At 41.5% G+C, this 144,179-nt stretch overlaps 1 protein-coding gene across 1 annotated transcript; it reads right to left on the reverse strand.

The window, feature by feature from the left end:
- Nucleotides 1-22,568: 22,568 nt before the first annotated feature.
- Nucleotides 22,569-108,272, reverse strand: LOC126412049 (notchless protein homolog 1). The gene is made up of 11 exons (XM_050081431.1): nucleotides 107,929-108,272; nucleotides 70,889-71,049; nucleotides 70,653-70,789; nucleotides 65,582-65,756; nucleotides 57,755-57,947; nucleotides 57,422-57,545; nucleotides 57,212-57,343; nucleotides 57,004-57,121; nucleotides 52,279-52,382; nucleotides 36,186-36,312; nucleotides 22,569-23,349 (listed from the first exon to the last, which is right to left on the reverse strand). Exons 1-11 carry the CDS (start codon nucleotides 108,067-108,069, stop codon nucleotides 23,337-23,339), a joined length of 1,425 nt encoding a protein of 474 aa, XP_049937388.1. The 5' UTR covers nucleotides 108,070-108,272; the 3' UTR covers nucleotides 22,569-23,336.
- Nucleotides 108,273-144,179: the final 35,907 nt, after the last annotated feature.

The raw sequence follows: 144,179 nt of genomic DNA on the forward strand, positions 1-144,179 counted from the left end.
TCAAGATATTGAAAGCTTGATTGCAGTAGAAATGGCATTGCTGAGTAACAAATACAAAGCCTAGAAAAAAGTTTAAAGTTCAAAACTAGCGTATTTCGTAAAAAAGGACAATCATTAGAAAGAAGGTTAACGTATCACTCGCATGAGGAATGGGAAGATAAGAATAGAACAATTATTGCTTGTGCGTGCAGCACATATTCAAACAATCTTTCTTCCTATACTCCATACACATGGAACAGGAAGACACCCTAATAACTGGTGCAATGAGACGTACTCTCTGCCAAGCACTTCACGGTGGTTTGCAGAGATAGATATCTTTCTATACCTACAAGAGCAAATGTCTGAATTTTGCTCTTAGAAAAACACAATAGTAGATAGTGAAGTCATTATTTATTGGAAAGAGATTTTGAACATTGAAGACAAAAAGATTGCTTGTGAAGCATACAGTAGAGAAAACCTGGCTTCTGGTGATGCTGCTACTTTCATTGGATATTGGCAATTTTTACAGTTTGACCCAGACAAGTGCACACACCCACTGGCATTCTGGGATGATTTTGGTGTGTGCGTGCTGAACAAGGAGAATTTCATTTATATGAGCTCATTTGTTAGGTGATGCATTTCAATGGACAACTGATGTGCTGTAAACCACACTTCCAATTTACAGCAGCATTTTAGAATGAGTTATTTCTGGAGCTCACGTAAGAAGCAGCCAAAGTTCGCCGTAAAGTAAATCTATCATAGCTACTAATCTTGAACAGTTCAAATTTTTGGCTGCAATGATACATGAACATAATTGGACACAAGTATACATGAAAATGAGACTGCACAATACTAACAGAGCCTATTACTGTGTACAAAGACTTCTATGGTCTTAAATACTGACAAAGGAAATTAAAATGGGGCTGTGTAACAATCATCAGACCAGTCCTAAACTATGGGGCAGAAATATGGAGTTCAACTAAATTGGAAGAACACTAGTATTTGAGAACAAAGTTTATATGAAAATCTTGGGTCCATATTATAATAATGAATTGTAAAGTAGGAAGAGAAGATGCAATTCAGAAATCCACATGCAACAATTCCAGATGGCTTCAATGGGTGGAACATCTGAAGTGAATGAAAGAGAATCAGATGGTTTCATAAATTTGTGTATTTAGAATCAGTAGAGAGTGGCTGCCAGTAAAGAGCAAAAGCATCATTACAAGTCTTATGATACAAGTATTAAGAATAAAGCAGATCATGGTGAAAATGTAAATTTAAAAATGCTGGATGTTACATATTCAGGTGATAAAACGCAGTTCAATAACCACCTGATTTCACAGATTTAATAAAGAAGGGCAAATGAATTCTTTCCCTGTAAGATCAATAAGGGAGCAAAATGCTATATAGTGTACAATGGGAAGAAAACTAATTCTCATATATAAGAACACTGCCACTCACAAGTAACTACACATTGGCCACAACTAATTGGTAAAGATGACCAGGCAAAACATTTTGATTGCATGGTAATAAAATCTAATAATACACAGATTTTGTTTGACCGTAGTCATAAATTGACAGTTTTTGTCGTCTTCAGTCCAGAGACTGGTTTGATGCAGCTCTCCATGCTACTATATCCAGTGCAAGCTCTATCTCCCAGTACCTACTGCAATCTACATCCTTCTGAATCTGCTAAGTGTATTCATCTCTTGGTCTCCCACTACAATTTTTACCCTCCACACTGCCCTCCAATGCTAAATTGGTGATGCCCTACCAAATGATCCCTTCTTCTAGTCAAGTTGTGCCACATATTTCTCTTCTCTCCAATACCTCCTCATTAGTTATGTGATCTACCAATCTGATCTTCAGGTACCACAATTCGAAAGCTTCTATTCTCTTCTTGTCTAAACTATTTATCGTCCAAGTTTCGCTTCCATACATGGCTACACTCCATACAAATACTTTCAGTAACAACTTCCTGACACTTAAATCTATACTCGATGTTAACAAATTTCTCTTCTTCAGAAACGCTTTCCTTGCCATTGCCAGTCTACATTTTATATCCCCTCTACTTCGACCGTCATCAGTTATTTTGCTCCACAAATAGCAAAACTTGTTTCCTACTTTTAGCGTCTCACTTCGTAATCCAATTCCCGCAACATCACCCAATTTAATTTGACTACATTCCATTATCCTCATTTGAATACACTGTCCATTCCGTTCAGCTGCTCTTCCAGGTCCTTTGTGGTCCCTGACAGAATCACAATGTCATCTCCATGGATTTTGTTTCCTTTACTGCTGGCGCAGTATACAGATTGAACAACATCGGGGATAGACTACAACCTGTCTCACTCCCTTCCCAACCACTGCTTCCCTTTCATGCCCCTTGACTCTTGCAACTGCCTTCTGGTTTCTGTATACTTTGTAAATAGCCTTTCGCTCTCTCTATTTTACCCCTGCCACCTTCAGATTTTGAAAGAGTGTATTCCAGTCAACATTGTCAAAAGCTTTCTCTAAGTCTACAAATGCTAGAAACGTAGGTTTGTCTTTCCTTAATCTATTTTCTAAGATAAGTCGTAGGGTCAGTATTGCCTCACGTGTTCCAACATTTCTACGGAATCCAAACTGATCTTCCCTGAGGTCGGCTTCTACCAGTTTTTCCATTCGTCTGTAAAGAATTCGTGTTAGTGTTTTGCAGCTGTGGCTTATTAAACTGATAGTTCGGTAATTTTCACATCTGTCAACACCTGCTTTGCTTTGGCAGTATATTAGGCATTTTAGAAAAAATGGGATAAGCAAGAACATGAAAACATGGTGGAGAGTCTAAAAAACTTGTCTGAAACTTGTGTTAACAATGATGGAGATCTGCAGGATGTAGTAAACTTGAGTGTTAAGACTTGAGCACCATATAAATGTAAAACCTGGGCAACATTTTTTCAAGATGCGGTTAAAAATAAATTTAGCAAATGCTAGGCTGATGTGGTAATAGAACTGTCAATAAATTTGTTTAGTAATCCTCTGGTGATATTGAAACAGGCTGGAAGCATAAAACTGGTACTGGATGCTCGTGGTTTAAATGAAATTGTAATGAGGAAAAGTAACTGCCCACACAAATAGACAAGTTGTTGCAGATATTCAGGGGAGATACCTTTCCAATGTCAATGGATATTAACTTCTGATTACTGAAATTTGTTTGTTAAACAATTGAGAATATATGCACTTTTTTATATATGAGGGAATCTGTCACTATCCGACAATGCATATGTAAGAGCTAGGGATTGGATACTGGGGAAGGAAGTATTAACACGACAGTTGATGTACGAAATTTACTGCTGGCAACGCCCACTGGATAAAAATGTTAAATGCTGTACAAAAAGGCAGTGTGAAATTGAAATTAGATAAAGTGGAATGCAGATTTAGGTAACTTGTTTGTGACAGTTTTCAGGCTATCTAGCTCATTAGTTTACAGGCCCCTGTTTCATGGTGGACAATAAACATTAAGAAAAAACCCTATAACCACTCAATCTGCCACAGCAGGTGTTTGGGAGTTGGGGTTGTTTAAGCAGAGGAGGGAGATCAATTCAGGGGAAAGATTCTAGGATGGGCCTAATGAATTGAATAAGGATGGAGGTTACGGTGGAGTTATTCCTCACTCCTCATCCTATAAGTCCATCATACTCTCCAATCCCAACTCAAAGCCTTAGGCCCATCTTAATCTCGAATGCCTCATTGGAGCTAGTTACTGTGTTCCCACAGATAGAATTTGATCTTGTCAAGCAACACCTCTCATATTAAAGATACAAACCACTTCCTTCACTGACTCAAACAGCCCCACTCCGTCACTGTTAATACAACTTCCCTGTGCATCAACATCCCTCATTCCCATGGCGTTGCTGCCAATTCCCTGACATTCTTCAGACTCCAAACTCACTACCTCATTCCTGTATACATCTAACTACATCCATCCATTACATAATCACTTCTTCATTGAGGGGAGTTAATATAAACAAACCCAGAGTATGGCCATGTGCACTCACAACACCCTTGTATATTAATCTGCGTATGGGGCATCTATAGAAAACCTTACCAGCATGAAAAAGCCCCAATCCCATTGCCTGATTCAGAACAACTGATGAAATTTTCATTTGGAACCAGGGCCAAGCCACCCTATCCTCATTCCTCTTCAATCTCAACACCACCTTTCTCATCTGCTTCACATGGTCCTTCTCAGCCCAATGTGCCGCTTTCTGTCTTGGACCTTGACCTCCACTTCTTTGATGCCTCCATCCAACCCATGTCCATATCAAGCCCACTAACCATCAACAGTACCTATGTTTTGACCGATATCGTCTCTTCCAAAACAAAAAATTACTGTCTGGCCATCCGTAGACAGTGTATCTGCGGTGATGATGATTCCAGTGCTCAGTACTGAAGATCTCAGAGAGCTCTTCATAGAAAGGCACTGCCCCCAAACCTAATCTGCAAACAATTTCCCATACTATATCCTCCCCCCCCCCCCCAAGACAAAAATAAGCCATCAGAAATCCGCAAAAATGAAGACACTTTTTTTCACCTGTCCTGCTCATGGCAATACATTAGTTTCTTTACCTGTCTTCTTGTTACAGAGCCTGTATCCAGCATCATGCTATGGGAATAAACAAATATTTGAAAAAGTGACTGCTTGTAGTTTTCTATAGTAAAATTTAATACAGTCAGAGATGAGTGTTAAAATCTTAATAGTAAATTGCTTCCAGCATTTGCAAGATTGCGAGTTTGAAGTGCAAGAAACAGTGAAGCTCATCTAATACTAGATACAGAAAGCTGGTTGAAACCAGAAATTGATAGCGGTGAGATTTTTGGGGAAATGTAATGAATATTGAAAGGATAGGCAAATGGGAAATAGAGGTGGTGTATTTGTTGTAATAGACGAAACACTCAAATCCACTTAGATAGAAATTGAAGCTGCATGTGAGATTGTTGGGGCAAGATTCAGTATTGGGTGGGCATAAAATAATTGGATCCTACTGCTGCCCACCAGACTCACCTCCTGATGTAACCAAAAACTTCATTTCATTTGTAAGTTCCCCAATCATATTGTAATCATCAGTTGATTTTAATCATATAACAATTAATTGGAAAAACCACAGTTTTGTTATTGGTGGGTGTGATAAGAAGTCCTGTTAAACTCTACAAAATCTCATCTCTGAAAACTACCTAGAACATGTAGTTAGGAACCCCACTAATGATGGAAATGTATTGGCACTAATGGCAATAAATAGTCCTGACCTCTTTAAGGATGTGCACACCGAAACTGGTCTCAGTGACCATGACGAGGTTGTGGCAACCATTATTTCCAAAGTACAATGGACAACTAAAACAAGCAGAAAATGTTCAGTAAACTAGATTTAAAAAAAAAAGTGTCATCTCATCGAGGAACGTGAAACATTCAGCACAGGGCAGGAGCATGTAGAGGAACTATGGCTGAAGTTTCAAAGGGTAATTGACCATGCCTCGGATAGATACGTACCCAGTAGAACGGTTTGTAATGGGAAGGAACCTCTGTGGTATAGTCACTGTAAAGACACTGAAATTACTGCATAATTGATATAAAACAAAGCATAGGTATATAGATATATGCTGAATGAAGCAGGTTTCACTGTCATGAGAGCGATGCATGAAGCCTTCAATGACTACTGTAGCACAATGTTGTCAAGCGATCTTTCACGGAACCCTAAGAAATTCTCATGTGTAAAGGCTGTTAGTGGCAGCAAAGTGTGTCCAGTCCCTAGTGAACGAGACAGGAACTCACTGTAGCAAAACAAAAGCTGAAATGCATAACTATTTTCAAATGTTCCTTTACAAAGGGAAACCCAAGAGTAACGATTCAATCTAATCCTTGTACCACCGAAAAGATGAATGAAACAAGTATTAGTATCAGTTGTGTTGAAAAAAGCTGAAATTCTTAGAATTGAACAAAGCTCCAGGGCCTAATGAAATCCCTGTCAGATTCTATACTGAATTTGCAGCTGAGTTAGCCCCCTCTTCTCTCGTAGGTATCTTGAACAGAATGACCTCACTGCCAACCAGTACCAATTCCAAAAGCATCGATCATGTGAAACCCAACTTGCACTTTTCTCACTGACCTACTGAAAGCTTTGGATCAAGGCAGTCAGGTAGCTGCAGTATTTCTTGATTTCTGAAAAGCATTTGATTTAGTACCACATCAATACTTGTTGTCAAAAGTACAATCATGTGGGGTATCAATCAAAATTTGTAATTGGATTGAGTGTTTTGGTAGGGAGGACACATCATGCTATGGAGTTATCCGCAGATGTATATTAATGATCGTGTAGTTATCGGTAATGAAGTACTATCTGAAAGAAGCTGCACAAAGATTTAGTCAAATCTGGATAAGATTTCAATGTGGTGCAAGACTGGCAACTTGCTCTAAATGTACAGAAATGTAAAATTTTGCGTTTCATAAAATGAAAAAAAAAAATAGTAATATCAATGAGTCACTGTTGGGACCAGCCAACTCATACAATTACATTGATTCAGTCAGGGGTAAAGCAATTTCTAGACTTCAGTTTATTTGTGGAATACTGGGGAAGTGCAAAATCCACAAAGGACATTGCTTAAAAAATCACTCGTGCGAGCAGTTCTACAATTTGAACGGAGCTGGAAGATACTTGAAGATGGATGTAAACTATCCTGAGAAAGTGTTAAAGGTTCAAGACCCGGCTTTAAATGATTAGTCCAGTAATATATTACAACCCCTATGTAGGACTCACATAGATTGTGAGGATAAATAGCACATGCACAGAAACATTCAATCAATCATCCATCCTGCACTCCATACAGGAATGGAACAGGGTCAAACCCTAATAAAGGATACAATGGGATGTACCCTCTGTCCTGCACCTCAGTGGTTTACAGATGTACAGTCGCGCTCAAAAGTATCCGAACGACCTGAATTGCATTTCACCTGTTTCGCATACAACCCACGTAACACAGCTGTCTAGCAGGTCCTCTAATCACTCGTTGGTACAGTCGTTTGACTATTGAAAATGGTTCCAAGAAGTCACCACTAGACAACACTGCTCTGTATCACAATAACTCTAGATATGAAGTAATACTACAAATATCAAGGAACAACTTATCACAGGTAAGAGTGTCCTTAAGGCTTGTAAGCTCACATTTATTACAATACACGACATACCTGAAATGTTACCACTCTCATTATCACGTCAGATATGTAATGCACGTAGTAAGTTCATCGTATTCATGATTACCTCTTCATAGTAACATACCGTACTTATTATTTAACACAAAATGACATTAAAATTTAAGTTATTCACGAGTAGCTAGTTGAGAATATGTATGAACTTCAAATGACACGACGAACCGTCTCGTTCTGCATATGGATTCAAACCCAGGTCATGCAGACTAAGCAATGATTTCGTGACTGACGGAAACTAAGTCATTCCTGATTAGGCATACAGAGATTGATATACCTCGATTTTAGACAGTAGCAAATACTAACTTTAAATTACATAACGCAAACATTTTTAACGGGCCCGAATTCCTACCTAGCTCCTATTGTCCCTGTTAACGCACTACGACAGATGTTAAATATTGCTTCTTAACAAGTAACTTATTTCAAATGCCGTGAGGTAAAGCTTTGTGTTGGACAGGGATTCGAACCAAGAACCTAATCGGATAGATATCGAAGCACAATCAACTGTGACATATCACATATTCTCGGCAGTAGCTAAATGTTTTAACTGAAATGACGAGACGAAACATTAATTTTTTTCCTTCCCAGGACTCCAACTCGGCACCTATCGCTGTTATATTCTAGAGAAAATGAACGTTAAATATGGGTTTGTTGCACCAGCAGCGACATGTGAGCATGTTTGAACTAGAAATAATATGACGAAGAGTTCAGTGCTGACTGGGAATAGAACCACACGCAAAGAGATGTCAGGTACCGAATTTTTCTCCACTGGCAGCTCGGAATAACATCTCGTTGAACTTACAGTGATCTCGCAAATAGTTCTGCGTCTCGCTGGGAGTCAAATATCGTTAGTGTTGACAACGAATGAAAATACATGAAAAATCGAAATTATTATCCACAAGCAGATAGGTGTTCTCATGCTACATCTTGATAATACATAATGCAATCTTTAGTGCCGGGCCAGGATTCGAAGCCATTCGCGCGCAATATGTGGAGTTGTTGAGGAATCTGCAGTTTTGAACAAACAACAAATTGTAGCCGAGCTGTATTGTCACGAAGATAACAAATTCCGCGTTAAGGGCGGTCTGAGTTGCATTCCCAGTTCAGAAACAATTTTATCGACATACAGAAGCTCAAATAAAAGATGGAATAAGTGTTCTGTGAGCCTACATAGCGTTTGTTTCGTCACTAGAAATAAATAACTAGTATAAGAAAGGTTACTGGTGATAGTTTCTACATGTCGCCACTCCAGACTTTATTGTGGCTCAAACTAACGTCTACTTGGTAGAGAAGGCATATCATTTTTAATGTGAATTTCAGACCTCAATGCCATTATATGTTCTTCACTTGGTGTAGCCAGAAGAGAATGGACTCTGTCTCTCCCTATCTAAAATCACTGACCCAAGTTGGAATCGAACGCAGACCATAGATATATGAACCTCTCAACAGACCACCAAACCCTCTTCTGAGTGGCTCATTTTTCTATCATAACGCCGTTGTGCCACACTGGCTGAGAATTCTGACACATAGGCTCCCTGTATCAATTTGCAGCATGTTCAGTAAATACTTTTATTTTGTTGGCTGAATCACCTTGAACTAGCTGCCTCTGCTACCCAGTGATAACATTCAACTTTATTTTGTAATCACCAAAATAAAATCACGTAAACAGAACTGCCAACAGTGTAGGACGCATAAATTTAAATAGGAAGTGTTCCTTTCCACTTGAGCTACTCTATTGCGCTATCTGTTGAAAACTTCGTGCAGTGCAAAAGAAAAGGTATAACTGTCTTTCATAAGTATTGACCTGGCCATATGCATTATCCCACAGCGCTGTGGAATGCAAAAGTTCTGGAGGAACTGTTTTTGACTTCTGGAGCTGTTATAGCTATGTGTCGGCTAGTAGCGTAATGTTAAGTATCGCACACGGGAGATAAGATCTCGCGAGTTCGAGTACATTCACAGCTATATTTTTTAAAACGCAATTCTGCTAATGTTATCAATCTAATGGAACTTGTAACATAATTCCCTTCACTTCCTAACCGAAAATAGTCGTATGTGGAAAAGGGCAAACTTCTGCGACATTTTGTTCATTCCAGGTTTAACAGACAGTAGATGCATTTCGAAACTTTTGTATTATGTATGGGTAGAGCGCACCGTGCCAAAAATACGTCGGAAAAGTATTTTCTGTATTAGCTGTCGTCTGGTAGTGGCATTTTATTCTTCTTCAAACCTTGTTTGAGAGTTTTAACTCAGAACAAGTTTTCTACACGCATGTAATCAATAAACTGCATGTGCATTTTCAGACTGTTATAGATAACATCAGAGAATTCGCATATATCATTGATGATTAATTTCTCTCTCATGTTCACTATTGTTTTAACAGCACCAAAGGAAACCTTACGAAAATTGTGAACTGTATTATAAAAAATGAAATAAAACTACCCACGATAACCTTACGACGAAAGTCTGTTTTAATAAAACTGAGTATCTGTACACAAGCGTGCCTCTATCGACACGAATTGGTAAAATACTACTCACTTAGATTTTGATTGGGTTTGTGTTTAATTGGTATGCTGTGTCATACTCAAGATGTATGCAAATGTGGCATTTCATAAATAAAGTTATGTATTCCTAGAAACCCAAAATTTGCTTGTCAGCAGCGGAAAGAGGCGTTACCCGTTGTGCAGCATTGTAAGTTTTTCACCATTGCACTATGAGCCGAAAGTATTTTCTTGCGATTTCCTTATCGATGTTTGATCTGACTGTTTGTAGCTCTTTCATAGAAGGGATAAAAACGCTACACCCAGTGAGACTGGAACTGTGAACCATAACAGACGCTGTTTCACAGGTCAGCACGTTACCACAGAGGTAGCGAAGAAGTACGTGTCTTCGTTTCCTCTTATGAGACCAATAGTGCCTAGAACTCGTAAACAGCTATTTGAAGGACATGATTAGTTGCGATTTCCACGTGCAACGATTTTCCTGGGCTGAAAACCGTAAATTTACGATCTTTTGTTACACCTCAAGCGATAATAACTCAGATTATTCAATGGAAATGACAGGTAAAATCAAGTGAACTTTGAGGCTTAATTCCGTGCACACCACGAAGTAACTCGTCGATCACAGAGTTGCCAAACATACATTGCCTTGTTGCCAAATCTCAGTTACAATACCAGCAGGAAGAAGACGAACCGATGTGATCTTACAGCAGGCTGGGAAGTGACCATAGCTGGTGTCTCCAAGTCGCGGCTGCTATGGCCTGGAATACGTAATGCGTCTGATTCGCATTACTGTAACTGGGTTTAGGGACTGGAGCGTAGTTACTAATAATACTCGGAACTGACTGCAAACGAAGAATCATAAATCAGTAACTCTCATAGTTGTTTTTATATTTCTTTCGTAAGTGTACTCAAAACTAAGAAAATCATTGACGAACGTTTCCGTGCCTCGCCGATAGTAGAGTTCAACAAACAAAAATAAAAAAAAGAATGTGTGTGTGTGTGTGTGTGTGTGTGTGTGTGCGCGCGTCAGAGAGAGAGAGAGAGAGTAAAAAATTGTAAATAAATTGGATCGTGGTATGTAAGGAAATCATTCATTAAAATGATACCTTCCACATCATTACGAAATAGCTTATTCATGATCTATGAAACAAGAATTAATCCAATCTAATCTAATAATATCATATTGATGACTGGCCATGAATTACCGAATGTTTTGCTAATACCAGTAACCAAATCTAACCTTGAAAATAAAAGACAATTTTTGTAATAAACCGGTACTTCTGTCAAGACCCTTTCCTCCCTGTTAATTAACCACGAAAGATGTCTGATATACCTCTATTCTGAAGTAACAAAGTGTGCAAGCATTTAAAGATGAAGTGCATGATGTAAAGTTCTGTGACGGAGATACGAACCCAACACACAATCGGATTGTTAACTAAGTAAAATCAAATGTTTCGTATCGGTTTTTCTTACCGGCTGCTAGGTGTTTGAATCTAAAATAAGGATACAAACTAGACTTGGCCACTGTTTCTATGTTTCGATACAGTGTATCGATACGTGAAACTCAGTTTTTCGGAACAGCTGTGGATCATTGTTTCGATACAGTGGTGATTCATTCTGCCCCTGTCTCGGATAACCGGACCAGATTCGATCTCGAGCCAGACACAGAAACTGTGTCGTTGTTTCAAAATAAGGCTGTTTCAGTCTACCTGCGCAAGATGATAAAATGTGTAGGTTTATTAGATAACAAAACACAAACTGTTTCAATGTTTCGAAACAGCGTATCGAAACATTTCATTGTACTGTTTCATTTCGTCGCTAGGCAATGAAAACCTCGTAACTCAAATTGGTCAAATTTTACAGGAGAAGCAAAAAACTAATTATAGAAATCACATGAGGACCTGATTAGTCAAATTTAGTGGTTTCTTCTACACAATATGGATCCGGTCATTGGTACATAAGACTTTATTATGCACTTCAAATTGTCTGCCGGTTTTTGGAGTTACGAGGTTTTCACAGTTTTTTTTTGGTAGTGATGGAGATAAGAGGCATGTAACGAGTGCACAGTTAAGAATTGAAATGAATTTATTTTAAAAATCTTACTTAAATTTTGCATTATTTGTGTATTATGATACATCTGTAACGATACATTGTTACAGATGTAAAGTGAAATGAATAATTTCACATTGATCAAAATATTCGAATCTGGATGTTAACAAATTACAGTGTTTAAAAAACATAGAAACAATGTTGTTAGCTTTAATTAACTTTTTATTACTGTAAACATTTGTGCAGTTCATTAACATTTATTATTGTTACTTTTGCTGTTACACTGACAGTCATAGGTGGCTGTAAACAAGTTTATTTTCGGCTGCATTTTTTAGACACGGACATGTTCTCTCAGTACAAATGTGATGCAATGTGTCATAAAATGAATGCACATCCTTAGGAAGGAGCAGCTTTAGTTGTTGCAAATGCGCAAACTTTTCTGCGCTGATCTTAAGTGGTGAATTGTAGAGAGGGGGCACTGTAAATGAGCTGGGTATGTTTAACATCCTTCTTGGAAGTGGTTCCCATGTATCGCTGAATTTCAATTTATATTCCATTTTTCCGGAGGGATCATACTTGAGACACCGGATATCAGTCACTGTTGGATCCCCAATTTTGGATCCTAGCCGAATAGACGAATACAATGAGAGTTTATCATAGGACTTGCAAAACGTGTGGTCCAAATAATTGACAACATAAGGTCTAGGGCTTTGTCTTGTGGTAGCACAAACTTCTACATAGCCAGCAGGAGTATGTGTGTTTTTTAACTTCCTTTCTATGGTGTAGTGCGTAGAATCACACTCCATTTGAATGTGACCTTTCTCCAGAAATTTTTACACTGTTGTAATGCCTGAAATGTTTCGATACGCTGTTTCGAAAAATTGAAACAGTTTGTGTTTTGTTATCTAATAAACCTACACATTTTATTATCTTGAATGTCTACTGTATAAGTATATCCATATAACCACAAATGAGGTGCGAGAGCGCTAATCATATCGCAAAAAGTATGAAACTTTCACTTAGGCGTCTTGGCAGTTTCGTATTTCCTGCAGCAAATGCGCCGCTTTCGTGTCGTGTGACTTTTATACTACTCAATTGGCTGAGGACAGCTATAGCTGAAGACTGAAGAACCACCACGAACGGAGCCGGATATGGGAGCAAACCGCAGAAACAACGGATATGCTACTGGGATTCCCACATTCCGTTAGTGTGGGTAATATACCCAGCCTGCAAATTTCCATGTACACAAAGGGAATCTTCTGTATGTCGATAAAATTGTTTCTGAACTGGGAATGCAACTCAGACCGCCCTTAACGCGGAATTTGTTATCTTCGTGACAATACAGCTCGGCTACAATTTGTTGTTTGTTCAAAACTGCAGATTCCTCAACAACTCCACATATTGCGCGCGAATGGCTTCGAATCCTGGCCCGGCACTAAAGATTGCATTATGTATTATCAAGATGTAGCATGAGAACACCTATCTGCTTGTGGATAATAATTTCGATTTTTCATGTATTTTCATTCGTTGTCAACACTAACGATATTTGACTCCCAGCGAGACGCAGAACTATTTGCGAGATCACTGTAAGTTCAACGAGATGTTATTCCGAGCTGCCAGTGGAGAAAAATTCGGTACCTGACATCTCTTTGCGTGTAGTCAACAACGATATGTGTGGGGTTCTATTCCCAGTCAGCACTGAACTCTTCGTCATATTATTTCTAGTTCAAACATGCTCACATGTCGCTGCTGGTGCAACAAACCCATATTTAACGTTCATTTTCTCTAGAATATAACAGCGATAGGTGCCGGGTTGGAGTCCTGGGAAGGAAAAAAATTAATGTTTCGTCTCGTCATTTCAGTTAAAACATTTGGCTACTGCCGAGAATATGTGATATGTCACAGTTGATTGTGCTTCGATATCTATCCGATTAGGTTCTTGGTTCGAATCCCTGTCCAACACAAAGCTTTACCTCACGGCATTTGAAATAAGTTACTTGTTAAGAAGCAATATTTGATATCTCTTGTTCGATTCCCAGCTGGGTCGGAGATTTTCTCCTCTCAGGGACTGGGTGTTGTGTTGTCCTAATCATCATCTTTTCATCCCCATTGACACGCAGGTCGCCGAAGTGGCATCAAATCGAAAGACCTGCACCAGGCGAACGGTCTATCGGACGGGAGGCCCTAGCCACACGACATTTCCATTTCCATATCAAATTATCATTGTTGTGGATTACTTGCCTTCTCAATTTTTTTCCATTTGATAAGCTTACAATCTTCAGAGGTCTTGTTACCTGTATTAAATTCTGAAAAAAAAAAAAACTTTGTGGCAGAATAATAATGATCTTGTATGTTGACAGTAAAAGTGCTGCTTATGTGGAACAGCATTACAAAACAATTACTCTTAACTTATAGTTCTCCATGGATGATGGTTGGCCAATTGATTCAAAACAAGTCACCCGTGTGCACACTTTTTTCCAACTAAAAGCTTGGAACCATATTTTTTGACACTTCAATTCATAGTGCAGCTTCACATTAAGTAAGGAATGAAGTACACTGCACCTGACATTTCTGTACCATAATACTTGGGATGAGCACTGTTAGCACTGCAAAGAGTAAGTGCCATTCAAGAGGAAAATGGTGTGCCTAAACTCAATGTAGGTTCTTGTGAATGGGTTGGTAACACAACATGGTCACAAGAAGAATCAATGCAACTGAGAACATGTGCATGCCAAAAAGCAAAATTCGATGGCTTGCAGAAGCAGCTAATACGAGATGCAGGGCACCACACTGCAATTAATTTCAGTGGCAAACACCTGTACAAGGATACAGTGAAGATTCTTGTTAAAGGGCTGAATTTTGCACGCTCTCCAAAAATTCTACCAACAGCAGATTACATCAGGCCTGTGAAGCATATTATAGCTTCACTCCCCCTGGAAGCATCAAACAAGGTTCCCCGTGAAACCTCTAGAGCTCTTATGTAGGCACCAATACTAAGATCCACCTCCAAGGGAGAATAGTTCTGCCAGCCAAAAATGGCAACACTGCCATTCTCATGTCACATGTTGCAGACACACAGATATCAATGCTAAAAATGTATTCTCAATGAGTGTCTTAACATTAACAGCAGTGTCACCACAACTGTATGGCCTTGCTAAGCTACACAAGCGAGGAATTCCTGTAAGACCCATAGCTAGTAATATTAGTGCACCTACATACCAGCTAGCAAAACACTTACAATGCATTCTCCTTCAGAATGCTAGGAAGTGCAAATATCACATTCACAATTCTACTGACTTTGTACACCACCTCAGTCAATTGCAGCTCAGGATATGGATATTAGTGTCAGTGTCAATGTAGACTTACAAGAATTCCACTTTCCGATTCCTTAGAAGTAATCACAGAAAAGTTTACAGGTTGTTTCACTATTTAGGTGTGTTCTAACATCAACTTGTTTCCTTTTCAGTGGAAAATATTATTAACAACCCAATGGCGTAGCAATGGGTTGTCCTCATAGCGAACTTATGTGTAGAACTCTTTGAAGCAAAGACACTAGAATTCAGCAAATTAGACCCAACATTTTTCTATTTGTGCTTGGATGGCATGTTTGTGGTGTGTCCACATGGAGCAGTAAATCTTCAAGACTTTCTTGAACTTTTAAACTCTATCAGTTGTAAAATAAAATTCATGATGGAATTTGAAAAGAGGGTCAACTACTTATCCTTAATGTGTTAGTCATAATGTTAACTGAAAATCTACTCACTCACCTCAATCTCCACTCCTTGCGCCAGCCATCACCATCTGTTGCAGAGAAATTCAGTGCTAAAGACTGGTCCATATAGCTCGAAAAGTTTCAGCCGAGGACAGCCTCACTGAAGACTAGTATTCTGAAGGAATGGCTACTCAGATCACCAAACTGAGCTGGCAATGCACAATGTAATCAAAATCAAGAATGCTGAGAAGCCAAAAAAATGTTTATCTTATGCTGGCCCAATATCCGGGAAGACTTGTAGACTCATACCGAAACATGGACTCCAGTGTATTTTACTCCCTTCAAGTAAGATAAAATGTATTTTTTTGTAACGCTAAAGAGGATCCAGATCTCTGAAAAAAAATGGGCGTGTATCATATCCCATGAGGATGTGACATGCCTTACATGGGGCATTCTATCACAACAATTTAGGAGAGATGCAAGGAACATTAGCATCACACCTAACTAAAACAACCAAGCACATCAGCTGTAGCCGACCACCACCTCAAGTGAAATACTAGAGCAGTAGCATGGTGCAAACACCAAGTCTCTGGGACAGCATAATTGAGTCTATCCAAATAAAAGGCATCAGAAAATGTAATAAACAGGGTTGGAGCTTTCAATTACAGTAACAGCTGGGTTTCAGCACTCAGTTTATTACAATCTCACCAACACATCACATTCATGTGAGCAGCAAAATGCTGAGAGAATTTGCTGTTCATGGAATATCAGTGTGAGCTCTGAATAGCAAAGGAGCATCAAAGGGCATAGTGTGCATCGGGAATCGAAGTCCGCTATAAATAGCAGTATGAGACCAACACTGATTCAGTCTGGACTCCAGGCAACAAACTCCTGAAGGGAAGGGGAAGGTTGGTTGTTAAAATGTTGTGCATAAAATAGATACAACAACTCCACAGAACAACTGGAAGTACATTATTAATCACACCGAGAAAACATGATTGATCATGTCAAAGTGTTTTTTTTCTGTCCAGTAAGCAGGAGCCATGGTTTCAAGCCCTGGCCATTGCACAAATTTTAATTCATTGCTTCAGCTTTTACTTTTATTGAATATAAAGTTGAGACTCATTTCTCTGGAAAAATATTATTCCATCAGATTAATAGATAACCTATGCCTGCGCTACAGGCAGGATTTCCCCATTACGTACAAAGCTGGCATGTTATTCCAATGTTGGAGAGCCACAGCAATTGTGACAATGGGAGGAGAAAATAGGCTGAAATTTGAATTGATGTTAGGGAGGGCATTGGACTGAGGTAGTCTGTGCAGCTGTGGTAGCCACAATCCTACAGCAGTGTAATGACTGACTCATCTCACTCGTAAGCAGGAGATCCAGTATCACGTCTCTGCTATCGCAGAAAGTTTATTTCATTGTTTCTATCGTTACCAAAGATAAAGTTGAGAATCATATGTCTCAGGCAAAATGTTATTCCATCAAATGCCAAAGCTGTACAGGAAGGAACATCTGACATGGGAAGGATGGCAACTGCCAAAACGTCAAGTACTGTTTGAAGGTTTAATGCAAAAAGTGTATAGTGACTCTTGATGAGGATGTGGTCAAGGAAAGTAGCATGGGATTTGGAATAGGATCATGTGAAATTTAATTGGGAGAATGCGCATTTATTGATTCAAAAAATTTTAACCAATTGGCTTCACCGTAAGTCCATATGGCAAAGATGTCATCAATATATCTAAACTAAACCTAGGGCTGAAGGCTTTTGGCTTCCAGGAGAGCCCCCTCCAACAGTTGGCACAGAAAGAAACCATCCGGGTTCCCTTGACCCCAATCTGTTTGTATGTCTCCCACTTACAGATGAGGTACTAGTTTGTAAGTGTAAAGTCAATGATGAGAAGCAAGGTGTGTTCTGGAAGTAGGACGGGACAGGCACAGATTTTAGACAGTCTAGGAATGGCTGGTGTCTTTAATGTATGAGCAGATTCTTTGTACTATCTGTTCATCAACCAAGGGTGCATAAACATTCAGCAGGTGCTTTGAAGGCAGAACTATGTGACGGGCAGGGTGCTTGGGTTTGTGTATCTTAAGAAGGAGGTAAAAGGTGGGAGTGCATGGTTTGGATGGAAGTAAGAAGTTCTATGGACTGAGGTATTAGTGCTGACGGGCCTGAAGCTTTAAGTAGGAAAAGTACGTCAGTTTGTACAAGAGGGATGGGATCTTGATGGCATTTGTTGTACGGATAATGATGGAGTCATCAGTTTTTACACTACAAAGAGCCAGGAGTTCTTTGGAGGACAGGTTACGGTCATGTTGTAGAGACCTGACAAAGGGTTGCGAAGCAACGTTGGATGTTATGGATTTTTCGAAAGCTTGTACAGTGGTTTTGAGGTAGCAGTGGTGATATCAAATTGGGATCGTGATCGGAATTGTTCAAGATACAGTTGAATATCAAGTTTGCATTGGAAAGGTTTGAGACTGGGTTGCAAAGTAATACTTCCAGTGGATATTTCGTGTGAAGGAATGTCAACTGGAAGTATCACTTTGCAGCCCAATCTTGAAACATTCCAACAGCAAACCTGACATTGAACGCTGCCTTAATCTGTTCCAACCATGATCCCAACTTGATCCACCACTGCTACTTCACAATCACACCTTACAAGCCTTCCAAGAACTCCTGACTTCAGTGTTGTTTTGCAACCCTTTCTCACAAGGACTAACATAAAACTTCTAACTCCACCTTTCACCTTCTTCATAAGATCCATTAAACAGTATCACCCTGCCCATCCCACAGTTATTAGATTCAAAGCATCCAGTGAACATATATCTGCCTTGGTTCATCAATACCTGCAACCTATAGTACAAAGACTTCCCTTTTACATTAAAGAGACAAACTTTTCCCGACAATGGTTCAACCATCTGATTCCAAACCTATGTCACCCTTCCTGCTCACCTTAATCAACTTATGAACAAGTACTTTTCCTGCGAGGGGCAGACATACAAACAGATCACGGGTATGACCACAGGAACAAGGTTGGCTCCTTCCTCAGCAAGTCTTTTCATGGGTCGCTTGAAATGGCTTCCCAGAGATCCATAAGCTTTCGGCCCCTGGTTAGGTTTAAGATATATTGATGACATTTTTGCCATATGGACTCATGATGAGGCTGACCTGTTAAAATTTTCTGAATCAATAAATACACTACTGGCCATTAAAATTGCTACACCACGAAGATGACATGCTACAGATGCAAAATTTAACCGACAGGAAGAAGATACTGTGATATGCAAATGATTAGCTTTTCAGAGCAATCACACAAGGCTGGCGCTGGAGGCGACACCTACAACATGCTGACAAGAGGAAAGTTTCCAACCGATTTCTCATACACAAACAGCATTTGACCGGCGTTGCCTGGTGAAACATTGTGATGCCTCGTGTAAGGAGAAGAAATGCGTACCATCATGTTTCCGACACTGATAAAGGTAGGATTGTAGCCTATGGCGATTGCAGTTTATCGTATCACGACATTGCTGCTCGCGTAGGTCGAGATCCAATAACTGTTAGCAGAATATGGAATCGGTGGGTTCAGGAGGGTAATACATAAAGCCGTGCTGGATCCTAATGGCCTCGTATCACTAGCAGTCGAGATGACAGGTATCTTATCCGCATGGCTGTAACGGATTATGCAGCCACGTCTCGACCCCTAAGTCAACCGATGGGGACGTTTGCAAGACAACAACCATCTGCACGAAAATTCGATGGCGTTTGCAGCAGCTTGGACTATCAGCTCGGAGACCATGGCTGCGGTTACCCTCGACGCTGCATCACAGACTGGAGCAACTGCGATGGTGTACTCAACGACGAACCTGGGTGCACGAATGGCAAAATGTCATTTTCGGATGAAACCAGGTTCTGTTTACAGCATCATGATGGTCGCATCCATGTTTGGCAACATCGCAGTGAACGTACATTTGAAGCGTGTATTCGTCATCGCCATACTGGCGTATCACCCAGCGTGATGGTATGAGGTGCCTTTTGTTACACGTCTCGGTCACCTCTTGTTCGCATTGACGGCACTTTGAACAGTGGACGTTACATTTCAGATGTGTTACGACCCGTGGCTCTACCCTTCATTCGATCCCTGCGAAACCCTACATTTCAGCAGGATAATGCATGACTGCATGTTGCAGGTCCTGTACGGGCCTTTCTGGATACAGAAAATGTTCAACTGCTGCCCTGGTCAGCACATTCTCCAGATCTCTCACCAATTGAAAACGTCTGGTCAATGGTGGCCGAGCAACTGGCTCGTCACAATACGCCAGTCACTACTCTTGATGAGCTGTGGTATCATGTTGAAGCTGCAAGGGCAGCTGTACCTGTACACGCCATCCAAGCTCTGTTTGACTCAATGCCCAGGCGTATCAAGGCCGTTATTACGGCCAGAGGTGGTTGTTCTGGGTAATGATTTCTCACGATCTGTGCACCCAAATTGCGTGAAAATGTAATCACATGTCAGTTCTAGTATAATATATTTGTCCAATGAATACCCGTTTATCATCTGCATTTATTCTTGGTGTAGCAATTTTAATGGTCAGTAGCGTACATTCTCCCAATTAAAATTCACATGGTCCTACTCCAAATTCCATGCCACTTTCCTTGATGTTGACCCCCATCCTCACCCATGGTCACTACACATTTCTTTTTATATTAAACCTACAAATAACACTACTTACATTTTGACCATTGCCATCCTTTCCACATCAGATGTGCCCTCGACTTATTGCAAATGTATTTGTTCAGATACATAATTTACAGCAATACATGGTCCTGAATGTACATATCAGCTACTTCAACAAGGCTATGACTTCCTAAAATCATGCCCTGAAATAATGTTCTTGCTGTTCAACATTTTGCCCACATTACCTAGAATACCATTTTGTCGCCCTCACAATCCCCGCAACATCTTCGTCAGTCTGCACCCATTTCCCTACCCTATGGTTCCTACCCTGTGACTGTCCCTGCTGTAAGACTTGCTCTCTGCATCCTCCTACCACCACCTATACCAGCCCTGTAACAGCAAAGCATATACTATCAAAGGGAGAGTCCCTTTAAAATGAGACACCTTGAACCAGCTGCTATGTAGCCACTGTTTGGACTCTACATTGGTATAATTATCGCCAAGTTGTCAGTTAGGACAAATAGTCATAAACAGAGGGTGTATACTGGCAGCACACAATATCCTGCTGCAGAGCATGCTCTACAACTTGACAGTCATAACCTCTGTGCCTGTTCCGCCATACATGCCATCTGAATTCCTGACGCCCAGCACCAATTCCTCAGAACTCCGCATGTGGTAACTGGCTTTACAACATGTTCTTGGTTCTCACCAACCACCTGGACTAAATTTAAGTTAATTCTTTGGTCTAAGCATCACTTTTCAGCAACTTATGTTTTCTATATCTCTGGCTGCAAAGGCCAGACTGTAGCAATGTGTGTATGTTGTTATTCTGGCTGAAAGCTTTGTTTGAGTCTTTTCGTTGTGCCTATATGCGTCTCAGCATCTCCTCTATATGGTACGTGGCAACTATGCTTTTAATAATGTTGTCATTATTCCATCTTGGATTTTCAACTGTTTAAGTTTTCCATACCTCTTATTTTTTGACCTGTCTATCCCCTGCTCCTGTACACCCTGCCCCCCCCCCCCCCCCCCCTACACCCACTTAACATGTGTAATGTACTTGGCTGTCCACTTGGTCAGTAATCTCTGTCTTGCTTTTTACACTATCTTCCACCTTTTTACACTATCTATAAGTCCTTGGACTTTCAAAACTCATCTGGTGTTGTAGTCACCAATAACGAGTCTTTCCATCTCATCCCGTCTGGTAAGTCTCTCTCACCCGGGGTTCTGGCTGACTTTTCTGGAACTCTTCCCATTTCATAAACCTTGCCAGTCCTTTTCCTGCATCCCTCTTCCTTTCTTTTCCACCATTCTTCCAGAAGTAGCCACTGGCTCAAAATGCCGCACTTTTCCATAACTTTTATATGCATTTCTCCTGTGGCCACTTGCTGAGCAGATTTATTACCCATCCAATTACATGATATCGTTATTTAAATTTGTTTACAGCATAAACTATGTTCTGTTCACTTTTTTAACCCCTTGTGTCAAAATCATACGGTACGAAGTTGCAGCAGTTATGCAGAGACAGAGATGTTCAGGATAGACTTGGCACTGACAGTGGCATCATATTCAGTCTTTGGACTGAAGACCAGAACATGCCAAATCAGCTGTATATGTGGCAATTGAAAACAATTTTTTTCCTCCTCTCCATCCCTAAAGTAAGTGCTAGTACTTTATAAAGATTAACATAGCAAAAACATAAAACCAGACTGTTTTGCTCAGAACAATTACTAGTTGTAACAGCTAAAAGCAATTTGGAATTTGCTCATGCGCTCAAAATCAACCACTTGTCTCAAGTAAGAGAAATTCCCATCGCTTTCAATATCCTACCACAAGCTTTGTATGAGGACTGTGACGTACAAGTTGGCAACCACCAATATTCCAGATGGCAGACATTCAGCTCAGGCTCACCAGTTTCTTTTAAAGGCACCTCTTACCTTTTTTTTGCCATTTATGACTGGGCACAGCATACTGAAACGGCACGCAGCACTTCTTGATGTTAGGGCAGTACCTTGGTTTTAGAAATTTTCCTGATGCAGCAGTTATTTGGATTAGCATTCAAAAATTGTACATGATTTCATATGGCATTTAAAATTTTCTCCACATGTTGAGCAACAATGCAAACTACCCCCTGCATCCACTTCTTGTATACAACCCTCTTCTAGTCATTACTTGCACACAAGTGAGGAATGTATTTCATAGTGATCAGTCTGTCCCATTGAAACTCATGCACATACTGTTTTCTTCGACACTGATGTAATATTATGGCACAAGTCTGCAATACATAACCATGTGCAAAATTTGACGAAGTTTTTGAGACTTTTTAGAGGGTCCAGCATACTGACATTAATAGAGAGGTGTATTTTTAATATGACAAGTGGTAAGTTCATGCAATGAATGAAAATATTTAAAAAATATCAAAATTTATAATTTTCCCTTCAGCATACATTTTCACAATTTCTCACCCAGTCAACATGTGACTGATTATGGTACCCTGTACAAACCACACAGTAACTTGGAGAAGATTCACAGTAGTTGGAATTTCAAATCTAAGCAATTTTTGTACTGCTTCTGCCCATTTTTTCCTCATGTTTGAAAGTATCATTCTTATCTTTAGTGTAACATTTGGTTTAGAAGTTATATTTTGAAGTGGCATGGCTCTGCCCTCACTAACTCTACTGTAACTTTACAGCAGGGTAATGGTAGATTTTTCCCTTGGAACTTGGGATTTCTGAACAGTTTAATGACATGGCCACAATTTTATTTGACTTAGTGGCTCCTCTATTTGTCCTGTTTTTCCCTACCAAAGCTAAGAGGGCAAAAACCTGAAGCTCTCAAAATCCACTTCCACTACAGACTATTGCAATAAATGACACTGAACTGCACCAATCCTTTGTGTCAAACACATAATAATGAGTTGGTTGTTGTGTGTTCTAGATAATTACTGTAAGATGAGCCCTGGATTTGCATCTCAAGGGTATTAAGGTTCGAAATTGGCATTAAAACAAGTTCACAATTTTAAGATAATCTGCACTAACAATCTCTCAGGATGCATCCATATTTGGTAACTTTTTTCTAATAGTCTGAAGAGAACATTAGCTCTTTTCCTTTTTTATAAGAGCTATGATGGTGAACAATGTTAAACATTCCCAGGATGCTGGCCCATTTAAACAGTTAATGCTGCCACCTGAAATTAAGAAGAAATCGACAAATGTAAATTCATCTCAGTGTAAGTAAATTCAAAAGGAATTACAAAATCGTATACTTCCAGTGGACAATTTCCGGACTAAATACACTAAAGACAATGACAAGCATACAAAATCCAGATTGCATGAAAGACAACAGCATCTCTTTGAAAACAGCAGCACGCAAACTGCAGTAACTTGGTAATGATAAAGTGCACTAATGAATATATGTATTGTTAATCAGTTGTCAAAATACCAAGTTCTTAAAAAAGTATTTGTCCTGAAAACATTATACCAGTGAGTTGTGTTCCTCCAAAATACTGTGTAACTCATTAGTAAATGAAACTAAGCCTAGGCATACGGACTTAGAGGAACACAGTGACCATCCTGTGAAAACCATGTTTTCTTTATTATACATTTCATGAAAAAAGTATTATTCATTTTTAAATTATGTATAGCTGCATACTGAGCACTATTTACTTCTGCATTTCATTGATGAGTAGAATCTTTTTATACATTATGGAGTTCTTTGAGAAGTTTGGTATTTTATTTAGTGAGTCTTCTCGAAATTTAATCCCTTCCATCTAACAGTTTTCAAATGTTTCATTAGTTGCTTCAATAAAAGCACTGGTACAACATTTTATCCTTGTCCAGTTTCAACAGCAAAATTTCAACACTGTGTGCAGAAGATCATTTATGTACTCCACTGGTCATCAAAGTTCTAACAGGAAGGATAGAAAACGAGGAAAATCTTTCTTACTGTGCAGTAACAGTACATTAGGAAGATTCCACAATTAAAACTTTTCAGATGGTTTTGGAGTGTACAGGGTGAGAAATTTAGTACTTAGAGCTTCCACCTATGGCAGCAACAGTAGCTCTAACCAAGCTGGGTATTCAGTCAAGTTAGCTTGTATGACAGATACTGGTATGTCATCTACATTTACGTCCATACTCCGCAAGGCACCTGACGGTGTGTGGCGGAGGGTACCTGGAGTACCTCTATCGGTTCTTCGTTCTATTCCAGTCTCATATCGTTCGTGGAAAGAAAGATTGTCGGTATGCCTCTGTGTGGGCTCTAATCCCTCTCATTTTATCCTCATGGTCTCTTCGTGAGATATATGTAGGAGGGAGCACTCCTTGGTGAAGGTATGTTCTCGAAACTTCAACAAAAGCCCGTACCGAGCTACTGAGCTTCTCTCTTGCAGAGTCTACCACTGGAGTTTATCTATCATCTCCGTAACGCTTTCACAATGACTAAAGGATCATGTAACGAAGTGCGCTGCTCTCCGTTGGATCTTCTCTAGCTCTTCTATCAACCCTATCTGGTATGGACCCCACACCGGTGCGCAGTATTGAAACAGTGGGCGAACAAGTGTACTGTAACCTACTTCTTTTGTTTTCGGACTGCATTTCCTTAGGATTCTTCCAATGAATCTCAGTCTGGCATCTGCTTTACCGACGATTAATTTTATATGGTCATTCCATTTTAAATGCCTACTCCCAGATAATTAATGGAATTTACTGCTTCCAGTTGATGACCTGCTATATTGTAGCTAAATGATAAAGGATCTATCTTTCTTTGTATTTGCAGCACATTACACTTGTCTACATTGAGATTCAATCGCCATTCCCTGCACCACACGTCAATTCGTTGCAGATCCTCCTGCATTTCAGTACATTTTCCATTGTTACAACCTCTCGATATACTACAGCATAATGCACAAAAAGCCTCAGTGAACTTCCGATGTTATCCACATGGTCATTTTTATATATACTGTAAATAGCAGCGGTCCTACGACATTCCCCTGTGGCACACCAGCAATCACTCTTACTTTGAAAGACTTCTCTACATTGAGAATGACATGCTGCGTTCTGTTATCTAGGAACTCTCCAATCCAATCACACAATTGGTCTGATAGTCCATATGCTCTTACTCTGTTCATTAAACGACTGTGGGGTACTGTACGAAATGCCTTGTGGAAGTCAAGAAACACGGCATCTACCTGGGAACCCGTGTCTATGGCCCTCCGAGTCTCGTGGATGAATAGCGCGAGCTGGGTTTCACAGGATCGTCTTTTTCGAAACCCATGCTGATTCCTACAGAGTAGATTTCTAGTCTCCAGAAAAGTCATTATACTCAAACATAATATCTGTTTCAAAATTCTACAACTGATCGATGTTAGACATCTAGGTCTATAGTTCTGCACATCTGTTTGACATCCCTTCTTGAAAATGGGGTTGACCTGTGCCCTTTTCCAATCTTTTGGAACGCTACGCTCTTCTAGAGACCTACGATACACCGCTGCAAGAAGGGGGGCAAGTTCCTTCGCGAACTCTGTGTAAAATCGAACTGATATCCCATCAGGTCCAACGGCCTTTCCTGTTTTGAGCGATTTTAACTGTTTTTCTATCCCTCTGTCATCTATTTTGGTATCTACCATTTTGTCATCTGTGCAACAATCTAGAGAAGGAACTACAGTGCAGTCTTCCTTTGTGAAACAGCTTTGGAAAAAGACGTTTACTATTTTGGCCTTTAGTCTGTCATCCTCTGTTTCAGTAAAATTTTGGTCACAGAGTGTCTGCACATTTTGTTTTGATCCACCTACTGCTTTGACATAAGACCAAAATTTCTTAGGATTTTCTGCCAAGTCAGTACATAGAATTTTACTTTTGAATTCATTGAGCACCTCTCGCATAGCCCTCCTCACACTGCATTTCGCTTTGTGTAATTTTTGTTTGTCTGCAATGCTTTGGCTATGTTTATGTTTGCTGTGAAGTTCCCTTTGCTTCCAGAGCAGTTTTCTAACTCGGTTGTTGTACCATGGTGGCTCTTTTCCATCTCTTACAATCTTGCTTGGCACATACTCATCTAATGCATATTGTACGATGGTTTTGAAATTTTTCCACTGATCCTCAACACTATCTGTACTTGAGACAAAACTTTTGTGTTGAGCCATCAAGTACTCTGAAATCTGCTTTTTGTCACTTTTGCTAAACAGAAAAATCTTCCTACCTTTCTTAATATTTCTATTTACGGCTGAAATCAATGATGCAGTAATTGCTTTATGATCACTGATTCCCTGTTCTGCCTTAACTGTTTTAAATAGTTCGGGTCTGTTAGTCACCAGAAAGTCTAATATGTTATCACCATGAGTTTAACTGCTCAAGGTAGTTCTCAGATAATGCACTTTAAAAAATTTCACTCGATTCTTTGTCCCTGCCACCCGTTATAAACGTTTGAGTCTTCCAGTCTATATCTGGTAAATTAAAATCTCCACCCAGAACTATAACATGGTCGAGAAATCTACTCAAAATATTTTCCAAATCTTCCTTCAGGTGCTCTGCCACAACAGCTGCTGAGCCAGGGGGCCTATAGAGACATCCAATTACCATATTCGAGCCTGCTTTAACTGTGACCTCCACCCAAATTATTTCACATTTCAGATCTCCGTCAATTTTCTTCGATACTATTGCACTCTTTATCGCTATAACCATGCCTCCCTCTTCACTGTCCAGCCTGTCTCTGCGGTACACATTCCAGTCTGAGTTTAGAATTTCATTACTGTTTGCATCTGGTTTCAGCCAACTTACCGTCCGTAGTACTACGTGGGCATTGTGACTATTTATTAATGAGAGCAGTTCTGGGACCTTTCTATAGTCACTCCTGCAGTTTACTATTACCACATTAATTCCCTGTTGCATTTTGCCTACTGCTACCTTGTCGCGTCTCGGGAGGCATCTTGTCAGGCCTAAGGAGGGAATTCTCGAACCTAAAAAACCCACATGTGCACTCCATACATACTCTGCTACCCTTGTAGCCACTTCCTGCATGTAGTGCATGCCTTGACCTATTCAGAGAGACCTTACATTTCTCATTCAATTGTTTGCCGGAGTTCATCAATCGTATCAGGTTGTGACTCTTGGTGTGTCAGTCTTTTGGCAACACATGACCATATGTTTTCAGTACGGTAAGAGATCTAGAGAAAATGCTGGCGAAGGCATGAGTCCATACTGAGAGAGCTCAGGTCAGTTTCAGCAATGTCCCACCTTATCTCATTGGAAGGTGATATCATGGACAGAGAGAGAGAGAGAGAGAGAGAGAGAGAGAGAGAGAGAGAGAGCGGGGGGAGGGGGGAATACAGTCACTGGCATTAAAACTTCAGACATGTAATGCCTGTTGTCCAGATTACTGGATATGCCAACTAAAGGTGATCCTGTTGTGGTTCCAATGGCACCCCTTACCATCACGCTTGGTGTATGACGATAACAAATTCAGTCTGGCAACTTTCATTGCCCGCAGTGTATCCAGTCATCTATTGCAATGCTGTACACAGAACTGGGACTCTCGAGAAACGACACTGTCGTAATACTTGTGTCCGGCATTGTCAGTGCGCTTCTCTAACCAACACGATGAAGTGCAGTCTTGACAGGGCATTATCCTGCTAGAGCTGAATCCTGACATGAGATTTCTGAATCACAGGTGACCTGTATAACATTTCTTTATACACAGAATATATCATATGCTAAAGAAATGCACAAAATGTAGATGGTGTCTGTGGTGTCACCGCCAGACACCACACTTGCTAGGTGGTAGCCTTTAAATCGGCCGCGGTCCGTTAGTATACGTCGGACCCGCGTGTTGCCACTATCAGTGATTGCAGACCGAGCACCACCACACGGCAGGTCTAGAGAGACTTCCTAGCACTCGCCCAGTTGTACAGCCGACTGACAAATTACGCTCTCATTTGCCGAGACAGTAGTTAGCATAGCCTTCAGCTACATCATTTGCTACGACCTAGCAAGGCGCCATTACCAGTTACTATTGATGCTGTAAAACATGTACCTTCAAGAGCGATGTTCACCAATTATGGATTAAAGTTAAGCATTCCAGCAGCTACGTACGTTTTTTGTTAGTCTCATTTCCTTGACCTGTTCCAGACCTCACGCCAGCCTGCGTGAGCTAAAACGCGTGCCTTTTGGCTTCCTCTCATAGTGGGTTGGCTGTCTTGCCAATCCACAACATTTGGCGACGAGGCCAATTCGCGTTTGTATCAATATTGCCCTGATTTACTTGTGTAATGGCTTCGCCACCATCTCCAGATGTACTGTCTGAATTTTATCGCTTACAGAATCAGCAGACGCAGGCCTTACTGGATGCCCTTGGACAGCTCGTCCAGGGTCAAGATGTAATGCAAAACAATGCGGCAGCAGCCGCTCCACCGCTCACGCAGCCACCACACACAGTTGCACCAACTTTTCGTCCTTTTGATGCTGCACTGGAAAGCTGGACGGAGTGGTCATGCCAATTTGGATTCCATCTCGCCGCCTACAGAGTTCAAGGTACCGAGCGGCAGCCTTTCTTATCTTCCATCGGGGTGACCACGTACCGTGTGATAGTGAAATTATTTCCCCGACGCGACGTAGCAACTCTGTCCTACAAAGAAATTTTGCCTGCATTAGATGCATATTTCAAAGAATCAGTCAATGTAGTTGCGAAAAGGTATACCTTCTTTCGTACAAAACGTACGGCGGGTCATACTAATCGGGAGTGGATTGCAACTTTGCAAGGCCTTACTAGGGATTGTGCTTTTGAGTGTCAATGTGGACTCCCTTATTCAGATACTATGGTACGTGATGCAATTGCACAGAACGTTTCTGATTTTCATATAAGGGAACAGATTTTGAAACTCATTAATCCCTCCCTTCAATAAGTGATGGACACACTTGACTTTGCTCAGGAATCATTTGAAACTTCACCAGCCGTGTGTCACATTAACCGGCCCGCCGGGCGCGCTGCACGGAACAGTAAACAGCCCTCGCGCCCGTCCACGCAGCTGCCACTAGGCTCTCAGCCACGTGTGCCGCGCAGGCAAGCAAATGCAGTGCTAAAATCATGCCCGCGGTGTGCTACTAGACATTCGCGTGAGAATTGCCCATCACGCCAGGCTATTTGCTTTTTCTGTAATAAAAAAGGACATGTTCAGAGTGTTTGCCAGAAAAAGCTCAGATCGGACACTCACAACCATTCCAGGCCCTTTGCTTCACGCCGGAATCGGAATCGAACCAAGGATACTCCGGCTCGTGAAACTTCGCCCATGGAAATTCATGTAGTTCATTCCACTCCGCCCAGTGCCACTCTCTCTAACAGTGACTGTGTTCGTCCCACAAATAGTGTGCGTCGACGTCGCCGGAAATCACGTCAAGTCGCAAGTGATTATGTACCAGTGTCAGCTCACATTGCACGAGACAGTCGCTCTTGTCGTCAGCAGGACAATAAACTTTTTGTAGACTTGGACATTAACAGCAAAGTGATACCATTCCAACTCGATACCGGAGCTGCAGTTTCACTGATCAATCACGACACGTACAAACAGCTAGGCACACCTCCGTTGCGTGCCGCAAATGTTAAGTAGTTACTCAGGACAAGCGATCCCTGTGTTAGGACAGTGTAGCCTTTTTGCAACATACAAGGGACAAACAAAACTTGTGTCATTGTACGTCCTTCGTTCTTCTTCTGCAGTGAACTTGTTTGGTTTCGATTTGTTTCAGTTGTTCTAACTCGTCTATAGTGAATCAGGTCCTATCAGTGAACCAGACTGTGCCTTCAGACAGTGTTTCTCGTCTCTGTGAGGAATTTGCGGACATTTTTGCACCGGGCCTCGGTTGCGCTAAGAACTATAAAGCACATTTGGAACTGAAAGTAAACGCGCAACCGAAATTTTTCAGAGCGCACAATGTTCCCCACGCATTGCGTGATGAGGTCGCAAAAACATTACACGATTTGGAATCACAAGGTGTAATTGAACGTGTGCAGGCTTCTCTCTGGGCATCACCCTTAGTAATTTTGCAAAAACCTTCTGGAAAATTGAGACTTTGTGTGGACTTCAAGGCAACAGTGAATCCACAACTAGTGACTGCAACTTTTCCTTTACCCCGCCCAGAAGATCTTTTTGACAAACTGTGCTCGGGTAAATATTTTTCGAAGTTGGACCTAGCAGATGCGTACTTGCAAATACCGGTGGACGAAGAATCCCAGCGCATTTTGGTGGTTAACACGCATCTTGGTTTGTATCGCTTCAAACGACTGCCATTCGGGTGTGCATCCGCCCCTGCATTGTTTCAGCAATATCTGCAAACTGTTTGTGTGCGTCGGTCCCTACTGCAGCAAACTATCTGGACGATATTGTGATCTCCGGAAAGACGGAAGAGAACATTTAGCCAGTCTCAGAACATTATTTCAGGTCTTGCGACAAAATGGTCTTCGCTTGCGGAAGGACAAATGTGTTTTTTGCTCGTGACTTACCCTATCTGGGACATATACTCAATGCCCAAGGCATACATCCCAGTCCAGAGCACCTCCGTGCCAGACAAGAATTGCCTTCGCCGCAGAATTTGAAGCAGCTACAGAGTGTGCTGGGAAAAATTAATTATTATCATCACTATGTGCACCACGCCTCTTCCATTTCAGCTCCACTTCATCGCTTACGCCGTAAAGGTGTTCCGTTCGTCTGGACGACAGAATGCGAACGCGCCTTTCACCAGTTGAAATCAGCATTGCTTTCCAATACTTGCCTTACGCCATTCGATCCCCAAAAACCCCTTTTGTTGATGGTGGATGCATCGGATTTCGGGATCGGTACTGTGCTTGGGCACAAAGATGGATCGCATGATCCCCCTATTGCCTTTGCGTCCAAATTGCTCTCGTCTGCGCAAAGAAATTATTCACATATCAAGAAAGAAGCATTGGCTCTCATCTTTGGTGTTACAAAGTTTCATGATTTCTTGTATGGTCGTCACTTTACCATCGTCACAGACCACAAACCTTTGACATCGCTTTTTCATCCGACCAAGCCTGTACCTCCACGTACAGCGCAGAAATTCATTCGCTGGTCTATTTTCCTCTGGCAGTACCGCTACGATGCCTTGTATCGGCCCACTGCTCAGCATGGAAACGCCGATGCGTTGTCCCGTTTGCCTGTTGCTGAGGATAGAGAATTCGATACTTCCGAACTTGCTTGCATGTTCATTGATGCGGAAACCGATGACGTGGTCGAATCGTTTCTGATTGATTTTCGTCGTGTAGCTACAGCCACAGCTGCCGACCCTGTCCTTGCTACCGTTCTGCGTTTTGTTGCCACGCAATGGCCCTTGTCAAAGTCACGGATCGAGGATCCGTTGGTTCGCCGATTTTTTGCTCACAAGGAGAAACTTTTTGTACGACGTGGTGTTTTGCTGTTGCGTTCTGATAATGATCAGTCCAGGGTCGTGGTCCCACGTTTGTTACAGTCCTCTGTCTTACGGCTTCTCCACCAAGGACATTGGGGTATAGTGAGAACGAAACAACTTGCTCGTCAGCACTGTACTTGGTTCGGAATCGATGCTGCGATTACGCATATGTGCTCTTCTTGCATGGCGTGTGCCGAACAACAATCCGCACCACCGCGGAAATTCTTTGCATGGCCAAAATCCACTTCCCCTTGGCAACGCTTACACATCGATTTTGCTGGTCCATTCTGGAATGCTCGATGGTTGGTTGTGGTAGATTCATTCAGTAATTTTCCTTTTGTTGTCCAGAAGTCTTCCACAACATCATCTGCCACCATCCAAGCGTTATCTGCTATCTTTTGCATTGAAGGTCTTCCGCAGACTATTGTTTCCGACAATGGCCCGCAATTCATGTCCGCAGAATTTCAGTCATTCTGCAAGGCCAATGGTATTCAACATCTGACATCCGCGCCGTTTTCGCCTCAGTCAAACGGTGCCGCTGAACGATTGGTCCGGACTTTCAAGTCACAGATGTTGAAGTTAAAAGAGTCGCATTCTCAGGAGGACGCGTTATTGCGTTTTTTGTCCTGGTATCGCTCTCAGCCCCGAGATGGTCGCTCGCCGACTGAGTTGCTCCATGGTCGCCCTCATCGAACCTTGATGTCTTTGCTACATCCACCGCATCAGGTTCCTGTGCAGTGGCAGACACCTGCTTTTGCGCCAGGTGACGTTGTCTACTATCGCAACTATCGAGGTTCACGGCGTTGGCTCACAGGACGCATTCTTCGCTGCCTCGGCCGCGCTATGTATCTGGTTTTGGGGGCCTCTGGTGAGGTGCGTCGGCATCTCAATCAGCTGCGCCTCTGTCGTCGCACGGGATCTGCCGCTCCCCGTCTGCTTTCAGCGACGGTGCCGTCCGGTCAGCGCCCTGTGGACCCATCTACTGGCTCGCCTCAGCCCCAGGTGTTACCGACGCTGCCTTCCATTTTTCCCCATGGCGATGCGACGCCGCCTGTTCTCCCGCCGGCGACGCCCGCAGTGGACGCGTCGCTGCAACCGTCGGGCGCCTCCCTGGGTCACGCGCCGCCGATCACTTCCCGTGACCAGTTGTCCTCCGACATGAACCGCTTGCCCGCTCCGGACCATATGGCGTCTTCGCCCGTCGGGTGCCCCGGCCCGATGGAGGTCGACCCTTTGGCCCCTCCTGTCTCTCTGCGGGCGCATACAAAGCATGTTGACGTGCACCCTGGAGCAGGTTTTCAGGCGTTTCCTAGCTCCCCTCAGTCCGAATGGCAGGGTGCAGGTGGCACAGCCTCGCCTGTTGTTAGGCTCCCCACCTCGTCGCATACGTCAACATGGGGTCCTTCCCCCGGCGGGCAGAAGCCTTATGCCACAACCGTCCGCCGATTTACGGGGGAGGAATGTGGTGTCACCGCCAGACACCACACTTGCTAGGTGGTAGCCTTTAAATCGGCCGCGGTCCGTTAGTATACGTCGGACCCGCGTGTCACCACTATCAGTGATTGCAGACCGAACGCCGCCACACGGCAGGTCTAGACAGACTTCCTAGCACTCGCCCAGTTGTACAGCCGACTTTGCTAGCGATGGTTCACTGACAAATTACGCTCTCATTTGCTGAGACGATAGTTAGCATAGCCTTCAGCTACGTCGTTTGCTACGACCTAGCAAGGCGCCATTACCAGTTACTATTGATGCTGTAAAACATGTACCGTCAAGAGCGATGTTCACCAATTATGGATTAAAGTTAAGTATTCCAGCAGCTACGTACGTTTTTTGTTTGTCTCACTTCCTTGACCTGTTCCAGACCTCACGCCAGCCTGCGTGAGCTAAAATGCGTGCCTTTCGGCTTCCTCTCATAGTGGGTTGGCTGTCTTACCAATCCACAACAGTGTCACTCCCACCTACTTTGTGTGATTGTGCTGAAATGCTAGTCCCTTGCATAACCAAGCATGTAGTACACTTCATGCCAATTTGATATTTGTTGCATGCCACTTTCATGGTGTTGCAATTTTGATGGCCAGTGGTGTGTATCAGTAATAACACAGTACCCAAGTCTACTTGTTCTTCACATTCTGAGTGCATACTGTTTGGGGTGGACATGATCCGATACCCACTGTTTGTTTAATGAAGGTAAGGTAAAAACAATGAAGCTGCTGTGTCTGTCTGCACAATGAAAATCCTTAAAAAAGTAACTGAATGAAACTTCCTGGCAGATTAAAACTGTGTGCCCGACCAAGACTCGAACTTGGGACCTTTGCCTTTCGCGGGCAAGTGCTCTACCAACTGAGCTACCCAAGCATGACTCTCGCCCTGTCCTCGCAGCTTTACTTCTGCCAGTATCTCGTCTCCTACTTTCCAAACTTTACAGGAGCTCTCCTGCGAACTTGCTCGCGAAAGGCAAAGGTCCCAAGTTCGAGTCTCGGTCCGGCACACAGTTTTAATCTGCCAGGAAGTTTCATATCAGTGCACACTCCGCTGCAGAGTGAAAATCTCATTCAAGTATCTGAATGTTCCCAATAGTGGCAATTTAGTGACTATAATGAATTTTCTGTTGAGATACATTATTGAGTTAACAGTTCTTGTTTGAAATACAAACTGTTTTCAAGTATTCTTTTCAGTACTAAGTGATTATAAAGTATCAAATAATGTTCATGTTGGAAAACAGCCACATCAAACCCAGTTGTAATAATTGCACAGCTTTTTATACGTGTACTCACCAGGGTAAATGGCCACCACAAAACTGGCCTAAAGCTAAGTGGTCCATCCTGTAACACAACAGTAACTGAACAAAACATGCTTGATTTTAACGGCTGCTTCACAACCCGGAAATGGGCCTCAACCTACAGTAATCTACTGTCACCACACACCCCACGCAACAGTTTCTGCACCCTCTGTCCTAACACCACCTCCCAATTCTTGTCCCCTCATCCTCATTGTGCACTGCTCTTTGCCAATGCTTCCACCTGTCTTTTTCCCTTTCTCTATTCCTCACTTTTTCCTCTTCCCACCCCCCTGACACTAAGCCTGGCAGCCTCCCCCTCCCCCCTCCCCCCCCCCCCCCACACACACACACACACACACATCCTGCTATCCCTAACCCTCCCCGACCCTATCCAGATTGTTACTTTTGTTTAACATGACAGTTGCATCCTGGCTGCAGCGGCTTGAGTTGTGTTGCTTTTGTGTGTGTGTGTGTGTGTGTGTGTGTGTGTGTGTGTGTTTCCTTTTCTGAAGGAGGTTTTGGCCGAAAGCTCCTGTCTGCCATTCAAACATGGCATTTTCACAGTGAATAGCAATTTAATACTGATGTTTATAAAGTATGATGATTTCACTTTTTTTATAATGCTGGCAATAATTCCCTACTACTGTTTTCTCTCCTTTTTGTGAAGTGGCTTTACAATCTTGTATGCAAGTTTGTTTATGATACTATAACTATGAAAAAATTTGTTACTTAAGCTCTTATCATTTAGTATTTTACAAAATGCAGTCAAACAACATTAATATTTTACTAGTGGTTCTACCATAACCTCTTAACAGGACGGGCTCTCTGACCCTAGGTTCACAGTGACCTGCCACTCCTTTCTAACATACTCTCAACCTATTCTTTTCCTCCCTGAGGAAGGAACTAATAGTTCCGAAAGCTAGGGTTAGTGTCTTCTCTTTTAGATGTGTGTGGTAGTAGACAAATTTAGCCTCCCCTACAGTAGGAAGCTGAGAAGAATGCCTACAGAAGGTGACATGGAGAGCAGTGAGAAAGTCTCTTCCTGAACTCCCTTCCACCCTGTGGCTGACTTCAGTATGCAATATTGGCTGTGCAAAAAATATAGCTTTGCCATATAGACTTCGCTTTCAGCCTTTTTGCACTCCATTGTTCACCTTTTATGGTCTCACTATTTCCTTTGTTTTTTCTTTAAAGCACGATTGCCAAAGGGAGAAATTCTAGAAAAATATGCATGCAGACATCACATCCACCTGAAAAGGAATGAACAGGTGAAAAATGAATTGACCATATTTTAACTGAATAATAACATACATTTATTGGGACAAAAAGCACATTTCTGTAATGGCATGCCCAGTGGCAGTATTGTTACTATGTGCATACAAATGCAGAACTCGACAGATAATTCAAAAGTATCAGTGCACTGAAGAGAGGCTAGACAATTTATGTCATTTATAACGTTGACATAACTGTATTAATGAAAATGTTTTAGAACAGTGTATACTATTCTGTCTAGGCCACATCTTCCCACTCGCAGCCACATTCCTACTGTACACATTATTCTCAGCTGTGGACAAAAGGTAAGTATCAACTTGGTATCGACATCTGGACAAGGAAGTTTTACCAAATGTTAATTGTAATTCTGTTCCAGCCATGGTTTCAATTCTTGACACTAACAATAACTGGTTATTTTTTTCTCCTCACATACTTTTAAGTTCTGGAATCAAAGACTTATAGACGGAAAAATGGTCTGACCTACTGACAACTGGGACTAAAATGCTAAAATTTTAAAGAATAAAAACAGTCCACACAATCATTTAAATGCACACTTACAGTTTCAGAATTTTATCCTTGCCTCCACTGACTACTCTTAAACCATCTGGAGACCAATCAACAGCAAACACCTCATCCGCGTGCCCTGGTAAATCAATCTGGAGTTTGCCCGACTTTAGGTTCCAGACTGTAAAGTAAAAGCAGTGCAAGTAAAAATTACAAGATCAGGGAAACATGCAAATTAAAATCAAAACACAATATTGAGAAAAAGAGTTGGCTGGAATTTTTAATGTAAATATGTCCTGCACGTGTTGCACCCTTTAATGCTTATTTTTTAATTATACTACAGGAGAAGGAACTACAACCTTGGCACCATTCTTCATTACATTTACAAGCCTAAGGTTTACCCTGAGCTAACTTTTACAGTTTATATAAGCCAATTTTGATGTTTGTATGCTTCAGTTCCTCTCACAATAGCTTATCTCTTTTTGTACATGAAAGCAAATTCTCCGGGATGAAGGTCACCAGAGAGCAAGTTAAACATCAGAAAGTATCTATGTAGATTTTCAAATGACAAGAGTGCGTCTCTGATGACAACCTGTGAAGAATGTAATAAAATGAAACTGCAAGCAGTCACAGCATCTAATTCTTCTATTTCATTGCAAGCTGCCTTGATCAAGAACAAATGTCACAATAAGAAATTATGAGCTGCTAGATCAGAGTGAAAATAAAGGTATAAAACACACACAGTACCAAAGTGGAACAGAGGACAAAAACAACACAAGAGTAACTCACATTCAAGTCACATTGTAATTGTGAAAACCAAAACACAGAGAAAATCCATCATTTCAACACAAAAATAATTCGTGATAAATTTAATTCAAGTTTTAAATTTTCTTAATTCGATATTGCCAGTTTTTTTCCCCCAATGATGCTTTCTCCATATTTTGTTCCTGACACATTATTTCGGAACACAGATTGCTTTAAAACATTGTATTGGACAGAGACAGAACAAGAAATGATGATTTGAAATCCTGAAGTGCAATCACATGCTAGCCCAGGGCTTGGGAATATGCAGGTATAATGAATTTCTGGCATGTTTGTGCATTTATGGTTATAAACACACTGTCTAGTCACATTAATACATCTGCAATAACCACTCACAGATGATGGAGGGTATATAAAGCGTGTTGGAGAGATGCAGAAACAGAGTGATTTATCTGACGTCAAAAAGGGCATGATCACTGGCTTTCAGGTCAAGAGTGGAAGCATTTTCAAAACAGCTAATGTCTGTAAACTGCTCACATACCGCAGTAGTTATAGTGTACTGCGCATGGCAACATGGTGTTATCCAAAACGGGACTGAGGCGGATGTGAGGCGCACGGGCCATAGATGACAGGGGTGAACGATGACTACAGAGATGTATATATCTGAAGAGACAGACAACTGTTGAGCAACTGACTGCCCAGATGAACCAAGGGGCTACCAACAGTGCCTCCTCAATGACCGTTAAGCAAACTTTGCTGCGCATGGACCTCTGCAGTAGGCACGTGGTTCATGCATCCAAATTATTGCTGTTCATCCGCAACAATATCTGGAATTTCTTTGCCAATACTGCAACTGGAAATGGGCTGAGTGGTGACAGGTGGCCTTTTCAGATGTATCACGTTTTATGCTCCATGAGACAGATGGTTGTTGGTGCGTATGGCATGAAACGTCTGAAAGCAAAAACCCTGCAACCAAAAGAGAGCATTATGGACTGCAGGATGTTTTTGTGGCATATCCTAGGTCACTTGGGAAGACACAATGCATCAACACAAGTATGCATCTATCCTTGAGGACCATGCCCATCCCCACATCAGTTTGTTTTTCCTCAGCACAGTGGTCTCTACTACCAGGGCAATGCATCATGCCACACAGCTCACAGTGTACGTGGTTAAAAAGAGCACCAGAATGAGTTTACCTCACTCCCCTGGCCACTAAACTTCCCATATTTAAACCCAATGCAACATGCCACAGCTCACAGTATATGTGTTTGAAGAGCACCAGGATGAGTTTACTGCACTCCGCTGACCATCAAACTCCCCAGATTTAAACACAATTGAGAATCTGCGAGACCACCTTGGTCACACTTTACTCCCTGGATCTTCAACCAATAGACCCAGCACAGCTTTCCATGGCACTGGAGTCAGCATGGCTCCACATTCCTGTTGGTGCCTTCAAGAACCTCGTCAACAACTCCAAGAAGTATGGCGTAAATATTTTGAAAGAAAAAACTTAATTAATCATGAAAATTTTCCAATTCTGAGCCTGTTAAAAACCTGCATAAAACCAAATTTTGAATCATTTTCTTAAAAGAAAAGTACTTGACTGCACTATATTTTTTTTTTACTTTCGCTAAGAGCTAGAGGGGGGCACCTGGCCCCAGATATGGGCACCCTTGCATGCATCATTGAAAATTATTCTCTCCCATTTTTCCAGATTTTGCTACGTAGTCGTAGATTACATGACTGTTGCACGTAAACAGTCCTGGCCCTAATTTGCTTTAATGTTTCTGAATACAGACATAAAGATACAGAAACAGTAATCCTCTGATACTTATCACTAGCATTGTCATATACGAATGTGTCACAGCATTCATCAACTGCACAAGTGACTTGTCTCTTTTTTGGTCAAAATCATAAAGTGCTGTTTGTACACATTTCCTGCACGAAACTGACTGACTGGCTTTATATGCACCATTTTAGGGGTTAACAACAAGCTTCGTCCTCAGGTCAGCTATAAATTACTATATTATTATTAGCTATTAATGACATTTCCTCTAAACTTTTGGTTGAGGTAAACTTTGTAATTTTGTGGTTTTCTTTTCCACATAATTTCTTGATTATGTCATCTCACTTACCATTCAGAGCACCCAATTTCTTAGATCTGACCTCAGTAATGGAGCACTGACTCTTACAAACAGCTCTAAATGCTAAATGTTTTGAACGATTCATCTTTCACGCTTCCGAGAGTTTCATTTTAGCATATGTTTTGTACTTCATGGAAAACATTCCCCCCCCCCCCCCCCCCAATACAAACCTTATTCATTTTTGACGAATCAAAACTGACTCTGAACACTTCTTAAATTTAGGTGTTTTCTCCCTCCTTAAAATGGTTCAAATGGCTCTGAGCACTATGGGACTTAACATCTGAGGTCATCATTCCCCTAGAACTTAGAACTACTTAAACCTAATTAACCTAAGGACATCACACACATCCATGCCTGAGGCAGGATTCAAACCTGCGACCGTAGCAGTCGCGCAGTTCCGGACTGAAGTGCCAAGAACCACTTGCCCACCATGGTCGGCTTCTTCCTCCTTCATTTAACCAAAAAGTTTAAAGCCTTTTCTTTACTGAAAGCTGTCATTCCACATATTTTCTTTGGGCTTGGTAGTTATTCTATCTTTGTGTTGGACTTCAATTCATCTTCATCTACATCTATACTCTGCAAACCACTGTCAAGAGAATGGCATAGTGTACTTCCCAATGTACCAGTTATTAGGTTTTTTTTCCTTTTCCATTCATTTATGGAGCATGGGAAAAATGATGATTTAAATGCCTCTGTGTGTGCTATAATTAATCTAATCTTATCCTCACAATCCCTATAGGAGCAATATGTAGAGGGTTCCAGTATATTCCTACAACCCTCATTTAAAGACAATTCTTGAAACTTTGTTAATAGACTTTCCCAGGATAGTTTTAGTTTATCTACTACAGTCTACCAGTTCAGTTTCTTCAACATCTCAATGACAATCTCCTGCAGTCAAACAAATCTGTGACTGTTCGTGCTGCCCTTCTCTTTATTATGTTCAATATGCCCTGCTAGCCCAGTTTTGTGCAGTTCCCACACACTTGACCAATATTCTAGGGTGGGTCACATGAGGGATTTGTAAGCAGTCTCCTTTGTAAACTGATTGCATTTCCCTCGTATTCTATCAATAAACCAAAGTCTGCTACCTGCTTTACCTGTGACTGAGCCTATGTGATTGTTGCACTTCATGTCTACTAAATGTTACATCCAAGTATTTGTTTGAGTTTACAGAGTGCGATTGTGTCTCACTAATATTATATTCATAAGATACTATTTTTTTGTTTTGTTTGGAAAGTACCCAATTTTATTTTTTTAAACATTTAAAGCAAGCTGCCAATCACTGCACCACTTTGAAATATTATCAAGGACTGACTGAACTTTTGTACAGCTTCATTTAGGCTGTACTTTGTTGTAGATAACTGCACCATCTGTGAAACATCTGAGATTACTATTAATACTGTCCGCAACACGGGCAGCAAGGGACCCAGCACACGTACCTGGGGTACACCTTAGGTTACTTCTACATCTGTTGATGACTCACCATCCAAGGTAACACTCCATGTACACTCTACCAAGAAACCATCATTCCAGTCACATACTTCGTCTGGTTCCCCATATGATTGAACTTCTGATAATAAGGATAGGTGCATACTGGATCAAATGCTCTTTGTAAATCTAGAAGTACTGCCTCTATCTGACTGCCTTGATCCACAGTTTTCAGAACGTAATGTGAGAAAACTGTGAGTCGAGTTTCACACAATTGATGTTTTTGAGATACCTCATGATGTTTGAGCTCAGAATTTGCTCCAAGATTCTACAACAAATGGATGTCAAGGACAATGGATAGTAGTTTTGTGGATCACTTCCGCTACCCTTACTGTAGACAGGTGTAACTTGTGCATTCTTCCAACTATTGGGCACAGCTTTTTGTTCAAGGGAACTATCACAGATAACTCAGCCACAAATTGGGTGTGGACTATGATAGAGATTTGATTGGGCCCTAGAGCTTTGTTCAATTTTAACGACTTCAGCTGGTTCTCACTGCCACTGATGCTAGTATCTATTTCATTCATCTTTTCAGTGGTACAAGAATTAAGCAGCGGCATACTCCTGTTTTTTACTTTGTAAAGGAACATTTGAAAATAGAGTTAAGCATTTCTACTTTCACTCTACTACTCTCAATTTCATTTCCAGACTTGGACATGAGTGACTAGGCACTAACCTTGTTGCCATTAACAGCCTTTACATATGACTAGAATTTCTTTGGGTTTTATGAAAGATCATTTGACAATATTCTGCTACAGTAATCATTGAAGCCTTCACATATTTGTGTCTTGGCTTCCAAATGCATTTCATTCAGCATATTTATACAGGGTGAGTCACTAACTATTGCCACTAAGAGTAACTCCGAAAGTATGATAGGTGCTGAAAAGTCAAAGACCTTACTGTTGCACATCATTGGATTCGTCTCAATAGCCGCTATCATAAAGTAAGTCCAAATTACAGCATCCCATTAAAAAATTGCGGGAACATGCAGCAGAGCTGCCCCCCTCAAAAATTAGCAACAAGTATCAGGAGCTGCCCCGTATAAATAACACATCTGAGCTAACATGGGATGCCTCATATGTTGGGCCAATAGCCCATTTTCCTGCTAAGTCTGCAGAAGCACAAAGGGTGAGCATGTCGTTCACTGGGAACTACAACGTTAGCTGGGGAAGTGAGCTCTCGGGAAAATAGCATATAGATCGGAAAAGAAGGCTACTGTGTACCCAGTATGCTTGCTGGGAGATCTCACTCAGGAAGTGGTGGCAGCTCTACCACTGGCTATTTAATGTAATGCCAATCATAGCTCATGTCAGCATAGATGACTTGGCCACGTGGCTTCTGAGGCCATCCTTGGTCTCTTTGAAAGGTTGGCTGAAGGGGTGAATTCAGCTACATTTATTAGAGAACTGACCCATTAAAGCAATATCTTAGACAGCCTTTTAACTTCCTGAACAAGTTAGCATACCAGTTGGCATCAGTGATCATAAGATTTTTATAGCGTCAGTGACTAAAGTGTTACAAGGAATGTCACAAAAGGTAGGAAACTATTTTTGCTTAGCAAGTGTGACAGGAAAATAATTAGTGTAGAGTGTATCTGAGCATTCAACATGAAGCTCTGCAGATGAAGATGAGGAGTACAAATTGATAAAGTTACAAAGGATTGTACATTGTGCTTTAGACCCATATGTGCCAAGCAAAGTTGATAGGAAAGACCCATCCGGGTTCAGTAAACTATGTTATAAAGTTAGTATGAAATCATAGGGGGAGGGGGGGGGGTGATATATTCATCATAGATTTAAGTGAAGTGCAAGCCTTGTGACAAACAAAAGCCAAACAAAGCAAAAATATGCATAAGGAGAGCAATGAGAGAAGTGTTATGGGCAATCACAGAGAGAAGGCTGAATTACTGAATTCGGTTATCTGAATGGGCCTCTCTGCAAAAGATATACAGTTCCACCTTTTCATCATCACTTGAAAGCCAAAATGACTAATTTTCATATACGATATTGCAGCGCCTGTATTATTTTGACTTATGATGCAAAGTTCATTTCGACATGCATGCACAACTTTGCATTGTAATTCAGAATAACACAGGCACTACAATATCGTATTTATCCAGACATGAGGCAAGTGAATTTCAAGTAAAATGTATCACCTGTATGGGGATATACATAATGGATGTACCAGTACTAGCTGTAGACACATGGTTGATGACATATCAAACTTTAGGTCTGGCCGTGAGGCACACACAGATAGCCAAATGGTACGGCAACACTCACGATAAGCGAGAAATCTGAATTTGAGTACTGGTCTGACACAAAACAGAAAATAAAGGAATCTGAACAGGATGAGGTAAGTGTGAAATTCTACAGAAATTATGCTAAAGGTTGGTTGGTTGATTTGGGAAGGAGACCAAACAGTGAGATGATTGGCCTATTGGATTAGGGACAGATGGGGAAGGAAGTCAGCCATGCCCTTTCAAAGGAACCACCACGGCAGTTGCCTGAAAGTATTTAGGGAAATCATGGAAAACCTAAAGCAGGATGGCCGGACACAGGTTTGAACCTTCGTCCTCCCGAATGAGAGCCCAGTGTGCTAAATTATGTGAAAAATATTCTCCCTTTCCAGCAGCAATTTATCACAGGTCACTGGTGCAGTGAAGGGTACCAAGCAATTAGAAAAAAAGTGCACTTCATTCCTGTTTATAAGATGGGTGCTGAACAGATGCAAATGATCATTGGCCAGTATTGCTGATCCATTTTAGAAGTAGTAAGGGCAATTTTCAGTCTACAGTGTCCATGCAGACATATTACCATTAGTATGACTCCAGATATTATTATTATTATTATTATTATTATTATTATTATTATTAGCAAATTCTTCCAATAAATGGAAGATCTTAAGCAGATAACTCAATCAGATTTTCTTAAGGTTATTCTTATGTTCCAATAGGATTTCATTCTTTCCCAGGAGGCGGCTTGTTTATGTTCTTCTGACCACTTTGTTTGCGCTGATGTAACTTCCCATTTTTCTACTTTGTGTCTGAAGTTGTGTGTCTCTAAAATGTCAGTTGCTCTTATGTTTACGTTTTTGAGGCCCTTTTGAATTTCATTCAGCCAAGGTGTTGAGTTCTTGACTGATATTACATAGTCTATTACCTTTTTTGTCAATTGTTTTTCTGGTAGTCTGTTGAGTTGACCAAAGACTTTCATTTGCCTTTTCTTAACGTTAATTTTGATTTTTGAAAACTTTTCTGTTTTGATTGAGTGTAGTCTGAACCATCTTGGGTATGTCTTTTTCCTAATCATCTTTCTTCTTTTTTGATTTCTTCAAGTTCGCGTTTTCTGCTATGCGACTGTTTCCCCTGCGTTGATCACTTGGTTTCATGATTGTGATGTAGTGCCAAATTTGCTCTGTCTTGACATGGATTTTTTGTTATAGAGGTTTTGAATGAACTTTAACACTTTATCTTATTGTAACTGATTTTACTGTGAGATTTATCACAGGTCTGTCGGTCTGATTAATTCTCCAAGGTATTTAAAGTACAGGACCCTGTTGTTTTTACCATATTTTGCTTTCAAGCTTGCAACTTTGTCTTTGAACATAAGAATTCAGCTTTCTCAAATGAGATTTGTAACCCTACTTTTTCTGCACGTTCTTTAAGTATCTTGAGTTGTTTGATGCCATTCTCTTCGTCCTCTGTAAGTGCTGCCGTGTCATCCACAAATGCAGCTTATGGTATGTAGAGGTTGTTTCTGGGAAAGCCCAGTAGGATTGGCTCCCAAAACACACATTTCTTGAGTTCTCTCTCTCTATTTGTTCCATTACCTTGTCTAGGGCAACACTGAACAGAATAAAAGAGTCCATCTCCTTGTCTCTATGCTATTCAATGCAGATCTATATGAAAGTAAATTCTAGTATGACTTGAGTCATGAACTATTTTTCCAGATGTGGTATTTTACTTTTTGCATATATTCTTGAGCTGCTGCAGACAGTAATCACAAAAATGAAATTTAAAGAAAATGTATGCTTTAACATGAACACATTGTCCTGAAGATCATTTGTAAAGATTTTTATTATTTTTCAAATTTATAACTTAAAAAGGCAGCTTCATTATTAAAATACAACTTTCATTTTTTGCACAATTTTTAATTGAGCAGGTGAGAAAACAGTATCAATTTGGAAAATTTCATAAGTACTTTGAGCTACAATGAATTTTAATATTTTGAGGTACAGTAAATTTCAATCATACTCTGTTTGGGGTGAATGGCTATAATTCAGCACTTATTTTATATTTAAAAGATTTAAATAACATCCAGCTATAAAACTGGAAATAAACAAATCACTTCTACCTGCTGACCTATTTCACTGCTACCAGTCTTTTCAAAAGTGCCCTACAGCAGAGTACCAACTCATTTACTTGAGCAGAGCTTGTTAACTGTCTCTCTGTTTAGTTCTCATAAGAGATCCTCCAGAGAGAAAGCCACACAAGACCTTACAAACCACATCTTGGCAGAGCTAAACTAGGAAAATGGTCCTGTTTGTATATATTTTTTAAACACTGCCAAAGTCTCTGTGTGAATTACAGAATTATACTTGTCAATCTAAAGTGTTATGGGGTTAATGGCATACCTCTTGTATGGACAGTGTCTTACCTCCACTATAGTACTTTATTTATTTATTTATTTATTTATTTACACATCAAGTTCTGTAGGACTAAATTGAAGAGCAAATCTCCAAGGTCATGGAATTTACCAGTACATGAAATTACAACATAAAAATAATAACAGATAAAAATAAATGTTCATGAACCTGATAAAAGTCAGTCCATAAGTTTAAGTAAACGCAATCAGCAATACAATAAGAATCAGCTTAATTTTTCAAGGAACTCCTCGAAAGAATAGAAGGAGTGACTCTTCAGTTTTGATTTGAAAGTGCATGGATTACTGCTAAGATTTTTGAATTTGAGTGGCAGCTTATTGAAAATGGATGCAGCAGTATACTGCACACCTTTTTGCACAAGAGTCAAGGAAGTCTGATCCAAATGCAGGTTTGATTTCTGCTGAGTATTAACCGAGTGAAAGCTGCTTATTCTTGGGCATAAACTAACACTGGTAACAAGAAACGACAATAAGGAATATACATATTGAGAGGCCAATGTCAAAAAAACCCAGACTCGTGAACAGAGATCGATAAGAGGTTCGTGAACTCACACCACTTATTGCCCGAACCGCCCGTTTCTGAGCCAAAAATATCCTTGTAGAATGGGAAGAGTTACCCCAAAATATAATACCACATGACATAAGTGAATGAAAATAAGCAAAGTAGACTAATTTTTGTGTTGAAGTATCACTCACTTTTGATACCGTTCGAATAGTAAAAATGGCAGTATTAAGTCTTTGAACAAGATCCCGAACGTGGGCTTTCCACGACAGCTTACTATCTATCTTAACACCTAGAAATTTGAACTGTTCAGTTTTACTAATCATATGCCCGTTCTGTGAAATTAAAACTTCAGGTTTTGTTGTATTGTGTGTTAGAAACTGTAAAAACTGTGTCTTACTGTGATTTAACCTTAGTTAATTTTCTACAAGCCATGAACTGAGGTCATGTCCTGCACTATTTGAAACAGAGTCAATGTTGCACACAACATCCTTTACTACCAAGCTAGTGTCATCAGCAAACAGAAATATTTTAGAGTTACCTGTAATACCAGAGGGCATATCATTTATATAAATAAGGAACAGGAGCAGCCCCAACACTGATCCCTGGGGCACCCCCCACTTGACAGTACCCCACTCAGATCCCACATCACAGCCGTTATCAACATTGTGAATAATGACCTTTGTCTGCCTGTTGCTAAAGTAAGAGGTGAACCAATTGTGAGCTACTCCCCGTATTCCGTAATGGTCCAACTTCTGGAGCAATATTTTGTGATCAACACAATCAAATGCCTTAGTTAAATCAAAAAATATGCCAAGTGTTCAAAACTTTTTGTTTAATCCATCCAGTACCTCAGAGAGAAAAGAGAATATAGCATTTTCAGTTGTTAAATGACTTCTAAAGCCGAACTGTACATTTGATAGCAAATCATATGATATAAAATGATCAATTATCCTTTCATACACAGCCTTTTCAATAACTTTTGCAAGCACTGATGGCAAAGAAATAGGTCTAAAATTATCGACATTATCCCTTTCTCCCTTTTTATAAAGCAGCTTTACTACTGAGTACTTTAATCGCTCAGGAAACTGACCATTCCTAAAGGAAAAATTACAAATATGGCTAAATACAGGGCTAACATGAGCAGCACAGTACTTTAATATTCTGCTGGGCACTCCATCATAACCAGGAGAGTCCTTAGTTTTCAGTGATGTAATTATTGACTCAATCTCCCTCTTGTCTGTATCACAGAGGAGTATTTCAGACATCAATCTTGGAAAGGCATATATGATTTCCTGTAGAAACTAAATTTTTATTTAATTCACCAGCAATGCTCAGAAAATGATTGTTAAATATGTACATAAATCTGATTTATCAGTAACAGAAATATTTTTACTGCGAACTGACTTTATATCATCGACCTTGTGCTGCTAATGAGACACTTCCTTCACAACTGACCATATGGTTTTAATTTTATCCTGTGAATTAACTATTCTATTTGCATACAACATACTCTTTGCCTTACTAATAACATTTTTAAGTACCTTACAATACTGTTTGTAATGGGCTACTGTAGCTTGATTGTGACTACTTCTAACATTTTGATATAATCCCCACTTTGTTCTATATGATATCCTTATTCCACTAGTCAGCCACCCGGGCTGTCCATTACTGCTAGTACCCCGTTTCGAATGTTCTAATGGAAGGCAACTCTCAAAGAGCATGAGAAATGTATTATGGAAAGCAGGTTTGAATCCTGCCTCGGGCATGGATGTGTGTGATGTCCTTAGGTTAGTTAGGTTTAAGTAGTTCTAAGTTCTAGGGGACTGATGACCTCAGCAGTTAAGTCCCACAGTGCTCAGAGCCATTTTGAGCCATCTATATTATAGGCACTATAAACATCCTGCCACTCTTGTTCCTTAACAAGTTTTAAAAAACTCTCTATTGCTGTTGGATTAACTTTCCTACTTATTTTGTAATTAAATATGACATAGGTTTGAGTACAAAAGTCTTTACTTTGAGTTAAAATTTGTGCATCATGGTCTGAAAGGCCATTCACACTTTTACTAACAGAATGCCCAACTAGTAATGAGGAATGAATAAAAATATTGTTTATGACTGTGCTACTGTTCCCCTGCACCCTAGTTGGAAAAAACACAGTTTGCATCAGATCATATGAATTTAAGAGATCTACTAACATCCTTTTTCTTGCACAATCATATAGAAAATTTATATTGAAGTCACCACATGTAACTACTTTCTGGTACTTTCTACAAAGTGAATCAAGAACCCTCTCTAGCTTGAGCAAAAAATGCCCTGAAGTCTGAGTTAGGGGACCTATAAACAACAACAATTAGAAGTTTAGTTTCCCTAAATTCAACTAATGCTGCACAACTTTCAAATATCTGTTCAGTGCAGTTTGAAAGTCTGTCTCACAACTATGAAAATAACCTCAGAATGGAAGGATACAACATGTGAGGTTCCACAAGAATTGCTATTGAGACCACATTTATTCTTAACCTGCAGAAATGATCACCCTGTGATTTTAAAGAAGAGTTCAAAAACTTATGCTTGCTGACGACACACTCTCTCAACCTTAGTAAACGCAGCTCAAATGATAGCTAAAACAGGCTTATGGATGGTTCACAGCAAACAATTTAAGTCTAATCTCACAAACACTTATACATTTGTAATGGATCTTTTTTTTTTCTTTGTTCTTTTCTTTTTATACAAGTAAGCCAAATATAAACAACAGTAAAGTAACAAGTTATTTTGTACCAGCGAAACTGTTGTGAAAAGAAGAAGAAGACGAAGAGAGGTGCTCTTCAACTGATTAATTTCTGTATATTGACCTTTTTGTTTCTATAAGTGGTAGCGGTCAGACGTATGCCTAGTTCCGTTGTGCCAGTATTGTTTAAAAATGTGTATTACAATTGCGTTCATTATTTCGCCTGCACCGAGAATCCTGCATAAAGAGGATCGAAGCAGACAAGAGAAATTTGCATGAGCAGCAGAGGGTCAATCATATATCAGCCTTGTCATAAGCAAGGCTATGCGCAATCGAATTACCGTGAAGAAGTATGCAAATTTAAGTGACAAATATTGATATGTATTATGTTGAAGGTCTGTTGATATTAGTACCAGTTAAAGTTCACCCTTTATATGTGTACCTTCCCATTCAAGCAGCAATTATTAATAACTTTCATTATATTATTTTGCCCACCCCCCTATATGCCGCTATTCACACTCTAAGATAAAAAGAAATGACAAATTATGGAGGAATTATCTGAATCTGATAGAAATCAGTAGATTTCATTTATGTGTACATGCACACAAACAAATGATTACAATTTCAGAAAAATTGGATGATTTATTCAAGAGACAGAGCTTCAGAAATTGACCAAGTCAATAACGAGTTGGTTCCCCTCTAACCCTTATGCAAACAGTTATTCAGCTTGACACTGATAGGGTTGTTGGACGTCGTCCTGGGGAACACCATGCTAAATTCTGTCCAATTGATGTGTCAGATCGTCAGAATCCTGAGCTGGTTGGAGGGCCCTGCCCATAATGCTCCAAACATTCTCTTTGGGGAGAGGGCCAGTGACCTTGCCAAGGTAGGGTTTGGCAGTAGAAGCCCATGCAATGTGCGGGCGGGCATTATCTTGCTGAAATGTAAGCCCAGCGTGGCTTGCCAGCAAGGGCAGCAAAACAGGGTGTAGAATATGTCATTGATGTACTGCTGTATTGTAAGAGTGTCGTTGATAACAACCAAAGGGGTCCTGCTATAAATGAAAGGATTCTCGAAATGTTGCCCCTGGCTGTCAGACTGTATGGCAGGCAACAGTCAGCTTGACATCCAACAGCTTTCTGGGGCATCTCCAGACAGGTCTCTGATGGTCACCGGGCTTCAATTTGAAGCGGAACTCATCACTGAAGATAATTCTACTCAATTCAATGAGACTCCAAACAAAATGTGCCGGACAACACTGCACACAGACTTGTTCGTGTACAGAGGTCAATGATAGATGGTGCACGAGGCACTGTGAGCTCAGGCCTCTTTCTGTGATCTACCTATTACTGGTCCTTGTGGTCACTGAAGCACCAGTTGCACATTGGATCAATGATAATGATGCAAGTGCCTATCTGCAAGGCAGAGTTCCTATCCAACTGAGTACACAGAAAGAAATCTGCAAAGACTTTATGCCCTAGTACTGAAACATCCCTGTTTACTGTCCTCACCAGCTGTAAAACGCTTAATAAATTATAAGACAGAATTGCTGATCAGTACCTGTGTTTCAGGAAGCAAAATACTTAGTACTGCTGATAAAAACACACAAAAGTAAAGTTTAACACTACCTTAGCTCTGGGAACTATAGTTCCTTCCTCTGGCAGCGGAGAGTGATTACAGACGTTTACAATGGTAGGGTAGATAACTCAAATCCCAGGAGGAGGTATTTACAGATCATCTTTAAAAAAAAAAAAACACCAGTTTAATCAAGTAAATACTAGGCTACAAATAGCAGACAAAAAGCAGCTATTTGGCACAAATGAGGAGGTAGGAGCCTTTTTTTTTAAAGTAGCTGCTTTCTTTCTACTTTATTAGAATTGGATTGTACACAAATAGCATTACGCAGTACAGTGAGTATAGCTTGACCCATTCCACATCCATGAAGATTTTCCTTTTTGATGGAGACTACAGAACATGATTAATTATGAATGAATGAATGAAACAGGCGGAAGTATTTTGTTTCTCTAATTTTCTGAGAAACAGCCCTCTATCAGAAAAAATATACACACACACAGAACATATTTGTGTGTTTTTATGAGGGTAATCATATATTTATCACCACCAAAATGAAAATACTGTAAAATACAGTCAAAGAAGTTCTAAAAGCCAAATAAATAAAAATTCTATATTTTGGAACAAGAGGTTGCTTCACCTGTGAAAAAGAAGATTGTGAAAGGGAAGGAATAATTGAACGGAATGAGATTACTCAGAGATAATAAAGATCACCACCTCAGGTCAATGATGAAGCAGAATAAAACAGGATGACTGACAGTGAAAATAAAACAATGGAAAATCCAGGATGGAATGTAACAATATTATGAGAAGGAAGTTGCTACTCACCATATAGTGGAGATGCTGAGTCACAGATAGGCACAACAAAGAGACTTTCACAATTACAGCTTTTGGCCATTGGCCTGTACACACACACACACACACACACACACACACACACACACGGCTACAGTCTCAGGCAACTGGTTTCAGTTGTGTGTGACACACACACACACACACACACACACACACACACACACACACACACACAGGGCTGCCGTCTCAGGCAACTGGTTTCAGTTGTGTGACACACACACACACACACACACACACACACACACACACACACACACAAAACTGAAACCAGTTGCCTGAGACAGTAGCCGTGTGTGTGTGTGTGTGTGTGTGTGTGTGTGTGTGTGTGTGTGTGTGACAGAATTCTGCCTTTCGGAAATGAACAAACAAATATCATAGGTTGTATTAATAATACAAGTGTGTGTTGTGAATTGACATGTTATGTTGCGTATCCTTAAATGAGAGTGCTTGATACAATGCAATGGAGCTGCGCTGTCATGGAGAACACAGCTATTGCGGACCATTTTCCTGTTATGGGAGAAGACAGTCCTGTTCTCATCATGAAGAAAAAGAGTGATATGTTTTTTTTTTTAATTTCTTTTTATTTTTTTAATTTTTTTTTTTAATATAGAGAGAGAGAGAATCTCAACTCTGTTGTCTACTGTATTATCTTGTTACTGCAGAACAGTTGCCATGTAGTACTGGTCAACTTAGCTTACCGGCTACAATCAACATAGAATGCAGGCTTTGCTAAAAAAATGAAGTCACTGATAATGAAGCTAGTGGCTCCCACAATTTCCTAATGCATGTTTGAAGCACATGACAAATACACCAACAAACTGCTATACTTCTTCACTCTTGAAACAGTCATTCCTTCCAAGTGAAATACTCTCTCCTCGACATTCTCCGAAAATGTATCTGATGGGATGCCAACATGCTACATGAATACAATGTTGCCCTTACTGCTGCCTTTACTTTTCACAGATTATCAGTCTAATCCGTAAATACATTTCGTGCAGTATCTCAGTTTCTGATCCTTCTTGAAAACAGTAAATGACAGTTTTACCCTTTCATAAAATTCTCCAAACATTATTCAGAGTAGTTTTTGTGTCTTGGTGATTTGAATTTTTTATATCAATATTTTTACACATTAGTGGCAGCTTCTCAATAATTTTAAGCCCTTCATTATAACTGTGTTCACTACATAAAGTTACTATGCCCAAGTATAATCTCAAATAATTATTAGAAGAACATTAGTCTGCAAATTGCACTAAGACTTTGAATATTATTTTAATATCAGACAAACAGCAGCTATTTGGTATAAATGAGGAGGTAGGAGCCTTTTTTTAAAGTAGATGCTTTCTTTCTAACTGATCAAAATTAGACGGCATCCGCATAAATAGCATTAAGCAGTATAGTCAGACAACAATCAAAAAGTTATTAAAAAGCCACAAACCTTTCAGAGTAGAGTCAGCACTTCCACTGACCAACAGCCTCGAATCTGCTGCCCACGCCACCTGATAAACTGCCTGCACATGTCCTCTCAGAGATGTCAAATATCTGTTACAAAAATCATGCTTGAATGCAATAGATTGTATGGTTTGCTGGGTAGTGGGATTATTAAGTATCAAGAGTACTTTGACATACATGATTTATGAATAAACAATTCTGTTTCCTGAGATTTTGAAGTACACCAGTTAACTAACAGGAATGTAATCTAAGGTCAGTGAAAACTTCTGAAAATGTGCCAGTCAATAAAACTTAAGTTTCTACACGGACCATCAATACAGAAATGATCACTACTGAGGCAAGTGTTCACTTTTAAAATCTGACAATATCTCCAACTTCTGTGAGTAGAGATATCACCTGCACAATGATACTAAATTTTTCCTCTTTTGACACAGAAATTTGATGTCATGAAGATCCTGCCTTTCCAGAGTCCAACCAGTTTCCCACACACTAATCTTTTCCCTGTGTATATTGCACACAGTGATGTCAAAAGAACACACACAGCCTTGTGATTTCAAGACTGCTCCACACTACGGCCAGTAGTCAAGGTGCACAGTTATGATATCACAGTAAAGACAAACAACACTTTCCCAAAGTTACATGCTCTTACTGTTTGTGCACATTTTTGACATTCAGCTACTGGTCAACCATGATGACACAGTTCACAAAATAGCCCTATAGTCCAATATTTACTTTAAATGTAGCATCTAATGTAGACTACCAGCACACAAACTACGTAATATTTTTTTCTAATTTGTACTGTGCCTGGTTGTCAAAAACTACACTGCTTGACACTTGGTAAGGATCAATCAACTGTCACTTGCTACAGAACAATCAACAACTGCTACAGAACAATCGACCAATTATAATAAAACGAAATGTAGAGGGTGAGATGTGTTAACTGCTTTGATGCCTGTGCACAAACGCTCTATATGCATTGGACAGTTCATGTAGTACAATGTTTGCCAAATATTGTAAAACTGATCAGCACAACACTCCGAATGGCATGGAAACGTGTCTGAAAGACATCACTTGCGTGGTTATGATTGTGGACAAGCAGTTGTATGGCTCAAAGCCATCACTAATGTGTCCACAATAACAGTTATGTCCAAAAGTGTCATCTCATGATTAAAAAATGCTGCTAAAGGTGTAAATGCTATGCAAAAGCATGCTGGTGGTCACAGACATCTCATTCATAGGCAGATCATTGCAAACCTTATAACCACTACCAGTACATGCATGTCTGCCAGAACCATTTCATGGTGATTAAACCAAGCTGGTCTGTATGTTGGAAGTCTGTTACATGCATCATGCATCCCACTACAACCATGCCATCATCAAGAAAGATCATTGATGTAGGGAGCATTTTCAAAAAAAATGTTCAAATGTGTGTGAAATCTTATGGGACTTAACTACTAAGGTCATCAGTCCCTAAGCTTACACACTACTTAACCTAAATTATCCCAAGGACAAACACACACACCCACGCCCAAGGCAGGACATGAACCTCCACCGGGACCAGCCACACAGTCCATGACTGCAGCACCTCAGACCACTCGGCCAATCCCGCACGGCTAGGGAGCATTTTGGTTGTGGTCACCAACAGTGGTCCAGAGTGATGATCTATGATGAATCCTGCTTCACTGTAGCAAGTGATTCTGGCCACCAGTTAATATGGAGAGAGAGAGAGAGAGAGAGAGAGAGAGAGAGAGAGAGAGGAGAACACTTTGCACACCACAGAATTTTCACGAGGATCATCAGAATGGCCTAGGCATTATGGTGTGGGCAGGCATCATGCCCAATGGCCAAACACCATTGCATATCTTTGTGCGAGGTACTGTGACAGCACAGTCGCACTACAGAAAAAATTATTCTGGATCACGTTTGTCTGTTTAGGTGTGTGACAGGTCCCAAATTTCTGTTTATGGATGACAATGCCCACCCACACAGGACCGCTGTGCTGCCGAGGTCACTGGAAAGTGAAGATACTGAACATATGGAATGGCCTGAATGCTCACTGGACCTAAACCCTATACAGAATGGTTGGGGTGCTCTAGGCAGAAATGTTTCCCAATGAAAACCCTCTCCCTGAACCACGCAGGAACTAAAAACCACCCTGAGAGAGGAGTGGGACAACACCCTCCGAGGATTTCTCAACAGTCTGGTGCCCAGCATGAGTAAGAAGTGTAAAATGTGCATCAGTGCTGAAGGAGTGCATATTCCTTACTGAAAGTCCAATATTGACTTTTATGTTGGGAACCTGACCTGTGTCAAACTATAATGTTATTTGTGTCTGTTATTCTGCTTTCCCATGTGGTGAAATCTGTACAACTTTTTGTTATAAATATACCACTCCACCTGTATTGCCTGGATTATTTCCGTCCAACAGAGTCTGTTCCTTAGCAATTGTCAAAAAGTTTAGTTATAAATACAAGAAACTTTCAAACCGATACAGTTTGTGAGGGCGTTTGTTACAACAGAGACCAATTTATTACATTGATGAACAATTTTATTTTACGAATGTTTCTGGGCTGGAAACATTTATAATTTGGAGTTATGGTGGTGTATTAATGTGGTAACAAAGAAAACATTTCATGGGGACAGGGTAAAACCCACAGGAGGGGTGAGGAGGGGAGAGGGTGGAGAGAGTTGTTGTCACAAAGGAGCGGAATAAGGGAGGTAATAAACAGTAAAATTGTAAACCAATGATTGTTCAGCATCAAAGAAGAGCAAAAGTACTCTATTAATACTAAACTAGGTGGCACCAGTTTGCCCTGGAAATTAAGCTTACTCTGCCACATAGCATTGTTTACCTGTTAATGACAATAAATGGGCTGGATATTCAGAGAACAGTGTTATTGATGAATAAGGAAACCTGATTTAAGCCCTTTTACACGTCACTTTGTGATTTCTACCTCAAGTGTCTAAAATGTATCTGTGTAGTGTAAATGACTCAAGTGTATGTGGAATGGAGTGGAATGCTGCATTTATGTTGTTGACGGCAATGGGAGGGCAACAAGATAATGAATCCTAATGCTAGCAGATAGTCCACTCTACTTGAACGGCACTAAGGAGATAAAAGTTGACACACAAACTGCTATCAACAATGGCACAAGTCCCCTCTTTACACTGTGGAGAGATTTGTCCTTTTTCCAGGACTTTGGCGTCAAGTCTGTTTAACAAGAACCTCACTGCAAAACTACTTCTCCAGTTGCTTGATAAATATTGGTGTGAAAAATTCCTTCCACCAACAGGATCTTTACTGGCTACCTCCGTATTTAGTGTGTCTCCACACGTGTTTGCTATCTTGCAGACAGATGCAGGTAGTAAAATATAAGCAATATATAGAAGAAACAACTGAAAAGGTAGAAAAGAAATGGTGTATCAGCCTTGAGAACAGCAACAAATAATCTTAAAGAGTAGATAAAAACTGTGAATGAAAGAAATAAAAATAGCTGAAGCATCAGAAATGGTTAGAGAAGACAATGCAGAAGCAGAAAGAAATGAAACAAATGTAAATGGACACCAGGCTGGCATTGTTATATGCTTAATAAGAGGAATTAAAGTGAATAAAGTATTGTTTGATGGATTTAATCTGAAGAGAACTGTGGCTATTGTATAGTTTTCGTGTGTGTGTGTGTGTGTGTGTGTGTGTGTGTGTGTGTGTGTGTGTGTGTGTGTGCGCGCGGGCGCGCATGGTAGCACGTGCGTGTGTAATTTTTTTAATGATAGGACTTCCACATCATTCTCTGAAATTTCCACTTCCAAAATTGTACAAAAATTTCTCAGACAAACTGTCAGAAATTTTACAGCAGACATGAACACTTATTCTCCAAAAGAGCAATTTATCATCACACACATTAATGGACAGTCCATCAATTCTGTGTTTTAACTGAATACCGAGCTTGCTTGCGCCAATGCCATTCAGTCATTCACCTGAGAACTTTTCCTTCATAATATACGTTGGGAAAAACTGACAATTGGACTTCAGAATTTCTCAGTCCTCCGCAAATAGCCTGCCCTCTACCAAACCTCTATTCAATTCTCTATATCTGTTTCTGCATCATGTCACTAATGCACACTGCAATATCATTAACAAAACATACAAAACAAAGGCAAGCGACATGTCACATTATGGCTGAATGAATTTTATACTGGCATTGCTACCTCACTTTTTTTGTAATAATCTATTCTGTGTTAGGAACCATGGTTTCTCATTTTCTGTCTGTCTATTGTGATTATCAGCAGTTTATAATTATTCAACTCTAATTTTAATCTCTGGTTTTAGTCTCATGTTGTTTGATATCTCTACAGAATTTCTCTCCCTTTACTGTAAGTCTGATGAAACTTTTTCTGCCTTCAAATATTTCACCTTCTTTATCCTGAGAACAGAATAGCTAAATGATAGATACACAATTCTTTTTAATTTGTGGATCTGTCAACCACCTTATAGTTGTTTGCTTCAGCAGTCAATTAGTACACATTTCCACATCCAATATTGGTAAAACAATTTGAATTATAAGGAAAAGAGCACACAAACTTAACAGGGTGAAGTTTTGATTTCCCTCAGTTCTTAAACAATGATAAAGTTCCAAAATATCTCAACATTAGAGATCAGTGGACAAAATCTATGAAATGTAACTTGGAGTAACAGTGAAGATGATATACATACTTTCCGGTGAGCCCATCCCACAACTTTATTGATTTGTCAAAAGAAGCAGAAGCAATTATCCTTGCATCTGGTGAAAACTTCACATCATTAATAAGTTGTTGATGTCCTGTCATCCGAGCTGAAACAGAGTCCTTTTATCAAATAACTATTTTGTGGAATCACAGAATCACATGTCAGAAGTAAATACAGCTTATAAATTATATATTACCAACTGGCTTCTTGTTACTTTCTGGCTGCCACAAGAAAAGAGTGAAGTCATCTGAACCAGATACCAAACGTTCTCCTCCATTTGAGATAACAGATTCATACTTCTGCAGTGCCTGTTGTTGCATTTCAGTTTCTTTGAAAAAGTCAAAAATAACAAATCAACAAGTCTTTTAATATTTTTAAGGTCAAATACTTACAAAGAGTTACTTACTGTTATAAGTCACAGACGTATTGTTCACTGGATCAAAAGGTCCTGCGCGCAACACATAATCTGTGCTCAGAGCTAATGTATTGACCCAATGAGCGTGACCTTCAAGAGTACGACACAGAACACCCTGAAATTAGATATGTTCTGTTAATTTTATTTTATGATCTAGTATGAAGTATTTAGGTTCAAGTCATGACAAAAGTACCAACTTTCATAGCTCATGTAACTTCAGTCAGCAAAAGAAAATATACTGGTGGGATGGGTGGAGAGGTGTGAGCAGTAGGGGGGGCAGGGGGGGGGGGGCTGCGTAAAATTAAAAAAAAAAAAAATACTTACATCTGTAGCTCTCCAGACTTTTATTGTACGATCCTGTGAAGCACTGTAAATTAGCCCTGTTCCTCCCCATCTTAATGCTGTAACAGATTTTTGATGACTAGAAAGCGTGAGGACCACAAGCCCCAACACAACATCCCATATTCTGATGTCACCATCTTTTGAACTGCTTGCTAAGTGACGACACTCACTGTTTCTGTAAACAGAAAAATAATGGATATGTACTAGAAAGACTTATAAATACATCTCCACATACTCGTCCATTCACCTCATGGGTAAAGAAAACTAAAACATGCTGATGTGGTGGCATTGACCCAGAAGAAGGCAGATGGATTCCTGGTAGTGCAAGAAATTTCATCACCTGTATTTGGCTGGCAAAGTGAAGAGATAGAGTAAAGATCTATATCACCAGACAATGTGTCAATATCCTGGGTTAAATTTCAAACATCTTCACAGTGCAACACCGAGTGAGGGCACACAACACTACTGATTTGGATGTGCCTGTTGGATGATGATGTTAAAGCACTACAGACCCCTAGTGCTGCTCAAGAACAGAACAGTAGTCCTACGTGCCAGCATTGTGATTCATCCTATCCCTTCCTTCATTCCATGCTCACCCATAACAGAAACACAATACTACAGTACACGGGAACTTAAAACAGCCAAACATGTGGCGTCGACAAGTACAAACAACATATCTCCGCCATCGCATGTTCTTCGACTCTGTAACCTGATGGTCCACGCCATCTTGCTCGTTCAGTTCGCTGTACGATTTGTTATTATGTGGACGTCTGTATGAAATACACCGGGCCCTACAAAAATGTGTGTGTTTACTTGGGCTACAACCCAACCAAAATCCCTCAAACATTTTAACTCCTTGTAGGAAGCTAGCGCCAAATTGCTACCACTATCACCCTGCCCTTAGGCCAAGAACGAGGAATTTCAACAGGGTTCCGAATGTTTACTGACCTGGTATAGAACTGACTGAATTTTCGGTTTCCCTACTCGATTATTTCCACAGTGCTGTAAACTTAAAGATGCCAATAAGATGTTACTTACTCCAAATATGTTATTAGATATTAATAAGCAAAGCACTGCTGTCATCAAAGTTCATTTAATTCACATCGCTATTTAAGGTTTAATACGCAATCGAAAAAGACTGCAAGAGAGAGAAAAAGCTTGATAAAGTTTGATGACTGGGGGAAAAAAGTCCGTAGCGGCAGTGTTGACAAATATTCTGGTTTGTGCTTAAAGGATTTTGAGGCATCCATAACCAGACAAAATAAGAATGACAGACCAGTTCCAAGCCAAATTTGGTGTCTCTGGGTAAATCATTTTGTAACCAAACAATACACATCAAAATTGAAAATTAAAGAGAAAAAATCGAGAAGTGAAAGCATTCATTTATACTGTGTGTGTGTGTGTGTGTGTGTGTGTGTGTGTGTGTGTGTGTGCGCGAGAGAGAGAGAGAGAGAGAGAGAGAGAGAGAGAGAGAGAGATGTTGGCTTCTGTTACCAGATGATATCCCAGCTAGCAAAGTTGAGAATATGAAAAATTAAGAATATCCAGGAATTGAAGAGAAAAAGTGTTCAGCACTGCAAATCTATGGCAACACAGCAAAAAATGTCAATGGAAATCAACACAGAACACTGCTTAGCATATCAGATAAATTATTCCATCACTTAATTGCAAAGGTTGTTCTTTGTGCATAAATATACCTTTCCTTTCAAAGTGCGAGTGTTGTATCTTTGCTTTCTCCATTACTTACATTATCAGAAATTATTTCCAATACATCACAGTTCCAAAAGTAATTAAAATTATCTGTTTCTCTCTCTCCCCTTTATTTCTGGAAAGTGTTTCACGAAATGTCGTCGTCAATGCGCTGTATAGGTACAATATTACTGCCAACATTTCGTGTGATGAGGTCTTCTAGTTATCAAAGAAAATCCGATGATTTTATGCAACTACGGAAACCCCAAGTTGTAATATTTTAAGATTAAAGGAGACCACACACTGAAAAGCAGAATGCTAGAACGTTGACTAGACACACACAAAAGAAGGAAAACTTACTAGCTTTCGGAGCTATCCTTTGACAATGTAGAGGACACACACACACACACACACACACACACACACACACACACACACACACAAACCTATGCCCCTACATGGTGCTGCCTTCTTCTGCATGTGCCTATCAACAACTCAATACTTCTGCATTTCAGTGAGTGATCTCCTTTAATTCTAAAGTATTTACATTCTACAACAACTTTCCTACAACATATGGAAAAGAATAGATTGCTACTCACAGTAAAGATGAAATGTTGAATTGCAGACACACACAATGAAAAGACTGTTACACATTTAGCTTTAGCCAAAGCCTTCTTCAGCAAAGGAAGCACACATACATTCACTCAAACAAGCAAGCACACCTCACTAACACATGGCTGCCATCTCCGGCAGCTCGGGCAGGTTCAAGCTGCCAGCAGTGGCAGTCGTGTGTGTGAGGTGTGCTTGCTTGCTTGTGTGAATGTGTGTGCATTTTCTTTTCTGAAGAAGGCTCTGGGCAAAAGCTACATATTGTCGATGAAGAAACAATACCGCGTAACTGACAAATTGCCGATTTTTCGTTTTTCAGTCAGATGACGTCTTTGACCGTACGCGCATCTGCTCTTAAACCATAATGCCAAATTTTTAATTATTTACCACGAAAAAATTAAATAGATGGCAATACTGCAGAACTGTAGAGAATTACATACTGCATATCTGCAATCTATGGATACTGTAAACAATACCGCGTGAATTATAAAGTGCACGCAGCCACAGCACATTGTTACGTATTTAACAGTGCTCGAAAGTGGTTCCATGCTTGTAGCTTCATTCGTGATATGGACAGCGATATAGATGACAATCTTTTTACTGAAGAAGAAATTGTTTCTCAGCTGAAATCAGCTTATGAAAGTGGAGAATCGTTCCTGAGAGTGACTGACAGTGGTAAGAAAATTGTTTTTATTATTAACCTTTGAATGTTAGTAGCACTGCAACTGTCTTATTGTGATATAAATCAGAAAGCCCCCACTTCACTTGTTCTGTGCTTTATTCATTTCTGCCAATGATATCCAGCCTGTCCGCTTTCTAGTATGATCTCCCGTAAATGCAGAACAAACAACAGGCGAAAAAAGTCATAACGCTGAAGTTACATTTACCGAAGAAGGATTAATTTCGTTTATGGGGTTCTCGGTTACTGTTTCTGCTGTAGCGGGACTTTGAATTTCGCCGCACTACATTCGTTCCCTCAGATAAAAAATATCCCGTCGCAGCGGTATGAGCGCTCGACGGCAGAGAAACTACTAAAATTGTAACTTTTTTTTGTTTTCTATTCGTTTCTTAATTGTTTCTTGTTAGCCGAAGCTGAAGGCAGACGTGATCTGATGAAGACGTAAAAAACTTATTAGCTAGTCTTGATCTGATTTTAATGTGTAGACATGTTGTGCAAGTTGTTAAGAAATTCGGAGAATGGAAGTAGCAAAGTAAATTAAATTGCATACAGTATCAAGATGATTTTAATTGGTATAAATTAGTGATTCCTGGACTATTGCAAGATTTCGGAGCAGACTTTTCACGCAGAAATGAAGGAGATTTTTGAAGACCTGGACGCCGCCCGAAAGAAGACAAGTTAACCTGGTAAAGGATGATCTCTCATCTAAGCCACTTCCCCCTGTCAGTTGCATTCTGTTATTCTCTGTTTCTTTTCAGTAACTTTTGTAGTGGAAATTGGTTTAACTTTTGCTCAAAAACGCCACAAGGACCACCCCAACTATAGCTTTTCTGTAATAGGAAGTCCGATTTGCATTTCATTGTTTTCTTTTTTCACGGTTGTTAACGATTTTTAAAAAAACCATTTTCACTTACGATTTCTTCCCACATTTTCAACCTTTTTTCTCTTTCTTTTCTTCTCTCTTTTCTTTTTTTATTAACCACTACACTGCAACATCTGACACAGGTAATTTTTCTTGAGATTATTGTTAATAGTATAACTGATGCCGTCATTCTCATAAATACATGAATTTGAGCTTCATCTTTGTCTGTTTAAATTAATTTATAAATATTTTTTCCATTTATGAAATATTATTTACAATTTTTTAAAGTTGATTTTATTTTTTGTACCTTTTGTATCAGGGTTTATCAAAATTTTAGTATTTATATTACTTATCTCGATTTGGGTTAATTTATAAATAATTTATAGTTAATGTATCATAATTATTGTTAAATTATTTATAGAAATGAGATGTTAAACGTTTCCAAGGATATCTAGTTTCTTAAGAAAAAATTTAATTTTTTACAGTTGATTGTTTTCATTTAATTTTTTCAGTATAAATATTAACTTATTTATTCTTTAAGGAATAAGTTTCAAAGTTGTTAACCTATAATTCGCCTTTTTTTTAAATATAATAGTACGCTTTAAACCAGCTATCTTTAAGATTACGTATTAGTTAATTATTTTATATTTTGATTTTATAATTATTTTAGGTTTTATATTAAGATTCTTGATGTCGCTGTATCCAACAATGCTCAAAATGAAACCACAGTCACAATTCCCACTAGAGACGACAGTACTTCACACTCATTGCTATGCGATGGTGCTCACTGTTTCCCAAACACTCTGGATAAATTATCGGAAGATCACGGGAGCAATAATGATGCTGACAGTGAAGGCCAAGAATTTTATTGTGACATAAGCAGTGACAGGAAAAGGAAGTCTAAACCACATCCTGAAGATTGGAAGAAAAATGCCAATTAAATTCTGAGACTGCGTGGACAGGCGTATATTGTATACAAAAGAAGTCGAATTGGTAAAAATCACTCATGATACTCCAAGAGAAGCACAAAAATTAAGTCCAACATGTACTTCGAAGATGTGCCAGAAATCTGTTCAAAGGAAGTGTCATCAGTTTTCTGCTGATAATAGGCAGGCAGTATTTAACATATTTTGGGAAACAATGTCGTAGGATCAGAGGAAGGTGTACGTTATCAACCTCGTGGACATAATTCCAACCAAACATCCAGGGAAGAACACTGGCGAATCCAGGAGAAAAGGGATGCTCATTTATCATTTGAAAAATGAGCTGGGGAAACAAAGTAAGCAAAAAGATATTTCTCAATACTCTTCAGATTAAAGAATGGACTGTCCATTATTAGCTGGGTAATTCCACACATGGAATGAGTCCTGATACAGAATCGTCACGACCTCGAATCAAACAGATTGAGGAGGAAGATGAGAGAACCTTCAAGAAAGAATTCCTGGACTCTCTTCTAAAACTTCCATCGCATTACTACAGGAAATCCTCCTCGAAGTTGTACCTTGAGCTTATTCTACAATCCAAACAACAGCTGTATGGACTATGTGGAAAAATGTCATGCAGAGAAGGTTTCACCATTAAGTCGGGCTACCTTTAACTTGATTTTAGAAGATGGTAATATTAGCTTACTTTCCCCCAAGAAAGACCAGTGCGACATGTGTTTTAGTTACAGGCTTGGTAACTTGAGTGAAGATGTGTGGAAGCAACACACAGAATGGAAAGGGCAGGCAAGGATGCAAAAAGATGCTGACAAGAAAGAAGCCCAACAGAAGCTCTGCTCAGTGTACACCGTGGACTTACAGGCCGTGAAAGTAGCTCCATTTTTAAGTGCAAGTGCAGTTCATAACTTTACAATGTATAATTTAGAAAGTCGTGATGCAGTTACTGGTTCAATGAAACGCAAGGTGATTTGGTTGCATCATGTTTTGCATCATGCATTGTGGACACCCTATCCAGAATGATTAAGGAGTTCACGTCATTCTGTACTCTGACGGCTGCACATATCAGAACAGAAATGTGATGTTATCAATTGCTCTTTTAAGATTAGCAATTGATACTGGAGTATTGATTACACAAAAGTTTTTGGAGAAAGGCCATACTCAGATGGAATGTGACTCAGTTCACAGATCCATTGAGTACAAGCTTAAAGGGCGTGAAGTTACACTTCCTAGTCAATGCGCTATAATATCTAAAGAAGCAAGAAAAAAAAAGCCACAGCCATACAAAGTCCATTACCTAGATTATTCCTTTTTCATCAACTACGCAGAGAAAAGTTTGTGGCTGTAAGGTTCAATTAGACCTGGAAGAGCTGTAAAAAATGAGCCTACAGTTACCGATCTGACGGCGCTACAGTACCGCCCAAATGGTATTATTTACTACACGTGCTCTTTCAATGAGGTGTGGCAAGAATTACTGAGGCGTCCGAGGAAAATTCTTGGAGATGTTTGCTTCCCAAAACTATAAAGACTGAAAGACTGAAAATCAAGAAATCCAAATGAGATCATGTACAACAACTTAAATCTGTTCTTCCTAAAGATTGTCATAGGAAATAGGCAGGACAGCTAGCATTCTACCTTGAGTTGGTTACTTAAGAACTAATGACTTTTTAAGTACTCCACTGCTCCATTTTGCATCCTTTGCTGGTGTTACTTTTTTGCTTGTGATTGTTTTGGATACATTGCAATCTTCAAGGCTGATCTCTGAATTAGCCAGATGCTGATCACATATCTCTCCCTTGGATATTACAGAAGGTTCAATTTTTTATGCTATGGGATACTGCAAAGGGTCAAGCAACAGGATGAGGAGCAGGAGGAGGATGTCATGTAGTACTCTTCAACCATTTAAAGGAAGAACTCTGGCTGAAAGCGTAACACTACCATGCAGACCAAGTCAAGTTCCAGAAGTGCTTAGCACTAGCTGCCACTTCAACTGTGACTAACGCACTTATATGAACTCCAATAAAATTGGCAATTTATGCGGAATTTATGCAACCAGCCCTGTTTTTGAATTTTGGTATGGTTTATTTTCTGTACAATTAACTTGTTTTCAAGCCATTACAGGCTCATCATCAGATGGAGGTGTTCCGGGATCATCTGGATCATGACAATTTATCAAATAAAGACATGATTGGGGACCATGCCTGTTAAATAAAATAAACTGTTGACTATATTTTTTTCATATGTTTTTAATTAAAATGTGGCATGCAAGAAAATTTGTTTTGTGGCCGAACAAAAGTGGTTTACAATGCACTGCAACGTTTGTGACTGTGAAAATACAAACATTCTTGAGAATATGTTTCATTGCAAGAAAACCGTTTCATGATAAATTGTGAACAATTCGAAACCGGTAATGATACTTTTTGAATAAAGTAACCTAAAATCAATTTGTGGCTGGTTGCTGTACACCATCAACAATTTATTTCATCTGGACCACTTGCAGCTAGACACTGCAGTCACTGTGACTAAAGTGCTTCATAGAATCCATGCTGCATTAATTCAGATAATGCACATTTTGCAGGTTATACATAGGTATAAAGCATTTGCTGCCAATTTAAATTACAGCTGCAGTTTGCCATCAACAATGAGTACAGTGAACCCAATACAAATTACTGCCCATTCATAACCGAGCACCTAAACACTGTCCCTCTTTGTCTGAATTCAGAACACGAAACCTATAATTGGATGAAGATATAACAAGTGCTGTGGGAGAGTATTTGTGATGTTTATTTAAGAACTGGAACACTACTAGAGTAAATGTGATGAGCTGAAAGAAAAGTCTCCCGTGAGGAAAGAAACATTTGACTGATAAGGTGAAAATATATTTATAAACCATGTGTTACACAACTGACAAGAACAGAGTCCCTGAAATTATTCACTTTAAGAAACAGAAAAGGTGATGGCTACCTGGCATCACTGAATTATGGCTGTTTACACACCTAATGAAAGTTAAAATGTTAGCTTACTTAGCTTACCTGTGGTATGGTTCCCAACTAAGTGCTGTGACCCACTGCTTATGTCCAATTAAATTTCGGCCAACCTGCTTTCCTGTCTGTGGATCCCACAAACAGATGTGCCCATTTTTACATGCTGAGGCCAGACGTAGACCATCTGGAGACCAAGCAATGCAAAGAACCCAGTTTTTGTGTCCTGTAAATGCATGTAATAATCAGTTTTATTGTATGAAGTGACTGTAAAATGATTATAAAGTGTCTGTAATGCCAATAAAATTCAGAAAAGTAAGCTGTGACCAAGTAAATGGTAATGACACATGTTGACAAAACACACACACACACACACACACACACACACACACACACAAATCACACGCAACTGTTCATGTCTGGTAAATTTAAATATACCGCTGGCCATTAAAAATGCAACACCAGCAAAAAAAGCAAACTATAAAATTTTACAATCTATGCGTATACAGAATGGTAGAAACAATATATGATTAAATCTGAAGTCTTTGGAGTTATACAGGATACAGAATTTAGTTTACAGAGCTGCCAACCTTGGCAGCAATGACAGTTCTAACCCAGCTAAGCATTAAGTCAAACTGAATTTGGATGATATACAGGTATGTCCTTCCATGCTGTTATGCCAGGGTTTACGGCTGGTGTGGGGTTATGTGCCAGTCTTTCAGCAACCAATGGCCAGACAATTTTTACTGGTTAGAGATCTGAAGAACATGACAACTATGACAATGCATGCAATTTCACAACATTCTTTCTCCTCTGAGCCTCCATACATGGAAACATGTTTCACAATGTTGTACGCAGAAATGGGACTTTTCTGAAAAGGTGACATTATGCCACCCCAGTCCAGTAATGCCGTTTGACCTGTCACTATACTATCTGCACATATCTCTGTGTTGCCACGTCCAGGGACAATGCAACAATGGTCACTGGACTGACAGTCTGGTGTGCCAGACATCATCCCACTGTCTATGTGGATACATAGCTTGCTGCACAAGAGCCCATTTCCTGACTCAACTAACATGACGTGGCTGTATCATCGTGCACTGTTGAGAAAAATTGATCATCAGACACAAGGGACCACTGAAATCCTGCATGGCATCAAGTATGGCCCTCTGAACCCCTTGATTCCATATTTGCATGATAGTAAATGATTCTGATCATGACGATGATTGGTTTAAAGGGACTAAACATTGTGGTTACTAGACCCTAATGCACTCTAAATTCACCTGAAATAATGTGGAACAAGAAAAAGAGAACTGTCAACTCAACGGTCTGTAACCTTGTCATCATGATTGAATATCTGTAAGACAGTAGCTTAAATCATATGGTTATCTATGTCTGGAAATGTACTGTTTCCATTCTACAACAGTTTCAATTCAGATGTACATCTCGTCCACTTCTGCTTGACACAGTACAATTATTAGGTAACAATTTGTAATGAAACATAATGAAACATTCATGTATCACTAAGAACAGTTGTTGGTTTTAACACTTACACATTACAAAATGAAAAGGAACCCAGCATACTGTATGTACAGAACACTACTGGCGCATTATAACAGCAGCTCAATGTGGCGACCACCAACGTTATTACAGGCATCGTACCTGCAAAGCATGTTCTGGTATACCACCTGGCGTCTCTTCAATTTCTAGTGCAGTGACCAGAACTTAAGCCAGCAATTCTTCCTCTGTCTCTACAGGAGTCTTGTAAATTAAGCTTTGCACATGGCCCCACAAGAAATAGTCCATAGTAGTTAAATACAGCAATTGTGGCGACAACATGGTGGGACCAGCTCAATCTATCCATCTTTCACCAAATCATCTGTTGAGATGTTTTTGACCTGCAAGTGAGAAGTGAAGTGGTGCACATCATGCTGAAACTACACTTCCCGAAGGACATTCTGTGGCACAGCTTCCAAGAACAGGTCCAATATGTTTTGTAGGAAGACCAAATAAGCAGGAACAATTAGATTGAGAGTAGCTGAAATCCCTGAACATGCATAGGATAAAAGTTTTTGTCTGCCCGAACATGGCTGATTTGTAAATTTAGAACAGTTTCTAGTGAACTTACATTCATCTGTGAACAGAACTCAATGTAGAAACAGTGATGTGTCGATGTAGCAGTGCAGGAACCACAAGGAGTAGGCAACGCATTATGGAAAAATTGGCTGGACCCATAACATGCACCCTTTGTACGTGGTACAGATTTATTTGTTGCAAACACAGAATATCCAGATGATACTTTGATTAACACCCATTGCACACACAATGTTCATGTACTTGTTAATGGGTTCTCTTCAACATGATGCAGTATATCATATTCAAATTCAGGCATGCAGCATTGCTGTGGAGCACCACAGTCCTGCCTCCTCACAGTGAGGGTACCTGTTTCTGGGAGTCACTTCGTAACTTGGGCAAAAAGTTTGGGTGATAGCATGCTGTGATGCAGAAAATGTTTGGGTTACAGCCAACTAGCAACTCTTCCGTTGCCTTGAGCTTCACCATACACAAGAAGCATGTCTCTGTATTCCAAAATGGGTACTGAAGCTTGTTTACTGTATCAGACACACAAAGGCATTGAATAGGTCCCACAGCAATGCATACATTAGGTGACATCAGGTGACTGACATAGTACACATCATCCTGTCTTATTGCATACCAGGACAAGCAACTCTGAAACTTCTCTCTTTCCCTCAGCAGATGTGAATGCATTACACATCTGAATTGAAGCCGTTGTTGAACGGAAACTGTGTTTCTGGATGTCGATTACTATTCAAAATTATATAGTCACTCCCCTCTAAGTCCTAGAAGCTTGTAATGGGATTGTTGGAGAATGACACAGCGTTCTGGTGGAGCTAGGGGGAAGCAATACAGTAAACCTAGTGTGGATCTCTGGCCACTCACTGATCGGTGGCAATGAACAAGCTGACAGATTGGCCACAATGGGGGCAAAGCCTCCATTCATTAGACCAGAACCTGTCCTGACAATCACCAAGGCTATAGTCAAACTAGAACTACAGAACTGGCTCAGAAGGCAGCACATGGAATACTGGATCAAGGTCTACAAACAAAAACATGGTAAGGTTTTAAAAGAAGCTCTGCAATACTGGGCTTGAACAGGGAAGAGATTAACCTCATGGTTGGACTGATGACCAGCCATGGGAATTTCAAAAAACACCTACATACACTGGGTACAATGGAAGAAGACCCTAAATGTAGGATCTGTGATGAGCGTGAGGAAACTGCATCACACCTAATCTTCAAATGCACAGCACTGGAGAGCAAGAGAGAGAGACTTTTTGGGACAACTAGACCTGAAGAATTACGTCTAATGAAAAACTGGTAAAGGGACTCCTTGCACTATTTAAGGGCACTGGTTGGCTTCATTAGATATACAGGGAGCGGTACCTCATAATAAACTTGGTTTCAGTGCAGGCAGTGGCAGGTTAGATCAAAGCTGTTTTAGCTTCCCTGCCAAAATCAAATCAAGTCAATGTGAACTAAAACTGTAAACAAAAGAAGTGCATTTGACCAGCCAGTTGTGGGCAAGCAGTATTAAATAGGGGATTGGCGGTCAAAGTGCATCAATGTAATTGCAGCACAAATCACAATGGAGCTATGAACTCAAAATCAAGTGTTCATGAAGTGTTCCAGAATGTTTTGAAGAACAGAAAAGTGTATACAAAGTTTGTCCCACTCAGTTTGACCCACTGATGAAAACAACAACACATAGACACTAGCAGCAATTTGACTGAAACGAAAAACAAGGATAGTTTTTTCAAGAAAAACATCACAGGTGACTGGACTTGGTGTTATCAATATGAACCTAACATAAAACACAAAATTGCGGACTGGGTCTCTGATGGTTCTCCATGACCAAAGAAGATGCAAATGTGATGTTCCGGTTGAAGAACATCCCAAAGGAGGACTTTTCTCACAGTTTCACATGGATATATGAACACTGTGTGCAATGCACTACATAGAGCATCTGAGATACAAAAACCATCATCTTAAATTCTCTTTGTGTTTTTATTAATCCAGTCTCTAAACTTTCTGGACTGAAGGAGTATTTAAGATTTCAAGAAACACTTTGTTAATTTCTTTACCTTTCTGAGACTGCAATTAATGAATTTTTTTGTGTATTTCGATGTCTGTTGTCTTAAAATCTGTTGCAATATTTTCTTATGCATCCTGTTTTATAACCCTGTTCTTAAAACCCACATTTTCATGTCCCACGGTACAGGAAAGCACTCCAATTTATAAATTAAGAATTATGTTATTTCACTGGTCGATAAGCATTTCTCACTTTTCAACGCTGACATTTTCATATCAGTACTGAACACACAAAAGAGTGAAGAGACAGAGAAGGAGGAGATAGGTGTTTAATGTCCTATCGACAATGAGGTCATTAGCGATGGAACACAAGCTCGGGGAAAGAAAGGGAAGGAAATCAGCCATGCCCTTTCCAAGGAACCATCCCGACATTTACTTGAAGTGATTTAGGGAAATCACTGGAAACGTAAATCAGGATGGCCGGTCGCATGTTTGAATCATCATCCTCCTGAATGCAAGTCCAGTGTGCTAACCACTGCACCATCCCGCTCGGTGAAAACACAAAACTTCTGCAAGTGAGAGAAACACTTAGAGCAACTGACAAGTGACTGCAGCAAGATGCGTGAAACTGTTTCCATTAACTTGCAGAAACTACTTCTGGAAGTTGAGGGAACTTGCAGAAGTTGAATAATTATTGCTAGTAGTATTTCCACATCAATGGTTTAGCAGAAGCAGCTTCCAAAAGTGACTTGCGGAAGTTTACCCTCTGTTGGCCACATGCCTCTAAGTAGTACTGAATTCCTCAAAAATCTGACTGAATTAAGTTTTCCTTCGCTATCTTGGAACACAATGAAAGCATACAAGCACCAGTTGTATAACAAAACACCGGAAACAGCTGCAATTTTACATGAGTAACCGAAGACATCAAGGAAATTCTGTTACGATTACACAAACGCCCTTAATTTAAGCCACAACACAATATGTACTATGATGATTCAATAGTTTATAATACCTTTACATGTATAATGAGGTGTCTGAGTATGAATATCCCAAAAACGAACTGTTGTGTCTCCTGAACCACTTGCTAAGTACTTTCCATCTGGACTGAAGCTGGCTGATATCACTGCTTCTGCATGTCCTGGTAATGAACTGTAAAAGTAAAAAAAAAAAGTTCAGTTACAAAGAAGACAAAATTATAAGAAAATAAATTGTGCTGTGTAGCCTGTTACATGCGCTGAATTATATTACCTTGTGCATCGTGTAACAGCCCGAACTCTGAAAATTGCTTGCTGTTGATAGACTATGTCTACCACATTCTCTGTAATCTGAACATCATCACTCAATGTATCCTGTAATGATGTTTTAACTTCCTTTTCATTAACAAAGAAAATGTATGGAGTATGTTCATCCTGCAAGAAAATGTCAAGATATGTTATCTCTTAAATAATATTTGTGTAGTATTTGCAACAGCTTTTTCCATCTTCCATTCAGTTCTTTAATCAGTAAACTGTTTAGTAATTATCTGTTATTCATACTATCAACTACATTATGTCTGTCATTTCCTTTTCTTTACATTCAAAAATAGTTCACAGAATAAAGAACAGCTTTTACACTGTTATGTACAAGAATACACATGATACATTTCTGAACCTATCAACTGTACAACAATCAGAAGTAAGAAATGAAATGTCTCAGCATCTGATATTACAGTGAAAGCATGGTAACAGTGACCCATGCATACTGGACCTTCAAAGGACTGTTCTCAAAAGCAGAAGTCTGATGCCCTGACTCCCTAAGCTAAATAACAATGGTTTAATATACGGAGTAATATTCTGACACAGTAGGACTGATGAGAGGGAGCCTGTGACTGCCTGTACAGAAACCACAATCTACATCTAGTATGGTGTTCCAGAAAAGCTGCCCTCCCCCTTCCCAATTGGTACCCAGATGACTGACATTTGGGGAGAGGGGTTAGAGGTAGCAAAAAAAGGCTTGAACAGGGCTTGTGGCAGGGTAGACCTCAGGATGGGGAGGGGGGGGGAGGTAGCGACTTGGGAGGTTGAGGCTGGTGATTACACTTTTGGGGGAAGTTGTCAGGGACACACTGGTGATAGGCTACTGAGTGGGCTAACGTAATTACCCAAATTATCTTGCCACCTATGGAAGCTGTGCATGGGCTGGCGCTGGCAACTGCATAGGCCTTAATGCTGGGGCGTGCACAGGCTTAACACTGAGGGCTGCACGGACTTAATGTTGGTTGTGGTACATGGCTGGCAGTGACGGTTGTCTACCATGGTCATATCTGAGATGTGTCATTCTTTAGTTGTTGTGGCCAGTGTTTATTTTTGTGCCACAGATTGCTCATGCCTGGTAGCCAGTTACATCATCTTACTCCCTCTATGAGCCACGTCAACCCCTTTGGCCCACCCCCATCTATGGCACCAGAACAATGAACCTATATAGTAATACTTCCAGTTTTCTTTCCTATATCCTCGAATTTTGCTTACCACTCACAATACAACATTGGATTGTAAAAAATTGTTGTACTTTAGAGGATTCCTGTAGTTGAAGCACCTTTTGTCAAAGAGTCAACCTGTTCATTAAAATTTATTCATTTAAGAGTTGATACAAAAGCATTTAAATTATTCCTTTGCAGTAATTTTCCAGTCTCCTGCATGATGTCCACAATAAAACAGTTTATTTTAGTATCAACTCTGGATTTTCTGTTGACTTAGTACACCCTTGGAATCAGTAATGAGTAATATATTGAGAAATCCTATATTGCCTCCTCAAAATCAGTGCTTCTTTTGTACTGATAATCTCTAGTGCAAATATGGAACTATGACATTGACAGCCATCTACAATTCAAGTGTATTCCTGCAATAACCGCACAGCTCAATTTAACATGCCTTCGATATCAACATATACTTTCTCTCGTGGATGATCAGGGTTGTGTACTGGAGCTCACCAATGCATCCGAGCTTGCAAGTGGTGGGAAGGCTTGGACCACATGTTACATACCTGTGTCAATTCCTGAATAATATAGAATATACCTCATCAGCATCATCATATTTTTTATTTTCCTGTCTTTTGGGACTTTATGGCACACAATAGCTAAGGTCATCAGCATTTAAATCACGAATTAAAGTGAAGTGTCTTCTAGGGAATGCCTTGAAGTTAACAGACACACAGGATGCCCAACTGTATTAGCAGGTGAGTAAAACTATAGTGCCTAGTAATAGTGAGTCTGGAACACTAGTTAACAAGCAACAAACATAGTGTCCACAACTGAAAATTAAATCTCCTTCACGCTGTTGCTATGGTGAGTTTAGAGTAGAATGTCACCAACAAGAGTTAGGTATCATGTCGCATTTTGAGTACTTTCATAAACAATGCTTAAGATAGAACTGTGCAACAAATTGACACTACAGAATTCATCTTTGGCATGCTACTGTAGAAGTTGTCACCATAACAGCTGAGTACAAAATACATGCATTTCATGTTTGCAATTTTTTTAGTGGTGGGCCACATGTGACAAATTCTCTTCACATTTGTAGATTTTTGGCTTTATTCCCATTATCTTTTACTGATTTTATCAAAAGTTGTGTGTGTCATGACAAAACATGTATTTGCAATTGTTTAAGAAAGCCACACAAAAACACAGTTGCAAACTAAATTTGTGGTTTCTCCAATTTTTGCAACAGTATCTTCATTCACACACATGGTCCCCAATGCCAATTTATGAGATGAAAGATATATTTCTGATAATTTTCAGAAGCTTACAATTTTCATGCACACCAAACTGTAGTCACCTAGGAATGCACATGTTGCAAGGTCACCTCACCATTGTGCTGAGCAGGACATAGTGACTGCTGGCTACTACATCTCCTCTATGCATCGCGCACTGTGCTCTGTGGGTCTGATGCCCACCAGCCTGTGCCAACCTCATATGAGTACAAGCCTACTAATATAAGGGGCAGTCAAACAAAAATCGAAAAAATAAAAACTTTTTATTATTTCAAAAGCAACTGTCACAACCCTTAATACATTTTTGCCACTGTGAGACAAGACAGTCAATGACTTAATGGAAAAATGTTTGCAACTGTCTACAGAACCATGATTGCACCCAACCACAACTATTTGTCACAAAGAAATTTGTGTTAAATACTGGTCCAGAGAGCTTGAACACTTCTGGACAAGGATAGCCTCACCAAAGAATTTCAGTACCAGTTACTAGTATTGTGAAGAAATGGGTACTCAAATCATCAAACTGAACAGCCACTGCAATAAAAATCAAGTATGTCTGAGAAAGGGATTGAGGTGGAGACTGAGGAACAGAAGCCAAAGATTGCTTATCTACCTTATGGTGGACCACTATCCGGGAAGATCAACTGCTACTGGAGTGAATTTCAGTCCCTTCAACTAAAATAAAAAGTATTCTTTGTAATGTTAAGGATGATCTAGGTCTCCGAAAGCTGGGTGTGCGTCATGTTCCAGCAAATGTGGCACATCTTATGTGGTGCATGCTATCAGAAATGTTGAGGAGAGATGAAAGGAAGATCAATGACACATTCGACTAAAAGAACCAAGAAAATCAGCTGTTGCCAAGCCCTGCCTCAAATATAATCAGGACATAAAATACAATGAGAGCAGTAAGGACTTCATCAAAACAAAGACCTAATAAACCAGAATGAAGCTTACAATTTAAGCAACACTGTGTCTGGCACTGAATTTATTACAATCTTACTGGCGATCACATCTACCAGATACACCAAGAAAGATACACCAAGTGTCAAAAACAATCTTGATGAAACTTGGCAGGTGTGCAGAGGGGGCAAAACAATACAAAAGCTGAAGTGTTTAACTCCATTTTAAATGCCCCCATTTAATTCTAATACCACTGAGTAGATGAGTGAAATAGTTATTAGTGTCAGTAGTGCTGAGAAACAGTTGAAATAGTTAAAACCTTGCTACCCTCTATTTCAGTTCACCAAAAACGTAATTTGAAACTGTTGTTGTGGTGGTGGTCTTCAGTCCTGAGACTGGTTTGATGCAGCTCTCCATGCTACTCTATCCTGTGCAAGCTTCTTCATCTCCCAGTACCTTCTGCAACCTACATCCCTCTGAATCTGCTTAGTGTATTCATCACTTGGTCTCCCTCTACGATTATTACCTTCCACACTGCCCTCCAATACTAAATTGGTGATCCCTTGATGCCTCAGAACATGTCCTACCAACCGATCCCTTCTTCTAGTCAAGTTGTGCCACAAACTTCTCTTCTCCCCAATCCTATTCAATACCTCCTCATTAGTTATGCGATCTACCCATGTGATCTACCCATCTAATCTTCAGCATTCTTCTGTAGCACCACATTTCGAAAGCTTCTATTCTCTTATTGTCCAAACTATTTATCGTCCATGTTTCACTTCCATACATGGCCACACTCCATACAAATACTTTCAGAAATGACTTCCTGACACTTAAATCTATACTCGATGTTAACAAATTTCTCTTCTTCAGAAACGCTTTCCTTGCCATTGCCAGTCTACATTTTATATCCTCTCTACTTCAACCATCATCAGTTATTTTGCTCCCCAAATAGCAAAACTCATTTACTACTTTAAGCATCTCATTTCCTAATCTAATTCCCACAGCATCAACTGATTAAATTCGACTACATTCCATAATCCTTGTTTTGCTTTTGTTGATGTTCATCTTATATCCTCCTTTCAAGACACTGTCCATTCTGTTCCACTGCTCTTCCAGGTCCTTTGCTGTCTCCAACAGAATTACAATGTGATCAGTGAACCTCAAAGTTTTTATTTCTTCTCCATGGATTTTAATTCCTACTCAGAATTTTTCTTTTGTTTCCTTTACTGCTTGTTCAATATACAGATTGAATAACATCGGATATAGGCTACAACCCTGTCTCACTCCCTTCCCAACCACTGCTTCCCTTTCATGCCCCTCGGCTCTTATAACTGCCATCTGGTTTCTGTACAAATTGTAAATAGCCTTTCGCTCCCTGTATTTTACCCATGACATCTTCAGGATTTGAAAGAGAGTATTACAGTCAACACTGTCAAAAGCTTTTTCTAAGTCTACAAATGCAAGAAATGTAGGTTTGCTTTTCCTTAATCTATTTCCTAAGATAAGTCATAGGGTCAGTATTGCCTCACGTGTTCCAACATTTCTACGGAATCCAAACTGATCTTCCCCGAGGTCGGCTTCTACTAGTTTTTCCATTTGTCTGTAAAGAATTCACGTTAGTATTTTGCAGCTGTGGCTTATTAAACTGACTGTCCGGTAATTTTCACATCTGTCAACACCTGCTTTCTTTGGGATTGGAATTATTACATTCTTCTTGAATGTCTGAGGGTATTTCGCCTGTCTCATACATCTTGCTCACCAGATGGTAGAGTTTCGTCAGGACTGGCTCTCCCAAGGCTGTCAGTAGTTCTAATGGAATGTTGTCTACTCCCGGGGCCTTACATAAAAAATGTTTCACATATAATCAGTTCTCTTTGAAAATACTTACCAATGCAATGAAATACACCTGATACAAATCAGGATATTAAGACGGTCACCCATGACAATCTGAATCCTGCTACATTTTCTTTTATATAGTGTTCTCTGACATGTATATTATGTACAGAATTTTGTTCATTTTATGTGCACAGTGCAAGAAAAGTTATGTTTTAAGCATTTGTTTAAGGATTATTTTATTGTAATGCTGTATCATACTAAAAAGTAAGTTATTTTCAATTAACATAATACAAATATGGGGAATGGTAAAAAGAGACAAAAATGAACGTAAAATAACAAAGTTAAAACACAAAACAAATATAAGTAAAATAAATATTCAGATTAATAATGAATGTTTCAATATTTTCATCAGGTATGTTGACAATACTCAGGCAGCACAATGTGCTCAGCTTATTTTCCAAAAACGGTATTTCAGAAACCAGGTTTATTACACATGGATGTATGTAGTACATGTAGCTTGTATGATTCTTTAATTTGTGTTGTAACAAAAGTTTTCATTTTTCAAAATTAATTAATGAAAGTGGATTATATTGCGAAATTTCACATTATTACAAAATTCCACTACATTGGTTTCAAGAACGTTAATTATGTATCGAGATTTATAAAGGGTGTTTGGAAATTTCTGCTACAAATTTCTACGACTTGTAGAGGGGAGCGAGTGCATAATATAATCCGAATAGGAACCCATGTCTGGAATTGTATCGTTTCCATTCTACGACAATTTCAATTCAGATGTTTAACTCATCCACTTCTACATGAGCAACTGAATTAGGCTCATGCGGTACAAAAATTAGGTAACAATTCAAAAGAAAATATAACAGAACAACATTTTATCATTTGAGCACATTTGTTTGTATTAATACTTACATATTACATGTTCACATTATTCCAAAGCATACTGTACGTTACTGTAAGTTATAAGTCTGCCGAAGAGTGGCTAAAAGCGGGCAGTCAAGCAAGAGGTGGCCGACTGTCATATGGGAGCCACAGCAACATTGAGGTGGGTCCTTGCAATGGAGGAGGTAACCATGTGTGAGCCATGTAGGGCCAATGCAGAGCTGAAAAAGGACAAATAGAGATTTAACACCCATAACCCCTTCTGGGGTAGCACCACGCGTATTCCACACATTCAGTCTCCTTAATGACACACAGTTTGTTGTGCATACTGTTATGCCACTCCGTCTCCCACAGCCAAAAAAACCTTGCAGCGTAAGACAGAACGCAAGTCAGTTCCAGAGATGCCCTTCTCCAGGAGTGGTTTCTGCATAGCCTGTTTGGCCAGCTAGTCAGCAAGGTCGTTACCTGGGATTCCGACATGTCGTGTGGTCCACACAAACACCACTGAACAACTGGGCCGTACCAGGGCAGAGATGAACTCCTGGATATTCGCTACCAAAGCATGGCGAGGGTAGCACTGGTCGATAGCCCATAAGCTGCTCGGGGAGTCAGAATAGAGAAGAAACGATTCACCAGAACAGGAACGGATGTACTGAAGTGCACGAGATATGGCCAAAAGCTCTGCAGTGAATACACTGCAGCCGGTGGGCAAGGAAAGCTGTTCAATATGGCCTTTGTGGACACAGGCAAAGCCAACATTACCATCAACCATTGAGCCGCCGCTGTAAACAACTTCAGAGCCGCGGAACACGTCAACAATCGAGAGGAAGTGACAGCGGAGAGCGGTGGGGTCAACCTTGCCCTTACGGCCATGCAAATGTTCCAGACAAAGCTTCAGCTGTGGTGTACATCATAGAGGTATACTTGAATGGACCTCAAGTAGAGGTGGTAAAAGGAAGGGGCACCACGTGGGGTAGATTCAATGGTGACAGCAGAAGTGAAGGCTACCCAGTCTGCCTTGTTCAACGCCCATCTGGGTAGGCGTCCTTGGGCATGACGCGCCGTGGGACTGATGCCAGGGGAGTGACAGGAAGATGGGGAAGTGGTCACTACCACACAGGTCATCCAGTGGATACATGGGAGGAGTCCTAGGCTGCAAATTGATAAATCAATGGTTGAGTAAACACCATGAGCCACACTGAAATGTCTGGCGGCCCAGTATTCAAGAGGCAGAGGACGAGTTGGGACAGTAAATTTTTGACACCTCTGCCACAGCCAGTAAGCATGGTGCTACCCCACAAGGGGTTATGGGTGTTAAAATCTCCCAAAAGTAGGAAAGGTTTAGGGAGTTGATCAATCAGTGCAGCCAATACGTTCAGGGGTACCACACCATCTGGAGGGAGATATACTTTGCAGACAGTTATTTCCCGCATCATCCGTATCCTGACAGCAATAGCTTCAACAGGAGTTTGAAGGCATACAGGTTCACTACATACCAAGTTCAGGACATAAACGCAAACTCCACCTGACACACTATTATATTCGCTACGGTTCTTGTAATATCCCCTGTAGCCACAAACGATAGGGGTCCACATTGCTGGGAACCAGGTTTCCTGGAGGGCAATGCAGAAAGCAGGTGTAAAGCTTAACAGCTGCCACAGCTCAGCCAGGTGGTGGTAAAAACCGCCACAATTCCACTGGAGGATGACATGATTATGAGACTGGGAAGGCATGAAACATTCAATGAGACAGTCTATGCCTCAGGGTCACCTGCTGCAACCAACTTAATTCCTGAGCAGGCTATACCCATTGTGTCTGAGTGTCTGGCAAGATCTAGATCCTCAGCAGATGCCAGAAACTTCAACTCATCCTCAGATGCAGAGTTTGTAGGCAGCGGTGGTGTGGGTGCCACTGCAATTCCCTTGGTCTTGGGGGTCTTCTTTCTGGATTTCTGTCGCTGATCCTTGGGTTTCTCTGGCTGGGAGGGTTTAACTAATTCAGCCTCTGGGACTGAGTATAATCGTGAAGCCCTATGACCAACTGCTTTTGGGCACTTCACAGCCATTGTCAGGTGTCATCTTTCCCACGAGCAGGAACCTGGGAAGCGAGTGACCCAAGGGTCCCCTTCCTAGCGAAAGGTGCTGAAGAAGCTGAGAAGTGGGGACTGGTGTCCCCACTGGTTGGGGGCACAGTGCTCCCGAGGCAGGTGGTGCAGGAGCAACAGGGAGGGAAGAGCCTCCCACCATGAAATTGGGCAGGTGCAGTCTTCCAGCAATGAGAGCCAACTGGAACTTGCGGAACTGATGGGGCTACAACTGTTCTTGTAGCGGCAGCATAAGAGGTCATAGCCACAGGGTGTAGGCACTCAAATTTCCTCTTGGCCTTTGTGTACGTCAGTCGGTCCAGGGACTTGTATTCCATGATTTTCCTTTCTCGCTGTAAAACCTTGCAGTCGGTGAGCATGGGGAATGATGCTCTCCGCAGGTGACACAGATGGGAGGCTGGGCACATGGAGTATTGGGATGGGATGGACATCCACAGTCTCGACGGGAAGACATATGGACGAACTTCCAGCAATTAAAGCACCACACTGGGGGAGGGATATAGGGCTTGACATCATAGTGACAGACCATCACCTTGACCTTCTCGGGTAATGTGTCACCCTCGAAGGCCAAGATGCAGGCACTGGTGGCAACCTGATTATTCCTCGGACCCCCATGGATGCGCCAATCAAAATGAACTCCTCGTCGCTCTAAGTTGGCATGCAGCTGGTCGTCAGACTGCAATAGAAGGTCCCTGTGGAATATAATACCCTAGACCATATTTAAGCTCTTATGAGGCATGATGGAAACATCCCCCAGCTTGTCACAAGCGAGTAATGCCCATGAGTAGGCAGACAATGCCGTTTTTATCAAGACTGACCCTGACCACATTTTGGACAAGCCCTCCACCTCCCCAAACTTGTCCTCTAAATGCTCTAGAAAAAACTGAGGCTTCATCAAGACAAAGGAGTCCCCATCAGCTCTTGTACATACAAGGTACCAGGGCGAATATGGTTTGCTGCCATCCTTAGCCTGGCATTCCTCCAATGGTGTGGCCAGGATGGGGAACGATTCAGGATCATACTTCCTTGCATTGTACTGAGGCTTGGAACACTTAGAGACTGCTGGCGTTAGATCACCAGCAAGTAATGACGTGGTACGCTTCATCGCGCGTCATCCACCCTAATACCACCCACTCTGACCAGGGAGCCTCCCCATGGGCGTCACGCAGCTACAGCAAAGGCCACCTGGCAGGATGGCCATTGCTGGGAGTCCCGATGCCCCAGGGTGACAGGCATCTATTCCTTGGCATACGTGGGGAGTTAACGGCACAAGCATCAGCAGAGTGATCCCTGTGTAGTCAGAATGCTACAACCAACAGGGTACATGGTGGCCCCACCACAATGGACTGGCTACCATGCTGGACATGAGGTGCAAAGAATTCCATGGTCCTCGTTGGAACAGAAAATCACACTGCATAGGGTGGAGGAAAACGCACCCAGGAAGGTGTCCTCACTCAAGAGATGGAGGATGAGCGGGACTGCAATGCCATGACGAGAAAATGGGCTAAGGATCTCAATGCATGATGGACACGATGCACCATGTAAGGTGCCCTTCCCCAACTGGCTTGCTCTTTGGAAAAATTTTGAAAAATGGAGGTCAAACCCTACAGGGGACCATGACTTAAAGGCCAAAAGGTGCGAGACTCCTTTTAGACACCTTTTATGACAGCCAGGAATACCTTGGGCCTATTCTATCCCCCTGGCCAGCAGGGGGGAAACGGAGGGAAAGAAATGTATACATGCCTCTGTGCAAGTCCTAATTCCTCTTATCTTACTTTCATGAACCTTACGTGAACTATACATTGAAGGCAATAGAATCGTCTTGCAGTCAGTTTCAGATGCCAGTTCTCTACATTTTCTCAAAAGTGTTTTGCGACAAGAACATTGTCTACCCTCCAGGGACTCCTATTTGAGTTCACAAAGCATATCCATAATACTCACATGTTGACTGAACCTACCAATAACAAATCTAGCAGCCTGCCTCTGAATTGCTTTGATGTTTCCGTTTAATCCAACCTGGTGAGGATCACAGACACCAGAGCAATACTCGACAATGGGTTTCAACAGATGAACTACAACTAACCATAATTCTCCCAAAATACAGTCTACCATTAGTCTTCCCTAGTACCATCCTTATGTGCTCACTCCATTTCATACTGCTTTGCATCACCATGCCTAGATATTTAATCAATGTGACTGTGTCATGAAGCACACTACTAATGCTGTATTAGAAAATTATGATATTTTTTCTGCTGGAGGGTAAAAATAATAGAGGGAGACCAAGAGATGAATACACCAAGCAGATTCAGAAGGATGTAGGTTGCAGTAGGTACTGGGAGATGAAGCTTGCACAGGATAGAGTAGCAAGGAGAGTTGCATCAAACCAGTCTCTGGACTGAAGACCACAATCCAAATTCTGCTCATCTATATTAATTAAGGAACAACCAGCTGTACTGCATGTTGCCTATGCCACTTTCTATGGACTCATGGCTACACTGAGAAATACCTAGGCAAGTTTAGTACCATGGAGGGACCTAACAACACTGGACAGGAATTTCCTAGCATTACTTACTACCTCACACTTGCCAGAGTGTCAGGCCCAGTTAGTCACAGTATATCCTACAAAGCTGATAAATATGGCCTCGGGATCTGTTCCACACAGAGATACCCATATTATGAATGTACTTGGGAAGAGATGACAGATAAATATCCCTCCTAAGGGTATGCTCACATTGGCTCTTCTTGGTAGCAGTCCTGGCAACCTTTATCTGCACAAGCTATGACCAGGGACATTTATAAAAAGGCTATGGTTATAGCTACAAGTAAGAATTCTAATAATCAATGACAGTCACTGCAGCACAACTGGTCCCTCTTTTTGCCAACCTGCCACCATTGCTGGAACCACATCCAAGAATACCACCTATCCACTGTCCTATCCATCAGACCTTCCTTTCAGAGTCCTGCCTAACAACAGGCACTGTCTACTGCCAAATGAAGCAGAGAGTCACACAGATCTTGTCCCTACTGGCCTTCCACTTGGCAAGCCTATACCATTAGTGTCAGCACCGGTGAGGAAGCAGCTGAGCTGTTGCAAATGGAATCCTATGAATACCATGAGTCAGTGACTAAGATAATGTTTCTGAAATGAACTGTGAAAGTCAACTACTTTCAGGTGCAACTGCAGAAAGAAATCACACAGCCAAATTCTTCTGAGAGAGGAAGAGTACACTTTGGCACGCATGACATTTGGAGCAGTCACTCAATGAACCCCCTCTGGCACATAAAAATACTGGCATCCGGCCAGACTGCGACCAAATCAATGAGTCATCGAGTCTGTGTCCACTGTGTCCCACCACCACATGACCGTCATCCTGGCACGACCATCTGCCAAGAGGAGGGGATTAGTGTTTAACATCCTGTTGACAACGAGGTCATTAAAGAAGAAACTGCCAAGTGGTCCAGGTGCAGCATCGATGGGCAGAAGGTCCAATTGAGGTTCTGCCATCTCACATTGAAGCCATCTACCAGTAAATCTCATTCAGGGTTGAGTATGACTGGCACACATCATCTCACAGAGTGCCACCAGTCGCCTGAGAATATACACGTTGTAAGATCACCTCGCCACCGTGCTGACCTACGTGTTGGGACTGTTGGCTGCATCTCTTTTACGAATCATGCATCGTGGTCTGTGGGTTCAATGCCCACTACCCAGTACCCGCCTGATGAGGGCATTATCCTACCATTATGAACTGTGAGAAGTAAATAAAAGGTTTCAGCATCATGAAGCTGCTTGTGACTTTGCCTGTCCACCAACCTCCACCAGAGAACTCCTACACATTGACAGACCTATCCCTATGAGGATCTACACAATGAAATTGGTACCTGTGTGCATGAAACAGTTACAGCAATAATGAATGCTAAAGTGCGCAGGGCAACTAAAAGAAGTATAAAGATTTGTATATTAAGTAAACAAGATAAAGAGGCGATAGTGTTATTTCTCAATAAGGAAAATGAAACATTTAGTGGGCAGGAGCAAATAGAGAAACTTTGGATCAAGTTTAGAAGAACATTTTATTTCAAGTGCACGTTTTCTGCTGCACAATTTATTATTTTTTATTTATTTATATATCTATTTATTGGCAGTGACAAGTCACACAACAAGCTCGTTTTAGCAGTTTGTCACTATCAAGTGTACTTCTCAGCTGGTATAGCACAGTCCATATGGCATTATAGAGCATAAATGTCAGTTGTCTTTTCTTATGATACTATACATATGTTTACTTTTTATTTGCGTGATCTTGTAAAGCTATTTTTTAACAGCTTTTCTGACAGCTTCAGTGAAAAAACTACTTTACAGGGTCACAAAAATAAAAAGTAAATATACAAATAACAATATTGTATCATAACAAAAAGACAACTGACATTTACACTGCAAGATGCCATACAGACCAGTCGTACCATGTAAGACGTACACTCGACATTGACAAATCATCAAAACGAGCTTGTTGTGTGACTCAACACTATGAGTAAATAAACAAAGAGTGCAAAAAAAACTTGTACTTAAAATAAAACATGTCATTCTTCGAACACATGCAATCTGCCAGCACAATGGAAAGACAATTTTAGAAGAATAACTGACTATACCTAGTTGTGGGGCACATCATGTTATATGGTCTCTGGAAAGAAACAGCAACTACTGCACGGAAGGGCTATAAGGAGCTGCTAAATGAAACATGTTTATCCACAGAAGAACAACGACAACCCCACCACAATCTTATCGAAATACCTCTCACTAAAACCTAATACATGTTACTGCTATGTAAAGGTTGTCTGGCACCAAAGTTACTATCCACATGCTTGTGGTACATATTTCCTATACTTCACATTTGGCAATTGCCGTATCTACCATACATCTGCTATGCAAGTCTCTACTATTTCTTTCTGTTGAATGCACCGAGGGTCCATCTGGAACTTATGTTCATACTAGCTGTCTTCTCCTGGATGTTACCCCACCACTTAATAGCTGGCCACACAGGTGCAGATTTCTGAAACAGGACAGAACCATGGGCCATTTAAATGGATATTTTTGACGGAACTGGCCTGCCGATCTAACCAGCAGGGACCATCTTTTGTCTCTAGTCTTTCAAATCTGCCCAGAGGCCAGGTGTCTTCAAGTGCGCTGTAAATCAAAGGATTTTCACGATTCATCCATGGACCTATGACTGTGGTGCCTCACCAAAGGTACATTGCACAGTGCAGTGTTTGGACATTTTATTGCCATACATTTCTGGATTATGAAACTTGTATCTATCACTGACAGGAAGTTAGAATGGACCATAATATGAAAAAAATTGTGGCATCGCCGACAATTTTTACACTATGTATTCATACATTTCTTGACAGAAAAATTGCGCAGAATTGGTCAAAAAATGGATTTCCGAAAGACAATATTCCATATATATATATATATATATGGACCTGATTCAGAATTGTGGGCATTCCTCTGAGGACTGTGAAGCTTCAATGTGCTAGGAACAGGGCATTCTTGATCCTTTGTAAAGTACAATAATAATAATAATAATAATAATAATAATAATAATAATAAAGGACATAACACACTTATGGGTAATACAATAAATGAACACAGTGCAATCAATATTTTATTGGCACTCGCCATACAGTTATTTGATACAATTCATCCCCCCTCCCTTTCCACTTCTTTGAAGAGGTCTGCATCTTTTATAACTCTTTTCTAAAGTTTCTGAAGGCAGTTTAAATCTATCTTTCCAACTAGAAGAAAATATGTATTTTGTCACCAAATGTGTTTCATTTGACTGAAATAAAACATCATCTCAGTCAAATGAAATGCCTCTGGTGAAAAAATACACATTTTCATCTAGTTGGAAAGATAGATTTAAACTGCTTCAGAAACTTCAGAAAAGAGTTAAGAAACAATGTTGGTCTTATTTACTGCACTTAACAGCCAATTTTTCCTCATGTCAAGAAATGTCATCCGCTTGCACATTTTTAAGGTATTCCATCATAAGGCAGCACTGTTTTCCACTTAATCCCATACTCCTTTGCCAGAATTATACATTTCTTGATGTGAAACACAACATGAAATTGGACAGCATTTCCTCATGTGAACGAAAATCAGACAAAGACCATAAGTAAAATCAACATATTTTGTAATGAACTATTTTTAGATCAAGAAAGTGAATACAAATGTAAACTGTTTCATTACAGGTCACTGATGATGTTTTCTTTCAATCAAACAAAACACATTTGGTGACAAGGTATACATTGTCTTGTAGTTGCAAAGATTTAAAATAACGTCAGTAATTATTAAGCAACTACAGACAATTTGGTCACACAAATGAAGAATTTCTTTTCTGAAATTTTATTTCAAAATTTGAATCTTAGATTTTATTATACTTTAGTCCACAGTTGGAATACCACATAAAAAATATTCAATCATCTCTTTATAAGACTGATTTTTTACATTCTTGTTTGTCTAAGTTAATGGTTGGTTGGTTTGGGGGGATTAAAGGGACCAGACTGCTACGGTCATCGGTCCCTTTTTCCAAAACTTAAAAACACCCACAGAGAATAAAAGCAAACAAGGAAAAGATGACAGACGACACAGGACAAGAGAAACTGAGACAAAGACCAGACAAAACGAATTAAATCACACAGAATGTGACGGTGGTTGGCCGACCATAGAGACAAAAAAAGGAAAAGCCGACCACCGAGAAACACATTAAAAACTCAGTCTAAAATCATAGGCTAAATGCCAGACTCAACACAAAAAGGACAAACACTTAGATTAAATGATAAAAGCCCCCTGCACGAATAAAACGCAAAACGAAGCCTGTAATGGTAGTGTCATCTGGTAAAAGGGCAGGGAGCGTATCAGGCAGTGCAAATGTCTGCCTCACCACAGCTAAGAGGGGACAGGCCAACAAAATGTGGGCCACTGTCAAAGCCGCCCCGCAGCGACATAGAGGAGAGTCCTCCTGACGCAGTAAATAACTGTGCGTCAGCCGGGTGTGGCCAATGCAGAGCTGACAAAGGACAACTGCATCTCTCCGATTGGCTCGCATGGATGACCGCCACACAGCTGTCGTCTCCTTAATAGCATGAAGTTTATTAGGTGTGGTCAGATTGCGCCATTCAGCGTCCCATAGCGCAAAAACTTTGTGGCGTAAGAAGGCTCGCAAAACAGGCTCCGTGAGGTCAACGTCCAGAGATGGTTTACTGGTGGCCTCTTTCACCAGGCGGTCAACATGTTCATTGCCGGGTATCCCACCATGGTCTGTGGTCCACACAAAGACCACAGAGCGGTGGGCAAGAGCATGGAGGGACTCCTGGACAGCCATCACCAGACGAGAGTGAGGGAAACACTGGTCGATAGCTCGTAAACTGCTCAGTGAGTCGCTACAGATAACGAAGGACTCACCTGAACAGGAGTGGATATACTCTAGGGCATGAAAGATGGCGACCAGCTCAGCAGTGAAAACGCTGCAGCCAGCCGGCAAGGATCGTTGTTCGTAATGGTCCCCTAGAGTTAGAGCATAACCGATACAACCAGCAACCATCGAACCGTCAGTGTAAAACATGCCAGAGCCCTGATACGTGGCTAGGATGGAATAAAAGCAGCGGTGGAAGGCCTCCAGAGGGACTGAGTCCTTCGGGCCCTGTGCCAATTCGAGCCGAAGGCAAGGGTGAGGCACACACCACAGGGGTGTATGCAGAGGGGCCCAGAAAGGAGGTGGAACAGGGAAAACCCCAAGCCCAGAGAGAAGCTCTCTGACGTGGATGGCGATCATACAACCCGACCGGGGCCGACGTTCTGGGAGATGGACGACTGACTGCGGGAATAGGAGACGATAATTAGGATGCCCGGGCAAGCTACAAACATATGCAGCATAAGCAGCCAGTAAATGTTGGCACCATAACCGCAGTGGAGGGACACCTGCCTCCACAAGTATGCTGTCCACAGGGCTAGTTTGGAAGGCACCAGTGGCAAGTCGTATCCCACTGTGTAGGATTGGGTCCAGCACCCGCAATGCAGATGGGGGTGCTGAGCCATAAGCCAGGCTCCCACAATCCAGATGGGATTGGATTAACACCTGGTACAGCCGTAAGAGGGTAGATCGGTTGGCGCCCCAGCTGGTGTGGCACAAGCATCGCAGAGCATTTAGATGCCGCCAACACATCTATTTAAGCTGCCGAATATGAGCCAGCCAAGTCAACCCCAAAAACCTATGTGACTCCACCACAGCAAGAAGTTCGCCGTCAAAGTAAAGCCGTAGCTCCAGATGAACAGTGTGTCGCCGGCAGAAATGCATAACGCACGTCTTGGTAGCCGAAAACTGGAAGCCATGTACTACAGCCCAAGACTGCGCCTTGCGGATAGTGCCCTGCAGCTGACGTTCAGCAGCGGCAATGCCAATGGAGCTACAGTAGAGGCAGAAGTTGTCAGCATACAATGAAGCAGAGACAGACGTTCCCACTGCCACAGCGAGCCCATTAATTGCAATTAAAAACAGGCAGACACTTAAGACTGATCCCTGTGGTACCCCGTTCTCCTGAACTTGGGAGGAGCTATGGGAGGCCACGACTTACACGCGAAAGGTATGATGCGCCAGAAAATTCCGTATGAAAATCAGCAGCGGACCCCGAAGACCCCAATCATGAAGTGTAGAGAGGATGTGATGCCGCCACGTCGTATCGTACGCCTTCCACATGTCAAAAAAAGACAGCGATGAGCTGCTGACGGCGGGCAAAGGCCGTACGGATGGCGGACTCCAGGCTCACCAGATTGTCGGCGGAAGAGCGGCCTTTACAGAACCCATCCTGAGACGGAGCCAGGAGGCCCAGAGGCTCGAGTACCCAACTCAATCACCGGCTCACCATCCATTCGAGCAACTCGCAAAGAACGTTGGTGAGGCTAATGGGGCGGTAGCTGTCCACCTCCAAAGGGTTCTTGCCAGGTTTCAAAATGGGGATGACAATGCTTTCCTGCCATTGTGACGGAAACTCACCCTCGACCCAGAGACAATTGTAAAGGTCGAGGAGGCGTCACTTGCAGTCCGCTGAAAGGTGTTTCAGCTTCTGACAGTGGATGCGATCTGGACCAGGAGCAGTATCAGGGCAAGTGGCTAGGGCACTGTGAAATTCCCACTCACTGAATGGAACATTGTAGGATTCAGAATGGTGGGTGCGAAATGAAAGGCTCCAACGTTCCATCCCCTCTTTACTGGAGCGGAAGGCCGGTGGGTAATTCGCAGAAGCGGAATTCAGAGCAAAATGCTCTGCCAAGCAGTTGGCAATTACGTCAGAGTCAGTACAAACTGCTCCATTCAGCGAGAGCACAGGGATGCTGACAGGGGTCCGACAGCCATAGAGGCGTCAAATCTTGGCCCAGACCTGCGATGGAGAGACATGGAGGCCAATGGTGGACACATATCGCTCCCAGCACTCCTGCTTGTGTTGGCAAATGATGCGGCGGGCCCGCACACAGAGCCGTTTAAAGGCAACGACGTTTTCTAAAGATGGGTGCCGCTTGTGACGCTGGAGCGCCCGACAGCGATCTTTAATCGCATCAGTGATCGCAGGCGACCACCAAGGCACAGTCCTCCGCCGAGGGGACCCAAAAGGACGGGGAATGGCAGATTCTGCGGCAGTAACGATGCCGGGGGTGACCGAGTGAACCACCGTATCAATGGTGTCATTAGAGAGAGGCTCAATAGCGGCAATGGAGGAGAACAAGTCCCAGTCAGCCTTATTCATAGCAAATCTGCTAGGGCGCCCAGATGAGTGACGCTGCGGCAGTGACAGAAAGATCGGAAAGTGGTCACTACCACATAGGTCGTCATGCACACTCCATTGGACAGAAGGTAAGAGGCTAGGGCTGCAGATCGAAAGGTCGGTGGCGGAGTACGTGCCATGCGCCACACTGAAATGTGTGGAGGCACCATCATTTAAAATGGAAAGATCGAGCTGTGCCAACACACGCTCAACGGTGGCGCCTCGACCTGTTGCCACTGACCCACCCCATAGAGGGTTATGGGCGTTGAAGTCGCCGAGTAACAAGAAAGGTGGTGGCAATTGGGCTATCAGCGCAGCCGGGACATGCTGCACGACATCACCCTCCGTGGAAGGTAAAGACTGCAGACGGTAACAGCCTGTGGCATCATACCCGAACAGCGACAGCCTCTAAAGGTGTTTGTAGAGGGACAGACTCGCTGTGAAGAGTGTGAAGGACATAGATGCAGACGCCACCAGATACCCTTTCATAAGCTGCCTGGTTCTTATAATAACCCCGATAGCCACGGAGGGCGGGGGTTCGCATAGCTGGAAACCAAGTTTCCTGAAGAGCAATGCAGAAGAAAGGGTGAAGGCTGATAAGTTGTCGAAGCTCAGCTAAATGGTGGAAGAAACCGCTGCAGTTCCACTGGAGGATGATATTATCCATGGCTGAGAAAGGCGTGAAGGGACTGGGGAGGCAAATTATGCAGCTGGGTCACCTGATGCCTCTGATTGAGCTATCCATTGCGTCTGAGGGACCAGCGAGATCCAGGTCCTCAGCGGACGCCAGAATCTCCACCTCATCTTCAGACGCAGAGCTTATAGGAAGCGGTGGGACGGGTGCCACCGCAATGTCATGATTCCTGGGGACTTTCTTCTTTTTCTGCTTCTCTTGCTGTGCCCTTGGTAGTGCAGGCTCGGAGGGCCTCACTGGGTCAGTCTCAGGGACAGACGACGACCGTGAGGCCCTACAGCCAGCGACTGGTGGTTGTTTCAGCCATTTGTGGGTGGCCGCTTTTCCGCTGGTCGGAACTTGCGAAGGGAGGTCCCCAAGGGACCCCTTACTGGCGATAGTAGCTGAAGAAGTCTTACTCTTCTCCGGCTGGGAAGGGGGACCTGGTGTCCCCGATGGTTGGGGGCGGGGAGTGTTGCTCCTGAAGTAGATGGAGCAGGAGCAATAGGGAGTGACATGCCCCCCCACAATCAAGGGAAATGGTGGATTCTGACCAATCACAGAGCCAACCGTATGGGACGACACAGGAGATGGGAGAACCGTCATTGCAGCAGCGCCGTAGATCGACGTCATTGGCACAGGATGGAGCCTCTCATATTTCCGCCAAGCCTCAGAGTAGGTCAGGAGGTCCAGGGTCTTATATTCCATTATCTTCTGTTCTTTCTGGAATATCCGACAGTCTGGCGGGCAGGGGGAATGGTGTTCTCCGCAGTTAACACAGATGGGAGGCGGAGCACATGGAGTATTGGGATGCAAAGGACGTCCACAATCTCGACACGTGATGCCGGAAGTACATCGGGAAGACATATGCCCAAACTTCCAGCATTTAAAACACCGCATCGGAGGAGGGATATATGGTTTCACATAACAGCGGTAAACCATCGCCTTGAACTTCTCGGGTAAGACGTCACCCTCGAAGGCCAAGATGAAGGCACCGGTGGCTACCTGATTATCCCTCGGACCCTGACGGATGCGCCGGACGAAGTGAACACCTCGTCGTTCTAGGTTGGCGAGTAGTTCATCGTCCGACTGCAGAAGAAGATTCCTGTGGAATATAATACCCTGGACCATGTTTAAACTCTTACGGGGTGTGATGCTAACTGAAACGTCCCCTAACTTATCGCAAGCGAGCAACCTCCGTGACTGGACAGAGGATGCTGTCTTGATTAGAACTGACCCAGAGCGCATTTTGGACAAGCCCTCCGCCTCCCCAAACTTGTCCTCTATATGCTCCACAAAAAACTGGGGCTTGGTTGACATAAATGATTCACCATCAACTCGCGTACAGACTAGGTACCGGGGTGAATGATCTGCACTGCCTTCTTTAGCCATACGTTCCTCCCAGGGAGTGGCCAGGGAGGGAAATGATCTTGGATCAAATTTCTTCCCGTTCAGGTTAGACCTCAATCGCTTAGAGACTGCTGGTGGAGGCCCACCAGCGAGAGATGATGTACCACGCTTCATTGCGGGTCATCCGCCCTCATGCCATCCACTCCAACCAGGGGCTCTCCCCACGGGCGCCACCCAGCCACAGCAAGGCCACCTGGCAGGATGGCCTTTGCCGGGTGTCCTGATGCCCCAGAGGGATAGGCATCTACTCCTCGGCATACGTGGCGAGGTAGCAGCTCAGCCATCAGCAGTGCGATCCCTGTTAGTCAGGGGGCTACCACCAAGAGGGTACATGACAACCCCACCACAACGGACTGGCTACCGTGCTGGATGTTGGGTGTCAAATATCCATTAATAAAGGGAGCAAAGATGGAAGTGCACAATGGAGAGAATGTATGCTACCCGGAACACACTATAGCTGATGTGGGCGGAAGCTCTGTGTAAGTCCAACTCCATGACAATATCGGGTGTGCCAGATCGTAGGGCAAGATGGATATATAACGCACCACATAAGGCGTCCTTCCCCAAATGGTACGCACTAACGGAAAATTTTGAAATGGAGTGGTCAAACCTGTTAGGGGACCATCACATTAAAGGCCGAAATAGTTGAGACTCCTTTTAGTCGCCTCTTATGACAGGCAGGAATACCGAGGGCCTATTCTTAGTTGGTTGGTTGGTTTAAGGATTAAAGGGACCAAACTGCAGAGATCATCGGTCCCTTTTTCCAAAATACTAAAAACACCCACAGAGAATAAAAAATGTTCAACAGAATAGGAGACAGACGACACAGAACAAAAGAAACATAGACAAGGACCAGACAAAACGAAATAAAATCACACGGAGTGTGACGGTGGTTGGCCGACCATAGGAACAAAAAAAATGGAAAAGCTAACCACCGAAAACACATTAAAAACTTAGTTTAAAACCGTAGGCCAAAGGCCAGAATCAACACAAAACAATAAAATAAAACAGAAGCACTCAGATTAAAGAATAAAAACTCCCTGCCCTAATAAAACGTAAAACTAAGGCAGCCATAACAGGGTCATCAGATAAAACGGCAGGGAGCGTATCAGGCAGCGCAAATGTCTGCCTGACCACAGCTAAAAGGGGGCAGGCCAACAGAATGTGGGCCACTGTCAAAGCCGCCCCGCAGCGACATACAGGAGGGTCCTCCCGGCGCAGTAAATAACTGTGTGTTAGCCGGGAGTGGCCAATGCGGAGCCGACAAAGGACGACTGAGTCCCTGCGGTTGGCTCGCATGGATGACCGCCACACAGTCGTCGTCTCCTTAATGGCACGGAGTTTATTGGGTGTGATCCGATCGCGCCATTCAACGTCCCAAAGCGCAAAAACTTTTCGGCGGAGGACTGCCCGCAAATCAGTCTCTGGGAGGCCAACATCCAGAGATGGTTTACACATGGCCTCTTTCGCCAGGCGGTCAACATGTTCATTGCCCGGGATACCGACATGACCGGGGGTCCACACAAAGACCAAAGAGCGGCCGCAACGCGCAAGAGTATGCAGGGACTCATGGATAGCCATCACCAGACGGGAACGAGGAAAACACTGGTCGAGAGCTCGTAAACCGCTCAGGGAATCGCTACAGATCACAAAGGACTCACCTGAGCAGGAGCGGATACACTCTAGGGCTCGAAAGATGGCGACTAGCTCAGCAGTGTAAACGCTGCAGCCAGCCACCAAGGACCATTGTTCGGAATGGTCCCCTAGAGTTAGCGCATACCCGACACGACCAGCAACCATCGAACCGTCGGTGTAAACAATTCCAGAGCCCTGATACGTGGCCAGGATGGAATTAAAAAGGCGGCCAAAGGCCTCTGGAGGGACCGAGTCCTTCGAGCCCTGTGCCAAGTCGAGCCGAAGGCAAGTGCGAGGAACACACCACGGGGGTGTATGCAGAGGCGCCTGGAAAGGAGGTGGAACAGGGAAAAACCCAAGCCCGCAGAGAAGCTCCTTGACGCGTACGGCGATCGGACAACCCGACCGGCGCCGACGGTCCGGCAGATGGACGACCGACCGCGGGAACAGGACACGGTAATTTGGATGCCCGGGCAAGCTAAAAACATGGGCAGCATAAGCAGCCAGTAATTGTTGGCGTCGTACCCGCAGTGGAGGGACACCTGCCTCAACAAGGATGCTGTCCACAGGGCTGGTGCGGAAGGCACCAGTGGCAAGTCTGATCCCGCTGTGTAGTATTGGGTCCAGCACCCGCAACACAGAGGGGGATGCTGAGCCATAAGCCAGGCTCCCATAATCCAGATGGGATTGGATTAACGCCTGGTAGAGCCGCAACAGGGTAAATCGGTCGGCGCCCCAGCGGGTGTTGTTCAAGCATCTCGGAGCGTTTAGATGCCGCCAACACGCCTGTTTAAGCTGCCGGATATGAGGCAGCCAAGTCAACCGGGCATCGAAAACCACCCCCAAAAACCTGTGTGATTCCACCACTGAAAGAAGTTCGCCGGCAAGATAAAGCCGCGGCTCCGGGTGGACAGTGCGTCGCCGGCAGAAATGCATTACGCAGGTCTTGGCTGCCGAAAACTGAAACCCATGAGCTACAGCCCAAGACTGCGCCTTGCGGATAGCACCCTGTAGCTGACGTTCAACAGCTGCAGTGCCAGTAGAGCTGTAATAAGGGCAGAAGTCGTCAGCATACAGGAAAGCAGAGACAGAATTTCCCACGGCCGCAGCGAGCCCGTTAATGGCTATTAAAAACAGGCAGACACTTAAAACAGAACCCTGTGGCACACCGTTCTCCTGGACGTGGGTGGAACTATATGAGGCTGCGACTTGCACGCGGAAGGTACGATACGACAGAAAATTTCTGATAAAGATCGGCAGAGGGCCCCGAAGACCCCATCCACGAAACGTAGAAAGGATGTGATCATGCCATGTCGTATCGTACTCCTTCCGCATGTCGAAAAAGACAGCAACCAGGTGCTGACGGCGGGCAAAGGCAGTACGGATGGCCGACTCCAGGCTCACCAGATTGTTGGCGGCGGAGCGGCCTTTACGGAACCCACCCTGAGATGGAGCCAGAAAGCCCCGAGACTCCAGTACCCAAGTCAAGCGCCGGCTCACCATCCGTTCGAGAAGCTTGCAAAGAACGTTGGTGAGGCTAATGGGGCGGTAGCTGTCCACCTCCAAAGGGTTCTTGCCTGGTTTTAGAATGGGGATAACGATACTTGCCCGCCACTGCGACGGAAACTCACCCTCGACCCAAATACGGTTGTAAAGGTCAAGGAGCCGTCACTGGCAGTCCACTGAGAGGTGTTTCAGCATCTGGCAGTGGATGCTATCTGGTCCAGGAGCGATATCAGGACAAGCGGCAAGGGCACTGCGGAATTCCCACTCACTGAATGGAACATTGTATGATTCTGGTTGGTTGGTGCGAAACGAAAGGCTCCGACGTTCCATCCGCTCTTTAATGGAGCGGAAGGCCTTAGGGTAATTCGCAGAAGCGGAACTCATTGCAAAATGCTCTGCTAAGTGCTTTGCAATGACGTCGGAGTCAGTACAAACTGCTCCATTCAGTGAGAGCGCAGGGACGCTGACAGGTGGCCGATAGCCGTAGACGCGTCGAATCTTGGCCCAGACCTGCGATGGAGTGACATGGAGGCCAATGGTGGAAATGTACCGCTCCCAGCACTCCTGCTTGCTTTGGCGGATAAGGCGGCGGGCCCGCGCACGCAGCCGTTTGAAGGTGATCAGGTGTTCAATGCAGGGATGTCGCTTGTGACGCTGTAGCGCCCGCCGGCGATCTTTAATCGCTGCAGCGATCCCAGGCGACCACCAAGGCACAGTCCGCCGCCGAGGGGACCCAGAGGAGCGGGGAATGGCAGATTCGGCGGCAGTAACGATGCCGGTGGTGACCGATTGAACCACCGCATCAATGTCGTCATTAGAGAGAGGCTCAAGAGCGGTAGTGGAGGAGAACAAGTCCCAGTCAGCCTTATTCATAGCCCATCTGCTAGGGCGCCCAGAAGAGTGATGCTGTGGTAGTGACAGAAAGATCGGAAAGTGGTCACTACCACACAGGTCGTCATGCACACCCCATTGGACAGACGGTAAGAGGCTAGGGCTACAGACTGAAAGGTCAATGGCGGAGTATGTGCCATGCGCCACACTGAAGTGTGTGAAGGCACCATCATTTAAAATCGAGAGATCGAGCTGCGACAATAAATGCTCAACGATGGCACCTCGACCTGTTGCCACTGACCCACCCCACAGACGGTTATGGGCGTTGAAGTCGCCCAATAGCAAGAAAGGTGGCGGCAATTGGGCTATCAGCGCAGCCAGGACATGGTGCGAGACATCACCATCCGGTGGAAGGTAAAGACTGCAGACGGTAACAGCCTGTGGCGTCCACACCCGAACAGCGACAGCCTCTAAAGGTGTTTGGAGAGGGACAGGCTCGCTGTGCAGAGTGTGAAGGACATAGAGGCAGACGCCACCCGACACCCTTTCATATGCTGCCCGGTTCTTATAATAACCCCGATAGCCACGGAGGGCGGGGGTTCACACTGCTGGAAACCAAGTTTCCTGAAGAGCAATGCAGAAGAAAGGGCGAAGGCTGATAAGTTGTTGGAGCTCAGCTAGATGGTGGAAAAAAACCGCCGCAGTTCCACTGGAGGATGATATTGTCCATGGCTGAGAAAGGCGTGAAAGGACTGGGAAGGCAATTTACGCTGCTTGTTCACTCACTGCCACCGATTCAATACCCGTACGAGAGGCATCCATGGCGTCTGAGGGACCAGCGAGATCAAGGTCCTCAGCGGACGCCAGAATCTCGACTTCATCCTCAGACGCAGAGCGCAAAAGTGCGGTGGGGTTGGTGCCACCGCAAGTTCTTTGGCCTTAGAGGTCTTTCTCTTGGACTTCTCTCGCTGAACCTTGGGTTTCACTGGCTGGGAAGGCTTCACCGATTCAGTCTCCGGGACAGAGGAGGATCGTGATGCTCTACGCCCGGCCGCTGGTGAGGACTTATGCCACTGGCGGCCGTCATCCTTCCCGCTGGTGGAACCATGGGAAGGGAGGGTCCCAAGGGAACTCTTACGGGTGAGAGTAGCCGAAGAAGTTAGACGCTTCTCCGGCTGAGAAGCGGGGACGGACGTCCCCGACGGGTGGGAGGAGGTTGCTCCTGAGGTAGGTGGTGCAGGAGCAACCGGTTGGGTAGAGCCCCCCACGGGCAAGGGGGCAGGAGGAGTCTTACTGCTTATCGAGCTGGCTGGAAGTCTCGAAACTGATGGGGCTAGCACAGTTGTTGTAGCAGCTGCATAAGAAGATGTCATTCTCACGGGATGGAGTCTGTCATATTTCCTTTTGGCCTCAGTATAGGTCAGCTGGTCCAGGGTCTTATATTCCATGATTTTGCGCTCTTTCTGAAAGACTTTGCAATCAGGCGAGCAAGGGGAATGATGCTCTCCGCAGTTGACACAGATGGGAGGCGGGGCACATGGAGTATCGGGATGAGATGGGCGTCCACAATCTCGACATGTGAGGCTAGAAGTACAGCGAGAGGACATATGCCCAAACTTCCAGCACTTAAAGCACCGCATCGGGGGAGGGATGTAGGGCCTGACGTCACAACGGTAGACCATCACCTTGACCTTCTCCGGTAATGTATCACCCTCGAAGGCCAAGATGAAGGCACCGGTAGCAACCTGATTGTCCTTCGGACCCCGATGAACGCGCCGGACGAAATGAACACCTCTACGCTCTAAGTTGGCGCACAGCTCGTCGTCAGACTGCAAAAGTAGGTCCCTATGAAAAATAACTCCCTGGACCATATTTAAACTCTTATGTGGTGTAATGGTAACGTGAACATCCCCCAACTTGTCACAAGCAAGTAACCTGCGTGACTGGGCGGAGGATGCCGTTTGTATCAGTACTGACCCAGAGCGCATTTTGGACAAGCCCTCCACCTCCCCAAACTTGTCCTCTAAATGCTCGACGAAGAACTGAGGCTTTGTGGATAGAAAAGACTCCCCATCAGCTCTCGTGCAGACTAAGAATCGGGGCGAATAACTATTACCTCCATCCTGAGACTTACGCTCCTCCCACGGCGTGGCCAGAGAGGGGAACGTTTTCGGATCGTACTTTTGAGCATTAAATTGAGCCCGAGAACGCTTAGAGACTGCTGGCGGCTGGCCGCCAGTGAGAGATGATGTACCACGCTTCATTGCGGGTCATCCGCCCTGATGCCATCTACTCCGACCAAGGGCCCTCCCCACGGGCGCCACCCAGCCGCAGCAATAGCCACCTGGCAGGATGTCCATTGCTGGGAGTCCTGATGCCCCAGGGAGACGGGCATCTACTCCTTGGCATACGTGGGGAGTTAATGCGCAGGCATCAGTAGAGCGATCCCTGTGTTGTCAGGGGGCTACAACCAATAGGGTACATGGCGGCCCCACCACAACGGACTGGCTACCGTGCTGGATCTTAGGTGCAAAAACGTCCAAGGTCGTCGTCGCAGTCAAAAGCAACACTGCAGAGTGCAGCGTGGTAATCGCACCCAGTGACGTATCCCCGCCCAAGAGACGGACACCGAGCGGGACACCATTGCAACGACGAAAAAGTTGGCTAAAGGTCTCGATGCACGACGGATACAGTGCACCATGTAAGGCGCCCTTCCCCAATTGGCTCGCTCTGCGGAATAATTTAGAAAGATGGAGGTCAAACCCGAGAGGGGACCATCACATAAGGCCGAAACATTTGAGACTCCTTTTAGTCGCCTCTTATGACAGGCAGGAATACCGCGGGCCTATTCTGATCCCCGAACCCGCAGGGGGGGCCTATTCTTACCCCCAAACCCGCAGGGGGGTCTAAGTTAATGTTCCATGTGTCAGTTTCCTAAAAGAAGGTATTCTACGGCACAGGTAGAAATCTTTCAATGCTGTCATTGGTCCACTCCTTCACTATACTCGCTGTCACATGAAAATTCACGGAATTCTTTAATGTTGCCCACCAAAAAAATCTGCACTTGTGACAAGCTGGAGAGCCAGGGTCTCCAGTTCTCAGAGCTGCGTGTACAGGCCTGCAGGTCATGTCACTGACACACAGTGTCTGGAAAGTTTGCAGAACCCATCAGAAACATCTATGACCTTCCCCTAAATACTGTTCTTGTATGGCCAGCTAATTAGACACAGCAAAGCTAAAACAGAAGCAAGTGTGTTGGGATTCTTCTTGTTCATGCTGTATATTAACGACAAGACAATTCATTGACAGTAACATTTTCTGCAGCTTTGTGATCTATAACAAGAGAGCTACCTTAAGAATGCTGCGCACATATTTTGTCAAATATCAATAAGATCTGTAAGTGGCAAAAAACTGTACGTCCAGTAACATAAAATTACATATTCAGAAAACGGAAATACGGAAGCGTCCGATCCCGCCCGTCTACTTTGACCCGTGACGTCACAAATATGGTGGAAACGACCATAAACCACGATTCCAATATGGCACATATAAAGTCGTTACGTATACATTACGAGGACGAAAATACATTGAAAAACCAACACACACACATTCCACAAAAAGCCTAATGACACTAACGGGACAAGTGCGGGAAACGGGGTTTTTGGGTGGGGACAAACTAAATATAAATAAATTTAGACACCCACTTCCATACAAAACCAAGCAAAACGACGAAAAAAAGCGACATCACAAAACTCCCCAAATACCACTAAACACAATATCATCTGGAATCGGGCACTTCCCTTGACCTATATAACTCAACAGCAGCTCACGATCACATAAATTGGGATCGAACACTTCCCTTGACCTATATAGCTCAACAGCAGCTCCTGATCCCATAAATTAGGACACTTCCCTTGACCTATACAACACAAAAACATCTCCCGATACCAATACCAACATTCACAGCCACACATTGGGATCGAACACTTCCCTTGACCTGTTATCCTTACGACATCTCCACATATGCCATAACTTTAAGTAAGCCTCATTTCTTCACGACATACTGAACACTTCACGACTTCATCCAAAAATCCGAATAGTTGAAGAAATTTTATTAGAGATAAAGCACTGTCCCCCATCATAGCCGACAACCGAAAACTGTTGACCCTGTCAGTCATATCCATACCTACCAAAGACATAAAAAAAGCAATTTACCAAAATTCACACACAACGCCACACTCGCAAACTAAACCAAAAACCTCACCTAACACACCACCAGAGGACACCATCGATTGCATTAAAACGACACCTACAAACACACCACTCTCACAAATTAAATTCCGAGCCGTCGTGACGTCACACTCCACAACAGCCTTACGTCACGGGTCAAAGCCAACGGGTGGGATCGGACACTTCGGTCGGACCCAGAAAACTTACAAACATAGCATCCTATACCAAAATACCAGCAAATAGTATTCAGGAGATTAAATTTCCACAGAAACCCAAGACTGTTTGGTGCGAAGGAATTTGTCATGTTACAGAGTACCTATTAAATTAAACTTTAATATATTGTTCTGTATAGTCAGTCTGAGCAACAGAGACTGTAATAAAAATTGTTGCTTCTCTGCAAATAAGTTATACTTCTGAGAACCACAATCTCCTGGAGCACCACACCAAATGGCCAGTAAGTAGCCACTAAACAATGGAGTTCGGCCAGGCGGTGATGGTAACCATTACAGTTCCATTGACACAAATATTCGAGTGTAACACTTTGTAGGGATATGAAACAGAATGATCACATAGGTTCAGTCATGGGTAAAGCAGGTGGTAGACATTGGTTTCTTGGTAGAATACTGGGAAAGTGCAATCAGTCTACAAAGGAGACAGCTTACAAATCAGTCATGAAATTGGTTCTAGAATATTGTTCAAGTGTGTGGGACCCATACCAGACAGGACATTGAATGTACAGAGAGAAGGGCAGCACGAATGGGCACAGGTTTGTTCAATACGTGGGAGAATCTCACAGAGATACTGAAGAAACTGAACTAGAAGACTCTTGAAGATAGACATAAGGGGTGTGGCAAACCAGGGTATCTGCACCGGATGGCAAATTCAAAGGGTGCCAAATTCACATTCTTAAAGAAAGAAACCTTGTTTCACAAAGTGCCTAGTCTCCAGTGAATGTTGGTCTATCAATTATTCATATGATTTTGAAATGTATCCCTGTTGTTTTTTGAACACATTCTAAGTTGATTTCTGAATGAATCGTCAGTTAATTTTTTAATGCATGCATAGTGTGTCTGGGAGAGGAATCCCCATTGCATCAAGAAATAAAAAACTTTCTTGCAGACAAAAGGGGACAGAGATATACAAGCTGAGCCACTAAACCTGAACAGGTGAAGGCCAATAGCTGTTTGTTTATGGAGTCGATTGGGTGTGCAAATGATATGCGCTGTTATAATTATTATTGAAATCCATAGATTCAGACTACCTGGGTGGAAATAAATGACTAGCAAGAATAGCACGTAAGAAAGATTACATATTATCTTCTTGGTGTATCGAAGAAAATGAAATTTTGACAGAAAATTTTTGCCAGATCGCTACACTACAAAGTGCCAGTTGTACAGTCCCTAGTTACCAGCCACGTAAGTTCTATTCTCGGAGTAGGCGTGGAAAACGCATTATACGAACACATAACAACATCTAACCAGAGAATGAATGTGGGACAACTTAACCAGTGATTTTTGGCAAGGTTCGTAACGTTAACTGCAGAATAAGTTTTGATAGTGGCAGGAATAGTTGCAGAATTAATTATGATAAGATTGATTGTTTGAACGAGGAAGGAGTCACTGATGACCGTGCCACTAAAGCAGAGCTATTAAACACAGTTTTCAGAAACTCCTTCACCAAAGAAGATGAACTAAATATTCATGAAACCCAAACAACAACAACTGCCAAGATGAGAAACATAGAAGTAGACATCCTCAGTGTAGCAAAGCAGCTCAAATCACTTAATAAAGGCAACGCCTCCGGTCCAGATTGTATACCAGTCAGGTTCCTTTCAGAGTATGCTGATACAATAGCTCCATATTTAGCAATTACATACAACTGCTCACTCAAAGAAAGATCCATACCTAAAGACTGGAAAATTGTTCAAGTCACACCAATTCCCAGAAAGGGAAATAGGAGTAATCTGCTGAATTACAGGCCCATATCACTAACGTCGATTTGCAGTAGGGTTTTGGAACATGAATTACCTCCAAGAAAACAATTTACTTACATACAGTCAGCATGGATTCAGAAAATACTGTTCTTGTGAAATACAACTAGCTCTTTATACTCATGAAGTAATGACTGCTATCAACAGGGGATTTTTAATTGATACCATATTTTTAGATTTACAGAAGGCTTTCGACATCGTTCCTCACAAGTGTTTTCTAACCAAACTGTGTGCCTATGGAATATCGCCTCAGTTGTGTGACTAGATTCATGATTTCCTGTCAGAAAGGCCCGAGTTTGTAGTACTAGATGGAAAGTCAGAGTAAAACAGAAGTAATATCCGGTATCCAATACGGAAGTGTTATAGGCCCTCTATTGTTCCTGATCTATATTAACGGCATAGGAGACAATCTGAGTAGCCGTCTTAGATTGTTTGCAGATGATGCTGTCATTTACCATCTTGTAAAGTCATCAGATGACCAAAATGAATTGCAAAATGATTTAGATAAGATATGTGTATGGTGTGAAAAGTGGAAATTGACCCCGAATAAAGAAAAGTGCAAAGTTATTCACATGAGTACTAACAGAAATCCGCTAAAATTCAATTATGTGATAATTCACACAAATCTGATGGCCTTAAATTCAACTAAATACTTAGGGATTATAATTACAAATAATCTAAATTGGAATGATCACATCGATAATGTTATGGGTAGAGCAAACTAAAGACTGTGATTCATTGGCAGAACACTTAGAAGGTGCAACAGGCCTACTAAAGAGACTGCTTACACCATGTTAGTCCACCCTATTCTGGAGTATTGCTGTGTGATGTGGGATCCACATTGGGTGGGACTGACAGACAACATCAAAAAAGTCCAAAGAAGGGCAGTTTGTGTTGTATTACCATGAAATAGGGAGATAGTGTCACAGGCATGATACATGAACTGAAGTGGCAATCATTAAAACAAAGGTGTTTTTCATTGAGACAGATCCTGTCACGAAAATTCAATCACCAGTTTTCTCCTCCGATTGCAAAAACATTCTGTTGGCATCCACCTACATAGGGAGAAATGATCATCATGATAAAATAAGAGAAATCATGGCTCGCACACAAAAATGTAAGTGCTCATTTTTCCAGCATGCCGTTTGAGAGTGGAATGGTAGAGAGACAGCTTGAAGGTGGTTGATTGAACCCTCTGCCAAGCACTTTATTGTGGATAGAGTAATCATGCAGATGTAGATGGAACGGAGACATCACACAAATTAAATAGAAGAATTTGACGATTCCAAATTTAGATACAAATTTTTTACTACTACCACTACTACCACCACCACCACCACCACCACTTTTCAATATAACGCTTGAGAAACTGGAGAATTTGAATGAAATGTGAAACTATTTCTTAACATAAAACATTTTGCTTGTAGTAGGGCTAATAGGCATTTGATATTGGTACTTTGTGAATTACACTATGTCGTATTAGTTATGTAAGTGAGGCAGATAAAAATGACCATTTGTGCCAAAACAGTCTCACTTATTTGGCATGTGTTACAATTGCTGCAATGTTAGAAAGGCCTATTTCATTTTATCTACCACGCAGTGACAAGATGTAATCAAATCAAGAAACCACACCAATCTTGTGTACTATCCTTATTAACAGCTTTTCAGTATTAGACAATGACATTTTGATTTTTCACGTAGCAAAACATTTTCATAAACTTCGATGAGGTAATAGAGTCCTTTGTAGAAAGGAAAGCACACCGTGTAAAGTAGCAAGATGAAAAAGAAAAAAATCCTAGGACCTAAGGACTGAAGAAATATGTACTGACTTGCTTATCTCTTGTCTTTACTGGTTTTATGTCTCCTATATTTAATTTTACATCACAAAAAAGAGAAAGTTATTAGTTAATATGCAATGAAGAGTGCAAATTTTCTGAAGAGTTCTTACTCTCCCGGTCACAAATAACCCCACCCAGTGTTAATGATGAGGTTTTCTTTTTTTAAGGGGATAGGATGTCCAGCCAACTGGGAGAAGCACCACAGGATATTTTCATTTCCACTATCCCGGACATAGGTTTGATGGCTTCCATTACAAAATATACACATTTGAATTCCACAAAATGAAATACAGTGATGTGTGATAGAAGAACGCTGTGTGAAGAGGCATGCCACCACACTTTGGCACACTTAAGACCAAATAACACGTCTGACATTTCCTTGAACATATGTGTTTTATACATCAAACTCTTCAGAAAGATGTGAGCTACAAAATGAACATATTTTTGAAAAATGGATCTTTCTTTTTACTTTTTGACATCCTATCTCAAACGCTCACTTGGGAGGGGGTAGTATCAAAATTTCGCTCTGGCTCGGAAATACTGTAGATTATGGGCTGCTAGGAATATACTACATCCCCCTGCATATCATTCGCATAGGGATCGTAAGGATAAGATTAGAATAATTACTGCATGCACAGAGGCATTCAAACAGTCATTCTTCCCATGCTCCATATGTGAATGGAACAGAAAAATACCCTCACAACTGGTACAATGGGACGTACACTCTGCCGTGCACCTCGGGATGATTTGCAGAGTATCGATGTAGATGTAAATGTAGAAGGAACATCAGATTAGGATCAGAGAAGGCACAAATTACTTTGCTGCGGAGTTGTGCTACAACTGAATGTGTGATTCTTCATCAGTTAATTGGCTAGATCTCAAGGGAGATGGGGGCCAGACTGACTTGAGCAGCAGAACTTAGTTAAACTTTCAAGCTTTCCCTCTTTTTCCCTGCAAAGTTTCAGTTCTGTGCGGATTTTTCTATCTTGACTTTTGGAACAGAAGATGAAGTTCTTATCTATTGTCCACAGCCTGTTGCTCTCAGCCACCTGATGGCAGAATGCTGGTCTGTTTCATCTTGTGAGGGGGGCACCTCAGCATGTGTCCTATTTCCGGGAGATGCCATAGAGGATGAGATGCCTCCAGCTGCACCAATGAGATTCTTACCACCGATGCTGTGGATTTGGGGGCCGAAGGAGCAGATGTCCCCTCCTGCACTGACATCTGGCTAGGGCCAAGAGTTCCTGTTTGAGACAATGTCAAAGGGCCAAGTGTGGATATTGACACAATGTTTGCAGAATTTGATGTCATATTGACTGGATGTAGCCAGTCAAACTTTTTCTTGATAAGACTTCATATTCTTGGATCTTCTTCATCCACTTGAAAACTGAACATGTAGGTGAACAACAGGGCTGGTGTTCTGGACAGTTTATATGTGTAAGGAGTTGTTCATAAAGTTGTGGGGAGTTGTTCTGGACAGTTTATATGTGTAGCGAGTTGTTCATAAAGTCTGTCCTCATGAGTAGCACTTCTGAACATCTCATACGTAGCCTCATTAGTACAATGAGAGGATATGCGTCCAAATCTATGGCACCTAAAACGTCCAATAGGAGGATGAAAATAGTGTTTGATATCACACCCATAAATCCTGCCCTTCAGTTTCTTAGGTAAAACATTTCCAGCAAAGGCAAGAACAAAAGCTCCAGTGTCCACTCTATTATCCTTTGGTCCTATCTGGGTGTGACAAACAAAATGTAACCCATGCTGCTCTAGGTTGGGGTGGGGGGTCAAGTGACCCCTGACATAACTCCTTTTTCAGAATACTAATGTTCTTATAATCCCAAAGATACTTGTGTTTCATTTTGTTCTGGCCAACAACTGCTGCCTCAAACAATGATGTATGCAATTGTAATGTAACTTTTCCATTGTATTTCATATGCAGCTCTCGTTACCTGCCACATAAGTGAGTCGATTTTCTTTGCCTTTAATAGGTGTCTTCAATTAATGTCACATCAGTGCAGTCTCATTAGATAAAAGATTTTGCATTTCTGGAGGACTCAGATACTGAATCAGAAGTGGACTAGCAGAGTCAGATGATGATCATCTTATAAATTTATAAATTATAGAGTGCAGCAATCAATCGTCCTTTTTTTGCAGGTTTTATTTGGCAAATCCAGATTTTGGCTATCTATTTTCTAGTCTCGATATATGTCAGTTTCCTTTGTTCAAGCGTCAGTCACGTGCACGCACACATGCACACACAATGAATTCATACAGAACAGTTAATAATAAAATATATTTCTCAACTCTGGTAACAGCAATTGCATAACAGGTTTAGTCTATCTGTCCCTGTGCTGACTATAGTTATATGAACACAAACTAAATAATTTCCTCTGAAAATTAATCTTCTCTCTTGATGTACCATTAGAAGAACAGTTCCAAACTAACAGTCCTGAGTTAAATCTGTATGCAGGCTGTCTCTGTCCATATACCATAATTCTACTCACCGTTCTGTTTCTCCTGAAGACTAACACTGCCTGTCTATCTGTCAATCTTTCTATCTCACCTGATGACTTAGAGACTTGGAATGTTCTGCATGAACTCCATAGCAAGACTCAGACAGGCTTACAACTTCCAATGGACCATTTCTGCTCGTACACATTTACTTAAGCATGCATCTCTCTTCACTACAGGAGACGTGATTCTTGTGGGTAGAGTGACCGAGTTGAGTGCATTGATGTTCCTGCTACAGACGGGTGTCCAGGGTACTTCTGGTATCAACTGTCATAAACTTTTCTTGTGGGATATCTCAGTACACCACAGGGGCAAAGACTAGTATCACGTACCACTAACAGCTTCTTTTGTTACAAGATTGTATTTCCTCAGCTGAGTTTTGGTTGCATTATTGGAGGCTTAATTTTATCTCAGGGATAAAATGACAACAGAAATATGCAACAAATGTATCAGACCCCTTTTGTATGATGAGAAGTCATCATGAACTCAATGCATTCCTGCTGATAAGTCTGTTCTCATTTCTGAATATGGTACAAGTTTGCACAAATCTATCTCCAGTTTTATATGCCTGGTAAAAATAACACAGCTGATATTCTACACAAACTTGACGAGTACAGATTCAAATTTTTGGCAGCTGCAGTCGTGGATTCCAAATAATTTGCAATGCCTTTCCACACCTGGATCAGCAAAAACTCTACTCAAACAAACAGCCATTGGGAGAGTAAGTCATTCCTTGCCTCACTGAAAACATTTCTAAACCAAGGTGGAAATGTGACTGCAAACAAACTCCTAGGCATCCCTTCAGCTCACCAAGAAACTTCAACAGAAGAAGGGACAATGAACAAGATTCACTGGAATATCTTCAACTGCATCACAAAAAAGGGGAAACAGTGAAGAAGATGGATGTTGTGGAGATGCTCTTACATTGTACCAAACTGCACACTGCATTCTGAAGTAGCAGTGAGCAAAGAATGAAAGAAGAAACCTGGAATTGTTACCTTTTATAACACTACAAAGTATGGTGTGGACACTGTAGATCAAATCAATGAAACACTCAACCAAAGTTGCTTGCAGCAGATGGCCAATGCATCTCTCTTGTAACATCCTTGCCATGGCAATAACAAAATTGGATCATCTACATTCAAATAATTGAAAATAATCTGCAGATAAAGCATTTGTTCCACAGCTGGTAAATGAACTAACAAATGGAGAACAACAAAAAGAGTGAGGCACGAGCAAGGATGCTAATCCAATGAAGAAGTTTCTATAGGACCTAACAAATTGAAAAAACGAAAAATGTTTCAAATTGTATAAGCAAAGTGTCCTATGATATCTGAGAGAAATGCAAAAAGCTGTATGCAGAAAACATAGATGGAAAGTACCTGCCTATGCCCAACATTAAACATAGAAGAAAAGCAACTATGCTCAACATTAAATTTCACTGTTTCAAAACAATGAAATAAATGAAAAACTGTTAGGAACTTCATAAATTGGTCACATTTAGCTGAATGGAAAATATATTGGTCCAACTTCATTCATGTTGTGGATCGATAATGCATAGCTGTCTCATTAGGGGTCAAAGGACCCTTCCTAATGTTTTAGGAGTGTTACCGTTTCCACTGTTCTAATGTTAATTAAGATCAAATCAAAGGTACTAAGCTTCAATATTAATGTAAACTACCGCATTTAACTAGCTATGGATGGTTCAAATGACTCTATGTACTATGGGACTTAACATCTGAGGTCATCAGTCCCCTAGACTTAGAACTACTTAAACCTAAGTAACCTACGGACATCACACACATCCATGCCCGAGGCAGGATTCGAACCTGCGACCAAAGCAGCAGCGCGGTTCTGGACTGAAACGCCTAGAACTGCTCGGCCACATCGGGCAGCCTAGCTATGGAACTTCAGATTCTTATTACCGTACGAAAACTTACAAGTTTACTAGTGTAGCCCACAACTTGTCTGTAATATGTGACTTATTATAGAAGACAGAGTGCCAAACTGACCAATTACGCATGTAGGCCTACAAGAATTAGAGAGTCTGTGCTTGATTATGTTAAAAACTGGTGGAGTATACAAACATAACTTATACGAAAATGAACATTAAAAGAATTCCACACTATTTCCTGAATTCCTCACCCCATCCGCCAAAATTAACATGAACCTGACACCCCCAATGAAACTGCACATGCTGTTGTCATTCAACGATACAAAAACTTAATGTTATAAATCCAGCAGAATGAAAATAGTTACAGCTAATCAATCGAGTCACTTTTCAGCGTTTGTCAACATCAGCTTACGCCTTTATCCACAGAGCCATTCGTTACATTATAAAGAATCACGAACAATACTTACTTGCTTCAGAAGAGCGTTGCAGATCAGTTGCAATTTATCTACTGTTATATCTATTGGAAGGTCCAACAGATTTCCCAGAACCTCTCCGGTTTCAGACTTAAATCTGGTTAAAATCATACGTGTCTCACATTTTGGCTCCATTTGTATTTAAAAAAGTTTACAAATTACACTTAACAATATTACAAATCGGTTTGCAATGATACTGTCACAAACTAACTTATTTCTCAAACTTGTGAAATTATCCTGCCGACAGAAGTTGCGTCACGAGTGTCATCCCGCACCCATCTCCACATGCAAAACAAAGCGACACACGTGCTTCTGTTGACAACACATTACCAAAGTACATAACTGTAAAGCTACTACTGGACTTCTCTACTACCCAGCGAGGTTCAAACCTCATTGCAACATGGAAGTACCACGCAAATCGGGGGACTACTGAAGAAGGGTGGTTCGTTTGAGAAGTTGCCAGCGGGTTCGTGCGCATGAGCAGAGCTGAATTCGCGTATGAGCAGTGCCTTCTCCCGCTTCTAGCTACTTGAAGTGTGGCTGTTTGCTGTATGAGCAGTAGCAGCAAGTAGCCAGATGCTACCCCAAGCTGCCAGATTCGTGCATGCACAGAGCAAGCTGAGCAATAGTGGTGAGGGAGGGAGGTGTCCTTCTTCACGTGACCCATATGTATATGTTTCGTGATATTGCTGGTCTCTTCGTTTACAGCTCCCACGTCAAATGAAAACAAAACAGATTGTGGCCGGGAGCCATCAAGTTAATTAATATATATTCTCATAAACATGAAAGGCCAAAATAAGTTAGTAGTGTCAATTTTCTGATTTTATATTATATCCACATTATTAGCAATCACCCATTAATGTCTTATTGAATTGAAATAAATGAAATTTTATTGTCGTTTAGCTATTACAGCAATTGACAAAGTCAAGTTACATATATACAAGGTAGATAGCATATGTACATGGGTTGAAGATCAATATGTCACTATATATATATATATATATATATATATATATATATATATATAGAGAGAGAGAGAGAGAGAGAGAGAGAGAGAGAGGGAAACATTCCACGTGGGAAAAATATATCTAAAAACAAAGATGATGTGACTTACCAAACGAAAGCGCTGGCAGGTCCATAGACACACAAACAAACACAAACATACACACAAAATTCAAGCTTTCGCAACAAACTGTTGCCTCATCAGGAAGGAGGGAAAGACGAAAGGATGTGGGTTTTAAGGGAGAGGGTAAAGAGTCATTCCAATCCCGGGAGACTTACCTTAGGGGCAAAAAAGGACGGGTATACACTCGCACACACACGCATATCCATCCACACATATACAGACACAAGCAGACATCTTCATACCCATCACTTCATAACTGTTCAGTGACTCGGATAATCTGTAGTAAGGTATGTCAATATGGTTACTATTTCTGGTTCCATGAGAGTGTACATCTCTTCTACGTTGGTATTCTGATAAGTTGCTCTTTATATGCACTAGGGCAACGTAAATATACTTGTTTATAACAGTTAATATTTTTAAGTTGATAAACAGTGATTTGCAGTGAGTCAGTTTATCACTGTTTGTGATAATTCGAATTACTTTCTTCTGAAGTACCGAAATGTCCTGAAGGTGTGAGCTATTGCCCCATATTAAAAGCCCATAAGATATAATGCTTTGAAAAAAAGCAAAGTAGGCCGATCTTACATAGGCTGCAGGTACACGGTTTTTTAGATTCCTTAACAAATACACCACTCTAGACAGCCTTGCACTAATGTATTTAGTATACAACTGAGTAAATTAGCTTACCACGCCTATTTTCATTCTCTGCTTTCGTATGGCATCATATTCTGGGGTAACTCATCATTGAGTAAAAGAGTGTTCATTGAACAAAAGCATGTAATCAGAATAATTACTGGAGCTCATCCAAGATCATCCTGCAGACACTTATTTAAAGAACTAGAAATCTTCACTGGAGCCTCGCAATATATATATATATATTCACTTATGAAATTTGTTATTAACAATCTGAACGAATAATTCAAAAGTAATAACAGTGTACATGGCTACAACACTAGCAGAAAGGATGATCTTCCCTACTCAAGGTTAAATCTAACTTTGGAGCAGAAGGGGGTAAATTATGCTGCCACAAAAGTCTTTGGTCACTTACCTAATAGCATCAAAAGTCTGACAGATAGCCATATAGCATTTAAAAGGAAATTAAAACAATTTCTAAATGGCAACTCCTTCTACTCATTAGATGAATTTTTGGATATAGTAAGTGGGTAATATCCCAACCCCACAAAAAACTAAAAAGAAATAAATTAAAATAATAAAAAAAATTTAAAATATTGAGTGTCATGTAATATTTTGTCTAATGTAATATCTTGTATAGACACCTTTTATTAACCTGACACATTCCACATCATTACGAAGTGTCATATTCATGATCTAAGGAACATGTACTAATCTAATCTCATCTATGTGGCTCCCAAGTCAATTTACTATCTATAACAATACCTAAGAAATTAACACTATCCATGAAGTCTTCTACTGGCAGATCTCTTAAACTAATCACAATCTTTTGAGTTTTACTCTCATTGAGCAGAAACCCATTAGCTCGAAACCAGACTGATGCCTGTGATATTTTGTCATTTGCCACAGTTCGGAGCATGTCCATGTCTGAGCTGATATTGGAAAAAAGTTGTATCATCTGCATAGAGAATGGAGTGAGTATTTATGTAAGATGGTAGATCATTTGTCATTAGGATAAATAGCAGAGGTCCTAATACTGAGCCTTGTGCCACACTGCATTTAACTTCAGTTAGCTGTGATCTCTGTTTACCAATACAAACAATTTGTTTACAGTTGCTAAGGAAAGATTCGAAAATGTTGTCAACTTCACTGTTTGTGATTCCTTAATAAACTAGTTTGCTGAGGAGTGAAATATGCTCCACATAATCGAAGGCTTTGCTAAGAGGTAGCCTGAGCAAAATTTTTTCTTTCATAAGCATTAAGCACTTTTTTAATCAGGGAGTCAATGGCATAGGCTGTGGATTTGCTCTTCCTAAAGACAAATTGTACCGCAGTAATAATGTTATTACATGTCAGATAATCACACAACTGGGAGTTGATGATGGATTCCGAAACTTCAGATAAAATAGGTGTCAGAGATATTGGGCGATAGCTAGATGGGAAGTTTTTGTCTCCTTTCTTGTAAATGGGCACTACCCTGGATAATTTTAATACATCTGGGAATACTCCTTCAATTAGACATCTGTTTATACATTTAGTAAGAGCATATACTATGTGACCAATTATGTTTTTTAAACATATTACAAGAAATACGGTATATGTCTTCACTATCAGAGGACCTAAAATTATTTACAATAGTTAAAACAGCATCTGGTGTGACATCTGTTAAAAGGAATTTATCTTTCAGGGTGTAGTCTACATTATGATATTTAATGAGATCAATTACAGTTTCTTGCGGCTTCCCAATGCTTTCCCTAATTTGGTTAACAGATTTTATACAGTAGTTATTAGATTCATCTGCTGAAATTTTTACCTCAGCTTTCTGCTTGCTTTTGGCCACTGAATTTATTATAGTCCATGCTTTTTTGCATTTATTTCTTGATGACTCAATGTTGACTAGGATATGTTGTTTTTTGGCCTCATTTAAGGCATACTTATATTCCTTTTGTGCTCTTGAGTACCGTTGTTTAGCTGTATCAGTTTTCTGAAGTCTGTAAGAATCTCTATACAACAACAACCTCTTTCTCATATTGGTTAGTTGAGCTGTATACCATGGATTCTTGTCCCTATGTCTATTACTGTTACTTTTAGGGTTAACTTTACATTTGTATTGAGGGCAGTTGGTCTCGAATATATTTAAGAAAGAATGAAAAAATCTATTGAACAATGTATTGGCAGATCTCTGAGAATTATTGTTAAACATTTGTGATAAGTCATAATTACTGAGTGAGACCATGAAATTAGACAATTTTTCTTTCGTTATTGGTCTTGTGATGACTATTTTAAGCTCTTTAAACTCCTTATAATCCATATTAGGCCTGTCTGTACCTATTTTTACCCAAACTGAGTCATGGTCCAAGAAATCGAAGACAGCTACATCTGAAGACAGTAACTCTAATTGACATTTGCAAGTGTATTGTCGAGACAAGCGGACTGTCTTGTGGGTTTGCAGTTCGTAAAAACGAAGTTGAATTATCGTAACAGGTTTTTAAATTCATTTACGGTGTGCACGTCTTTGTTTACATCAAATGTGACATTGATGTTACCACCAATCACTATACCATATTTCTTCCACTGAGGACTAACAAAGAAATTAAGTAAAGTCTCAAGTTTTTCTAAAAATATTAGTGGACTTCCGTCTGGTGATCTATAAAGAGATACAGTAGCAATTTTTAAATGATCCAGATATAATACACCTGTGGCTTCAAAATGTATCTCACTGCACAGAAATCCTAGATCTAGTTCATTACTACAATTTATTAATCCTTTCTTAATGTAAATTGAAGCTATTTCCGTCAGTTTTGTAGAGAAATTTGCTCCTATTAATTTTTTCCGCTGAGGCAGTTAGTTTATTTGAAACGAAGTGTTTCATTCCGTACTATTGGCTACTTTCAACTACGTTCAATTTTAAGTGCAAATTTCCTTTTTCTGGGATGAATGACATAATAAAGAAACAAACATGAGAATACAGTACCCGACCTCCAAGAAAATTAGTATCACAAAAACCACACAGAAAAGCTGAATATCAGGAACTTCAGAGTGCTGCTGTTGGAGGAGCCTAGGTATTGAAGGCAAATGGAAGGAAATAGCCCAAGACAGGGACAGATGGTGAGAATACGTTGCTGTGGCAATGGACTGCCGAGTTGGGTATGACCTGTGAGTGAGTGTGAGTGTGTGTGTGTCGGAGTAGTCTCTGATGTCCTGTTCCTTTTATGATTTTGTAAGATCTCTTAATGCTATATACTTAGGGACATGCATAAACATTGACTTGAAGCTGACTAAGTAGGCAAATTTGGTCAGTAGTTTTAAACTAAATATTTTGTTTCAAATATATTGACAGCTGTAGCAGAATTTTACAAATCTGCCTTCTGTGGAACAGTGTTTTTCGATCACAAGGCACTTGTCTAGTACTTCCTCTAGGCCTGATGTTATTTCTTAATATGTGTTTGCATCTTAAATTTATAGAATGCCATTCTATGCTAAATTGTAGACTGGCAGCATACCGTGTTTTATCGTGTTAACTCCCCACATGGCTTTATATTTATTCCTAGAGTAGAATATAAACTGTCAGTTGTACAGATTCTTTGCCTCACAGACAACCTTATTAATTTTTTACTGATTTTGAAATAGTCCTAAAATTTATTCTCCTTTATTCTGGTGTAAGCTACAGAAGAAACTGTTTTTTTTTTTTTTGGCAAGAAATTTGTATTCCATCTTACTAGCTTTTTGCAGTGCTGTGTAGATGTAATCCTGATTGGAAATGCTACATAAGAATATTGCACAGTACGAATTAAAAAAAAAAAATTGTCAAAGTCACCACATAGCAAAATGGTATGATACTTTGAGCTGCGGAGTCTAGTTTTGAAATGAATAATACGCGAAGAACTGCTTCCTTATTTGCATTCCTTATCTGGGTAGAATTGATAAAACAATTGCTCCAGGTACAACTCCCTACAACTGATCATGAGTGAGAAATGTGGGAGCTGTTATAGGGTAGTGAGTAGAGGGATTTGTTGCCAATCTTGTAGGAAATATTTTCACTGGGCACTGGGGGGGGGGGGGGGGGGTGCAGTGGAGAGAATGTTGGGAGAACAGAAGAGGCTCTCTCCTGGAACTGCAGAGTATGCCGTAGGAACATTTTAATTGGGGAACAGGAAAGGAAAATCTGTGCCCTTCAGGCACAGGAGGGTGGTTGGGAACTGGCAGTTGGTAAGAGGATACGCAGGAAGAGGACGTGATCTGACAGTTTTATCATCAACGCCAAAAACAGGTATCTACCACTACCAGAGTTAAGTGGAGAAGAGCCTCAGGTAGAACGAGGAGCAGGAAATGTGCAGCACACTTAAACTGAGGCCAAGAAGCCTAGGAATTTACAAAGTGTTAGGAAGAAGAAAGTGCTGCTGCTAGGTGGTAGCCATGGGCGAGGTGTAGGATCTCAGTGACAGGAAAGTTTAGGGGCAGCGTAATGGTCCACCAGTATCTTCAAGCCAAATGCAGGGCTAAGTCATGTTATAGACGACCTAGGGCCTTTGTGTATTGGTAGTGGGTGGGGTGGGAAACAGTTTGGACAGGGATGGCGCATATGACATAGGTGGTGAATTGGACAAGATAGCTTTCCTGACTCATGGCACCAACATACACTTTGTTGAGCTGCTCCGGCGTCATGATTGACCACACCTTGGTGTAGCTGTGAGGTGAATCAGTGTTAGGTTAGGGATAGCTCTGAGGATAGCCAACTTTGCTCTTGTTTTTTCTCTGATGACTGTCAGGACTGTCACCAGAAGGGGTGCACTAGGCATGGCCTACACCTAAACAGAACTCGGAAGGGAAGATTGGTACAGCTCATTCATGAAAGTATAGGTGGTGGGTCTCGGGCCACACATGGTCAAATACCTGTTGTCATAGGTAGGTTCAAATGGCTCTGAGCACTATGGGACATAACATCTGAGGTCATCAGTCCCCTAGAACTTAGAACTACTTAAACCTAACTAACCTAAGGACATCACACACATCCATATAGGATTCTAACCTGCAACCATAGCGGTCACGCAGTTCCAGACTGAAGCGCCTAGAAACGCTCGGCTACCCTGGCCAGCTCATAGATAGGAAAGGTAGGTCTTTTTTAGGATAAATCCAGACAACAGGTTTCCCTGCCTAAAGAGTACCTCCAGCAGTTTAAAAAATACTAAAACAATCACTCACAAGACAGATTTTAACACTTTAAATATCACACGTACCAGATGTCACAAAGAAAAACAAACCATTGGAAAGAGTAGCATGGGGCATTTCACAGACTTAACAATCCTCCATCAAAACATGCAGTCATTAAAAAATGAAATACAGCTATTAGAAGTTGAGTTCCAGTCTTTGAATTGCACAGTACTTTGTATTACTGAGCACTGGTGTAGAGACACAGAAATCCAACGTGTAGTATTATCGCTGTATGAAAGGGCAAACTCTTGCTGCAGAACTACATCAAGGGGTGGAGGGTCATGCATTTATATCAGAAAAGGAACACAGTTCAAATCAAGACATGATCTCAGTACAATAAGTGAAGACAAACACTTTGAAATATCAGCTATTGAATTAACAGGGCTTGATATCACCAAGAAATTAACCATTTTGTGTGTACAGATCTCCCAATGGTAATGTGGACACTTTTTTCAATAAATTACTAGAAGTTCTCGGTAAAGTCTCAAGTACAAATGTCAACATAATTCTGTTTGGGGACATTTACATCAACACTAAGATCATAAATTAATCCAGCAGCACCTTCATAATCATCCTTCAAAGTTTTGGCATGTCCCTATTGGTCAATAGTGTAACAAGGGTTACTACAATGACTGCATCAGTAATTGACCATGTGGCCACAAATATGTACAGGGAAAAATGTGGTGTAGCTGTAAAAGATCTCTATCAGACCATCTCTGCAAAAAACAACAGTAAAACCAGGCATTGAATCATTCCCTAAACTATAAGCCCACAAACGACATCTAACAGAAATCAAAATAAAAGATTTTTTTAAAAGAACTAGAAAAACAGAGCTAGGATGAAGTGTATAAGGAAACCAATGCGAATATGAAATTCTCCACATTGTTTAAATTGAACTTTGAAAATGCATTTCCAAAAGCGTGCTTGTCTGTATCAACATCTCACAAAAACAGATGGATAACAGCACCTATTAAGAAGTCCTCCCAAACATTTAAACACCTCAGTTCCATGAAAGATATTTGCAATGATCCAGAATTCTTAAATTTCTATCACTGACACAAAACGATGTATAGGAAGGTGCTGATTGCTGCAAAAAAGTCATTTAATGACAAAAAATATGTAATGCAGAGAATAAAAGCAAAGCAGTCTGGGATGTTATAAAAAAGGTAACGGGGAGAGGCAAACAGTCTCAGAATAACATACTGGTAATGGAGGGGGATAAGGTAATAAATGATCCACAACACTTAGCAAACTGTGTAAGTATTGCAGGGAGGTTACAGCAAAAATTCCCCAAAACAAATATAACACCTGTAAATAATGTTGCACTACATATAACTATGTTACTTCCAACCACAGAGAATAAAGTCGATAAAACTGTTCAAAAACTAAAAAATAAAGTCAGTAGGCTTACATGAAGTACGAATGTGTGTACTGAAACAATGCATAGGGATTATACAAGGCCCCTTAACAAATACAATAAACGAATCCTTCACGTCAGGGACATTTCCAGAGCAGTTAAAACAGGCAAGAGTTGTACCTTTGCTTGTAATGCAGAAGACATAGAAAATAACTGGCCCATTACCCTGCTTTCAGCATTCTCAAAAATAACATTGGTAATTACTGCACAAACAGCTCTGTCCATGACTGTGCAACAAGAGATAGACTCAACTTACATTTACCAAGAAAAAATAAACACAAAACTCAAAACAGCATTTTCTATCGAGGAATAAAACTGTACAACAAATTAACAAAAGAGAATAAGAAATTGCAAAAATATACTTGTTTAAAAAGGCAGCTAAAATGTACCTGTTATGCAATACATTTTATACATTGAAGGATTACTTAGATGAAGTAGAGTAGGGGTTTGATAAAAAAATGCTGTACAAATAAATACTAATAATAATAATGATTATAAAATATTCAACATTCCACATAACACCTTCACTTTATGTTTTTTTCCTTCTTGTTTCTTTTCTAGAAATACTTACCCCCAAGCTATGCATAGCACAATACTAACACCTCTTCCTCTTTCTCAGCTCAACATCTCACTCATTATGGAGGGATGCTGACTCAGTTTTTCAGAATAGCAAATGGGAAGTTGTGGTACAGAAAATGGCCCAGAGATCACCAGTGTGTGTGTGTGTGTGTGTGTGTGTGTGTGTGTGTGTGCAGTGAGTGAAGTGTTATGAAACAATGTGTGTATAGTGTGTGATAACATGAACTGGTAAGTAAACGTTTGCTGAAAATTTATTCATTCTGTACAAATGAGTAAACAAACAAGTGAACAAAAATGAAATCAGATCGCAATTAGCCAGTCATCACAATAACTCAGATATGAGTGAATGGCGTGGCATTACATTATTTGATAAGTTATTTGTAAAAAAAGAATTGTACACCAGGAGTAAATCTAATGATTATGTCTAACTAGAAGTCTGTAAATATATGTGTATACGAATTAGCTTATTTTAAATTGGTCTAAAATTGTAAATACTTTGACATGTCCAATATCCTTGAAAAAAGAGATCTACAGATGTATAATGCTACTACTTCTGCTACTACTACTACTACTACTACTACTACTACTATTACTACTACATAGCTTGAGTATGTGGGTCTCGGAAATTGTAACATATTTGGAAACAGACAGCAAATATTTATACCAAGTAAGGAATGGAAGAAATTGCCCTAAACTCGATTCCCCTCCCTAAATCAGGCTCCCTGGTTTCTTGGTTCGACATTCTCATGAACTGTAGTGGGATGAAGTGTAAATACTACCATAGGCTTCTACCACTCTACAGCAGGATGCAGAAATCACCTGCTTCCCTTGTTACCTACCAGTTCGCCATTATATGTTATGTCTATGGAAAAAGTTTTACATTGTCCCATGTTTCTCCTAGATATTAGTAGACAAATATTTCAACATATATGTGGTCTTGAATAGTAAAGTTAAGTTTATTGGTTATGATTAAACCGTGTGATTTAGGCGTTTGGTTCAAAATTTATTCTATAGTGGCAGCCATGCTGCAGAAATGGGTGAACGGACCAAAGCCGCTAGCCAAAGCTAGATGCCTCCACTGGTGTGCATATCTACCAATATACCAAATTATGGCAACGTGTGGCGCACACGGGCGCGGGCATGGGTTTTTCGAGAGTCTATAACTTCAATCTGCAGACCATGTGGGTCAAGCTTAACACAGGCTCCCCACAGAGCGTACAGGAGTTTGACACGATCCATCCATTTCCGCTTTCGCTTCCATGACGCTCCACTATCGCCAAAAAGGTTCGTTTCATTCCAGACACATGTCCATTGTTCTCCTCTGCTCATGTAGTCAAATGAGGCGCTCTTCACCATGAGTCTTCACCCTCTGGGATCGGTGTGTGAGTGGAACTGTTAAGAAACCTAGTTATTGTGATGACTAGCTAATTGCGATCTGATTTCATTTTTGTTCACTTGTTTGTTTACTCATTTGTACAGAATGAATAAGTTTTCAGCAAACGTATACTTACCAGTTCATGTTATCACACCATCACCATAGCCTACATCCTGAACAAAGTGCATGGGTGTGATAGTAAAGTCGGTTCACTGCACGACTGATGTGTTGGCACTGATACCCAGACATCTCCAGTTCATTGGGCTTGCAATGTGATTACAAGTCTACATGTGTGATGATGAAATTTCATTGGTGTGAGTGATGTGCAATTGTGAGTGATCTAACTCTTATGTCCTCGCATACAAAAAGTGATTTGTTTTAAACTGATTATCGAGAACTAGCTGCTAAAGCAAGATGACAACTTTGGAAGAATTGCCAAAGACAATAGACCGTAGACAAAAGACAATAGATGAGCCGTTAGTGCGCATCCAGGGGCTGGAGAGCAAGCTGCCGGCACTCTCCGCAATTACAGTCTCCGCTCACCTGCAACAAGCTGAGGAAAACATCCATTCACAAGACACAGCCACAGCGACGCCTACCATTATTATGGGAGTGGCAGCAAGTACAGGAAGGGTGTTGGTTAAGCTGCTGCCCTTTTGGCCCTGTGATCCAATCATGTGGTTCAGCTGAATGGAAGCAGTTTTCCTGAGCAACAACATCACCTGCGACTTCATCATGTTTGGACATGTCATGAGCCACCTACACCAAGTCTACGCAGCCGAAGTGTGGGACGCAATCTCTGCCCCACCAATGCATTCTTCGTATGAGAAATTAAAAGAGGAGTTAATCTGGCGAATTTCATTTTCACAGGAACTTGGGTGCATCAGTTACTGTGCCAAGAGCAGTGCAGGTCACCTCAGTTCCTGCGCCATCTGCGGAGCCTTGCACAGTCTGACATGGTCCTGGTGTCACTGTTGCATGCTGATTGGATGCACAGCCTCCCAGCCCAAGTATAAGTGATCATTGACGCCTAAACTCAAATGCAGCTGGACGCCATCGTGAACTTGACTAATCGGGTGCATAATACACTGTCAATGGCGCCCAGAAAGTTAAGTGATTTAGACAGGAATATAATTTAGTTTAACGCTGACAACAAATTAAATACGTGCATTAGTGTATCGTTTAGTCTTGCCGTTAAAGGTTTGACTTTTATTTGCGTATTTTTTCAGAAAACACGAAAAGATCGTAACTTCGCGAAGTCGTGCTTAGGCTTAAATTTTGTAAACGTGTTTGTTTCTTGTTTCAAGGTAATTTAACTAGTTTCTCGGTAACAAATAAGTAAACTACCGTAAATAGCGTATAACTTCATTGTTTTAATACAGATTTCAGAAAAACAGCGTAACTTTATATCAGAAACTTGCCTATATACATTTGTTTATAGGCCTATCCTCGTAACGTTTTTGGAGAATCAAAGTTAAAGTATCTCGTTTAATTGCCCTTTTTTCATTCCATCGAGTGAAATATATAATAAATAGCGTATACCTTCGTTGTTTTAATACAGATCTCAGAAACCCAGCGGAATTTTAAATCAGAAACTTGCTTATATACATTTGTGAATAGGCTTAATTCTTGTAACGTCTTTTTTGATTTTCGGTAATTTAATTGATTTATTCTAGCTAAAGTATTATTTTTGCCATGAGTGAGAAGTGCCTGACTTGCCGTAGAATTGTTAGTTCCGGGGTTTGGTGTGATGGATGCAGTAGTTTTTTTCACTGGGGGGACTGCAGTGGCGTGGGTGTTGGGAAAGTGGATCAGGCTCATCAGTGGTTATATAGGATTTGCAGCAGAGATAGGAAGATAGTGGAACAGGAGGGGAAAATTGCGGTCCTTCAGGCTGAGCTAGATCAGGCTAGGGAAGATTTGGACAGGTTAAGGAGGGAGAAGGGCAAAGAGAGGTGGGAAGTGGCAACAGGTAGCAGAAGGAACAGGCCTAGAACTAAGTCTGACAGTTTTGTGGTGAATGTCAAAAATAAGTTTGACCTGTTGCTTCAGTTAGAAACTGATGAGCCTCAAGCAGAGGTAGGTGTAGACAGGACACAACAAACTTTCAATAGGAAATTGAAAAAGAATGTAGGAAAGTCATCGAAAAGGAAGAAAGTTTTGTTGTTAGGCAGTTCTCATGCCAGAGGTGTAGGCCAACTTCTGCAGGAGGAATTAGGACCAGAATACCAGGTCACAAATTTTTTCAAACCAAGTGCTAGTCTGGATCAGGTGACAGAGGATTTAGGTTCACTCTGTAAAGGATTTACCAGGGAAGACACCGTGGTTATTGTGGGAGGGCCAGGGAACAGCATCGACAGAGATCCTAGGTACAGTATAGAGTGTGACCTGGTAAAGATTGCGTCGGCATCGAGACACACCAATGTTGAATTTGTATCTGTCCTGAGACGCCATGACCGGCCTCATTTGAACTCTTCTGTTGGGAGAGTTAATTTGGAGTTGGAACGGCTGCTTGTGTCGGGTGCGGGGGCTCATATTGGTGTGGTTCCTGTTGATTATCTCAGTAGGTGGGACTATACCAGGCACGGCCTACATCTCAACAGGAAAGGGAAGGGGAAATTGGCTGGGGTAATAGCAGGAAATTTAAGGGGGGGAAGCACTGCCATGAATGGTAAAATACCAGTGGTTACAGGTGTTGGAGCAGCACCTTTTTTAGGATAGGTAAGACAGAAAGATGTCAAGTTCTACGAGAGGTCAGGATTGAAACAAATCTTCAGTTTAGGAAAGAAATTCAACAGCACAATTCTAGCACATTGGATCACCAATCACAGCTATCAATTATAAATTTTCATCAATCACCAGAAATTTTATCTCCACCAAGTTGTATCTCAGTCCTATGTAATTGCATTGATGAACTAAAGTCACCCAACCCAATTGACATAATCTGCCTCTCTGAACACCATGTGACCACTGGTATAGGAACTAGGCCTAAGCACAATGAGAAACTCAGACAGGAGAGTACTGCAAATGTTAGAATAAGGAAAGGTTCTCATAAAAGTATAGTTAAAAATAATGTAAGTATATTTCATCAAAATATTGGGAGTTTAAAGAATAAAGTAGATGAGCTTCTGGTTTGTTTGGAAGATTTAGAAGCTGAGAATGAAATAGATATACTATGCCTGTCTGAGCATCACATTGTTACTGATATGGATAAGGTAAATGTAAGTGGTTATAAGCTCTCTGCACATGTAATGAGAGAAAATATGGAGAAAGGAGGAGTTGCCATATATGTCAAAAGTTATCATTGTGCAAAAAGTATAGAAACAAAAAAGTTTTGTGTAGAGAAACATATAGAAGCATGTGCCTGTGAGCTTAAATTAAATAAAGGCACATTTATAATTGTAACTGTATATAGGTCCCCATCAGGAAATTTTCATCTATTTCTGAAAAATTTGGACTCCTTGTGGTGCTATCTGTCAGACAGGGGGAAGCAAATTATTATTTGTGGGGACTTCAATGTAGATTCTCTGAAAGAGGGTAATAGGAAAAATGACCTTGAAGTATTACTCGGTTCTTTCAATTTGACACCCGTTATTGATTTTCCTACTCGGGTGGTAAAGGATAGCAGCTCACTGATAGATAACTTCTTTATAGACCAAGATAAGTTTAACCAGATAAATGCTCAGCCTGTTGAGAATGGTCTTTCTGATCATGGTGCACAGCTAGTTACAATATATGACATAGCTCCATTCAGCAATACTAAACAGTCCTCCAAAGTAGTACGTTCAGTCAACAATTTAACAATTGCAAATTTCAGGGAAAGCCTACAGCAGTTAGACTGGGATGAGGTGTACCGTGAACCTGATGCCAATTTAAAATATAATTTATTTCATGACATTTTTGTAAATGCATTTGAAAACTGCTTCCCCAAGAAAATAGTTAAATATACTCGTAAGAAACCTTGTAACAAACCATGGCTTACTAAGGGTATAAAAATATCTTGTAACTGGAAAAGGGAAATGTATCTGACAGCAAGAAAGAGTAGTGACCCAGAAACTATCAAAAATTATAAAAACTACTGTGTTATATTAAGAAAAGTTATTAAAAAATCCAGGAGTATGTGTATCATGTCTGAAATCAGCAACTCTGATAATAAAATTAAAACAATTTGGAATATTATTAAAAGAGAAACAGGTCAACCAAGAGCAGAGGAAGACAGTATTACCATCAAATTGAATGAAAAGTTTACGAACAAAAAGTCAGAAGTTGAAAATATTTTTAATAATCATTTTCTAAATGTTGTGGATATAGTAGGATCCAGGTGTTCATTAGAAGATGCTAGGCTGTTAATGGAAGAGGCCATACCTATGCAATTTGATACAATTGAAATCTCACCCACTTCTCCCTCTGAAATTAGGAAAATAATAAACTTGCTTAAAAGCAAAAACTCACATGGAATTGATGGCATTTCCAGCAAAATACTAAAAGCTTGTTCTCAACAGATAAGTAAGATTCTCAGCCACCTGTGTAATAGCTCTCTGGAACAGGGCATTTTCCCTGATAGACTGAAATATGCTATTGTTATACCTTTGCATAAAAAGGGGGATAGATCTGATGTCAACAATTACCGTCCAATCTCCCTTCTAACAGCTTTATCCAAAATTTTTGAGAAAGTAATGTATTCGAGAGTAGCTTCACATATCTGTAAAAATGAAGTACTAACAAAATGTCAGTTTGGTTTCCAGAAAGGTTTTTCAACAGAAAATGCCATATATGCTTTCACCAGTCAAATTTTAAATGATCTGAATAACCGAACACCACCCATTGGGATTTTTTGTGATCTCTCAAAGGCTTTTGATTGTGTAAATCATGAAATTCTGCTAGACAAGCTCAAGTATTGTGGCATGAGTGGGACAGTGCACAAATGGTTTAATTCGTACCTAACTGGAAGAGTGCAGAAAGTTGAAATAAGTAGTTCTCGTAACATGCAAAGATCAGCACATTCCTCAAACTGGGGAACTAACAAGCATGGGGTTCCACAAGGGTCAGTCTTGGGTCCTTTGTTGTTCTTATTATATATTAATGACTTGCCATTCTATATTCATGAAGAGGCAAAGTTAGTTCTCTTTGCTGATGATACAAGTATAGTAATCACACCTGAGAAACAAGAATTAACTGATGAAATTGTCAATACTGTCTTTCAGAAAATTACTAAGTGGTTCCTTGTAAATGGACTCTCACTGAATTTTGATAAGACACAGTACATACAGTTCCGTACAGTGAATGGTATGACGCCATTAATAAATATAGACCTTAATCAGAAGCATATAGCTAAGGTAGAATATTCCAAATTTTTAGGTATGTCCATTGATGAGAGATTAAATTGGAAGAAACACATTGATGATCTGCTGAAACGTTTGAGTTCAGCTACTTATGCAATAAGGGTCATTGCAAATTTTGGTGATAAACATCTTAGTAAATTAGCTTACTACGCCTATTTTCACTCATTGCTTTCATATGGCATCATATTTTGGGGTAATTCATCACTGAGGAATAAAGTATTTATTGCACAAAAGCGTGTAATCAGAATAATAGCTGGAGTCCACCCAAGATCATCCTGCAGACATTTATTTAAGGATCTAGGGATATTCACAGTAGCTTCTCAGTATATATACTCTCTTATGAAATTTGTTATTAACAACCAAACCCAATTCAAAAGTAATAGCAGTGTGCATAACTACAATACTAGGAGAAAGGACGATCTTCACTATTCAAGATTAAATCTAACTTTGGCACAGAAAGGGGTGAATTATACTGGCACTAAAGTCTTTGGTCACTTACCAAATAGTATCAAAAGTCTGACAGATAACCAACAAGTATTTAAGAAGAAATTAAAAGAATTTCTGAATGACAACTCCTTCTACTCCATAGAGGAATTTTTAGATATAAATTAAGAAAAAAAAAGAAAAAAAAAACAAAAATATTGAAAAAAAATAATAAAAATAAAAATAAAAAATAAAGGAAAAAAATACAAAAAATAAAGTTGTTATATTAACTTAAGTATGTTGTTAAATTAACCTAATTATGTCATGTATTGGAAAATTCGACTCGTTCCACATCATTACGAAATATCGTATTCATGATCCATGGAACTAGTATTAATCTAATCTAATCTAATCTCTAATCTAATCAGTTTTGCTGCCATGGCCGCCTACAATGCTGTAGCAGCACTGGCAGATTTGACTCCACAGTGACATAGTCTCCTGCAGCTACCAGCTTGGAGATCAACACGCTCTACCAACTTCAGGACTTGGCCGCGCAGGTAGCAGCACTCAGTACACAAGTCGACCAGTTGGCGCACTCATAGACAAAGGGCAGTAGGTGCCATAGCAACAGCAAATCCCACTACCACCAACATTGCTTGCGCAACTGGCAGCACAGTACCAGCTGTGCTGACAGTATGCCGATGATGTCAGAACAGCATCTGAGATGCTTTTGCTGGCATTGTTCCCACTTTGGCAACAATGTGAGAAAGTGTCGACCTCCCTCCTCGAACCTAAATGCCAGCTGCAACCAGCCTTAGGCGCACCTGGCTGCAGTAGAATATCCAGGCGTCTCTTTTTAAATGGACATGCTGTGATGTATTTGTCATCTTGGGTTTCAGTTTGTCAATTTTCCCCCCAATCTATGCTAAAAGACCAATGGTAGGCTGAGGCGTTGTCTCTTACGACGGCAAACAGTTCTACAATAAAACCATACACCACTCATCACTGAAATTTAGACCTTGGTCTGTGCCGCACATTCACATGGACATTCACTGTGGCTGACACCAAAAGGCCAATTCTGGGTGTCGATTTCCTCACCCACTACAACTTATTAGGTAATATCGTGAATGCCCACCTGAGCTGCTCGACAACAATTCTGAAGGACAACAGAAGGACATCAACGGCCAGTTGCTTTCTTGAGCATAAACCAGTGAAGCCCTCCAGACTATACACAGATATAATGGATAAATTGCTGGAGCTCGCTTACCCGCCTAGTGCACCAAAGGACATCAAGCATTTGACAGTAAACAACATCAGGACTATGCCTGGCCCACCCACCTCATGCTGTCCACGTCAGCTTGACCCTAAGTGACTGTACGATGCAAACGACTGTACGATGTAAACGATGTTTTTCAGAAAATCATTAAGTGGTTCTCTGCAGATGGACTCTCATTAAACTTTGACAAAACACAGTACATACAGTTCCACACAATAAATAGAATGACACCATTAATAAATATAGACTTCGATCAGAAATCGGTAGCTAAGGTAGAATATTCAAAACTGGAAAAAATACACTGAAGATCTGCTGAAACGTTTGAGTTCAGCTACTTATGCTATTAGGGTCATTGCAAATTTTGGCGATATACACTCCTGGAAATGGAAAAAAGAACACATTGACACCGGTGTGTCAGACCCACCATACTTGCTCCAGACACTGCGAGAGGGCTGTACAAGCAATGATCACACGCACGGCACAGCGGACACACCAGGAACCGCGGTGTTGGCCGTCGAATGGCGCTAGCTGCGCAGCATTTGTGCACCGCCGCCGTCAGTGTCAGCCAGTTTGCCGTGGCATACGGAGCTCCATCGCAGTCTTTAACACTGGTAGCATGCCGCGACAGCGTGGACGTGAACCGTATGTGCAGTTGACGGACTTTGAGCGAGGGCGTATAGTGGGCATGCGGGAGGCCGGGTGGACGTACCGCCGAATTGCTCAACACGTGGGGCGTGAGGTCTCCACAGTACATCGATGTTGTCGCCAGTGCTCGGCGGAAGGTGCACGTGCCCGTCGACCTGGGACCGGACCGCAGCGACGCACGGATGCACGCCAAGACCGTAGGATCCTACGCAGTGCCGTAGGGGACCGCACCCCCACTTCCCAGCAAATTAGGGACACTGTTGCTCCTGGGGTATCGGCGAGGACCATTCGCAACCGTCTCCATGAAGCTGGGCTACGGTCCCGCACACCGTTAGGCCGTCTTCCGCTCACGCCCCAACATCGTGCAGCCCACCTCCAGTGGTGTCGCGACAGGCGTGAATGGAGGGACGAATGGAGACGTGTCGTCTTCAGCGATGAGAGTCGCTTCTGCCTTGGTGCCAATGATGGTCGTATGCGTGTTTGGCGCCGTGCAGGTGAGCGCCACAATCAGGACTGCATACGACCGAGGCACACAGGGCCAACACCCGGCATCATGGTGTGGGGAGCGATCTCCTACACTGGCCGTACACCACTGGTGATCGTCGAGGGGACACTGAATAGTGCACGGTACATCCAAACCGTCATCGAACCCATCGTTCTACCATTCCTAGACCGGCAAGGGAACTTGCTGTTCCAACAGGACAATGCACGTCCGCATGTATCCCGTGCCACCCAACGTGCTCTAGAAGGTGTAAGTCAACTACCCTGGCCAGTAAGATCTCCGGATCCGTCCCCCATTGAGCATGTTTGGGACTGGATGAAGCGTCGTCTCACGCAGTCTGCACGTCCAGCACGAACGCTGGTCCAACTGAGGCGCCAGGTGGAAATGGCATGGTAAGCCGTTCCACAGGACTACATCCAGCATCTCTACGATCGTCTCCATGGGAGAATAGCAGCCTGCATTGCTGCGAAAGGTGGATATACACTGTACTAGTGCCGACATTGTGCATGCTCTGTTGCCTGTGTCTATGTGCCTGTGGTTCTATCAGTGTGATCATGTGATGTATCTGACCCCAGGAATGCGTCAATAAAGTTTCCCCTTCCTGGGACAATGAATTCACGGTGTTCTTATTTCAATTTCCAGGAGTGTACATTTCAGTAAATTAGCTTACCACGCCTATTTTCAGTCTCTGCTTTCGTATGGCATCATATTCTAGGGTAACTCATCATTGAGTAAAAGACTGTTCATTGCACAAAACCGTGTAATCAGAATAATTGCTTGAACTCATCCAAGATCATCCTGCAGACAGTTATTTAAAAAGCTAGAAATCTTCACTGTAGCCTCACAATGCATATATATATTCACTTATGAAATTTGTTATTAACAATCTGAACGAATTCAAAAGTAATAGCAGTGTACATGACTACAACACTAGGAGAAAGGATGATCTTCACTACTCAAGATTAAATCTTACTTTGGCTCAGAAGGGGGTACATTATGCTGCCATGAAAGTCTATGGTCACTTACCTAATAGCATCAAAAGTCTGACAGATAGCCATATAACATTTAAAAGGAAATTAAAAGAATTTCTTAATGGCAACTCCTTCTACTCATTTGATGAATTTTTGGATATAGTAAGTGGGTAATTTCCCCAACGCCCATAAATGAAATTGAAAATATTAAGTGTCATGTAATATTTTGTGTAATGTAATATCTTGTATAGGCACCTTTTATTAACCTGACATGTTCCACATCACTACGAAGTATCGTATTCATGATCTATGGAACAAGTACTAATTTAATCTAATCTCTAATTTAATCTACTCGCTGTAGCAAAGGCTGAGTTCGAGACCATGCTGCAGCAGGGCATTGTTCGTCCATCAGGCAGCCTATTGTCCTCTTCTTTGCACTTAGTCCCCGAGAAAGACAATTTGTGGTGGCCATGCGGAGAATATCGTGCCTTAAATACATGAATGGTGCCAGTCTGATATCGATTCAGCACCTACAGGATTTTAGCCATGCCTTTGTGGGCTCAATTATCCTTAGCAAAGTGAAAGTATTCATGCAGATTCCCCTAGTGCCTGGAGAAATACACAAAACAGCAATTATCACATCCATTGGGCTTTTCAACAGCATATACATATCTTCCGGTCTTTGGAATGCTGCCCAGACCTGGCACCGTTACCTCGATGGCATCTTACGAGGCTTACTATGGTGTTTCACGTACTTCAACGACATCTTGGTCTATTTGAATTCGCCCGAACTCCATTGCTGCCGTCTGACTACCATCTTTTGGCGCCTTATCAAGAGCGACATCGTCATTAACCTCTCGAAAAGTATATTCAGGATCGCAGAAACTGAGTTTCTAGAGCATTTAATCACTACTGCCCAGAGTTCAGGCGATATTGAACATGCCACACCCAGAGACATGAAGAGACTTATGCCGTAATCTTGGCATGAAAAGCCGGCCGGAGTGGCCGTGCGGTTTTGGGCGCTACAGTCTGGAACCGAGCGACCGCTACGGTCGCAGGTTCGAATCGTGCCACGGGCATGGATGTGTGTGATGTCCTTAGGTTAGTTAGGTTTAATTAGTTCTAAGTTCTAGGCGACTGATGACCTCAGATGTCGCATAGTGCTCAGAGCCATTTGAACCATTTTGGCATGAAAAACTTTTACCACTGCCATCTGTGCAATGCTATCATAGTACAAGAACCGCTAACTCCGGCGGTACGCGGTCCTACCTCGAAGGGAAGGACTCCTGTTAACTGGATGGACGCAATGAAGAGAAGCTTTATTGAGTCCAAACGAAGCCTTGCGACACTGCTCACTCGCCGTATGCGCGGCGCTGTACTGGCTATGGTCGTTGATACTAGCCGGACAGTTCAGTGCTTCAACAGTGCATTGGCAGTAGCTGGTAACCACTTAGTTGCTTCTCACGGAAGCTGAGAGGGTCGCACACACCTGAAGAGCGTATGATAGTGAATTGCTTGCAGTGTTCGAGGCAGTAAAACAATTCCGACCATCAGTAGAAGCCCACCTCTTTGTGATTTTCACCGACCACAAGCCCCTAAGTCACACGTTTTGGAATAAAAGTACCAAGTGTGCGCCGCGCCATTTCCGGCAGTTGCAGTACATGTCGCAGTTCCCCACAAACACTCACCATACTTCGAACATGACAACATCTTCGCCCACTGCTTGTCTCGCGCATGGTCCGTTATCTCTCCTCCTGTGAACTTTGAGGACGTTGCCTAAGAACAGGAGAACGACTAACAACTCCACAGTCTTCGCCACGACACTTCCAGCAGCATACAACACAAGCTAGTGCCCGTTCGTGCCTCGCCCACAAAATTTGATACGACGTTTCAACAGGCACACGCCGCCTATTTCCTCTGGAGGAATTCTGGCGTAGTGCTTTCGACCATGTCCACAGACTGCCACAGCCCGGCATCAGCACAACTGTGTCATTCGGGGCCATGCGTTTCGTCCTGCCAGGACTATGGGAAGACTACCACCAATGGGCATGCATTGTATGCCAGCATGCCAAACTCGGCAGGCACACTCGTGCACCTGTCGGCGCCTTCCCAGACGCAACAAGGTATAAGACAATATGAAACTCACCTTATAGAAGTCTCCAGGACCAGGTGGCATGCCTACTGAATTTTATAAACCGTACTCGAATATAATGGGTGAAACGCTTACTCAGAAGGCGAATGAAATTATTCAGGTAAAAGCAATACCAACTGAATTCAAAAAGTGTACAGTAGTACTAGTTCTGAAGAATAAAGCAAGCAAAAACTTAAATAATTTTCACCCTGTTTTCGTGCTTAATTCCGACTATAAACTAATCACAAGGACCATAAACAGTAGGTTTTTGCATTTGGCCTCAAAGATTGTAAGTCAACATCAGTCATGTGCACCTGGCAGGACCATATTCCAAAGCATAGTATTCGTTTTCATAAAGCTTTTGACTGGGTGTATCATAGGTTTGTTATTGAAACTAAGAGAAAAATTAGGTTTTGTGAACGAGTTCTAAATGTAATTAAGAACGTTGCAATGAGTACAAGTGCTAATATATCAGAAAACTGTTGGAAAACGAAGCAGATAAGGGTTAATATGTCGAGTTCCTCAAGGGAGCTCTCTCTCTAAACTGTTATTTATTCTATACTTAGATCCATTTTTCCATAATGTTTATGCCAAACTAACAGGAGTAACATTAGCATTGCACCAGACAGTTGTAAGAGCGAATGCCGATGTAGGGGTTGTGCTGAGAAATAATGACGATATTTCCAAATTAGAAACAATTATTAAAAAAGTACTGTCTTGTGTCAGGGGCAAACACCAATGTAAATAAAAGCAAGCTTTTAAATCTACGTAGCGTCCACCAAATTAACATAGAATGGGAAAAGGCAATGTAAGGTGGCAGGATAATTTTTACCATCTAATACGAATTTTATGTCAAGAAATCGATTCTACTCATCAAGCCGATGAATATGATACCTCACAAGCCATATGTTGCTTAGAAATACGTTATTTGTATAGTATGGAGAGTAATTAATTTGTGACGAAATAAATCTCGGGTGAACAGACTGGTATGAGTGTGCATAGGACACAATATTTCGGCAATCAACTACGTTGCCATCATCAGGTGCGCTGATCTACTGAAGCGCCCGAGATTTATTTCGTCATAAAATAAGCCTGGAGAAATTAAAGAATCACAATTAATTTGTGCATGGCTCACATGAACTCGATACTAACAAAATCCACCTAATTTGCATGTTAATAGACAAGTAGCATTTCTATAGCAGTAGAATGAAGTTCAAGCGAGGCTTCCCAGCCGACCCGGTCGCAGTAACACGAAACTCAACTTAAGAAAGCCGTAAATCAGCATATGTCGCCGCGTGGGGATCAATGAGGGACGCGGCGCGCGGACGGCACCTGGCAGTTGTCGGCGGGGACAACCGCACAACGATTCACTGTTAGGTCAGTCATCTGACGCACACCTGCACTGAAGTAAACATTTTAACGCAATATGGGATCCATTTTGGAGTGGTCTCAAAGGAGAACACAGCTCTTCATTTACGCGGAAAAGTAATAACGCAGAAACTGCGTCAGCAGCTTAAAAATAAACAAAATTCACGTGACACTCATATGCATAGGGTGTGAGACCCACACCTGCTCTGTGAAAGCCTTTTAATTTAAAAATCACGCAGGAATGCAGCGGGAGATGCAGAATAGAGGACAACGCTGTGAGTCACCGGTATTTTTGGTAAACATTCAAAAATCACGTGATACTGGAGAGAACGACGCATGATGTTCACGTGAACAGATCCTGTTTGGGCGGAGCTTATTACTAAGTAGAAAAAAAGATGGGTCAACGCTCATTGGACTGAAAAACTAGCGTGCGCCTCAGTTCTGCAGTTGGGCAAAGAAACGACGACAGTTGCAGCAAAAGCACTCGTTGGCCGACACTAATTGTAGCTGGAGGCGAACACACAATATGGTGGGGACAGCTGTCACAATACAGCAATTACGATTGAGTAATCAGGGGACACTCTCTTCCCAGAGGGGCTGTACGCTAGACGGACTGCGGCTCCGGAAGAGACATTCTGTTGTGAACACCTGTGTGTGTTAACGAGGTTTTCCAGACTGGAGATTACGAGCTACTAATGTGCTGTTAAGTTCTGCTGAATATTTGAGGGCAACAGTGTACACGTTGCTCAACCTTAACGAGTGGAGACAGCCTGTTGATTTGGCCAGGGAAAAACATAGTTTTTCACCCGTCGAAAACCTAGAGCAGTTTACGACTGTGCATCCAGTCAGGGTCATAGTAGATCTGTCAGGGCTACAGGTTCACAAGGCGTCATCGTATCTGCTGCCGACACACACCACAACAGACCACGGCCGCCTTCGTCGCCGCAGTCTGCACACGGTAAATACCACGTTGCTCAGGCGATGAGTCTCATAGTCACTAGAGTGTGTTCACTTCAGATCTGCTTTCGATTGCAGCTGATTTGCATAGTCTTCCTCATTCCATCATGTCCATGTCAGCCAGGTATTGCGCATGTGTTCTTGGGGCTTAAATTCGAGTAAGGCATTCGGCAATGTGATTTTGTAAGACTGTCAGTGTAATAATTTTGAGGTACTTTTCGAATGTTCAGTGTACTTGAAGTTGCGTTAGTATTTTTTTTCTTGAGATTACGCTAGTGTAAGAATTGTTTTCGTAAATTTTCATGTGTTTATCTTGTCTGAAGTTAGGTTCATTAAGATTTTTCTTGTGTTTTCATCGACAAATACGCAACCTGAACCCGCTCTGAGTAGCGATTATTAGATAAAAAATATGTAATACTGGTAATAATAGTTCGTCTGTTTGATCTAAAGTAGAGGTTACCCCTACCTCATTGACATATGTTAGGTCATGTATAATAGCTATTATTCTGATGTGCAGGGTCTCCTTACACGGCAGGCCTGGGTTCACAGGCATTTTAAACCTGTCAGAGCTATCCATGTGCGGCAAGAGGTAAGGACAGGTCATACCAAACTGGGTGAGCACATCAGAGTAGTAAGTCAAAGTAAAGCTTTTGGAACAATTCTGAGCACTTGAAGAATGAAGATGATAGCTATTAATTGGAAAAATACGTCAGGATAAATTCAAGGAGTCACAAGAGAGTATCTGTACTGTAATACAAACCAAGTGCACAGAGTAAAATTAATTAACAGCTGCATTCTCTCAAAAGTCTCCCATAAGTCCAACCCCTCGTCCAAGTCGTGGGAGATGGGCAACGGCACAAAGTAGGGGACTGACTATAGGGGCGATGTACAGCGGGGACTTCGTGTGCCCCAGGACCGCTACGGGAGCTGGGAAGGCCCTATGGGAACCCTGAAACGTGACGGCTAACGGGGCTCTGGTGAAGCTGCGATAGGCCTAGCAAGCCAGTAATGGATAAATCAACTGCTTTCAAAAAGGGAACATGCCTCGGATCACGGAACGGATTTAAAGGAAACCGACCAAGCAATGGAAAAGGATTACGAGATGGTTTACAACTGGGCACCTTAAACGTAAGGACTCTAACTGGGAAGTTAGAAGAAATTGTAGAAATGATGGAAAGGAGGAAATTGGACATTTTGGGACTTGCTGAGACTAGGTGGAGAGGAGTTGGTGAAAAACCACTAAGTAAAGGATGTAAACTGTACTGGATAGGGAATGAGAGGGGAAGAAATGGAGTGGCAATAGTGATCAGAGAGGGTCTGCAGGAGGAGGTGGAAGGTATCAATGATCGAATGATAAAAGCCAGAGTACGAGTGAAAGGAAAAAGCATTGAAATCATCCAAGTATGTGCCCCACAGGTGGGGTGTACAAAAAAGGAAAAGGAGGAATTTGAAGATGACATGCAAAAGCAGCTAAATGGAGGTAATCAGATTATAATAGGGGACCTCAATGCACATGTTGGCACAGACAGGAAAGGATTCAAGGAGATAATGGGACCAGAGGGCTGGGGGAACCAAAATAGAGAAGGAAAATTGTTGCTGGAATTCTGCAAGAGGAATGGGCTGGCGATCGCAAATTCCTGGTACAAGAAGAGAAGTAGCCACAAAATAACTTGGTACAGTGGAGACTGGTCCCAAACTTCAGTAGTAGACTATGTACTAGTGGATAGGCAGATGATAAGCAGCCTCACAGATGTTAAGGTCATTCCATCTGAGGCCTTAGACAGTGACCATCGGCTGTTGGTAGCCACCCTGAGAGAGAAAAAAGATAGGAGGGCAACAGACATACAGGAGAAAAGGTTGAAGACATGGATGCTGAAAGAGGATGAACGGAGGATCCAGTACCACTGATCAGGAAGAAGCTGCCAAAGGAAGATCAGAGAACAGTGGAAGAAGAATGGGGAGATTTTAAGAGGGCTCTAGTTGAGGCAGCTGAGACTGTGTGCGGAAGAACTAGCACAAAGAGGAGAAGTAAGGAAACCCCATGGTGGAACAACATATGTAAAGAGGCAGTACTTCGAAAGAACAAAGCCTTCAGAGAATGGTTCCAGACCCGAACAGAGGAAGCTAGGGTAAAATATAAGGAAGCAAGAAAGCGGCACAGACCATAGTAAGGGCGGAGAAGAAGAAGTGGATGGAAAAATGGACAAGAATGTTAGAAGAGGACAGTGAAGGGAACAAAATTGTACTTTACACTGTGGTAAAAAATAAGAGGAACGACAGAAGCGAGTGCCTGAGGATCATGGATAATAATGGAAGAGTTGTGGAGGAGATTTGGAAGGAGTACTTTCAAGATCTGTTGAATGCCGTCAAGAGGGTAACTAACAGCGATGGAGAGCCTAAGGCAGCAGACGATTATAATAGTGGGGAAATTGATGATCTAACTTGGAATGAAGTGGAAGAAGCCATAAAGAGGATGAAAGGGGGCAAGGCACCAGGCTGGGACGAAGTAACAGTGGATATGATACGAGCAGCAGGAGAAGTAGGAACCCAGTGGCTATACAGAGTGCTGAGGGTGGTGTGGAAGGAGAACAGAATTCCTGAGGATTGGAAGAAAGGAATTATAGTCCCGATCTTCAAGAAAGGGGATAAAAGGAGATGTGAGAACTACAGAGGAATCACCCTGCTATGCCACTGTGGAAAAATCTATGAAAAGATCCTGGAGAAGAGAATAAGAAGCAGTATTGAAAGTAGACTGCAAGAGGAGCAGTATGGTTTCAGACCGGGAAGATCAACAACGGACCTCATATTTGCGGTAAGGCAACTGCAGGAAAGGCACTATGAGTACGGGAAGGACTTAATCATGGCCTTTTTAGATATTGAGAAGGCATATGACAATATCTATAGGGACAAACTCTGGGATGTGCTGAACGCAAAAGGGATAGATGAAGAGATAACACGAAAAGTCAGAAAAATGTATGAGGGAAGTGAGAGTTGTGTGAAAGTGGGGAGGGAACGTACTGCATGGTTCAAGCTGGAAAATGGGCCGCGACAGAGAAGTGCACTTTCGCCTTTATTCTTTATTATTGTTACGGATGAAATCCTACAGCAAGTATCAGATGCAATTGGAGATTTTAAAATGAAAGCAGTGCTTTTTGCCGATGACCTGATGTTATGGGGAAATTGCGAGAAGGAGGTGCAAGAGCAGTTAGATGTATGGGAGGCAACGGCAGCACAATATGGAATGCATTTCTCTGCAAAGAAAAGTGAAATAATTGTCACAACAAGGAAGAAGAATAGGCCAAATGTGGATATAACTTGTGGAGGGGAAAAACTACAAGTGGTAGAGAACTTCAAGTACCTGGGAAGCATGATTGAAAGTAAGGGGGGAAACGCAATGGAAATAAATGAAAGGTGCAGAAAAGCAGGGCAGTTCTTCAAATGCATTAGGGGGCTTATTTGGAGCAAGGAGGTGCCACAGAAATCCAAGGGAATTATATACCGAACCTACTTTGTCCCCATATTGGCATACGGAAGTGAGACATGGGTAATGCACAAAAGCGACAAAAGTAGAATACAAGCTAGTGAAATGAAGTTCCAGAGGAGCAGGTTGAGTGTAACAAGACGAGACAGATTGCGAAATGTGTATGTGAGGGAAAGACTAAAGGAGGAACCAGTACAGGACAGGATAGAAAAATCAAGACTGCAGTGGTATGGACACATGAAGAGAATGGATGAGGGAAGAATTCCAAAGAGGATGTTTGATCTGCAACTGGAGGGGAAGAGGCCCAGGGGAAGACCAAGAGATAGATGGGTGAAGGGAGTGAAGGAATGTGTGACGAGAAGAGGAGAGAACTGGACGAAGGTGGAAGAGGGGGAATGGTGGAAAGACAGAACACGATGGAGAGGCTTGTGTTCCCCACAGACCCAGCCAGTGGCTGGAAACTGTCCAAGAAGATGATGATTCTCTCAAAAGCTTACTACAAGACGCAACTGTTTTCGTTACCCAAAATTATAGCCATGAAGATTATATCAGCCATCACCAACTACATGTGGGGAGGACAAGTATTCAAAGTAGACACATAAACAGCCACACTAGACCTCAGAAATGAAGGTTTAGGATTAGTCGACATGAAAAACAAGATCGTATGGTATTGTTGGCCGGGAGGCCCCGTCCGGGGAAGTTCAGGCGCCGTGTTGCAAGTATGATTTCAGGTGATGCCACATTGGGCAACTTTTGCATCGCTGAGGATGAGATGATGATGATGATGACAACACAACACCCAGTCCACAGGTGGAGAAAATCTCCAACCTGGCCAGGAATCGAAGCCAGGCCCGCTGCGTGTGAGGCAAACACGTTACCACTCAGCTAAGCAGGATTATAAGGATCACTGCTATTTTAAAAGAAGATGTAGACAGTGTTACATTTGAAATTCTCAGGCCAAAATGTCTCCAGATACAGCTAGATGCGCAAAAAATAAACTGACGGCGCCAGCATGTAACGACATTTTTTGTGGAAATAAGATATCTCAACAATGAGATCACTACTTTGCAACAGATAATAGTCAGAGACGTTATACTTGACAGAAAAAAACATGAAGGGAAAAAAATAGAAACGAAATACTCAAATGTCGAATGAAATGCAGTATCGACAAGCATCAACATGGATGGACTTTCATCTGAAATACCTACAGAATGGTATAAAACTGCAAATAATATAGTCACCGTTAATGAAAGGTGTATGATTTGGGATTAGCCAAACAAACCTTGTCAGAAATGCAATCTTGTGGATACAGTAGACATAGATTTGCATGTGCAGGTAATATAGAAAACTGAACATTGCTCAGAGATCAGCTACAAGATCTTCACGATACGTTTTACGCACCTACAATACTCTACAGTCCATGGGCTCAAAACTTACCCATTTTAAAAACAATGCCTTTTATTGGTTAATGGGAAATATGTGGGCTATATCATTAATGATCTGGGAGATAACAATATAATTGAATTCCACATGTATATGAAGTGTGAATTACACAAAATTATGTAAGTACTCAGACCACAAAAAGAACTATGGAAATGTGCTTAATATTGTCTTTGAAAGAATCTCATAGGCTAATACGAATAACGTTCCTAAAATTCTGTTCCCTAATTTATATCTAAAAGTAGATCAAGCAGCACACCAATATAACTGGTAGGAGTGGCTGAGCGGTTCTAGGCACTACAGTCTGGAGCCGCGCAACTGCTAAGGAAAAAGAAATTTCAAATCAGTTCATGCTGTGGATATAAATATTGATCGACATTTTGTTTATTTTTTTCCAAAATTGATTCCTTGATTAGTGTAACTGGTTGAAGAATGGTGATTAGGTATGTTGTAACTCTTGTATAACGTTGTAATTCATTATGTTTTTAAAAAGTTTAAAAAACAGTGCTATGGACGACGCTGTTTTTTATGAAGTTGAAGATCATAAGTTTGCATATCACTAAATATTATACCACTTTTTTCATCTTAGTGTTATTGAAACTTTCTTATGAAAGTAATACAAGTATGTTCTGCAATATCTGATGTTATTTAAGATTTCCATCTGATTAGAGAACAGAAGATGAAATAAATATTTGACTGTTTCTTTCTAAATATGTGGCAGTTGCTGAGTTTGTGATTAGACAGGAACCTAAGAGGACAAGCTAAATTTCTGCAAATGAAACGAGCAGCACTAAAATCATATTCTTACTTGTCACAAATATTTCGCTGTTTATTTCCGAATATGTGGCGATTTCCAAGTGTGTAATTGGGCAGGAACCTTATATCATTGCCTCAAGTAAAGAAAAAAATCAGAAAAAATTGCAGAGACTTAACAATGGAGAAGAGTTATCTGTGCTATTAAAATTGCAAAATTATTATCTGTGTTTTTTTTTTTTTTGTAGAAGATCGTTGGGGGACTTTTTGTTTCATTGTCTTGTCGAATCTGCAGTTCTCACTGACAGACGTTAAATTCTAGTGGTCTGTAATTGGTACAATTGTTTGTAGTAGGAATATAATTTTGCTGAATACATATGAGATTTTTGTGAATAGCTAATACCTGTCCTGTATATGATTCAGTATGTAATAATTAAATGTTGCCCTGTCCATTTCTGTGTAGGCTCATTGTTGTAGCGACGCCATTAATGACAAAAATTATACAAGTTCTTCCAACAGTCATAGAATACTGAAAGTATAAAAAGAATAATTTTAATAATCTGAAAACGGCATCCTGCAATATTTTTCAATTCATATTAGGCCAGAGGTACATTTTTTAATTAATAACAGTATCAATAAATGCATACGCTGCCATTGCACATAGGCAGCTATACTGGAACATCCAGCCCCTCAGAAAAATAATTAAGAATTGTTTAAATGTACTATCACATAATAGTTAAAAAGGATTTTAATCCCTCGTGAGTAGGATGGATGTCTTCACATTGGGATATGTATGCTATTGTTGGTGATAGCACCCTGAGAAAAATCAGCTGTGGCTTTTAACGTACATAAGAGGAAAGATTCATTATTTCTATTTTTCAAAACTATTTCATACAATAAGAATAACGGCATGGTTATCGTTGCATGAATTATTCAATCAATCATTTATTATCATTTAAAATTATGTGATAACCTATCAGGATTGTACGTAAAATAAGATTCCCAGTTATTTCACACAGAGAAATAACACTGAATAATATACAGTATGTGTGGAAAGCTTACTCGTTAGACTTTAACCTATTTTTCGACATAGCAATTACTGAGATCAATCCATTTTTGCATGCAGTGTATCATCTTCTGTGTGCCTATATCATAACTCGCCCCCTGTACAAGGAGAGGTCGCTTAAACCGTCTTATTTCAGCTCCTCTCCAGTTGTGAAATGCGTTCCACCCAGGTGTTTCTTCGATTCAGGGAGGAAATGAAGTCACTTGAGGCTATGTCTATGTCTGGGCTGTTAGGCGGGTGTGTGACAGTATCCCATACAAATTTGTTGATGAGATTGTTTGTGACACGGGCAATGTGAGGACGAATGTTGTCCTTATGAAAATTTACGTCCTTCATGAACATGCCTCTCGCTTTGCACGGCAAAGGTTCTTCAGTTTTTCGCATATAGCAGACTGCATTGTTTATGGTACGGCATGCAGGAATTCGCACAACAATAGCACCTTCCTGTTCCAAAAAACATGCTCGCCATCACCTTCCCGGCAGACAGTGTTTGTTTAAACTTCCAGAGCTTCGGCGACTCTGGATGTTTACGCTAAAAGAATTGTTGTTTCGTTTCTTCAGTTGTGTAGTGGACCCAGGTATCGTCCCACGTGACAACAGAGTCCAAGAATTCCTCTCCATCAGTTGTGTAGGCCTGAAAAACTTCGCTGGCCACTTCCACATGTTTCCATTTATGATATTCCGTAAGCATTCTCGCCCACCTTGCACAAATCTTGCCATACCCTAAATGATCTATCAAAATTTTATCAATGCTAGTCTTGATGACATCAGGGATGATCTCGCAGAGCTCTCGAATCGTCAGCCTTCGATCTTTCAGCATTGCTTCTTCCACTTTAGCAATCTTTTTGTTCAAAATCGATTGCCATCCAGGATTCTGTTCATCATGGACGTCTGTCTCTGAACTCCTTGCACCATTTTCGCACATGTCATATGCTCATACACGTAGACTTCACGCAGTTGGGAGGGAGTATCCACTGGCGCATTCTTTTTTGTACAAAAGAAACGAATTGCAGAGTGTAATTCGAACCTGGTGTGAGACGCGAGTGGGAGTTCCATCTTAATGGGTGACAAGGCAAGACCTAGCCTGGTAAACAGTTCGCCATGTCGAGAAATGGGAGAACTAAGCTACACGCCAGTGTGGTCAGATTCCACACAACAACATTCCTCATGACTTCAGATCCTTTTAGTTTACGGACAACCCTCACTAGAGGACAGCTTAAATTTCTGGAAATGAAACGAGCAGCACGTTCTTCCTTCTGACAGACATTGGCTCTTTATTTCCGAATATTTGGTGATTCCTGGGCGTGTGGTTAGGCAGGAACCTAAGGGGAGAGTTTAACTTGCTGCAAGTGAAACGATGAGCAATGATATTCACATTCTTCCTTGCCACAAATATTTGGCGGATAACAATCATCTCACATTTCCTATCTCTTACCCATGCAAGATAGGCCCACATCGAACACTAATGAAATTCAATAGCAGCTCCTGTTGTCATCGATATTGCGTGTGACGTCAAAACGACATCAGGTTTGCAGCAAGTGTTGTGAGATGAGTGTTCAAAATGGCTCTGAGTACTATGGGACTCAACTGCTGAGGTCATTAGTCCCCTAGAACTTAGAACTAGTTAAACCTAACTAACCTAAGGACATCACAAACATCCATGCCCGAGGCAGGATTCGAACCTGCGACCGTAGCGGTCTTGCGGTTCCAGACTGCAGCGCCTTTAACCGCACGGCCACTTCGGCCGGCTGAGATGAGTGTTACCCTCAAATGTTTGTCACCTATGACGTCACTGGAAACGAATATAAACATGTACAAAGACTTTCGATTACTTTTCCAGTTCTGAATTTTCATTGGTCGCTTGGTAAGAGCTCAGACGGCGCAGCTAGACCCCCCCCCCCCCTTCTCCACCCCCTGTTGTTTACGTTCTCACATAGAGAGAGGGTAGTGCGATCTGAGTTTTGTCCAAGGCATTTTCATGTATTTCTGTTGGCTAATAAAATTTACATAGATTTACCTGCTGCATTCGTTGTTTACAGTTGTCTTAGACTGGCCCGTTCTAGGATCTACTTACAGTGTTGTATTAGCCAGCGAACCGAAATGTGTGAAGTGTATAAAACCATCGTTTCAGAAACTGAGAAACTTGAAGATTTCAGAATTTAAGAAGATGGCCAGATTTCAGGCTACTGTAATTCATCAGGGAAGGTAATAATTATATTTTATTTTATCCATTAAAACTGGCTGAGAAAAGCATGCGACCGTAGAAACAATGGTTAACTCGAGAAACAACTTCTTTCTGCTATCAATTGCGATATTATACTTATATGTCTCTTGTACGACGCTTTTGGGGTTTTTATTACACTTTTTAAGCGTGTTTTTTGTGTATTACACAATTTATTCGGGTAATTTACAAGTATGCTTGCAAGTGTTCTTGGAAATTACCTTTATTCATTATGCTTTCGATGTGGGTTCCGACGGTTTTCAGTTGTTAACTTATCTTTACTACAACATATGGACAAGGATTATAGTAATCAATGAGCACACTGCGGATTTTTAGGTCGGAAAATGTGTATTCAGGCTATATAAACCCATAAGTATGCCCTAAAACGTATTATGCACGAAAACTAAACATGATGTAAAATACAGCTTTAAATATGAGCATATTATTATATTATCCACTGAGAACTAGGAAAATGAAAATATGCACAGTTAACACATTACAACAAATGCTGAAAAGGATCTCAAACCTTTTTTTTGTTTTTTCAAGGTAAAAATACAGTTTTTATTTATTCATTCGGCATATACAAGGCAAATATTACAGTTCATTACAATCCACCAAGAAATTACAACACTACACAATGCTACTTATAGTTTTGAGCCAATCTATGGCTAGGTCAGGCAGGTAATGTATGTCCTTCAGTTCACCACTATATCCTACCACTTCACACACCAGTAGGTGGTCCATTGTCTGGATTTCACCACATTCACACACGGGACTCTCCGCAAGTCCCCACTTATTCATTAGATGTTTGCATCTTCCCACGCTTGTTCTAAGGTGATTTAAGGCAACCCAGAGCTTCCGAGGGAGATCAAAACCATTTATCTTCTTGCTGGGGTCATCGATAAGCTTTTGGTTCTTGTATGTCCCTTTGCGCCATGATTCCCCCCAGGCTAGCTTTGGGTCGAAGTCCTGTAATTCCCTGCCAATCTTCCAAAAGGGGGACCTAGATTTTAGCCTGTTGACGGGTGATAAGTCTTGGTGTATAGGGAGTTCTGGATTGTGTACGATCTTCCTACATATTCTTGAGATCGCCATGGAGCGCCTTATATCAGGGGGTTCTATGTTGGCAAGGACTGGGAGCCAGTAACATGGGGTAGCCCTAAGTGTGCCTGAGATAATTCTGATCGTCTCTTTCAATTGGGTGTCTACTTTATTTATATGCACACTTTTCGCCCAGACTGGTGAACAATATTCAGCCACGTTGTACATGAGGGCTAATGCTGACGTCCTTAGTGTATTAGCTCTGCACCCCCATGATGTTCCGGCCAGTTTAGACATAATGGCATTTCGAGATTTTGATTTCTGTTTGATGTCTTCCAGATGGGAGCAAAACGTTAGTGTGCGGTCTAATTTTACTCCCAGATATTTGGGCTTATCTTCATGTCTGATATGCCGGTCATTCAGGGAAAACTGTAGTTTCCTGTTTGAAGCTCTGTTATTGAGGTGCATTATGGTACTGGTCGTTTTATTGGGGTTGGGATGCAAGTGCCACTTAAGGTAGTAGGTGTTCAGTGCTTCAAGGTCCGCATTCAATGTTTTTTCAAGATCTTCGAAATTTTTGCTTTGGTATGCGATGGCCAGGTCATCCGCATACGCAAATTTACGCGACCTGGTGCTCGGCATATCAGATATGTATAAATTAAAAAAGGGTCGGCGCCAGGGCTGACCCCTGCGGCAGGCTATTGTTTATGACCATGCTGTTGCTGCTCTTTCCATGGAGATAGACCTCGATCTTCCTGCCTGTCAGCATATTTTTTAGTAATGTGTACATCTGATTGCATTTGATAATTCGAGTAAGCTTGAGCAGTAGTCCTTCGGTCCAGACAGTGTCATACTCTGATGTAGGATCTATTAATACCAGGCCCGTTTTCAGCTTGTTCTGATAGCCTTTCTCTATATATGTTGTAAGGGACAAAACTTGTTCACAGCAGTTCCTTCCCACATGGAACCCTGCTTGATAGTCCGGGAGGTTCGCCTCAATGTATGGTGCTAGTCTGGCAAGTAATATTCTCTCAAATACTTTGTAAGAGGTACAAAGCAATGAGATCGATCTATAGTTCTTTGGATTATCTCCATCCTTCCCTGGTTTCAGTACCGCTATTACCTTAGCTTCTTTCCATAACTTCGGGAGTGCACCTGATTTAGTGTATTCTGTGAAGAGCTTGGCCATCCATTTCCTCCCAATGGGTCCCAGCTCCCTCAGAAATTCTGGGAGGATTTCGTTGGGTCCGGCTGCTTTCCCTGTTTTCATTAGTGTTAGGGCCTGGGTAATCTCCTCGACATCTACTGCTTTGACAATATCTAGATTAGTTGGATTCTTGGCTAATTCCTTGGTTAGGTTCCTGGAGATCCTTTTCTTCTCCTCAGTCTTCAGGCGTATTTTGGAGGTCTGTTTCATGGCAGTTGCTATTTCGGATGGGCCCACACCCGCGGCCGATCTTCGTGGTGTTGTGGCACCACCCAGTTTCTGTAGTAGACCCCAGCTCTTCCTGCTAGAATGGGTAAAGTCCAGATTCTCCAGTGCCATCTTCCACCTGTTCCTACGTTCCTCGTTCATAGTGTTGATCAGTCGTTCTGCAGTCTCGTCCTCCCCACTCCTCTCATACTGTTCTAACAATGACTCGCACTCCTCTGACCAGCAAGGAATGTATTCCCTCTGGGCCCCTCGGGGGGTAGCCTATAAGGCCCCTTTAAATATCAGGTTTACAAATCTTTGGTAGTTCTCTGGACTTGGTGGTATTCGATTTATCGTCTTGTCAATAAAAGATTTATATTTCCCCCAGTCTGCTTTTCTCAGATTCCACCGTGGAATCGGAGGGCTCTTTATGATCGGGATGGAAAGGCCGATCTCCACAATAATCGGGAGGTGTTGGCTCCGTGGGAAAGCTTCGAGGACTCTTCTTGTAGCTTGCATTGGTATGCCTGTTGCGCTGCGTTTGACAAGGGTCAAGTCAGGTGTCGTCTTTGTGCCCCATACTTTTGAATTGAAGGACGCTCTGTCCTTGGGATCAAACAGGAGGTGTAGGTCCCGGTTGTCAGCCCAGTCACTTAGTCCAACGCCTTTCAGAGTGGATCTCTGATATCCCCATCTGGTGTGCTGGGAATTAAAGTCGCCGGCATAGATTGCTGGATGTTTAGCCTGCGGTAAGATTCCTATAGGCCATTGCTGCGAAGGTGGTTTGTAGACATTGTAGATTGTCATCTCTCCCAGTTTAATGCATATTGCGTGTGGAACCGATTCCACATTGTTCTCGAGGTTTCCTAGAAG

Source organism: Schistocerca serialis, chromosome 1, assembly GCF_023864345.2.
Source record: "Schistocerca serialis cubense isolate TAMUIC-IGC-003099 chromosome 1, iqSchSeri2.2, whole genome shotgun sequence".
NCBI classification, from domain to species: Eukaryota; Metazoa; Arthropoda; class Insecta; order Orthoptera; family Acrididae; genus Schistocerca; species Schistocerca serialis.

Bases quoted from the DNA above. Each gene is read 5' to 3' on its own strand.
- LOC126412049 (XM_050081431.1), bottom strand. From the start codon at position 108,069: ATGGAGCCAAAATGTGAGACACGTATGATTTTAACCAGATTTAAGTCT. The intron at 70,790-70,888 runs GTAATATAATTC...TTACTTTTACAG, and splicing joins GCTGTTACACGATGCACAAG to TTCATTACCAGGACATGCAG. The intron at 36,313-52,278 runs GTTTGTGGCTTT...TTTACTTTACAG, and splicing joins TGCTGACTCTACTCTGAAAG to TCTGGAACCTAAAGTCGGGC.